Source organism: Rutidosis leptorrhynchoides, chromosome 2, assembly GCF_046630445.1.
Source record: "Rutidosis leptorrhynchoides isolate AG116_Rl617_1_P2 chromosome 2, CSIRO_AGI_Rlap_v1, whole genome shotgun sequence".
NCBI lineage: Eukaryota > Viridiplantae > Streptophyta > Magnoliopsida > Asterales > Asteraceae > Rutidosis > Rutidosis leptorrhynchoides.
In genome coordinates, this window is record NC_092334.1 from 383,588,155 (window position 1) to 383,732,333 (window position 144,179).

The 144,179-nt window shown below is 33.6% G+C and overlaps 2 protein-coding genes across 12 annotated transcripts; both read right to left on the bottom strand.

The window, feature by feature from the left end:
* Positions 1–47,888: 47,888 nt before the first annotated feature.
* Positions 47,889–107,162, bottom strand: LOC139894461 (uncharacterized). Of its 11 annotated transcripts, XR_011774998.1 has the most exons (6): positions 106,902–107,162; positions 106,609–106,811; positions 106,411–106,538; positions 106,075–106,322; positions 48,603–48,680; positions 47,889–48,390 (listed from the first exon to the last, which is right to left on the bottom strand). XR_011774998.1 is itself a non-coding variant. In XM_071877773.1 (5 exons), exons 3-5 carry the CDS (start codon positions 106,448–106,450, stop codon positions 104,316–104,318), a joined length of 336 nt encoding a protein of 111 aa, XP_071733874.1. In that variant the 5' UTR covers positions 106,451–106,538; positions 106,609–106,694; positions 106,902–107,162; the 3' UTR covers positions 103,978–104,315. The 11 variants fall into 11 exon arrangements, 4 of the variants coding, with proteins under 4 accessions (XP_071733874.1, XP_071733873.1, XP_071733872.1 ...); XR_011774999.1 differs by having other exon boundaries at positions 47,889–48,296; positions 106,075–106,538; XR_011774997.1 differs by having other exon boundaries at positions 106,075–106,538.
* Positions 49,836–55,118, bottom strand: LOC139894460 (putative disease resistance RPP13-like protein 1). The gene is made up of 2 exons (XM_071877770.1): positions 51,087–55,118; positions 49,836–50,277 (listed from the first exon to the last, which is right to left on the bottom strand). Exon 1 carries the CDS (start codon positions 54,954–54,956, stop codon positions 51,252–51,254), a length of 3,705 nt encoding a protein of 1,234 aa, XP_071733871.1. The 5' UTR covers positions 54,957–55,118; the 3' UTR covers positions 49,836–50,277; positions 51,087–51,251.
* Positions 107,163–144,179: the final 37,017 nt, after the last annotated feature.

A 144,179-nucleotide genomic window follows, 5' to 3' on the forward strand; every position in this document is an offset into this window, starting at 1 on the left:
ACGTTTGATGTGACAACATAAACGGAAGGAAGTTCCTAGTAAATTTAGAAGTATGTACAACGTGTACCATTTTGCACAAAACTATTTGACTTAAGTTAAACAACTCAATAAAGGAGCAATTTTTTTTAAATAATTTGAAGGTATAACTTAGTATGTACTAACCAAAATAAGTAAAGGTAAATTTATTAACTTAATTATATATATACATATATGATTTTATAAATCGCATAAGTGACTGAAAAAATTTATTAATTTCATTTGTCCATAAATCTCGTGAGGACCGCACAAATAAACAACGTGTAAAAATTTTGATAAACATAGTTTTTCATATTTCAGAGGTTACGAGTTGAAAAGGATCGAGTGAAAAATATTTGAATCATCGGGTGACATGTTACTAGGTAATGAAAACTAATGGATTAAATGTAGTTTTGATAATTATCAGGATATAAGTCTTTGGGCCAAAAATGTTCACGTGCGAAGCCGTTGCTAAAAAGTGAGGTATGAAGGATAGAGCATGAGGATGAGAAGTTAATCGCTTCTTGACTTTGCAAAATGCCAAACAGGTTATGATTAATATTAAAGTCAGAATGCTGGTGGTGTTAATATCACTAAATGAGAATTCCTCTGGAATAAGTTAAGAGTTAGAGTTATGTAAGAAAGAGCATCGCTCCAACAGGTGTGTCAAATAAGATCCCTGGGGTAACACAATAATTTTTGAATGATTTAAGTGTTAGTGGATGCCCAGAGGCTCTGCATGACGTGGCAATAAGTGCCTTTATCACATACACACATACACACACACACACACACACACACACACACACACACCTGAATCTCTTGATTTCGATGGTTGTAAAGTCTTCATGATGACTTGGATACGAATAACACGAAAATTTTATATAAGAAGCAACGAAAATTTTACAGAAATCGTTTAAGGTGACAATGTAAGAAAAGAAACGAAGTTCTTAGTAAACTAGAGTTATGTACAACATGTACTATTCTAAGTAAAATATCTTTTGAATAAAAGAATTGATTTGTAAAAGTGAAAGTAAAATTTCATATGTACTAGTCAAAAATAAGTAATTTTTTTTACTTTATTATATATAACATATACGGTTTCTAAAATTTGTACGAATGACAATAAAATAAATTTATTTTTATAAAACTTTGAGAGGAACGCACAGTAAAATAGTGTGTGTAAAATTTTGGCAAAAAATTTTTTCATATTTCGGAGGTTACAAGTTGGAAAAAGATTGATGAGGATCGAGTAAAAGATTTTTGAAAATTTTGGGTGATATTTGAGCAACAATGTCACGAGGTAATGAAAACTATTGAATTTAAATGTGGTTAATAACTATTAGTAGGGCATAAGTCCTTCAACCAAAAATGCTTAAGTATGAAGCTGTTGCTTATAAGTGAGATACGAATGGGAGAGTATGAGGATGAGAATTAACCACCCATTGATTTTGGAAAATTTTGAACTGGTATGAATAATATCGAAGTAAGAAGGATGATGGTGTGATTATCATCAAATAAGAAATCTCTCGGAATAAGTTATGATTTAGAGTTGCGTATGAATGAGTATCAGATAAGATTCTTGGGTAGTCTTTAATATAGAATCTGAATCGCTGAAGTGACGGGATACAATTTCTGATGACCCGGGAATTTTCGACCAAATTTAAACTTTAATCTTTATATGTTTCCGACACGATAAGCAAAATCTGTAATGTTGAGTCTCGAAAACTTTGGAACGGATTACATGAATGGATTTACCCTTTGACTATTCTCGACGATTCACGAACAACTAATTGTAGATAGTTTCATATATATTTAAGTATATATATATATATAATAATAATTTGAAATATTATTTGATATAATATATGATTTAATTTTTAAGAAACAAATATATAAAATAATATGAAATATAATGAAAAATATTATTACAAATATATATGTATATATATATATATATATATATATATATATATATATATATATATATATATATATATATATGTATATATATGTATAAAAATATTATTTGTAAATATATAAAATTATATTAAATCTATTGTTTAAAATTTTATAACATATATTTATGTGGTAAAACTTGTTATGTAAAAACCGATTATATATATAGAGAGAGAAAATGAAATATGAATGATTTCGAGCTTAATTAGTAAACGTCAGTAACACTCAGTTGACGTTTTGTTAGTTTAATATAGATATAGTACATGTTCATGAGGAATTGAAATAAAAGTTGGACTGTAAATTGATTACGAAGATTTTAGATTTGTTAAATATATTTTTACCTTTTTAAGATTAAATATTAGTACTCCGTACATATAAATTGGAACAGAAAATAAATAATTATCGAATTTTTTTTGATCAGGTTTCAAACAGTTAATGAGTGAAATAATTAAATATATTTAATCTAAAAGTTTGGGATTTTTAGGAACACTTTTATACGACAACTGTTTAGCAATGGACACACCCCGTGAAAACTGTCGGTAATATAATCCAAATTCAACGATGGCCTTACTATTGGTTGAACACGTTCTTTATTTAAGAATCATTGTTATGTTATTTATTATTATTATATTACTATTAATTTGTGAGTGGGAATTACTGTGTTTGGATTGTGTCTACCTAGTTTGATATACATAGAATATACATATACAAACACTGCATCTTACAAACACATATCAACCATCTTCCCACACTCCCACTATGTATCTCTCTCTTGTGTTTGATCACGGTTCGAACCAAGGAACCATTACCACCAAACCTCCATTGTTACTGCATATCCCTTGATGTTATTTAAACCGAAAACCACCTGCTATCTTCAATAATCACCATCGTGATCTATGACAAATAACCACCATGACATCACAACCCCGCCAACACGTATGATCACCACCACACCATCGTTGCTGCCAACCACTTCCTATTTTGGATGATCGATCAAACAACCACCGAGAAACACCATCGGTCACCTTCCACAAAACAACCATCACCGATTAACAACTACAACTTGCTCCTCTATTTGTTCTTTCGTTTCTATTCAGCTCGAATCAAACCCATGAAACTTGTACTCGGTTCCTGATGAGAAGATTAATAATACGAACTCAATCATCGACCACCCCCTCACTCTCTCTCTAACTATATCTCTCCCTCTCACATCCTGATAACCGAGAATCATCACTACCATAGCACATCACCTTCTTGAAATTGTGCTTGACAACTAACATCACCAAAACCCTATTTTTTTATTTTTATTTTATTTTCTTTCTTTTTGATGCAACTGTTAATATTGGTTTCTGCCTTCATACAAACCTCATCTGTATGATTCCTGGTTTCCTGTTCGACTTCAGACTGAAACCCACAAATCCATCATTCAAATTGATTATTGCAGCTACTATATATCAATTGTTTTGGTCTCTACTCGCACAACAAACCTACCACGATAAGCCATCGCCACTAACCTCTCTCTCTCTCTTCTATTTATCCTCTCTTTTTCTTCTTATTCTTTACATGAACCCAGATTGAATAAACCTCAAAGTTCGAAACCCATTACTGTTCAGATAAAGAATGATGAGGATGATGGTGGATTACGAATGATGATGATTCAGTGATGATGATGATATTAAATGTGTATGACGATGATGATATGTATGATGGCAACGATGATGATGTATGGAAGATGATTATTCGAATGATGATGATAAAAATTAAGATGATGAAGATATTGTCGTTGATTACCTGCTGCTTTACCTATCTGTCTTTTTTATTTATTTATTCGATTAAGTTAAACCCCACTACAGCATCGATAATCTGCAAGGTATTTGTTGGGTTGCTTCGATTGGGCTGTGATCATAATTCTCAATTGGGCTGTACTTGGGCCGAGACCCAACTGAATTTTCGGTTGGGCTAAATTAAATGCAAGTAGGATGTTAAAACAGTTTTCAGATTTAAAGGTATTAAGCCAGCACTTTAAATAAGAAAAGTAGCAACAGAGGGATGGAATGAGGTGTTGGTGGTTGAGAGGGAGGTCATAGGTTCGAGTCCCGCTCAAGGCATTTTTTTTTTTACAAAAAGCTTCAAGGGTATATTTTATTACTTTTATTATTATTATTATTATTATTATTATTATTATTATTTTTATTATTATTATTATTATTATTATTATTATTATTATTATTATTATTATTATTATTATTATTATTATTATTAGAATTGTTATTATGATGATTGTTATTATAATTATGACACTTAGTATTATTATTATTATTATTATTATTATTATTATTATTATTATTATTATTATTATTATCATTACCTTAGTATTGTTATAAGTATTGTTATTTTTAGTATTATAATTATTATTATTATTATTATCATTATTAGGTATATTTACCAATATTATGATTTTAAAATAATACAACTTTTTATTTATTATTATTAATATTATTTTATCAAATGATTTTTAGTTATATAACATTATATTTAATGCATATAACATATCTATATTAACGTTTATAATAAATACTAATTATTATTTAACGTACATAAAAATAGAAATATTTAAATTAACTACTAATGAAACATATAGGTTATTAAAAATAACAATTATATCATTAATAATATATAAATTTGTTCGATTACAATTATATGTGTTAATATATATATATGAATAATATAGGTTCGTGAATCCGAGGCCAACCCTGCATTGTTCAGTTGTTCAATGTCGTTATATGTATTTTTACTACAAAATACATTATAGTGAGTTTCATTGCCCTTTTTACTCTTTACTTTTTTGGGCTGAGAATACATGCAAATGCTTTATGAACTGTTTTACAATATCTATATGCGTGAGTTTCATTGCCCTTTTTACTCTTTACGTTTTTTGCCTGAGAATACATGCAAATGCTTTATGAACTGTTTTACAATATCTATATGCGTGAGTTTCATTTGCTCTTTTTACTCTTTACGTTTTTGGGCTGAGAATACATGCAAATGCTTTATTAACTATTTTACAATATTTATATGCGTGAGTTTCATTATTCCCTTTTTAAATGCTTTTGCAATATATATTTTTGGGACTGAGAATACATGCGCTGTTTTTATAACTATTTTACGAAATAGACACAAGTACTCGAAAATTACATTCTATGGTTGGATTATCGAATCGAATATACCCTTATATAGTCTGGTAATCTAAGAATTAGGGAACAGACACCCTAATTGACGCGAATCCTAAAGATAGATCTATCGGGCCCAACAAGCCCCATCCAAAGTACCGGATGCTTTAGTACTTCGAAATATATAACATGTCCGAAGGAGGATCCCGGAATGATGGGGATATTCTATTAGGAATATTGTTAATGTCGGTTACCAGGTGTTCAATCCATATGAATGATATTTTTGTCTCTATGTATGAGACGTATGTTTATGAGAATTGGAAATATGAAATCTTGTGGTCTATTAAAATTATGAAATAATTGTTTATGATAAACTAATGAACTCACCAACCTTTTGGTTGACACTTGAAAGCATGTTTATTCTCAGGTACGAAAGAAATCTTCCGTTGTGCATTTGCTCATTTTATAGATATTACTTGGAGTCATTCATGGCATATTTCAAAAGACGTTGCATTCGAATCATCGAGTTCATCAAGATTATTATTAAGTCAATTTTAGTTGGATATATTATGAAATGGTATGCATGTCGTCAACTTTAGATGTAATGAAAGTTTGTCTTTTAAAAATGAATGCAATGTTTGTAAAATTGTATCATATAGAGGTCAAGTACCTCGCGATGTAACCAACTATTGTGAATCGTTTGTAATCGATATGGACTTCGTCCAGATGGATTAGGGCGGGTCCTTTCAGTTGGTATCAGAGCGGTGGTCTTAGCGAACCAGGTCTGCATTAGTGTGTCTAACTGATAATGTCATAACCCGTCCTTAACCATAAGAACGAGTTAGATAACGTATGATTTCATTGCGAGGTATTGACCTCTATATGCGACATTTTTAAAAGAACAACTGCATTTATTTTACATTACAAACCATAACTCTTATTTTAATACAAGCTTTAGACAATAAAAAGATGATTATCGTTTAGCGATAATCTTAGACTTACAAACTTTACATGTGATGATAACAATACGATTTCTAGCATATTTTACATTACAATTCCTCAGATATGCAGTTTTATTTTTGACACAAATATGCATACTCAAGATCTTGCTTAAATTCAACATGTTGCAGCGGAAGCTTTTAGTTATCACCTGAGAATAAACATGCTTAAAACGTCAACATAAAGTTGGTGAGATATAGGTTTAATGCCGGCAGCAATATATATATATAGACCACAAGATTTCATATATAAACATTTTAATAAAAGTATTCTAAGTGATTGAGCACTTGGTAACCATACTTAACATTTAATCACGTCGCATATTCCCTTTATTATGAAATCTTACTACACCGTACCAAGTGTAGTTACGAAACGAAGTACTGTGCAACCGTTGAATACTGGTCGTCCAGTCCGGTTGGGGTTGTCAGGCCCGATAGATCTATCAACAGGATTCGCGTTTACAATACCGCTGTAAATAATAGTTACCAAGCTACAGGGAAGTATGCCAGTGGTACAACTCAACGTAGAATATATTTTTCAGTTACTTGTGTCCATAACGTAAAACATAAAATACATGTATTCTCATCCCGAAATACTTAGAGTTTAAAAGTGGGACTATATACTCACTTTCGTCTTGAAGATATGTAATTTTGACTTGGTCTCCGATTGATATCATGAACCTATCCATATATAATATATCAATACCTTTTCTTTTTAAACAATCGTCACATATATATACTTATAATACTTTTAATACTTTTAATAATTCCTTAGTCCGTAGTTAGCAGTCCGATGTTAGTAATTCAATTTTAAATGGTTCATTTTTAGGTGTTTAATAAACCCCCAACGAAATAAATAAAACCCCCATCGTATATGTATTGGTCGAGATTAATCTTGACCCATGGTACCGGTGTTGTCAAATGACGTGTTGCGTACATAAAGTACCGGTGTTGTCAAATGACGTGTTGCGTACAATCATGGGAATCTTATGATTAATCTTCTCGTATTGTTTACGGGTGATCCTGAACCATATAAAATTAAATTATGAGTACATATATATGAAATATCATGTTATTTTAAAAATATGTGATTTATTTAATTTTCTCCAATTATTTTCGTAGCTAAACTAGTCTTAGATATCCGATCTCGTTTTGGTCATAGTTTCTTCGTTACAACTCCGTTTTCATTGGTTCAACTTGCCACTTCCTTGGATCGATTCCCTCTTTAAGAATATGAACTGTAAATACCTTAGTTTGTATTCGAAATCACAGGTCATAGGTCAAACTTTAGTGAAACTTATGAAGTTAATCATTTTTGTTACAAAAATATCATTTAATGACCATTTTTCTAAAAATACTTATACTTTGAATTAAATCATGAAATTTTTATGTGTTAACATATTCATAAGAAATATCATTTTTCCAGAATATAAACCTCCAATTCAAAGTTCAAGATGGTTTTTAATTATCCAACCCAAAACAGCCCCCGGTTGCACTCCGACGTCGTAAAAACAGTTTTTAAGGTGTTCTTTGAAAAACCAAGTTATACCTTGTTAAATTAGCATATATTTAAGTTATATTACAGGTCTTGAAGTATTTTAAAAGTTAAGTTAGAAGGATCTATTTAGTTTGCAAACAAGTTTGAAAACATTCAAACTATGTTCTTGTTGTTAAAATTTTATACCATAAAATAAGATAGCTATATATATATGAATCGAATAAGGTTATGAACAAAGTTACTACCTCAATTTACTTGGACATGATTGCTGTAAAAGAGAAGTAAGAACCTAGAACCAAAAGGGTGATGGAATTGGATGAAAGATTGGAAGTAAGTTTGTGTTCTTGGAAAGGATTCTTGAAGTGTTTTTGTAAGGGTTTTCTTATGGTGATTAAGGCTTGTTTCTATGGCTAGATCTTCATGGTTTCTTGCTGAATGCTTATGGAGTTTAAGGGTTAAGAAAGAGTGTGTGTTTTAGCTAGAGAATGGAAGTTAAAATGAATCAAAATGAGGATATCCCCATGGTACTTAAAAACGTGAATGGGGAGGACAAAACAAGATTTTCAAGTTTGTTATTTTATGTAATTAGTCAACAAACTTCCAAATACCAATTACCTTATACATAAGGCATGAACAAGGGCTGGTTAGGTGGTGATTTGATGTGTATATACCAATAGTAAATACGTATAGGAGCTAGGTATGATACGAGTACATATACTCTAGATATACGTATAGAAATTTTGTGAAAAATGGAATGAGGATTCAAATATAGCTATCTTTTGTGAATACACTTATATTGTTCTATGTATTTAAGTCCTTAAAAGTGATTAAATACATTACTTATACGATATATGTATAAACATTATATGTTATAAGTATTTATGTCAAATAACGTTACGTATGGTTATCGTTTTGAAAACTTAAGTTAGTAGTTTCAAAATATACTTATAACTTATTGTTATTAATACAAAATGAGATATTAAAACATCCTTAAATCATGTTAAATATGTATATATACATATATATACACAAACGTATAATTATCATATATTGTATAGTTCGTGATATCATCGGTCAAACTAGACGGTCAAACGTTGTGTAAAACTCATTTCAAAAACATAAGTCTCATCAATTTGGATTACTTATCATGTTGGTAAGGTTTAATTTATGTAAATATTATTCTTATAAGTATAGAACGATCGAAAAAGTGCGGGTCATTATAGTACCTACCCGTTAAATAAATTTCGTCCCGAAATTTTAAAATTGTACCTATTTTGCGTCATCGAGAAACAAGTGTGGATACTTTTGTTTCATCTGATCCTCTCATTCCCAAGTAAACTTGGGACCCCTTCGAGCATTCCAACGAACCTTAACGATCGGTATGTTGCTCTGCTTGAGCTGTTTAACTTCACGGTCCATGATTTCGATTGGTTCTTCGACGAATTGTAGTTTCTCGTCGACATGGATTTCTTCAAGAGGAATGGTGAGGTCTTCCTTTGCAAGACACTTCTTAAGGTTTGAGACGTGAAAAGTATTATGTACTCCGGCGAGTTGTTGCGGTAACTCGAGTCGATAAGCTACCGGTCCAATGCGTTCGATGATCTTGAACGGGCCTACATACCTTGGGTTTAGTTTACCCCTTTTTCCAAAACGTATTACACCTTTCCAAGGTGACACCTTTAACATAACCATGTCACCGATCTGAAACTCTAATGGTTTCCTTCGGACATCGGCGTAGCTCTTTTGGCGACTACGGGCTGTTTTCAATTTCTCCTTGATTTGCACTATCTTCTCAGTAGTTTCATGGATGATCTCGGGTCCAGTTAATTGTCGATCTCCTACTTCATTCCAACAAATAGGAGATCTACACTTCCTTCCGTACAATCCTTCGAATGGCGCAGCTTTAATGCTCGCATGATAACTATTATTATACGAGAATTCTGCTAATGGTAGATATTTATCCCATCCGTTTCCAAAATCGATCACACATGCCCTGAGCATGTCTTCAAGAGTCTGAATTGTTCTTTCACTCTGCCCGTTGGTTTGCGGATGATATGCGGTGCTCATATCCAAACGAGTTCCTAGTGCCTCCTGTAGTGATTGCCAGAACTTTGAGGTAAATCTACTATCACGATCAGATATAATGGAAATAGGTATTCCATGCCTTGAAACTATTTCTTTTATATATAATCGTAATAATTTCTCCATTCTATCTGTTTCCTTTATAGGCAAGAAATGTGCAGATTTGGTAAGACGATCAACAATTACCCAAATGGTGTCGTATCCCCAGGCAGTCTTTGGTAACTTCGTGATGAAATCCATGGTAATACCGTCCCATTTCCATTCTGGAATTTCTGGTTGTTGAAGTAACCCTGACGGCTTCTGGTGTTCTGCTTTGACTTTGGAATAAGTTAAACACTCCCCAACATATGTTGCAACGTCTGTCTTTAAATTAGGCCACCAATAATGTGTCTTAAGATCTTGGTACATCTTTCCTACTCCAGGATGTATCGAGTATCTTGTCTTATGTGCCTCGTTCAATATCAACTTCCTTAATCCACCCAACTTCGGTACCCAAATACGGTTTGCAAAATATCGAATTCCGTCTTCCCGTATAACGAGTTGCTTCTCATACTTCTTCATTATTTCATTTCTTATGTTTTCTTTAGTAAGTGCTTCTCGTTGAACTTCTTTGATTTGTGAGTTGAGATTCATGCGAATTTTTATATTCATTGCTCGTACTCGAATTGGTTCTCGTTCCTTTCTGCTTAGAGCATCGGCCACCACGTTCGCCTTCCCGGAATGATAACGAATTTCACAATCATAGTCGTTTATCAGCTCGACCCACCTACGTTGCCTCATGTTCAGCTGTTTCTGATCAAAAATATGTTGAAGACTTTTATGATCAGTAAACACAGTGCATTTAACCCCATATAAGTAGTGTCTCCATATCTTCAATGCAAACACGACTGCTCCCAGTTCTAGATCATGCGTCGTATAATTCCGCTCGTGAATCTTTAATTATCGGGATGCGTATGCAATAACTTTCTTCCGTTGCAGAAGAACGCAACCAAAACCTTGTCGCGAAGCGTCACAATATATTTCAAAATCATCGTTCCCTTCTGGTAACGATAAAATAGGCGCCGTAGTTAACTTCTTCTTCAGTAATTGAAATGCGTTCTCCTGTTCCGAGGTCCATTCGTATTTCTTCCCTTTTTGCGTTAATGCTGTCAACGGCTTAGCTATTCGGGAAAAATCTTGAATAAACCTTCTATAATAACCGGCTAAACCCAAAAATTGGCGTATCTGCATTGGTGTTTTAGGAGTCTCCCATTTTTCAATGGCCTCAATTTTAGCTGGATCAACCTGAATTCCTTTGCTACTAACAACGTGGCCAAGAAATTGCACTTCTTTCAACCAGAAAGCACATTTAGAAAATTTAGCATATAGCTGTTCTTTTCTTAACAACTCTAATATCAACCTTAAATGCTGCTCATGCTCTTGCTCACTCTTGGAATAGATAAGAATATCATCAATGAAAACGATAACAAACTTATCTAAATATGGACTACAAACTCGATTCATGAGGTTCATGAATACAGCTGGCGCATTCGTCAATCCAAACGGCATGACCAAAAATTCGTAATGACCGTAGCGTGTCCGAAAAGCAGTTTTCGGTATATCTTCTTCTTTGACACGTAATTGATGATAGCCCGACCTTAGGTCAATTTTTGAGTACACACATGATCCTTGGAGTTGATCAAATAAGTCGTCAATTCTCGGTAGTGGATACCGATTCTTGATAGTTAACTTATTTAATTCACGATAATCTATACACATCCTAAAAGATCCATCTTTCTTTTTAACAAATAGAATCGGAGCTCCCCACGGTGAAGTACTTGGTCGTATGAATCCACGATCCAGTAATTCTTTTAACTGACTCTGAAGTTCTTTTAACTCGGACGGTGCAAGTCTATATGGAGCACGAGCAACTGGTGCAGCTCCTGGTACTAAATCTATTTGAAATTCTACAGATCTAAATGGAGGTAATCCCGGCAACTCTTCTGGAAATACTTCAGGAAAATCTCTTGCCACAGGTACGTCATTGATGCACTTCTCTTTTTCTTTCTTTTCGACTTTATTAACATGTGCTAAGATAGCATAGCACTCTTTCTTCAAGCACTTTTGAGCTTTCAAATAACTAATGAGTTTTAGCTTTGAGTTACCCTTCTCTCCATAAATCATTACTGGCGTTTTATCCTTACGAGGAATGCGAATTGCCTTCTTGGCGCACACAACTTCAGCTCCTATTTTGGACATCCAGTCCATGCCGATTATTACATCAAAACTTCCTAATTCTACGGGTATCAAATCAATCTTAAATGTTTCTCCGGCTAAATTTATTTTACAATCACGGCAAATTTTATCGGCTTTAATTAGTTTACCATTAGCTAACTCAATCATGTACTTAGCATCTAGAGGTAATGATGAACAATTCAATTTAGCGTGAAAGTCTCTACACACGTAACTTCTATCAGCACCAGTATCAAATATAATAGATGCGGATAAGTTATTAATGGTAAACGTACCCGTAACAAGCTCCGGGTCTTCACACGCCTCTCTAGCATTAATAACAAATGCTCTCCCTCGTGCAGGTCCGATATTCTTCTCTAGATTCGGGCACTGGCTCTTATAATGACCCTGTTTCCCACATCCATAACAAGTAACAGTAGCCAAAGCAGTTCTATTTGCATTAGTGGCAGGAGTCTTGGTACCATTTGTATTTGTAACGAGAGCCCTACAATCTTCAGCAAGATGACCCTTTCGATTACATTTGTTGCATACCACATTACAGTAACCAGAGTGATGTTTGTGGCATCGGTTGCATAAAGGATTTTGTCCTTTATAACCAAAGCTTAAACCACTACCCGCACCTTGCGTGATTTCTTGTTTCTTAAAAGATTGTTGTTGGTTACCTCGATCATAATTTCCATTCCACTTTCTTTTGTTACCTGATACCTTCACATCAGTATTGGATACTTTCTTATCCATGATGACCTGATCCATTAGCTCGTTTGCCATGGTTATAGCTTCATGAATTGTCTTAGGTTTCGATGCTGTAACATTTGCCTTGACCTTTTTGGGCAAACCATCTTTGTACATTTCAATTTTCCATTCTTCAGTTGGAACCAATTCAGGACATAGCAAAACTAATTCCATGAATCGCTGATTGTAGTTGGTGATTTCAGTACCAATAACCTTCAGACTTCGTAATTCATCTTCCAACTTCCTAACCTCGTTCCTTGGACAATACTCGTTGATTAACATTGTTTTGAATTCTTCCCAAGGAGTATCATAAGCTACATCTCCTCCTACAGCCTTCACATAATTTTTCCACCACGTGAGTGCACTATCTTGTAAAGTGCACGATGCATACTTGGTCATGTCCTTTTCAACACAACCACTTATTTTAAACACAGTCTCCATCTTTTCTATCCACCGGGTTAAACCGATCGGTCCTTCTGTTCCACTGAATGATGAGGGCTTGCAAGCTTGAAAAGTTTTGTAAGTGCACCCCACACGAGGATTTGGGTTAACTGCAGCACCTCTTGCAGCCTCGACCCATAACATTCTGTCGTTCACTCGCTGATTGATGAGTTCCTGGATTTCTTGTTCCGTCATTCGGTTCAATCGCGCCATATTCTTCTATAAGAATGAAAAGAAAATAATTATTCACATGGAATATTATAGATGTAGTGTATATTTACAGTATATTATAGCTTATTAATAATATGAACCAGGTATTATTATAAAAGCCTTTTCTTCTTATTAGCGTTTTATAATTATATCTAGGGTAGTACCTACCCGTTAATGTCCATACTTAATAGCTTAGTACAGAATCAATTACTACCATCTAAATAATACTTAACCATGGAAAATTATTGCATTTCACACTTCACTATTTTACATATGCTTATCTTACATCGAACATTAAGCAAACCACACTAATAATATTATACAAAACATTATATGATCCCATGGTTTAATACGGCAGCGCATCGTTTGGTCTATTTTCTAGGACGTTTAGGTTCAAAGAATCGCTTAACGCTTATCCTGGCTGTCTGCCTATATTTTGGCTGTGGGACTGAAGAACTGGATGCCGGGATAGAACGAATAGGAATAGCGGGAATAGGGGTGGTAGTGTCTAGTGGAGTTGGTGCCACATCATCCTTACTAAACTCGGGATTTGAATTTTCTAATTCATTAGCCTTTCGTTTCTTTCCTAGTTCGAACTTGTCTTTCGTAATTTCCTGTATTTCTTCCTCGGGTTCACTTTCTTCCTCGGGTTCACTTTCCTCCTCGGGTTCACTTTCCGGGTTCTCTATAGTTGGTTCATCCGGAATTTGTGAGTCTTCCCCAAAGATATTATTTTCGTCATCGGATAGGTTAATGACTGAAACACCATCTGAAGATTCTGGTTCGGAGTCGCTGAATGTGATAACAAGTTTTGAGCCCGACATCTATCACACAACAACTAACCCATTAGTACTACATAATATTTACATATAAATTTTAACCAACAATGATAAGCAATGGTTTTTAAATCAGACCCGGTCAAAGTCCAGACTTACTAATGTATCCTAACGACTTATCAGTTAGACACACTAATGCAAACCTGGTTCGCTAAGACCACCGCTCTGATACCACATGTCATAACCCGTCCTTAACCATAAGAACAAGTTAGATAACGTATGATTTCATTGCGAGGTATTGACCTCTATATGCGACATTTTTAAAAGAACAACTGCATTTATTTTACATTACAAACCATAACTCTTATTTTAATACAAGCTTTAGACAATAAAAAGATGATTATCGTTTAGCGATAATCTTAGACTTACAAACTTTACATGTGATGATAACAATACGATTTCTAGCATATTTTACATTACAATTCCTCGGATATGCAGTTTTATTTTTGACACAAATATGCATACTCAAGATCTTGCTTAAATTCAACATGTTGCAGCGGAAGCTTTTAGTTATCACCTGAGAATAAACATGCTTAAAACGTCAACATAAAGTTGGTGAGATATAGGTTTAATGCCGGCAGCAATATATATATATAGACCACAAGATTTCATATATAAACATTTTAATAAAAGTATTCTAAGTGATTGAGCACTTGGTAACCATACTTAACATTTAATCACGTCGCATATTCCCTTTATTATGAAATCTTACTACACCGTACCAAGTGTAGTTACGAAACGAAGTACTGTGCAACCGTTGAATACTGGTCGTCCAGTCCGGTTGGGGTTGTCAGGCCCGATAGATCTATCAACAGGATTCGCGTTTACAATACCGCTGTAAATAATAGTTACCAAGCTACAGGGAAGTATGCCAGTGGTACAACTCAACGTAGAATATATTTTTCAGTTACTTGTGTCCATAACGTAAAACATAAAATACATGTATTCTCATCCCGAAATACTTAGAGTTTAAAAGTGGGACTATATACTCACTTTCGTCTTGAAGATATGTAATTTTGACTTGGTCTCCGATTGATATCACGAACCTATCCATATATAATATATCAATACCTTTTCTTTTTAAACAATCGTCACATATATATACTTATAATACTTTTAATACTTTTAATAATTCCTTAGTCCGTAGTTAGCAGTCCGATGTTAGTAATTCAATTTTAAATGGTTCATTTTTAGGTGTTTAATAAACCCCCAACGAAATAAATAAAACCCCCATCGTATATGTATTGGTCGAGATTAATCTTGACCCATGGTACCGGTGTTGTCAAATGACGTGTTGCGTACATAAAGTACCGGTGTTGTCAAATGACGTGTTGCGTACAATCATGGGAATCTTATGATTAATCTTCTCGTATTGTTTACGGGTGATCCTGAACCATATAAAATTAAATTATGAGTACATATATATGAAATATCATGTTATTTTAAAAATATGTGATTTATTTAATTTTCTCCAATTATTTTCGTAGCTAAACTAGTCTTAGATATCCGATCTCGTTTTGGTCATAGTTTCTTCATTACAACTCCGTTTTCGTTGGTTCAACTTGCCACTTCCTTGGATCGAGTCCCTATTTAAGAATATGAACTGTAAATACCTTAGTTTGTATTCGAAATCACAGGTCATAGGTCAAACTTTAGTGAAACTTATGAAGTTAATCATTTTTGTTACAAAAATATCATTTAATGACCATTTTTCTAAAAATACTTATACTTTGAATTAAATCATGAAATTTTTATGTGTTAACATATTCATAAGAAATATCATTTTTCCAGAATATAAACCTCCAATTCAAAGTTCAAGATGGTTTTTAATTATCCAACCCAAAACAGCCCCCGGTTGCACTCCGACGTCGTAAAAACAGTTTTTAAGGTGTTCTTTGAAAAACCAAGTTATACCTTGTTAAATTAGCATATATTTAAGTTATATTACAGGTCTTGAAGTATTTTAAAAGTTAAGTTAGAAGGATCTATTTAGTTTGCAAACAAGTTTGAAAACATTCAAACTATGTTCTTGTTGTTAAAATTTTATACCATAAAATAAGATAGCTATATATATATGAATCGAATAAGGTTATGAACAAAGTTACTACCTCAAGTTACTTGGACAAGATTTCTGTAAAAGAGGAGTAAGAACCTAGAACCAAAAGGGTGATGGAATTGGATGAAAGATTGGAAGTAAGTTTGTGTTCTTGGAAAGGATTCTTGAAGTGTTTTTGTAAGGGTTTTCTTATGGTGATTAAGGCTTGTTTCTATGGCTAGATCTTCATGGTTTCTTGCTGAATGGTTATGGAGTTTAAGGGTTAAGAAAGAGTATGTGTTTTAGCTAGAAAATGGAAGTTAAAATGAATCAAAATGAGGATATCCCCATGGTACTTAAAAACGTGAATGGGGAGGACAAAACAAGATTTTCAAGTTTGTTATTTTATGTAATTAGTCAACAAACTTCCAAATACCAATTACCTTATACATAAGGCATGAACAAGGGCTGGTTAGGTGGTGATTTGATGTGTATATACCAATAGTAAATACGTATAGGAGCTAGGTATGATACGAGTACATATACTCTAGATATACGTATAGAAATTTTGTGAAAAATGGAATGAGGATTCAAATATAGCTATCTTTTGTGAATACACTTATATTGTTTTATGTATTTAAGTCCTTAAAAGTGATTAAATACATTACTTATACGATATATGTATAAACATTATATGTTATAAGTATTTATGTCAAATAACGTTACGTATAGTTATCGTTTTGAAAACTAAAGTTAGTAGTTTCAAAATATACTTATAACTTATTGTTATTAATACAAAATGAGATATTAAAACATCCTTAAATCATGTTAAATATGTATATATACATATATATACACAAACGTATAATTATCATATATTGTATAGTTCGTGATATCATCGGTCAAACTAGACGGTCAAACGTTGTGTAAAACTCATTTCAAAAACATAAGTCTCATCAATTTGGATTACTTATCATGTTGGTAAGGTTTAATTTATGTAAATATTATTCTTATAAGTATAGAACGATCGAAAAAGTGCGAGTCATTACAGATAAGTCGTTAGGATGCATCAGTGAGTCTGGACTTCGACCGTGTCTGCATGTCAAAAGTTTTGCTTATCCTTTCTAGTTGGAAATCATTCGATTATCATCCTTAGGAAATCACTTGTGTAATGACCCAGAATTTTCCGACCAAATTATACTTATGAGATTAATATTTACATAAATTAAACCATACCAACATGATAAGCAATCCAAATTGTTGAGACTTGTGTTTTTGAAAAGAGTTTTACACAACGTTTGACTGTCCAATATGACCGATGATATCATGAACTATATAACATACGATAATTATACATTTGTGTACATATATGTATTTATATATATTTAACATGATCTAAGGATGGTTTAATATCTCACTATGTACTAATGACAATGAGTTATAAGTATATTTTGAAACTACTAACTTAAGTTTTCAAAACGATAACTATACGTAACATTCTTTGATATATATACTTATAATCTATAATGCTTATACATGTATCGTATATATAATGTATTTAATCACTTTTTAAGGACTTAAATACATAAAACAATATAAGTATATTCACAAAAGATAGCTATATTTGAATTCTCATTCCGTTTCCTCAAGATTTCTATACGTATATCTAGGGTATATGTACCCATATCATACCCAGCTTCTATACGTATTTACTATTGGTATATACACATCAAATCAACATCCTAATCAACATTATTACTGCCCTAGATATGAGGTAACTATAATTTGTCAAGTAGTATGAATTATTAGTAAGAAAACAAAATTAGGAATCCTTTTCTTTCTTTATAAACTAAAAACGTTTTTATAAATGAACACCATTTCTTCACTCCATTTTCTCATACCTACACCCTCATTTCTCTCTCAAAATACTCCTAACTTCATACTTGATCATCTCCAAGCATTTTCTCCATCATTTAGCTTTAATTACAAGCCTTAAACACCATAAGAAAACTCTTTCAAGAACATATCAAAATAACCACCCATTTGAAGAAGTTTACTTCCAACCTTTTGATCTAACTCCACCACTCTTTGATTCCAAGATTATTTCTTATCTTTTGCAGTAACTTTGTCTAAGTAACTTGAGGTAGTAACCTTGTTCATAATCTTATTCAATTCATATTCATATAGCTATCTTATTTTGTGATATAAAATTTTAACAACAAGAACATAGTTTGAATGATTTCAAACTTGTTCGCAAACTAAAAAGATCCTTCTAACTTGACTTTTAAAACACTTCAAGACCTGTAATATATCATAATGATATGCTAACCTAACAAGATATAACTTGGTTTTACAAAGAACATCTTAAAAACTGAATCTACGTCGTCGGAGTGCAACCGGGGGCTGTTTTGGGTTGGATAATTAAAAACCATCTTGAACTTTGAATTGGAAGTTCATGTTCTGGAAAAATGATATTTCTTATGAATATGTTAACACATAAAAATTTCATGGTTTAACTCAAAGTGTAAGTATTTTTAGAAAAATGATCATTAAATGTTGTTTTTATGATGGAAAATGATCACTTTCATAAGTTTCACCAAAGTTTGACCTATAACCTATGATTTCGAATACAAACTAAGGTTTTTTCAGTTCATATTCTTAAAATTTGACTCGATCCAAGGAAGTAGCAAGTTGAACCAACAAAAACGGAGTTGTAATGAAGAAACTACGACTAAAACTAGATTGGGTATCCGAAGCTAGTTTAGCTACGAAAATATTTAGAGAAAAAGTAAATTAATCATATCTTTTCTAATTAATATGATATTTTATATATAATTACTTATGATTTAATTTTATATATTTCAGGACCACCCGTAAACAACACGAGAAGATTAATCATAAGACCTCATGATTGTACGCAACACGTCATTTGACAACACGGTACTTTATGTACGCAACACGTCATTTGACAACATGGTACCATGGGTCGAGATTAATTCTGATCAATACGAATACGATGGGGTCTTTATTTATTTTATTTAAGCAACTAATTGTGGACCACTAACATCGAACTGCTAACTACGGACTAAGAAAATATTAAAAGTATTAAAAGTATATATATATGTAACGATTACTTAAAAAAAATATGTTGATATATTATATATATGGTTAGGTTCGTGATATCTATCGGAGACCAAATCGAATTAAATACACTTGCGAGTGTATTATGTTTATGATTATGAAATCTTGTGGTCTATTAACATATTGAAATGATTGTTATGATAAACCTATGAACTCACCAACCTTTTAGTTGACACTTTAAAGCATGTTTATTCTCAGGTACGAATTAAGTCTTCCGCTGTGCATTTGCTCAATATAAGGACATTACTTGGAGCCGATCATCGCAATGGGACCAAATGTTGATGACTTCGTCCAGGTGGATTAGGACGGGTCCTTTCAGTTGGTATCAGAGCACTGGTCGTAGCAAACCAAGTCTTGCATTAGTGTGTCTAACTAGTAGTTGTTAGGATGCATTAATGAATCTGGACTTCGACCGTGTCTATATGTCAAAAGTTTTGCTTGTCATTTCTAGTCGGAAATCATCTGTTTATCATCCTTAGGAAATTACCTTCTTATCATTCATAAGTCTAGACACGTTTTACTGCATTTACTGCATTGATAGTGTATAGACGAATTCTTATCTTAGCATATCTGTTATTGCGAACTTTGACTGATATCTTTTCAAAGATTCTCCGTAATTTACGGGATTTTGGTATTATATATACATATGTAAATTATGTATTGAAGAGTACCAAATCTAACTCCTATAATCTATTCCATACCAAAAATTCATTTTCCCCATTATACAAGATGGATTCCGCATCTAGTTCGAATTCTTCAGATTCCGACAGTTATGCCGATATGGATTTCCATTCGGGCTCCGAAAGCAGCGTCACCAGAATGGATCAACCAATTTTCCATCATCTATTCTGGATGAATTGGGAATGGGTTCGTAATATACTAAATCACTGGAGACAAGAAGAAGGTGATCCATTCCATCCACCAAATTGCCCTCTTGGCGATGAACCTGAAGCACTTACCGACGAACCTATTCGAAACACGACTTTCTCTCTCATTTCTAGAGTATCTCATCACGATTATATACTATCCCATATTACAAATCTTGTTCATTCGCTCGCTCCAACCGCCAATCATCCCGGTGTACTAGCAGAAGTTAACGAACTTCGCGCTCGTGTGACGGCTTTGGAGAACATGGTGTGAAGGTTGCAAACACCAGCAGCAGCACCAGCAGCATAATCAGCACCACCATTAATAACATCAACAATACCATCATCACCACTAACAAACAACATCCGCATCACACGTCTCGACATCATAATCTGTCCCACAAACATCAACATCATATGCACCATAGATACCAAGGAGTACCAACAATAATGAACGATGAAGTATTGATCCATAACTTCATTGATATTTTGCGAAGAATATGTGGTTTCAAAAAGTTTTAGAGATTTCTTATTCTAGCTCAAACCGAAAAGCAAAAGAGATTAATATCATATTAACTCATTAAATTCATGATTTCATCTGAAGAAAATATATATGTATATATGTTTTCATAAAGATTGTAATTAAAAGTTCTTTTGTATAAAATATTAATGGTGAAAATTTTTTTTTTAACGGGTAGGTAATACCCGAGGAATAATTAGATTTCATCTTAATAAGTTACATTGTACATTCGTCGAAGCTGATTCAACAGTCATTTACTATCCTACTTACAACCACCGATATACGTATTCGTTCACCGCAGAATAACCATTTTTATTCAATTTCATATTTGGATTTTGACTTCCCAGAATCCAACAAGTGGCATATGAAGAAAACATATGACAAAATAAAATCTGTTAGAAACAAACAAATTAACTATGAAAAATTTTGTTAAGAATCCACGCTAACTATTCCAGCTAACTGTTCCTAGCTAACTGATTACATTTTATTTATCGCAGTTTATTTATCGCAATTTAATTATCGCACTTTTATTTATCGTCATTTAATTTCTGTTATTTTACGCACTTTAAATATCGGGACACGTATACAATGTTTTGACATATCATATCGACGCATCTATATATATTATTTGGAATCACCATAGACACTCTATATGCAGTAATGATCGAGTTCTCTATACAGGGTTGAGGTTGATTCTACAATAATATATATAGTTTGAGTTGTGATCGAGTCTGAGACGTATACGGGTCACGACACGTATTAATTAATTCGTATATTATATATTAAACTATATATGAATTATTGGACTGTTACTGTGGACTATCGACTGTGGACTAATGACATTGGACAATTAAAATGAATTAAAATATTGATTATAACATATGAAACTAAACATTTCTTCAAGATTGCCACTTGATTTCATCTTAAACCTCATTGTATCTCGACGATTACAATCAGCGTTCAAATCTATCATGATTCTTAAAAACACCTCAATCGAGAGGATAAACCAACCGCACTTCATCTACGAAAGAAAAGATTGATGCATATAGTTATGCACCTGAAAAACCCTCGGAAACTGAGTAAACATTTGACACGTATCTGTTCTAGTTCCTTTGACATTGTTATTACTGAAGATCGTTTTGCAATCCCTTTCCAAAGTAGCTAATTTTGTCACAGCTCCAGCAAGTCAACTCCGACTTTTCATCCGAAACAACTTTATTATAACCGCGATATATATGCGTACTCTTTATTGTTACTGGGGAACCTTTTATATTCCACAATATTACCATCAGCGATTAATCATTCTAAAAACACAATTCTCCTGAAACTACCTCGGTTTGATAACCGATGACCCAGATCAGTTAACTTTGAAAATGCTGACGAAGCAGCATGTTGTAGATGATCTTAATAGCCAAAAGTTTGATGATAAAGAAAGGAGTGTTAGGAACGCTCGATAGAAAATTTAGTACCGAAAACCGGATTATGCGAAACTATGAAGAAAGCCGTGGACAAATCATAAAGAATAAGTTTGCCTTCAAAGAATCCAAATGATTCTGTGCCTGCTGAAATCGTTAGCAAACATCTTATTTCTCATTCTAAACCTTCACAGACAAATCTTCTTCATCATCCATTGATATTAGAAATTCTAAGATATTCTCGTATGTTCTATTATAAATATCCTCCATATTTCTGGCGATATTTTCACAACTATTCTTATCTGAGATCATTTATCTCTCCGTAACATCTGCAACATAAAAGAAACTGTGTTAGTTTCTAAATTCTGAAACCTTCGAGTTTAAAGTAGTGTTGGGAACTGAAGCATGGATTAGTATAATATAATGACACTTGATCAACGTTATTATATTACAGTAAGTCATGCTGAGTTTCTAATGAAGCATGATGATTCACAGTACCGTCATCATGTGCCATTTACACGACTCTTACATTCTATCTAATCTCTAAACATATCAAGAGAATATTTTTCTGGATGACTCGGTCTTCTCCAGGGTATTCTGGTAATTTAACAAATCAAAATCGTTCTATTACCATTTTCTTCTTAGAGCATTAGATATGTTCATTCTGAATTTCATATCTACGAATTTCAGACCATTACTCGCTTGACTCGAAGTCGAGAAGAGAAAACGAAAGCATGTAGCTCCGAAAAATAATGAAGAATATAAACTCCGATAATAACCCCGAAATTACAAACCATGTATATCGATGCAGATAGAAATATAGAGACATGAGAGAATTAGAAACACTATAAACACAAGAGTATAGTAGAAGTAAATAGATTCTTCTGGTGGTAGATAAAAAAGAAGAATGACAGATATAAAAGTTAGGAGTATATCAAGAATCAGGACTGGATGGAGCATATTGATGAATGCTTTAAAGTAAGAATCAAGGGAGAAAGAATAGAAGGTGTGAGTCGTGGAAAATAAGGAAACGAAGGGGTGAATTTATAGTGAAATATCTGACAGAGCAATCAAAACAGATTATTGCATTTAATCAAAGAAGATCCTGATTTCCTTAATCACCAAAGAACCAAATCTTATTACGTAAGATTCTCTTTAAATCCCTTAAATCCCGGAAATCAATCATAACTACATCATCGGTTAAGACGAATATATTTTACTCATCTCACTCTTTTACGATAGTCTTATTTATATTCTTCGCATAATCGAATCGTTTTATCTACATTACTCAATGATGATAAAACTCCATTATCACCTTATATTTGTCATGAAAACCTTCTTATTGTTATCCATAACAACCTCTATCAAATTTCGGGGACGAAATTTCTTTAACGGGTAGGTACTGTAATGACCCAGAATTTTCTGACCAAATTATACTTATGAGATTAATATTTACATAAATTAAACCATACCAACATGATAAGCAATCCAAATTGTTGAGACTTGTGTTTTTGAAAAGAGTTTTACACAACGTTTGACCGTCCAATATGACCGATGATATCATGAACTATATAACATACGATAATTATATGTTTATGTACATATATGTATTTATATATATTTAACATGATCTAAGGATGGTTTAACATCTCACTGTGTACTAACGACAATGAGTTATAAGTATATTTTGAAACTACTAACTTAAGTTTTCAAAATGATAACTATACGTAACATTCTTTGATATATATACTTATAATTTATATTGCTTATACATGTATCGTATATATAATGTATTTAATCACTTTTTAAGGACTTAAATACATAAAACAATATAAGTATATTCACAAAAGATAGCTATATTCGAATTCTCATTCCGTTTCCTCAAGATTTCTATACGTATATCTAGGGTATATGTACCCGTATCATACCCAGCTTCTATACGTATTTACTATTGGTATATACACATCAAATCAATATCCTAATCAACATTATTACTGCCCTAGATATGAGGTAACTAGGATTTGTCAAGTAGTATGAATTATTAGTAAGAAAACAAAATTAGGAATCCTTTTCTTTCTTTATAAACTAAAAACGTTTTTATAAATGAACACCATTTCTTCACTCCATTTTCTCATACCTACACCCTCATTTCTCTCTCAAAATACTCCTAACTTCATACTTGATCATCTCCAAGCATTTTCCCCATCATTTAGCTTCAATTACAAGCCTTAAACACCATAAGAAAACTCTTTCAAGAACATATCAAAATAACCACCCATTTGACGAAGTTTACTTCCAACCTTTTGATCTAACTCCACCACTCTTTGATTCCAAGATTATTTTTTATCTTTTGCAGTAACTTTGTCCAAGTAACTTGAGGTAGTAACCTTGTTCATAATCTTATTCAATTCATATTCATATAGCTATCTTATTTTGTAGTATAAAATTTTAACAACAAGAACATAGTTTGAATGATTTCAAACTTGTTCGCAAACTAAAAAGATCCTTCTAACTTGACTTTTAAAACACTTCAAGACCTGTAATATATCATAATGATATGCTAACCTAACAAGATATAACTTGGTTTTACAAAGAACATCTTAAAAACTGAATCTACGTCGTCGAAGTGCAACCGGGGGCTGTTTTGGGTTGGATAATTAAAAACCATCTTGAACTTTGAATTAGAAGTTCATGTTCTGGAAAAATGATATTTCTTATGAATATGTTAACACATAAAAATTTCATGGTTTAACTCAAAGTGTAAGTATTTTTAGAAAAATGATCATTAAATGTTGTTTTTATGATGGAAAATGATCACTTTCATAAGTTTCACCAAAGTTTGACCTATAACCTATGATTTCGAATACAAACTAAGATATTTTCAGTTCATATTCTTAAAATTTGACTCGATCCAAGAAAGTGGCAAGTTGAACCAACAAAAACGGAGTTGTAATGAATAAACTACGACTAAAACAAGATTGGGTATCCGAAGCTAGTTTAGCTACGAAAATATTTGGAGAAAAAGTAAATTAATCATATCTTTTCTAATTAATATGATATTTTATATATAATTACTTATGATTTAATTTTATATATTTCAGGACCACCCGTAAACAACACGAGAAGATTAATCATAAGACCTCATGATTGTACGCAACACGTCATTTGACAACACGGTACTTTATGTACGCAACATGTCATTTGACAACATGGTACCATGGGTTGAGATTAATTCTGATCAATACGAATACGATGGGGTCTTTATTTATTTTATTTAAGCAACTAATTGTGGACCACTAACATCGGACTGCTAACTACGGACTAAGAAAATATTAAAAGTATTAAAAGTATATATATATATATATATGTAACGATTACTTAAAAAGAAAATATGTAGATATATTATATATATGGTTAGGTTCGTGATATCTATCAGAGACCAAGTCGAATTAAACACCTTCAAGGCAAAAGTGAGTTTCATTTGCTCCCTTTTTAATTGCTTTTGCAATATATATTTTTGGGCTGAGAATACATGCGCTGCTTTTATAAATGTTTACAAAATAGACACAAGTACTTAAAAATATATTCTACGTTGAGTTGTACCACTGGCATATTTCCCTGTAGCTTGGTAACTACTATTTACATGGGTATTGTAAACGCGAATCCTGTTGATAGATCTATCGGGCCTGACAACCCCAACCGGACTGGACGACCAGTATTCAACGGTTGCACAGTACTTCGTTTTGGTGACTACACTTGGTACGGTGTAGTGAGATTTCATAATAAAGGGAATATGCGACGTTGATTAAATGTTAAGTATGGTTACCAAGTGCTCAACCACTTAGAATGCTTTACATACACTTGCGAGTGTATTATGTTTATGATTATGAAATCTTGTGATCTATTAACATATTGAAATGATTGTTATGATAAACCTATGAACTCACCAATCTTTTGGTTGACACTTTAAAGCATGTTTATTCTTAGGTACGATTTAAGTCTTCCGCTGTGCATTTGCTCAATATAAGGATATTACTTGGAGCCGATCATCGCAATGGGACCAAATGTTGATGACTTCGTCCAGGTGGATTAGGACGGGTCCTTTCAACTTGTTTATCATTCTTAGTCTAGACATGTCTTACTGCCTCTATTGCATAAATAGTGTATAGACAAAATTCATATCTTAGCGTATCTGAAAATTCATATCTTAGCGTATCTGTTACTGTAGATCTTGCCTGATATCTTTCGTAAATTTCTCCGTAATTTAAGGGAACCTGGTACTATATATCTATGCATATTATGCATTGAGAATACCATCTAACTATCAATTGCTGTCACTAAACTCTTCATACCAAATTTTTTTTTTCTGAGATCGCGTAAGATGGCCTCTACGAACCAACCAAGTTCATCTGACTCCGAAGACAGTGTGACAGGAGCACACCAACCGATCAACTACCGTGATTACTGGAGAAAATGGGGGTGGGTTCGCGACATACTCACCCTATGGAGAAGGGAAGAAGGTACTCCATATCATGAACCGAACCTACCACCTAACCTTGGAGTACTTGACCCGCTCACCGGCGAACCCGTTCGCAACACCGTTTATACCCTTTTTGCAAGAATTTTTCATCTTGAGGCTACCATTAACGGAAATAGAGGAGATATCCGACCTCTACCTCACACTGGTAACCAACCAGGGTTAGTAGAAGAAGTTAGAGAACTCCGAGCTCGAGTATTAACTTTAGAGAGCACGGTACACAATTTACAAGCACCCGCAGTATCACCAACACCAGTAACGTCACCAACCTTAGCACTAACGGCACTAGTACCACCAACAACCCAAGTTTCAACAATCTATGCCTCAACATCTCATTCTGTACCTCGAGTATAATCATCGTTCTACGTATCGTTCTACATCAATTACCTTCGTTTTTCATGGCGATTATGTAATCTCTAATGTTTTAGAAATTATGTATTCTTGTTCTAACGGTAAATCAGATGTGTTAATATCATATTAACTCATTAAATCCATGATTGCATCTGAAGAAAATATATATGTATATATGTGTTCATAAAGATTGTAATTAAAAATTCTTTTGTACAAACTGTTAATGGTGAAAATATTTTAACGGGTAGGTAATACCCGAGGAAATATTTAACTTTCATATTAACATGTTATACTGTACATTCTTCGAATCTGATTCAAGTCATTTACTATCCTATTTACATCCACAGATATACGTATCCGTTTACAGCAAAATAACTACTTTCCTTCAATTTCATATTTGAATTTTGACCTATCAGAATCCAACAAGTGTCATACTGAAGAAATAATGGACACAATAAAAATTGATTAGAAACAGACTAATTAACAATATGAAATTTTGTTAAGAAACCACGCTAACAAGATCCTAGCTAACTGTTTCAAGCTAACTGTTATTTCCGTATTACCATTTTATTTATCGCAATTTAATTATCGCAATTTATTTTATCGCAATTTATATTCTCACAATTTTATTTTTTGTCATTTAATTTCTATTATTTATTTTACGCACTTTAAATATCGGGACACGTATACAAGGTTTTGACATATCATATCGACGCATCTATATATATTATTTGGAATCACCATAGACACTCTATATGCAGTAATGATCGAGTTCTCTATACAGGGTTGAGGTTGATTCTACAATAATATATATAGTTTGAGTTGTGATCGAGTCTGAGACATATACGGGTCACGACACGTATTAATTAATTCGAATATTATATATTAAACTATATATGAATTATTATTTGTACACTGCTAACTGTGGGCTATCAACATTGGACAATTAAAATGAATTAAAATATTAATTATAATATATGAAACTAAATAATTCTTCAAGTTTGCCACTTGATTTCATCTTAAACCTCATTTGTATCTTGACAATTCTAATCTGCGTTCAAACCTTTCATGATTCATGAAAACACCTCAATCGATAGGATGAATCAATCGCACTTTATCTACGGAAGGAAAGATTTATGCCTATAGTTATGCACCTGAGAAATTCTCGGCAACTGAGTAAAAGTTTAACACGTAGCCGCGTTAGATCTTTTGGCATTTATTAGCAAAAATAATTTTGCGATCCCTTTTCAAAGTAGCCAATTTTGTCACAGCCCCAGCAAGTCAACTTCGACTTTTCATTCGAAGTAGCCTTACTATAATCCTGATATATATACAATTACCCTTTTGATACCGGAGAATTCTTTTATATTCCACCTTATTACCAGCAGACATACCAGCAACCTCGTTGCTTTTTGGCTTAAATCTCTCTGATAAATCATTATATTTACTCATTGAAACCCTATCATATACGCATCCGCATCTTATAACGAGAACTGTCATAACAATTACCAGGAATCAGCAATCAGTACTTTGAAAACTCACAGCATATCTACATCAACAGTTATATGTATAACGCTCATCTCTTAGAATTATGATCATTCATTCTGAAATTCTGAAAAGCACTCAGTCTACAAATCAATACTATGAATGTTGAAAAAGTTGATTGAAGCAGCGGAAACCATAGACAACCACCTTAATCATCGGAAGTTTGATGATAAAGAATAGTATGTTGGAAAAGCTCAGAAAGTTGGAACTGGAAAACGGATTGAGCTAACCATAAAGGAAACCAAGGAGAAATACAAGTAACATACCCTAAATTCATAGAACCCAGATAAATCTAGATCCGTTGAAATCTTCAGAGAATATCTTGCACCGAAGTCATATTAACATCTTGCGAAAAATCTTTCTCCATCAACCATCGAACTTAGAAATTCCAAAATATCATCATCAATATCTTCGATATTTCTGAGGATATTTTCATAAATAGTCTCGTCCGAAATTATATATCTCTTCGTGCTTCCTGTGTATCATTATATTGGAAACATTCAAGAGAAAATTTAGTACCGAAAAGCAGATTATGCGAAACTATGAAGAAAGCCGTGGACAAATCACAAAGAATAAGTTTGACTTCAAAGAATCTAAATGATTCAATGTCTGCTGAGGTCTTTAGCGAATATCTTGCTCGTTACTCTAAACCCTTGCAGACAATAGTCTCCATCATTCTCTAATCTTAGATATTCAAAGATATTATCGTATCTTTCATTATAAATATCCTCCATATTTCTGAAGATATTTTTATAATTATTCTTATCTGAAATCATTAATCTCTTCGAGCTATCAGTGTTACATCATATAGAAACTGTTAGATTCTATATTCTGTAAACTTTCGAGTTTAAAATATGAATGTTTTTTTGAAGTATTGTTGGGAACTGATGCACGAGTTAGTATAATATAATGACACTTGATCAACGTGATTATATTACAGTAAGTCATGCTGAGTTTCTAATGGAACGTGATGATTCACAGACCGTAACGTCATCATGTGCCTTGTTACATAACTCTTTCATTCTATTTAACTTCTGAACATATCAAGAAAATGTATTCTTAATGGTTCTATCTTCTGTAATTTTGATAAATTTGAAAATCAAATCGTGCTATCACGTTCCACCCTGTTTAGAACATTATAATCATTCGAAACTCTATATCTACGAATTCTGGACCATTATTCGCTTGACTTGGAGTCGGGAAGAGAAAACAAGAGCATGAAGCTCCGGAAAATAAATGAAAATAGAAAGCCGATCATAAACACATGAATTACAAACCGTGCATATCAATGTTTATCGCAACATAAAGACACGGGAGAATTAAAAACATTATAACCCCAAGGGCGAAGTAGAAGAAAACAGATTCCTCTGGTGGTAGTTGGAAAAGGAGAATAATTGTTGCGATAGTAAGGATAAGGACAAGGATTAAAACTGGATGAAGCATATTTACTGATGAGTTGAAAGTATAAATTAAAATATAGAAATTAGAAGTGGTGAGAAGTAATAGAACGGAAGAAGTTCATTTATAGTGAAAATACCAGACAGAGAAATCGAGACAGATGATCACATTTAATTATGGAGATCTTATTTTCCATAAATCCCGAAGAATCAGATCTTATAGATTTTCAAGATTTTCTTTTAAATCCCTTGAATTCCGGAATTCAACCAAGACAACGTAAAAGGTTAAGACGCGCCTTATTTTCTAAATTCAATCGCGACTACGTCAAAAGTTCTGGAGAATCTCCATTTCTTCATCTCAGTCTTTTGTGATAGCTTCATTCATACGCTTCGATTAATCGAGTTACTTTTATCCATATTACTCAATGATGATAAAACTCAATTTATCAACTCATATTCGTCATGAAAACATTTTTATTGTTGCCATGACCACCTCACTCAAATTTCGGGACGAAATTTCTTTTAACGGGTAGGTACTGTGATGACCCGGGAATTTCCGACCAAATTTAAACTTTAATCTTTATATGTTTCCGACACGATAAGCAAAATCTGTAATGTTGAGTCTCGAAAACTTTGGAACGGATTACATGAATGCATTTACCCTTTGACTATTCTCGACGATTCATGAACAACTAATTATAGATAGTTTCATATATATTTAAGTATATATATATAATAATAATTTGAAATATTATTTGATATAATATATGATTTAATTTTTAAGAAAAAAATATATAAAATAATATGAAATATAATGAAAACTATTATTATAAATATATATATATATATATATATATATATATATATATATTATTTGTAAATATATAAAATTATATTAAATCTATTGTTTAAAATTTTATAACATATATTTATGTGGTAAAACTTGTTATGTAAAAACCGATTATATATATAGAGAGAGAAAATGAAATATGAATGATTTCGAGCTTAATTAGTAAACGTCAGTAACACTCGGTTGACGTTTTGTTAGTTTAATATAGATATAGTACATGTTCATGAGGAATTGAAATAAAAGTTGGACTGTAATTTGATTACGAAGATTTTAGATTTGTTAAATATATTTTTACCTTTTTAAGATTAAATATTAGTACTCCGTACATATAAATTGGAACAGAAAATAAATAATTATCGAATTTTTTTTGATCAGGTTTCAAACAGTTAATGAGTGAAATAATTAAATATATTTAATCTAAAAGTTTGGGATTTTTAGGAACACTTTTATACGACAACTGTTTAGCAATGGACACACCCCGTGAAAACTGTCGGTAATATAATCCAAATTCAACGATGGCCTTACTATTGGTTGAACACGTTCTTTATTTAAGAATCATTGTTATGTTATTTATTATTATTATATTACTATTAATTTGTGAGTGGGAATTACTGTGTTTGGATTGTGTCTACCTAAGTTTGATATACATAGAATATACATATACAAACACTGCATCTTACAAACACATATCAACCATCTTCCACCATCTTCCCACACTCCCACTATGTATCTCTCTCTTGTGTTTGATCACGGTTCGAACCAAGGAACCATTACCACCAAACCTCCATTGTTACTGCATATCCTTTGATGTTATTTAAACCGAAAACCACCTGCTATCTTCAATAATCACCATCGTGATCTATGACAAATAACCACCATGACATCACAACCCCACCACCACGTATGATCACCACCACACCATCGTTGCTGCCAACCACTTCCTATTTTGGATGATCGATCAAACAACCACCGAGAAACACCATCGGTCACCTTCCACAAAAGAACCATCACCGATTAACAACTACAACTTGCTCCTCTATTTGTTCTTTCGTTTCTATTCAGCTCGAATCAAACCCATGAAACTTGTACTCGGTTCCTGATGAGAAGATTAATAATATGAACTCAATCATCGACCACCCCCTCACTCTCTCTCTCTAACTATATCTCTCCCTCTCACATCCTGATAACCGAGAATCATCACTACCATAGCACATCACCTTCTTGAAATTGTGCTTGACAACTAACATCACCAAAACCCTATTTTTTTTTCTTTCTTTTAGATGCAACTGTTAATATTGGTTTCTGCCTTCATACAAACCTCATCTGTATGATTCCTGGTTTCCTGTTCGACTTCAGACTGAAACCCACAAATCCATCATTCAAATTGATTATTGCAGCTACTATATATCAATTGTTTCGGTCTCTACTCGCACAACAAACCTACCACGATAAGCCATTGCCACTAACCTCTCTCTCTCTCTTCTATTTATCCTCTCTTTTTCTTCTTATTCTTTACATGAACCCAGATTGAATAAACCTCAAAGTTCGAAGCCCATTACTGTTTAGATAAAGAATGATGAGGATGATGGTAGATTACGAATGATGATGATTCAGTGATGATGATGATATTAAACGTGTATGACGATGATGATATGTATGATGGCAACGATGATGATGTATGGAAGATGATTATTCGAATGATGATGATAAAAATTAAGATGATGATGATATTGTCGTTGATTACCTGTTGCTTTACCTATCTGTCTTTTTTATTTATTTATTTGATTAAGTTAAACCCCACTACGGCATCGATAATCTGCAAGGTATTTGTTGGGTTGCTTCGATTGGGCTGTGATCATAATTCTCAATTGGGCTGTACTTGGGCCGAGACCCAACTGAATTTTCGGTTGGGCTAAATTAAATGCAAGTAGGATGTTAAAATAGTTTTCGGATTTAAAGGTATTAAGCCAGCACTTTAAATAAGAAAAGTAGCAACAGAGGGATGGAATGAGGTGTTGGTGGTTGAGCAGGAGGTCATAGGTTCGAGTCCCGTTCAAGGCATTTTTTTTTTTTTACAAAAAGCTTCAAGGGTATATTTTATTACTTTTATTATTATTATTATTATTATTATTATTATTATTATTATTATTATTATTATTATTATTATTATTATTATTATTATTATTATTATTATTATTATTATATTATTATTATTAGAATTGTTATTATGATGATTGTTATTATAATTATGACACTTAGTATTATTATTATTGTTGTTATTATTATTATTATTATTATTATTATTATTATTATTATTATTATTATCATTACCTTAGTATTGTTATAAGTATTGTTATTTTTAGTATTATAATAATAATAATTATTATTATTATCATTATTAGGTATATTTACCAATATTATGATTTTAAAATAATACAACTTTTTATTTATTATTATTAATATTATTTTATCAAATGATTTTTAGTTATATAACATTATATTTAATGCATATAACATATCTATATTAACGTTTATAATAAATACTAATTATTTATTTAACGTACATAAAAATAGAAATATTTAAATTAACTACTAATGAAACATATAGGTTATTAAAAATAACAATTATATCATTAATAATATATAAATTTGTTCGATTACAATTATATGTGTTAATATATATATATATATATGAATAATATAGGTTCGTGAATCCGAGGCCAACCCTGCATTGTTCAGTTGTTCAATGTCATTATATGTATTTTTACTACAAAATACATTATAGGGAGTTTCATTGCCCTTTTTACTCTTTACGTTTTTGGGCTGAGAATACATGCAAATGCTTTATGAACTGTTTTACAATATCTATATACGTGAGTTTCATTGCCCTTTTTACTCTTTACATTTTTGGGCTGAGAATACATGCAAATGCTTTATGAACTGTTTTACAATATCTATATGCGTGAGTTTCATTTGCTCTTTTTACTCTTTACGTTTTTGGGCTGAGAATACATGCAAATGCTTTATTAACTGTTTTACAATATTTATATGCGTGAGTTTCATTATTCCCTTTTTAAATGCTTTTGCAATATATATTTTTGGGACTGAGAATACATGCGCTGTTTTTATAACTATTTTACGAAATAGACACAAGTACTCGAAAATTACATTCTATGGTTGGATTATCGAATCGATAATGCCCTTATATAGTCTGGTAATCTAAAAATTAGGGAACAGACACCCTAATTGACGCGAATCCTAAAGATAGATCTATCGGGCCCAACAAGCCCCATCCAAAGTACCGGATGCTTTAGTACTTCGAAATATATATCATGTCCGAAGGAGGATCCCGGAATGATGGGGATATTCTATTATGCATATTGTTAATGTCGGTTACCAGGTGTTCAATCCATATGAATGATATTTTTGTCTCTATGTATGGGACGTATGTTTATGAGAATTGGAAATATGAAATCTTGTGGTCTATTAAAATTATGAAATAATTGTTTATGATAAACTAATGAACTCACCAACCTTTTGGTTGACACTTGAAAGCATGTTTATTCTCAGGTACGAAAGAAATCTTCCGTTATGCATTTGCTCATTTTATAGATATTACTTGGAGTCATTCATGGCATATTTCAAAAGACGTTGCATTCGAATCATCGAGTTCATCAAGATTATTATTAAGTCAATTTTAGTTGGATATATTATGAAATGGTATGCATGTCGTCAACTTTAGATGTAATGAAAGTTTGTCTTTTAAAAACGAATGCAATGTTTGTAAAATTGTATCATATAGAGGTCAAGTACCTCGCGATGTAACCAACTATTGTGAATCGTTTGTAATCGATATGGACTTCGTCCAGATGGATTAGGACGGGTCCTTTCACAATTTCCTTTATGTATCGCTGTGCAAGTTTGTCCATTGTATCGGTTTCTTTCATGGCTAGAAAGTGAGTAGTTTTGGTGAGACGGTCAACAATAACCCAGATAGTGTCATAACTGCCTACCGTTTTTGGTAGCTTCGTGATGAAATTCATTGTTATTCCTTCCCATTTCCATTGTGGGATTTTGGGTTGTTGAAGTAACTCAGATGGCCTTTGGTATTCGGCTTTGACCTTGGAACAAGTTAGACACTTTCCAACATAAGTAGCAATGTCCTTTTTAAGGTTCGGCCACCAATATTGTTCCTTGAAATCGTGGTACATCTTACCAGCTCCGAGATGAATCGAATACCGTGACTTATGGGTCTCGTCTAGAATAAGGCCTCGTAAATCATCACAACTAGGTACTCAAATTCTTCCGACGAAATATCGGAGTCCGGTCTCTTTAACCTCGAATCAAGAGACGAGAATGTTCGAGCATTCTCGAGCAATATTCTCCTCAGTCTCCAATTTCTTCACATGTGCCAAAATAGCAAAACACCCTTTTCTCATGACCTTTTGTGCCTTCTTGCAACTAATAAGGTTCAGCTTCGGGCTACTTCTCTCCCCGTAAACTATTAATGGCTCACCATTCTCGTGAGGTATACGAATAATCTTCTCACCATAAATAACTTTCGCTTTCATCCTTGAAAGTCAGTCCGTTCCAACTATTACATCAAAGCTTCCTAACTTGATGAGTATTAGGCTAATCCTAAAGTCCATTCCAACTATTACATCGAGTTTTCCCAAATTGATGGGTGTTAGGTGAAATGTCCCGTTCATATTGATTATAAACGTTCCATATTAATTGATTTCGTTGCGAGGTTTTGACCTCTATATGAGACGTTTTTCAAAGACTGCATTCATTTTTAAAACAACCATAACCTTTATTTTATCAATAAAGGTTTTAAAAACATTACGTAGATTATCAAATAATGATAATCTAAAATATACTGTTTACACACGACCATTACATAATGGTTTACAATAGAAATATATTACATCGACATATGTTTCTTGAATGCAGTTTTTATACAATATCATACAAACATGGACTCCAAATCTTGTCTTTATTTTAGTATGCAACATCGGAAGCTCTTAGTATTTACCTGAGAATAAACATGCTTTAAACGTTAACAAAAATGTTGGTGAGTTATAGGTTTAACCTATATATATCAAATCGTAACAATAGACCACAAGATTTCATATTTCAATACACATCCCATACATAGAGATAAAAATTATTCATATGGTGAATACCTGGTAACCGACATTAACAAGATGCATATATAAGAATATCCCCATCATTCCGGGACACCCTTCGGATATGATATAAATTTCGAAGTACTAAAGTATCCGGTACTTTGGATGGGGTTTGTTAGGCCCAATAGATCTATCTTTAAGATTCGCGTCAATTAGGGTGTCTGTTCCCTAATTCTTAAATTACCAGACTTTATAAAAGGGGCATATTCAATTTTGATAATTCAACCATAGAATGTAGTTTCACGTACTTGTGTCTATTTTGTAAATTATTTATAAAACCTGCATGTATTCTCATCCCAAAAATATTAGATTTTAAAAGTGGGACTATAACTCACTTTCACAGATATTTCCTTCCTTGGAAATAAGACTTGGCCACGGATCGATTCACGAACCTATACAAATATGTACATATATATCAAAGTATGATCAAAATATAATTACAACCATTTTTATTATGTTTTAAAGATTTGAGTGTATTAAGTCAGCTGTCCTCGTTAGTAACCTACAACTAGTTGTCCACAGTTAGATGTACAGAAATAAATCGATATATATATATATATTATCTTGAATCAATCCACGACCCAGTGTATACACGTCTCAGGCTAGATCACAACTCAAAGTATATATATTTTTGGAATCAACCTCAACCCTGTATAGCTAACTCCAACATTACTGCATATAGAGTGTCTATGGTTGTTTCAAATAATATATATACATGGGTCGATATGATATGTCAAAACATTTGCATACGTGTCTATGGTATCCCAAGATTACATAATATATTAGAATACATGTATAATACAATATAACTTAGCTAGGATATGATTTGTATAGATTTGTTAAACATTTCCCGTAGCTAAAAAGATCAAAAATATCCAATCTTGTTTTACCCATAACTTTTTCATTTTAAATCCGTTTTGAGTGAATAAAATTGCTATGGTTTAATATTGAACTTTATTTTATGAATCTAAATAGAAAAAGTATAGGTTTATAGTCATAAATATAAGTTACAAGTCGTTTTTGTAAAGGTAGTCATTTCAGTCGAAAGAACGACGTCTAGATGACCATTTTAGAAAACATACTTCCACTTTGAGTTTAACCTTTATTTTTGGATATAGTTTCATGTTCATATGAAAAATCATTTTCTCAGAAGAACAACTTTTAGATCAAAGTTTATCATAGATTTTAATTATCCAAACCAAAACAGCCCCCGGTTTTACTATGACGGCGTATATCCGATTTTATAGTGTTCATCGTGTTTCCAGGTTTTAAATCATTAAGTTAGCATATCATATAGATATAGAACATGTGTTTAGTTGATTTTAAAAGTCAAGTTAGAAGGATTAACTTTTGTTTGCGAATAAGTTTAGAATTAACTAAACTATGTTCTAGTGATTACAAGTTTAAACCTTCGAATAAGATAGCTTTATATGTATGAATCGAATGATGTTATGAACATCATTACTAATTCAAGTTTTCTGGATAAAACTACTGGAAATTATAAATATGGATCTAGCTTCAAAGGATCCTTGGATGGCTTGAAAGTTCTTGAAACAGAATCATGACACGAAAACAGTTCAAGTAAGATTTTCACTCGAAATAAGATTGTTATAGTTGTAGAAATTGAATCAAAGTTTGAATATGAATATTACCTTGAATTAGAAAGATAACCTACTGTAAATAATAAAGGATCCTTGATCTTAGATGATTACTTGAAATGGATTAGAAAGCTTGGAAGTAGACTTGCAAACTTGGAAGTATTCTTGATTTTTATGAAACTATACTTATGGAATTTATGAAGAACACTTAGAATTTGAAGATGGAACTTGAGAGAGATCAATTAGATGAAGAAAATTGAAGAATGAAAGTGTTTGTAGGTGTTTTTTGTCGTTGGTATATGGATTAGATATAAAGGATATGTAATTTTGTTTTCATGTAAATAAGTTATGAATGATTACTCATATTTTTGTAATTTTATGAGATATTTCATGCTAGTTGCCAAATGATGGTTCTCACATGTGTTAGGTGACTCACATGGGCAGCTAAGAGCTGATCATTGGAGTGTATATACCAATAGTACATACATCTAAAAGCTGTGTATTGTACGAGTACGAATACGAGTGCATACGAGTAGAATTGTTGATGAAACTGAACAAGGATGTAATTGTAAGCATTTTTGTTAAGTAGAAGTATTTTGATAAGTATCTTGAAGTCTTTCAAAAGTGTATGAATACATATTAAAACACTACATGTATATACATTTTAACTGAGTCGTTAAGTCATCGTTAGTCGTTACATGTAAATGTTGTTTTGAAACCTTTAGGTTAACGATCTTGTTAAATGTTGTTAACCCATTGTTTATTATATCAAATGAGATGTTAAATTTTTACATTATCATGATATTATGATATATAATATATCTTAGTATGATATATATACAGTTAAATGTCGTTACAACGATAATCGTTACATATATGACTCGTTTCGAAATCATTAAGTTAGTAGTCTTATTTTTACATATGTAGTTCATTGTTAATACACATAATGATATATTTACTTATAATTTAGCATAATTAACCAAGTGTATCAATATCTTAATATGATTCATATGTACCTAGTAAGACGTTGTTATAACGATAATCGTTATATATATCGTTTTCGAGTTTCTTAATTTCATAGACTCATTGTTAAAATACCTAATAATATACTTACTTATAATAAAATCATGTTAACTATATATATAACCATATATATGTCATCGTATAGTTTTTACAAGTTTTAACGTTCGTGAATCACCGGTCAACTTGGGTGGTCAATTGTCTATATGAAAACTATTTCAATTAATCAAGCCTTAACAAGTTTGATTGCTTAACACGTTGGAAACATTTAGTCATGTAAATATCAATCTCAATTAATATATATAAACATGGAAAAGTTCGGGTCACTACATTAGGTTAATCTTAAGGTTCATTCCACCCAAATCTTATTATACTACCGTGAAAAATTCTACCAATCTTCACAAATAACATCTGCTTGTGTGTAGGTAACTAATCCTTTTCAAGTACTACTTTAAAACTTCCAAGTTTTGTTGACATGAGGTCATCTCCAAATGACCCTCCTGTAAATTTTAAGGTACTACCTTAAATTATTCCTCTATCTCTGCCAGCTTACCATTAGCTTGTCCTAAAGAATACTTAACTCTCATGGTTGTTAATGGCTTATTAGTCATAACACTAAGGTTCTTAGATATAAAGTTTCTATCGCTCTAGTATTAAACAACTTCGAGACAATAAAAAGTTGTGACGAAACGTACCCTAACTAAAATCAGGATCCACGCGAGTCTCCATAGCTGAGATAACGATTGCTCTACTGCAAGTAAGTCCAAAGTTTTTCCTATTTGAGAACTTTTTACTTAAGTGTCCAGGGTGTCTATATCTATAACAAATTTTTGGGTTATCAATTCTGCAATTAAGGCCCTCCTTTTACAGTATCTGGGCTAAGTGGTTATTCTTTCCCTACCTCTAACAGACCATAATGCGTATACTCAAGTGGTTCCTACCAAAATTTTCTTTGAATCACTTCATATTCCTTATGTAATAACATTGGAACTTCTGCATGTATTACTTCAATATAATCACGCTGGCCGTGTGTCATTATATTGTACTAAATCATATGTTCATTCCAATATCACTCCATATGGTCAATGTAACGTGATCACTTCAAGTTCTACTCAATTCCATCTAATGGTGCTTTATCGATGCTATCTCAAAACAAAATTTACACAATTAATCTCATGGCTTCTTGGTGTGGGGGTGTAGGTTCCGTAGGTCATGCATCAATGCCTAAATGTCTCGAAATTTTCTTCAAAATGTTTGTGTTCAGGAAATGTTGTTAGGTTCCTTTCTAGAAATTCAATCTGGGTCTCCTGTCGAGTTGTACATGTAGTGATATGATATGTCTTGAGGCAACTCCCAAGTCTTTGGGTATGGCTGAGCATCAGTAGGAGACACTCTGACCTTGTGAAAGGAGATGCCTTCCCGACTTCTCCAATGCCTAAGAGTGTTAGGGACCTAAGTCCAGAAGTGTCGTTAGATCATCAAGTAGTGGTGAAGGATGAAAGAGATAAGTGACGGTCATGAAAGCGTACGGGATACGGGTCAACCTGCGGAAACTGAACAACTTTCTAATGTTCATACGTTTTACGTGGCTAATTAGGGTGAGCTCGGGGGGTAGGGCGAGGTGCGGTTACTCCTACAAGTCCTCACATATCTCCTCCTCCGAGGATCAACTTTAGTAGGCGTGTAATCCGAGGGGGTACTCTTCCAAGATTGCGTGAAGTAATGTTTTGATCTCTGGAACGGTGGAACGGTAGTAACAGGTGGATTACATTACTAGTTCTTAGGGTTAGACGAGTGGGAAAAGGGTTCAGAAAAGCATCTGAACTAGGAAAGATGAATTTTCCAAGTCAGTACAGCGGATAGCAGACATGTAGCAAGAAACAGCATCAACAATAACCTAGGTAGTCTATTGCAGTACACAAAACTGTAGTAGATAGTAGTGTCATGCAGTAGTATCGGGTAACCAGTAGCATGCAGTAGTAATAAGCAGTAACATGCAGTAATATATAACAGTAGCATGCAGCAGTTTCGTAGAAACAAGTAAACGAGCAAGTTGTAGGTTAGTCCTATTAGTGAATCCTACTCGACTCGGTCAAGACACAATAATGCAACCTAATTCCCTACAACCAATGTTCTGATACCAAATGTGATGCCCCGTACAAAATCAACGTGTATGGATCATCAACAACATGTCCATTACACGGTTACAACACTACATGCTAGTTTAAAATAGAGTTTTGCATTCATGAAAAAGTAACGTCTTTACCAAAGTCAAATGTTTTACAAAAGATAACATGCTTCTACGAATAGAAAGCATAAACATAAGTACGTGACACAAAGGTCATTACAAATCCATAGTTCGAAAATAACATAAGTTGTGAATGCAAAGTAAAAGTTCCAAGATTGAGACATCTCTAAACAATGCAGCGGAAGTCTAACACAGCGAGTCTATAACAGCAAGTCTATAACACCAAGACTATAACAACAAGTCTAACAGCGGAAGCAAAAACGTCTAAGCACCTGAGAAATGCATGCTTTAAAAAGTCAACACGGATGTTGGTGAGCTATAGTTTGATGTAAACAACAAGGTAATGTAGACCACGAGATTTCGTATTCAAAACCGTATCTCAAATCCGTATGATAAAGTATATGCTTATCTGTGGGCACCCGGTAACTAACTTAACAAAGTAATATAAATATCACCCCCTAAAAGTACACTTGGCGAGTGCGTAAGTTTACGAAGTATTAAACACCCGTTAAATGCTAGCGCGACTAGCCCGAGTGGGGATGTCAAACCCTATGGATCCATAACTAAGATTCGCGTTCACTGGTTCAAAAACCAATGACTAAACGTTACCGTGCTAAGGGGAATCTTTGTGCCGTTATATCACCCACACATTTATAAAGTTTAAGTACTCGTGTCTAGTATGTAAAAATATAAAAAGCGCATGTATTCTCAGTCCTAAAAATAGTTAAAGTAAAAAGGGAGCTATAACTCTCAGTGAATGTACGGTAAAAGTCGCTATGAAAAGTATGCAAGTAGTAAGTCGGTCCGAAAGGTCCTCAAAATAAGTCAAAGGTTACTAAGTCAGTAAATTTTCCCCAAAGGTTTAAAAGTACGTAAGTAAAGTCCTAAGCATCATCATCTTCATCATCATTCGTAAAAGATAAAGTAAGTTTTCAACAAGAATAGAGATCGAAATAAAAGGCTGACTTCGGACAGCTGCTAAAACCTCTATACAAACTAAAAAGATGCACGGACAATGGACAAGGCTCCGTATGTGAGTCCTCTTACCGCTGTCCAATTTTCATATCCTAACTCGATGTCGTTTGACTGTGGCGACGGTTCAAGCGCGAGTAGGTCAGAAATTTCAGCACATCATTACGAAGGCGTAGTGATTTTTGGAAGGCTATAAATCCTAAACCGTATATCGGATTTAGGATATTCCTAAACAAAAAGTCATCTAATCGAACTGAACTATCTGGAAATCAATTTTCCAGAAGCCCCAGGAATCTGATCAGGCCCTGAAAAATAGAAACAAATGCTCCGGTGTGTTCCTTGGTGCTTGATGCTTATCACGGTTCTCATCCTTGATGCGTATAAGCCTCAAGTGTACAACTCTTTGATGTTTTAGCATCACTTTGACAAAGTTTCAACCATCAACATACAATTAAAAGTAAAAGCTAACTTTCTATAAGTTTGGAACATCAAAGTTGTCTCTTTATTGTATAAACACAATAAAGCTTCAACCTTTGTCCGTTTGATACAAGTTTATGCATCTTCATCATATGAGATGATGAAGACTTGATTTTTACCATCACAAACATCATAGAAAGGTTCTAAGTAAGTGAGATCTACAATAATAACTTAGATTTCAAGTGTTAAGAAACCCTAAGCTAGAAAGCTTGGATTTTTACAAGATTAATGAGACCATAAGCTAGAAAGCTAAGATCTAGTAAAAGTAATGAGACCATAAGCTAAAAAGCTTAGATCTAAACAAAATAATAAAAATCTAAGCTAGAAAACTTGGATCTTTAATGTTCTTGAAGATCCTAAAAGCAAAAAGTTAGATCTTCAAGTTTCATGAAGATCATAAACACAAGTTTTGATCTTTTAACAAAATAAAGTGATCTTAAGTTATAAAACTTAGATCCAACAAAGTTATGAAGATTCAAAGCTAAAAAACTTGAATCTTTCATGTTCTTGAAGGATTCAAATCAAAGTTTGAATCTTCAAGGTATAACAAGATCAAAAAGCTAAAAAACTTGATCATTTGATGATGATGATGATGATGATGATGTCATGACCAAGAAGAAAAAAGAAGAAGAAGAAAATTCAAAAACTTATAATTTTAGTGTGAGAAAGACTAGAGAGAAAATTAGAGAGCAAGTGTGTGTAAAATGAGAATGAAATCAAGTGTGAAATGAAGGATGAGGCTTGATATTTATAGTGGTGATGGGGTGGGTTGGCCAAAATTTTGGGGAGGGGACAAGGGGACAACTTCTTACTTTTTGCATGGTGGTGTTCTAAAGGTGGTACTTGTTGTTGGGATCCCATGCAACATATGTAGTAATGATTAACAAAAATGCTAGTATGTTGGTTCATCTTAATGGGTTTTTGTCCTACATTTTAATGAGTCATAAACTCATTAAAATTGGGCTAACTTAAAAGTCCATTAGCTAGAGTAGGGTGGGCTTAGGTCCATTAAGGTAGAAAGTCCATTAAAACTAACTAGTGTGCATTAGTAAATTACTAAGCGTAATTAAGCAACCAATAAGCCAAGTAATTGTCATTAGAAAATAACAAATAGTTTTACGTAGTCATAATATTCCAATTATGACAAAAGTTTAACGTGTACCAAATACATAGCTCGTTCTAAACGTCAAGTGACACTAACGGTCTTATTTAGTGAAGTAAATTTGATTCGTCTCTTTTAGCATGTGGGTGTGAATTACCATCTTCTTTTAATCTTTATATTTTCATTATATTTTCATAACCATTACACTCATTTGACATGTTATAATTTGTAAGTTTTAATAAGTAGATTATAACTTCATTACAATGTATATTTTCTTTTTACAAAAATTTAGCGAATTCGCGAGTCTTATCATTACTATTCTAGCTTATTTCAAGTCCATTATATCACTTATGAAATATATTATGTAATAATAAAGTAACAATCAATCCTAACTAAAATAGTCTCGATTCTACTTTACTATAACAATTTCTTTTTAAAGAACTTTTTTCACAAATCCTTTTTCACAGTTTAACAAGTATCATATTGTTTTTTTATAGCGTCTGCCCAAAGAATTTGTTGATTTACCAGAGTTGAAAAAGGGATGTCGTTACAAATTTGTTGATTGCGAGAAAGTAACTCATATATGGGGACCTAAGGAGGAAAAAAAAAGAAATGAAAACCTAATTTGTATGCTTCATCGGGATGGTTTAAGTTTAAGAAATATGTTGGAGGTGAAGAATGTATCATTGCATTCCAATCTACCGATCGTACTTTTGTTATGCTGGAAGACGACACTCACCCGATACATGGTGATTGTTATTAGATATATTAACAATATCAATCTGCAATTTTTCATATAAATTCGGATTGGATATTCAGTATGTTGAATTTAGTATTTTCAATCTATCTGTGGATATCTGTTTCAGTTCATTTTGACCATTTGATACTATTAACTTCTATGTATGTATCCACAGTCTCTTAACTTATGTATGATATCTACTCTTAAACTCTTTTGACTATTTGATGCAGATTTTAGTTTAATGTTACTATTGTGGTAGCATTGTTATTGCTACACAATAATAATTGTGTTTTACTCAATCAAATTATAATATAAACAATGGATAGTATAGATTAGTAAGAATTAATTACGTGTATTGGTTTCTAATTTTTAAATGGTCGACTTAAAATTTGAAGTTCTAAACATTTTGGAAATGTGACATCATTCATACGTGATATTACACAAGAATTTGTATCAAAATAAATCAAATACTTCATCTTCTGTTGTTACATTGTTTGTAGAAACGGAAACTTATAGCCAAATTAATAGAAAACACACAAATACAATATAATATCGTATTAATAAACGATTGGACCCTTCTAAAATCCCACGAAATCGCGAGTCTTTAACTAGTTTCAAATAATTACTGTAATATATTCCCATAGTTTCATAATTGTAGTGTGCTAATTTGTACTTGGGCTTAGGCCAAATCGTTGGGGCTATGCTCAATTATTTGTATATTTATAATATATATATATATATATATATATATATATATATATATATATATATATATATATATATATATATATATATATATATATATATATATATATATATATTATAATATAAATGTAACATCTATCTATCTATCTATCGTTGTTAATATAATATTATATGGTAATATAATATAATATTTTAGGTAATGAAATCAGTATATTAAATGTAATAATTCAACTAATAGATGGAATAATTGATAAAATGAATAAATGTGGAGTTGACACATGACATGAATAAAGGAGGAGTTGACACGTAGAATTAATGTCACACGTTTTATATAATGTGTAGAATTGTATATTATCAACATCAAGTACGGGTGTTAATCGGTTCAGTTTTCGGTTTGTTCGGTGTATTCGGTTTTGAATTTTTTTTAGGCAAGATCAAAAACCGAAATCAAAATTGAAACCGAACCGGAACCGGAACCGAAACCGAAACCGAAACCGAAACCAAATTTGGTTTGGTTTTGGTAAAACTGAAATAATGAAAAAATTCAGAACCATGGTAGTTTAATGAAAAATTTGAGTACATATGTGCAAAACAAGATCATGATGATAGAGCAGTGAATGAGTAAAACGCTTACAAATGTCACAATACATATATATATATATATATATATATATATATATATATATATATATATATATATATATATATATATATATATATATATATAACAAGATGATGATGATGATAGAGCAGTGAATGAGTAAAACGCTTACAAATGTCACAATACATATATATACATATATATATATATATATATATATATATATATATATATATATATATATATATATATATATATATATATATATATATAAAAGGGATCAAGAGAGAACTAAGGATGGAAGAGAACCCATAGCACCAAAGCATCTTTGAGTTCAATCACCAAGTTCGATCTATGAGTGTTCAATCTGTACAGATTGAACCCAATCTTTGTACAGACTGAAGAACGTCTGCAGATCAAAGGTGTGAGTGTGTTAGTTCTGTAGGTTCTCTACCACCCTTGGTTCTCCATGGATCATCTCCCCATATATATATATACACACACACACACACACACACACATATATATATATATATATATATATATATATATATATATATATATATATATATATATATATATATATATATATATTGGTAGGATCAAGAGAGAAGTAACCAATCGGGGAGAAGCAGGGGAAGCAAAATTTTTTTACTTTTCGTTTTTTGAAAAAAATTTGTTCACGAACATTATAGATATGAAAATATGAACATTTAATATAGACACTTTGTGAAAAATATTTTTATTTTGGCGGAAAAACGCTCGAAGAAGTAATAAATAACAATTATCGTGTTTTTCGAGCGTATGTTGAGTTTTTAGATATTATGGTTTAGATATTAGGGTTTATAGGGTTTAGATATTAGGGTTTAGAAATTTAGGGTTTAGGGTTTAGATTTAGGGTTTAGATTTAGGATTTAGATTGAGTTTTTAACACGAACGGTTTAGAGTTTAGGGTTTAGGGTATGGCTTTGGGTTTAGGGACTAAACCCAAAACACCAAACCCTAAACTCTAAATCGGGCTAAATTTTACTTCACAAAACATGAAAAAAACGTTAACATTTTTCACGATCAATATTATCTTGAATGTTATTTTTATCGATCATTTTCACGCCTAAATAATAACATTTGTCACCAAGTGTCTTTTTTAAATGTTCATATTTTCTTGTGATCTTGATGCCTGAAAAAAAATTCCAAAAAAATGAATTTTTTTTTTTTTTTTGCTTCCCCCCGCTTCCCCCCGATTGGTTACTTCCCCATTGATCATTTCCATATATATATATACATATATGTATATAAATCGGGCTAAATTTTACTTCACAAAACATGAAAAAAACGTTAACATTCTTCACGATCAATATTATCTTGAATGTTATTTTTATCGATCATTTTCCCGCCTAAATAATAACATTTTTCACCAAGTGTCTTTTTTAGATGTTCATATTTTCTTGTGATCTTGATGTCTGGAAAAAAAATCCAAAAAAACGGAAATTTTTTTTTTTTTGCTTCCCCCCGATTGGTTACTTCCCCATTGATCCTGCCCATATATATATATATAAAACTAAATAGAATTTTATATTAACACCGATATGCAAATTGCATTGAAGAAAGCTACGAAATTTGTTAAAGCCATCATCCGCTTCTGCCTCTTCAAGCATTTCCCTTATAAATTCCCGGGTAGACCTCGAATGTTCATCCTGGTTATTGCATCTTTTACGACGGATAGCAGCCAGGAGAACACCCGTGAGACCTGGAATATCGTATAGTACATTCGATTCGGGCGGCTTGACGGGGGAGGTGGCAGGGGTGATGTTATGTTTTGAGGTTGCAGTTGAGAAGAATAGCATGGAGTACCAAACAATTCTGAGTCGTTTAAATCAGCAAGAAATGTTCAATCATCTTCCGTTTTTTGGGTGTTTTTTTTTTTTTTAATTTATATTCTAAAATGAAATCTACTCTGGGTCTAGCTCTACATAAGGCACTCTTTTTAAACAAATAAAATCTCATCTTGAAAATCTAAAAAACTAGAACGATGTCAGAAAATCCAATCTTCTGCGAGGCAACATGCACCACGCACAGACCAACAAGCACCGTGCTTGGTGCGGGATGTGGTGATGTATGAGTGTAGCTGGTAAAACCAGCAACGATGCTCGGTAACACGCACCACGAACGGACATGCACGCACCGTGCGTGGTTAGTGGTGCGTGGATAGGGGCAAAATGACAATTACGAATATTTAAGAGTATATCGTTAAACACTTTGCGATTTAGGGGATGACCAATTTCCCAATATTTTATCTTTCGAATAATATAAATAATCAAAAATGTTATTTAATATACAAATATAAGACCATATATAAATGTTATTAATTATTTATTAATATAAGTTTTTGTTTTTTTGTTTAAAAAAAAAAAAAAAAAAAAAAACAACTAGTCGCATGAGGTCTTCAAATTGACGTGCAAATCACCAAATACGTTGATAGGACTTAGGAGCCCTTACTTGTAGAATATCCTTGAAAATATCAAACTCATTACAAAGATCAGCTATCTCATTAAAATCCAGAATAACCAGGTGGCTTCCACCCATGAGGCTTTAAAAGGTGAACTATCACCCGTAAGATTGTAAACATCAGAATTTCTACTATTCATGAACAAACAATATGCATAATGTACTATTAAAGGAGTATTTTCTTTCACCTGCATTTGGCACACTGTTGATTGACATTTGGCGATCTAGAAGCTTTCTTGCTGAAGTTCAACTTTCTGGGGTGTCATACAACCTAACACTCCACCAGTCTCTGACCAAAGTGTGCTCCTGTCTTGACGATCAACCGGAGGTGGAAAATTAAGAGTCAAATGACTTGAGTAATATCAAATCAGGTCAGGTCGGACTGGGTTAACACCGAGCACATTCTGTCCAGTTTTTGAATGTTACTACATAATTTAGTTAACATATAATAAAGTATCCTAATAATAATCTAATACTTAAGTAAAGCAATTGGGAAACTATCGACCAGTTTAAACCATATGAACCCTTTTCATTTCAACAAGTGAACTTTTTAACGTTGCAAAATCTCTGCGCTTAAGATAGAACATGACCCAAATGAATAATTTGCTAATAATACCTTGAGCCTGGGAGCATAGCATTTTCAGTGCTGACATGTCACCAATTGGGTGGTAGGCTACAGGATATCCTAGTACAACTGCACCATCAGCATCAATAAATCAGCCACCATATATTTAACCATTAATTTAAGTAATTGACATAAGTTTCTACTTGGTGAATATGTTAAAAGAATCATGAGAATTATCTTTACACCAGATTATATACAAACTACTAATCAAAACTGAATTTACTTGTAACTTGTGACTGACACACAAAGTAATTAAGGCAGTAACAATCCTTAGGAATTCAATTACCATTTGAGCCTCAACAACGAAAACACATTCATCAACTACTCATATATCTTGAAAAAGTTAATTGTTCATTGTTTTATCATTTTCATTTGGGAGTTGCGAGGTCAGATTTGGGCAAAAAACATAATTTCTTACAGCTTACCACACAAATAGCATCTCTCCCTCACAAAGCAAAAGAAGCCCATGCATCATCTATATGGCGCTCGGGAGAGGTTTCAGGTATCAAAAATGCAGGTGAAAGTGGATGAATGAGGTTTGTAACCACTACTCTCTTCAGAAAACTAACATTGCATATGCATCATTAGCAGTACCTACAGGGTAACACACCACAAAATCATCAATAACTAGCATTAGATTTGGCATTTTCTCTTATGCATGGGTTAATTTGGGCAATGTTCCGCAACAAAATAGATCAAGAGAACATTAGAAAGAAAAAAAAGGAAAGGGTTAAAGGGGTCGAAATTCCTTCAAAGCATAATATTAATTAATGCATACAATTTCTTAAACTGCTGTAAGAAACTTAGATTATTAGTGTCATTTTTCTATTCTTACAGCATCTAGTAAGTTCATGTGATCATAATACTGATTAAGAAAACAATATTAACGATATTCATGTTGAGATGAAATAGTATATGAAATAAGTTGTTCGGTTGTAAACAGAGGCAAATTTGAAAAGCAAAAATATAGAAAAAGAAGAGAAATGCACACCTTCATAGTAATTTATAGTCTATGCTGATGGCAGGGGATATGGGAGATGAGGGGCCAGTTGTTGTTGTGGCTTCCTCCTATTCTACTTTTACTTTTACTACACCTTTCTACCAGCTTTGGGCATTTCTTGATTCTCAAACTGAGAAGTGAAGGCAATAGCATTTCTGGTAGATCTTTCATCTTTGGGCATTCCTCAGTTGTAAGATGTTGGGGGGAGGTGATATATTCCAGTCCCATTGAAATCGTTTCCAATTCCTTAAAACCCCCAACACGAGATAAGTTAGAGATGAGGGAAGAAGACTAGACAGCGGACAATCACTGTTCACATCATTTTCCGAAGATCCCCCATTTAAGATTATTTCAACAAGTGCAGGTGGGAAATTCTGTGGGCCCCACTCTGATATGGTTTTTTTTTAACCCTCCTACTGCTAAGTGTACCAAATTAGGGGGTCAAAGACCACGAGGAAATGAACAATCCATTCTCGGACAGTTAGTGATTGTCAGATTCGTTAACGAGGTGAGATCCGGCAATTGCTGATCAGGAAATGATTCCACACTTTGACAATCACTTATTACTAAACTGGTGAGACGAACGAAGCAATTCAATTCAAGGATGAATCTCAGATTTGGCAGTACCTAACATTGCATATGCATGATTCGCAGTACCTACGTGTACTACCACAAAATTAATAACTAGCATTAGATTTGGAAATTTCTCTTATGACTTGGTCAATTTAGGCAATGTTTCACCACAAAATCGATCAAGAGAACATTAGAAAAAAAGGAAAGGTTTAAATGGGTCGAAATTCCTTCAAAGCATAACATTAATGCAAACAATTTCCTAAACTGGTATAAGAAACTTATATTATTAGTGCCATTTTTCTATTCTTAGAGCATCTAGTCAGAATAACTTATCAACTCTTTTCATTACTACACTACAAAAAATGTTCCATTTTTTGACACTTCAATTATTTTTTAACACCTTAACATGTGAATAATTAAAAATATTTTTGACATCTATAAGTGTCACAAAGTTTTTGACACTTCAAAGCGTCAAAAAAGAATAACCCAATAACACTTAAAAGTGTCAAAAAGTTGATAGCACTTCAAAAATTTTTGACAGTAAAATTTTTGACACATATTTTTCCACGCTTCCAAGTGATACATATATGTGTCAAAAAATGTCAAGTTATTAATGTGTCACAAGTGTCAAAAATTATGGAAGTGTCAAGAAATGAAAATTATTTTGTAGTGTTATGATCAGGTAGTACATTATTAAAATGATTCATTAATCGTATACATTATGTTTTTGTGCAGCTTCTAGTTAGTTCATGTGATCATAATATTACTGATTAACAAAACAATATTAACCATATTCATGTCCAAGATACTGACATGAATTAGTATATAAAATAATAATTTGTTCGGTTGTAAGCAGAGCCAAATATAAAATGCAGAAATAGAAAACGAAGAGAAATGCACACCTTCATTGTAACTCAGTCAATGTTGATGTGGGGGATATGGGAGATGAGGGGCCAGTAGTAGTTGTGGCTTCCTCCTATTCTACCTTTAATTTTACTTTGACTACACCTTTCCTTCAGTTTTGGGCATTTATAAGTTTCCAAACTGAGAAGTGAAGGCAACAGCATTTATGGTAGATCTTTCATCTTTGGGCACCTGGAAAATGATAGATGTTGGAGGGAGGTGAGGTGTTCCAGTCCCATTGATATCGTTTCCAATTCCTTAAATTCCCACAATCTGAGAATAGTAAGAGATGATGGAAGAAGACTAGACAATTGACGACCACTCTTCACGTCATTTTCTGACTCCCCACGTAAGGTTATCTCAACAAGTGAAGGTGGGAAATTCTGTGGGCCCCATTCTGATATGGGTTTTTTTAACCCACCTACTGTTAAGGATACCAAATTGGGAGGCCAAAGCCCATGAGGAAATGAACCATCCATTCTAGGACAGTTGGTGATTGACAGATTCGTTAAAGAGGTGAGATCTGGCAATTGCTGATCAGGAAATGATTCCAGACTTTCACATGAACTTATATATAGACTGGTGAGATGAACGAAGCAATTCAATTCAAGGATGAATCTCAGATTTGGGATGCATTCTATTGCTACACGTTGAAGCAATGGCATGCCTTTGTTGTTGCTGTTGATAATGTCACTCTTGTCTTCACTTTCAATATAACAAAGTGACTTGAGCTTCTGCCCTCCTCCTTTTGACAAGGAAACATCTCTTACACCTACAATTTTCAATGTCTCAATGTTGTTAGGACATCTGCAATGCTCCATATTCTTACAAACATATATTTCTAAAATCCTAAGAGATGTGAGAAGATTACTTCCACTCTTATCATCATCACTATCATCACCCTCTCTCTCTCCAAGCCTCACCAAATTATCACAATCAATTACTTTCAAGTTTCTTAAACGCAAAAAAACTGTACTTGCCTTTGCTTCTGATTCCCACAAGTATCTTATCTCATTACAACTACATATGGTTACTTCTTCAACTGCCATGAGATGCTTACCAACACCTCTCCACACCTCATCAGTAAGACCTGAAATGCGATTTAGTTTTAACTCGGTGACCGATGAGGCTACACGAACCAAACTTGTCAACACTTTCTGATCACACTCCCTTATTTCAAGCTGTCTTAGTGATGGTAGTGCTTCGAGTGAAACTTTGACCAGAGAAGGACAGTTTTCTATAACAAGCTTCTCAAGGCACGGAAACACATCCCCACAATTGATTGACCATGACTCCCACCCCTTCATATATACAAAACTTAGAACTTTAAGTGATGTGAATGACACACCATTAGCAGTACCAGTAAACTCCGAACCCACATTATTCACCTCATCCATGCCTTCAATAAACAACTCCTCAAGTGACACTAGCTGCCCAAGTGGCGGTAAACGTGTACACTTTTTACAGCCATGTATCGATACATGTGACAATCTAACAAAAGAGGGATCCACAACCCAATTTGGAAACTCTATTCCTCCGTACGACTCTATTTTGAGCTTTTTTAAAGTATCACTATGAGGCTTCAGCTCTTCTAATACATCCTTTTCAAGCTGTTCCTTACGAGAATCATCAAACACATCACTCCATTCCACTTCTAACTCACTAATCCTCTTCTGCGAAAAGTTTGCCTCTCGTACGCCAATTGCATTTTGCACTTCATCCAACCCTGCAATAGAAAGTCCCCCACACAAGTTATTTAATTCTTTCAGCTCGGTAATTCCAAATCCGTTTTCACCTCCAATAATGATTTTGGAAAGTGTTTGCAGGATTTTTAACTTACTTATCCCTAAGGGCATCTCTTTCAAAGAGTCAGTTTCCCTGATGTCAATGTGGCGCAAATTCTTAAGATTTGAGAAGTTGCTGGGCAACTTAGATAAATATATACAGCCAAACAGAATTAGTGTCTGTAAATTATAGAGATCGCAGACATTCTCTGGTAGTTGTGTGATATGAGTTTGAGATAAATTAAGATACCTCAAGTGCCTCAAACTACCAATGGTATCTGGTACCTCACTTATCCGAAAGTTACTTAAATTAAGAACCCTTAACAATGGTAGCTTTGGAAGTAAGTCAACTAGAATCTTATTAGATAAGTAAAACTCGTCCCAAAAAAAATCGATCACCCCAACAGACGTTGCCAGGAATGTTCTCAAACTTGTAGCTCTCTTGAATGCCTTGAACCTATTATAGGCTACATATTTCTCTCGAACAAACGACATATGGCGATACTTTTCCAATGCTTCACTCCCTTTATCCATCTTCATATCATTTTCTAACCTAACAAAAAAGTCACCAGCAATTGATGTCCCCAAGTCATTTATCAAGTCATGCATCACATACAACGATCTGTTCTCATTTGGCGCATCTTGAAAAAATGACCTTGACAACAACTCTTCGAAACATTCATCACCAAAGTGTTCTTCTGTAGAGTTGTTTAGAGTCGAATGGTGCAAAAATCCTTCTGCCATCCACAACAGAACCAACTCCCTCTTATCAAATATATAGTCCTTCGGAAAAAAAGAGCAATATGCAAACAACCTCTTCAAACACGCAGAAAGATCATGGTAGCTTAATCTAAGGGCAGGAATTATCCCACTTCCATCATTTAGTCTCCATATCTCACTATTCAACAATTCCTTCCAGTAATATTCTTCCTTTTCTTTGGTCCTCAATAACCTCCCAAGTGCTATCAAAGCCAAAGGCAAGCCCCCACATTTTTTCACAAGATCTTCACCATGTGGTTTCAGCATTGGATGTAAATCAAAGTTATGTACACCTAATGCATGTAAAGCAACTAAAGATAGAGCTTCTTCATCTGACAAGTTATTCATTTGGTCTATATGATCATAGCCTAGCTTCTTGAGCAATTGCACCTTCCGTGTTGTCACGATGATCTTACTTCCACCAGCACAAGCGTGAAATGGAAGTACGAGGGTTTCCCAATCCTTGTAACTTTCACTCCATACATCATCCAACACTAATATAAAACGTTTTCCTAAAAGTTGATTTTTAAGAGCTTCTTGAAGTAGACTAAAATTTGCAAAATCCTTGTTCTCTCCGCCCATAGATTGAAAGATAGCCTTGGTTATACCAATTCTATCAAAATCATCCGAAACACAAACCCACGCCTTGAGTTCGAAGTGATTCTTCACTTGGTTGTCATTATACAAAAGTTTGGCTAGAGTTGTTTTACCAACCCCACCCATACCAACTATGGGAACAATGCTAAATTTTTCATCACATGATTCATCTCCCAATAACTTCTGGAGTAATCCCTCTTTTTCTACATTCCGTCCAATAATAGTAGATTCATCAACCAAACATGTCGTCTCAAGTTTCCTATTCATATTCTTTGGCCTATCTTGTTTCACAATAACCAAACCAAGATCATTTTTTTCCTTTTCTAAATCTTGCAACTTGTTAATGATAGTATCTAACTTGGGACTCACCCTCTCAGCTAATGTGAAATTTGTGCAACAAGTTGGAATGAGTTTTCTTACCATGCTGGTTGTGGCAACAGAATCTTGTTGGTTGAACTCATTGTGCATAGATTCGGTTGCTATATCATCGAGCACGTCATCAATATCGTAAGCCAAATGTTGGAGACTATTCAACCACTCTTTAACAGCTACATCAGTTACTTCTTTTTGAGAAGCATCATTAAAAACGTTTTGGATTTGGAACAATCTCTTCTTCAGGTTGTTGAGCTCGGATTGAATTCCTCGAGACCGAGCAATTTTCTTGAAAGCTTCAGAAGCCAACTTCTGAAGAACGGCTTTCACGAGATCATAAGCAATGATTTCAGCCATTGGACGTAATTAGTTTATGATGATGATAATGATGAGATTTTATAGTAGAGATTATAGTTTAATTAGTAGAGATGAAATTTGTGTACTGAAAGCTTGTTGTCAAGATCCTTATTTGTAAGAGTTCTGAGCCCTTTGATAAAAGAAGAAATAGGGAACAGTAAATGCTTTATTAAGGATGATTCTCACACACATTTTTTTTATCCTCACACACCAATTGAGTATTATTAGAAGAGTAAAAAGTTAAAATAGGTATGTGAGGATTAAAAAAGTATGTGTAAGAATCATCCCCTTTTATAAAGAGTTAAAAATTAATAATTAAATAAAAAACAAATAAAAAAATTAGCTTTCCACAAACATCTTTGAAGATTCAAATTCATCCAATAATTAAATGCCCAGCATTAGCAACCACAAATCACCAACTAGTCCGATCCGGCCCGCACGATGCGGCGACGGCTTTCGGACTGTGTATTCATATTTAACGTAGGGTTGTGTATTAACAGAGGGAAAACGGCTCATGTCTTAAGCGCCATTTTAGATGTCGTTGTCTTAAGCGTTTTTTAAAAGTGTTCGTTTCGAACGTAGTTTGTTTCGTTTTGTTCATAAAAAATTTTCAAGTGTAACGGTGCTGTCGGAAAAATTTAACTTACGGCGAACAGAAAGATACGGGATGTCGTTGTGTTAAGCGTTTTTTAAAAAGTGTCTGTTTCGCGTATAGTTAGTCCCGTTGGGTTCCTGAGACTTTTTCGAGTTGAACGGTGGTCTCGGAAAAATTTAATTCGCACCGAACGAGAAGATAGGACCCGTTATAAATTCGGGGGAATTAGTTTCTTTTATTTTAATGTTACACTTTCTACCTCTGAGAAAGTGTAGAGTTGAGGGAGCTATTGTATAAATTGAGCCGAATTTGAGGGACCGTGTGAACGTTTTAGTATGTAAGGATTAATTAATACAGTAATTAATAGAATAGAATAACCTTTACTGAAAGGGAACAATAAATGCTTTATTTTATTCCTTTACCGAAAGGGAATAGCATTCTCTTCTGCCTTTTTTCCTTGCATATTTTAGTTCTTTCTCAAAATCTTATCTTACTCTCATCCTCTCTCAATCGTACCAAATCACAACAGATGAACACCAACAAAACAAAAAGAAACAAAATCAAATTTCATTTAACAATTGAAAATATTAAAAATTCAGTACGAACTCTAGTATCTAATTTTCCTATCAACACTATACAGTACAGAACAAAAATCAACATTCCCAGTTTCTCTTCCTTTACCATTTCACTCTTTCTTCGTACCGTCTAAAATTCTTCTTATTGGTAAGAAAAAAAATCCAATCAGCTCGAAAAAAGGGAATCGTCAATATACATTTGATCCCTGCTTCAAGTTGAACGCAGCTTAAATGAATCGTAAAATCAACACATTCTATAGCCCACTAATTAGTCAGAGTTGAACACAATCCTATTCATTAATCTAATGGGTTTCGATTTGTCATCGAATTCAGCTGCACCTAAACTTGAAGTTTCACTAACCAACATCATGCTTTGGTCACCAATCACCTCCCCAGACTCTTCATTACCAAAATCTTGTTGGTTTTATTTTTTTGATAGAAAAATTGATATGGGTACTTTGTGAAGGATGTTATCCCACATAGGTGGGGGAGAAAGTCGGAGGTATGTGACTTGGTTATAAAAAGAGGGCTAAGTCTTCATTTCAATTTGCACCAATCAATATTTGATTATTTCTTTCTTTCTTACCCTTTTTTGAGAGTTGTATTAGTTAAATATTTTGGAGAGTGTAGTTGACTTAAGAGAGTCGTCTATCATTGTAACAATTTGTGATATAGTGTATTTCTCTCTTTGGGGGCGGTGGTTTTTCTCCTGTTTTGGAGTTTTCACGTTAAATCTTGTGTTGTGTATTGTTCTTATTTCTTTACTATTATTGTTGGGCTGGTTGGTGGGAATTAGTGAGACCGTAATTTCCCAACAACTGGTATCAGAGCGTCAGGTTTGACGGGGGTCTCGGTTATAGGAGTCGGAGTATGCTCTGTGGTTGTCACGGGAGTGGATCGTCCACATCAGAAACAAGTTCTATTGATCGTATAGGATATCTAGTTAGACAATATTTTTTCTGATTCGGAGTAAGTGGTGTCTAGAATTTGTAGTGGACCGGGTGTTGGATTTTCCAATTTAACGGATCATGTGCGCCACTCCACTACATCTGTCGGTCAGTTGAAACGTGAGCAAAATCAAAGAAAGTGTTGTTTGTAGGATACGGATACGATGTCGAAGTTCAGTCCAATGAGGTTTGATGTTGAGAAATTTGATGGGAGGATCAATTTTGGCGTATGGCAGGTTCAAGTCAAGGATGTGTTGATTCAGTCTGGTTTACACAAGGCTTTGAAGGGTAAACCCACCCTTATTCCTGGCAGTGATTCTAGCAATAAGTTCGATGAAGAAGAATGGGATGATATTGATTTGAGGGCAACAAGTGCGATTCGTTTGTGTCTTGCAAAGAACGTGCTTGCAAATGTGCACGGGCTATCAACGGCAAATGAGCTTTGAATTAAACTAGAGCAGTTGTACCATGGCAAGGGCATCTCAAATCGGTTGTGTCTTAAAGACCAATTTCATACTCTGCGTATGGATGGGGGTTGAAAGATTTCAGATCATCTAAGTATTCTTAACGGTATTGTTTCTGAACTTGAAGCTATTGGAGTTAAAAGGGATGATGAAGATAAAGCTTTGAGGTTGATATTGTAGGATTAATGTGCAAGAAACAATATATAACTATATGACCAACTTTATTTGAGCCTTCGGGGTCACACACATACCGAGACGTCAAATAATATATATATATATATATATATATATATATATATATATATATATATATATATATATATATATGATGTATATATATTACTCAAGTAACAAAATAGTAAATCGAAATTAATTCATTTACTATTTATATGAATAGTAAATGAAACGAAATTAATTAATTTACTATTTACATTAAAGCGACATGATAGAAATTATTAATTATAAGTTACATAACATACCCCTAAAGTATTTGAGAAATACGACTTTTTAAAATCAAATCAAACGAAATATGATATTACAGACAAAGAAATCGAAAACAATATATTCTTTTGATTTGCTTTTTCTACCAAACAAACAGAGTATATCATATATTCATATATATATATATATATATATATATATATATATATATATATGATCGTTGGGTTATGAGATCCGTAAGAGAGAAGAGGGGAAAAATAACATATTTGTTTTGCTTTCCTTTGATAAATCTCAACATACACATACAGAGTATTATCGATTAATGTATTAATATAATTGGATTATATTAATACGATATTTGAGTTTGGACTAGCATCCATTGACGGTCGTTTTAAAGTGTAGTGTGGACTATCCAAAGAGGCGGTCATACTTTTGATCGTAAGTTTCTCTCCGTCTCATCAATTTCTCCAAGAAAGGTATATCGTTTACTCACTTTGTGAATTACATATTTTGACAGTTATTAGTGGTGTAACTGGATCTTTGGGATCGTTAATCATGTGCATGTTTTATTAAATTTAAATATATGAATATTTAATTTTGTAAATGGTTTATAAAATAATAATTGATTATTATTTTAATTATCCACTGCGTTAATCTGACTTAAAAGTACACACGATTTTCCAACAGTGGTATCCGAGCCAGGTTGTACACCATCTTAATTGTCGCGTGATTTTCTTTAGATTTAGCTTTGTGGTGAATTGGTAAGAGTCAAAACCTTTATGGTTTTGAAAGTCAACTTTGTTGATTACCTCATAACGCACGAATAAGATCTGAAAAAAAGTCACTGTTATAAATTTTGAATTTATTTATTATGGCTTGAATAATTGTTGTTTATTTCATTCCATGGTTGTACACATGCATTGTAACCATGGACAAGCCATATGTAGGTTTTAATAATGTAGTTATTAAAAATTATGATTGCACACATAGCCCATAATGCCCCGACCTATGTATGATTGTTGTGATTGTTGATTACGACAATATTAAGTCATATTGATTATTTATTTTTTATAAGAAATGCCATTTTGAAGCCAAAGTTGTATTATATTTATTTTTCATTTTCATAGTATTGTATTTAAGTTTATTCTAAATTATAAAAGTATTAGATTAGTTATATTTTTCAATTTTAAATAAATGTAATAAGATGAAGATTAAAGATAAAGATGCAACGTGGAGTTTGACTTAGAAGATGGTGAACATGTCAAGTTGACAATGATGGCATTTGTCAAGTTTTCACTTGATTCTTGAATTAAGTGGGAGCGATATTACCCTTAGTTTGACCTCTTGATATCATGTCGGCTCATGGGATCAAGCATAGGATTTTTAGGCTAGGCTATGTGTGTGTGATGCATGGTTGTGTTTTAATTTTGCATTTATATATAATTGTTGATTAGAATATATATGCTAAACTAGTTTATAACCCGCGAATTCGCGGGGCTATTAAAAAGAATATTTTTGAAGCCGATTATAGTTGCATAATGTTCATTTATATTTACATTCAATAAACAACTTCCTTGAGAAAAAATCTGAATGTCTGAACCTGTAAGTATAGTATGTTAGAAATAAATTAATACTAATACCTCAAAGACGAATTAACATGTTAAAAATAGTTATTAAATGTAGTAGAAAAAGTTATATAACACAGTTGTCACCATGTTTACCTTGAAGACAAATGGATTGTTGTACATTCAAAGTACCTTAATTACATAACATATGATGTCTAAAGTTATGTTCCCAAACATAATGGTATTTTGCTATTGACGAATAACTATCAATGTACGATGAAACTCATCTATTAAATTTAACACTATGGGAATACTTTCAATGTCTGGGCATACAACCAGGAAACACTCTTTTTTAAAACCTATGCTAATTGGCTTTCAAACAATATAAACGATGTTGTTCCAGACTTGTCTTCAAATGCTATGACAACTCGAATCCCGAAAGGTCAAAAAACAAAAAAAAATCAACAGTATGTTTATTCGAAACTTACTTTGGATATACTAAGTTTGTCGTATTATAGTTCGAACATTCCCCAACATTTCAGAATTTGGACCAACAATCTTTCTACCGGCCATGGACCCACATTTATTGCACCCATAACCAAACCACCGCTCATCAGCCAATGTCCTTAGAATAATAGCTTTAGCAACACAAGATTTTACCTATAGTCAAATTAGAATAAGTTAGTAATTATATATGTGATAGGTTTGAGTCCATTTGACCAAGACCTTCACCCATATATTCACATAGGGACGCGACTGATCATTCAAGTATTTCAAAGAAGTGAACACTACCACATCAGACATTACAAGATAGTTAGTTGTAGGTTATTATTGAAATATGTTTTTAGTATGATTTTTCCGGAGAGGAAATGCTTTGTGAATGGATACATAACCATATGTGCCTTTGTTATTTATAGATGAGGCTGGCGTAGTTTGAAATTTTAGCGCCCTCAAAAATGGGAGAGATTTTGTAGCATATTACTAATCCATAAATTATGTTTGGGGTCATATGTATCATTATCAATTAGGCAAATTTGAATTTGTGATCTTGAAATTTGTTAGTATTAACAAATTATGCTATATTGATGATTACAACAGGAGGTTTCTTGAGTTAACTCTTATGTATCCGACCATGGTTACCCCGGAATTCAAGCGTATGGAGAGATACTTCTGGGGACTCCCTAAGTCCATCAAAGGAAACGTCACCTCATCCAAACCACCGAATGTTCCCGAAGCAATGCGCATGGCGCATACACTCATGAATCAGATTCTTATTGATGAGCCGGAGAAGGCTAAGTTTGAGGCTGGTAGTAGCGAAAAGAGAAAATGGGACAACAACCACAACAACCACAACAACAACAACAATAACAACAACAACAACAACAACAACAACAGGGGGAGAAACTACGATCAAACCCCCGCCAAGAGGCACAACAACGGTGGAAACCCTAATCCCAACAACAACACCAACACCAACCCGAACTACAAAGGAACCTTACCTCAATGCAAGCGATGTTACAAACACCACACTGGGTATTGCAATGTTGTCTGTGAGAAGTGCCAACGGGCTGGGCACATCGGGAAGGACTGCAAGGTCACTACTTTGAATGGGAAGCCAAACACCAATGGGCCGAAGAAGTGCTACGAATGCGGGCAGACGGGCCATTTCAGAAACGCATGCCCCAACTAGCGAAAAGATGGCGGACCACCCCGTGGACGAGCTTTTAATGTTAATGCAAGGGATGCACGCGATAACCCCGACTTGGTAACAGGTATATTCACAATCAACAATCTTTTAGCTTCTGTCTTGTTTGATACTGGTGCGGATAGAAGTTATGTATTGTAATGACCCGCACTTTTTCGATCATTCTATACCTGTAAGATTAATATTTACATAAATTAAACCTTACCAACATGATAAGCAATCCAAATTGTTGAGATTTATGTTTTTGAAAAGAGTTTTACACAACGTTTGACCGTCTAGTTTGACCGATGATATCACGAACTATATAACATATGATAATTATACGTTTGTGTATATATATGTATATATACATATTTAATATGATCTAAGAATGTTTTAATATCTCATTTTGTATTAATAACAATAAGTTATATGTATATTTTGAAACTACTAACTTAAGTTTTCAAAACGATAACCATATGCAACGTTATTTGACTTAAATACTTATGACCTATAATGTTTATACATATATCGTATAAGTAATGAATTTAATCACTTTTAAGAACTTAAATACATAAAACCATATAAGTGTATTCACAAAATATAGCTATATTTGAATCCTCATTCCATTTTTCACAAAATTTCTATACGTATATCTAGAGTATATGTACTCGTATCATACGCAGCTTCTAGATGTATTTACTATTGGTATATACCAATAAAAATCTGCTCCTTAGCAGCCTTAAATGATTAAGAAATATGTGGAACCAACCATTTGTCAAGTAGCATGAATTATTTAGCAAGAAAACAAAGTTAGGTATCTTTTTTTTCCTTTATAACCTAAAAACGTTTTTATGCATGCACACCATTTCTTCACCCCATTTTCTCATACTTACACTTCCATTTCTCTCTCAAAATACTCTTAACTTCATACTTGATCATCTCCAAGCATTTTCTCCATCATTTAGCTTCAAAAACAACACTTAAATCTCATAAGAAAACCTTACAAAAACACTTCAAGAAATCCTTCCAAGAACACAAACTTACTTCCAATCTTTCATCCAATTCCATCACCCTTTTGGTTCTAGGTTCTTACTCCTCTTTTACAGAAACCTTGTCCAAGGAACTTGAGGTAGTATCTATGTTCATAACCTTATTCGATTCATATATATATAGCTATCATATTTTGTGGTATACAATTTTAACAACAAGAACATAGTTTGAATGTTTTCAAACTTGTTTGCAAACTAAATAGATCCTTCTAACTTAACTTTTAAAATACTTCAAGACCTGTAATATAACTTAAATATATGCTAATTTAACAAGGTATAACTTGGTTTTTCAAAGAACACCTTAAAAACTGTTTTTACGACGTCGGAGTGTAACCGGGGGCTGTTTTGGGTTGGATAATTAAAAACCATCTTAAACTTTGAATTGAAGGTTTATGTTCTGGAAAAATGGTTTTTACTATGAATATGGTAACACATAAAAATTTCATGAGTTAATTCAAAGTATAAGTATTTTTAGAAAAATAATCATTTAAGGTTGCCTACATAAAGGAAAAGGTTTAACTTCATAAGTTTCACTAAAGTTTCACCTATGCCGTGTGATTTTGAATACAAACTAAGATATTTACAGTTCATAGTCTTAAAGAGGAACTCGATCCAAGGAGATGGCAAGTTGAATCAACGAAAACGGAGTTGTAACGAAGAAACTATGACCGAAACAAAATTGGCTATCCAAGACTAGTTTAACTTCGGGATTAATTGGAGAAAATTAAAATAAATCACATCTTTTTAAGATAACATGATATTTTATATATATGTACTCATAATTCAATTTTATATGGTTCAGGATCACCCGTAAACAACACGAGAAGATTAATCATAAGATCCCATGTTTGTACGCAACACGTCATTTGACAACACCGGTACTTTATGTACGCAACACGTCATTTGACAACACCGGTACCGTGGGTCAAGATTAATCTCGACCAATACATATACGTTGGGGGTTTTATTTATTTCGTTGGGGGTTTATTAAACATCTAAATATGAACCATTAAAATTGAATTACTAACAACGAACTGCTAACTACGGACTAAGGAATTATAAAAAGTATTAAAAGTATAACAAGTATATATATGTGACGTTGTTTAAAAAGAAAAGGTATTGATATATTATATATGGATAGGTTCGTGATATCAACCGGGAGACCAAGTCAAAATATATATATATCTTCAAGACGAAAGTGAGTATATAGTCCCACTTTTAAACTCTAAATATTTCGGGATGAGAATACATGTATTTTATGTTTTACGTTATGGACACAAGTAACTGAAAAATATATTCTACGTTGAGTTGTACCACTGGCATACTTCCATGTAGCTTGGTAACTAATATTTACAGCGGTATTGTAAACGCGAATCCTGTTGATAGATCTATCGGGCTTGACAACCCCAACCGGACTGGACGACCAGTATTCAACGGTTGCACAGTACTTCGTTTCGTGACTACACTTGGTACAGTGTAGTAAGATTTCATATTAAAGGGAATATGCGACGTGATTAATTGTTAAGTATGGTTACCAAGTGCTCAACCACTTAGAATATTTTTATTAAACTGTTTATATACGAAATCTTGTGGTCTATATATATATTGCTGCCGGCACTAAACCTATATCTCACCAAATTTATGTTGACGTTTTAAACATGTTTATTCTCAGGTGATAATTAGAAGTTTCCGCTGCATTATGTTGAATTTGAGCAGGATCTTGCGTACGCATATTTGTGTCAAAAATAAGACTGCATATCCAAGAACTTGTGTTGTAAAATATGCTAGAAATCGTGTTGTTATCATCATTTGTAAAGTTTGTAAGTCGAAGATTATCGCTAAACGATAATCATCTTTATTTCGTCCAAAGCTTGTATCAAAAATAAGAATCATGGTTTGTAATGTATAATATATACAGTTTTTCTTTTAAAAATGTCGCATATAGAGGTCAATACCTCGCAATGAAATCATACGTTATCTAACACGTTCTTATGGTTAAGGACGGGTTATGACATGTATGTAGATATTTTTGCGATAAGATTAATTGGTCATTAGTCCCGTTAAAAGAAAGTATGCTTGTCGAGGTCGCAAATGGAAAACTTGAAAAGGTTGACCATATTAGTCGTGGAGCTATTATCAACATAGCTGGTGCAGATTTCGAAATTGATTTGATACCTATCAAACTGGGAAGTTTTGACGTGATCGTCGGTATGGATTGGTTGAGCAAGATAAAGGCCGATATAATCTGCGGAGATAAAGCACTTCGCATACCACAAGGAGATGGCGAACCACTGGTTATCTATGGAGAGAGATGTACCTCGAAGTTGAACCTCATTAGTTGCGTGAAAGCGCAAAAGATTATGAAGAAGGGACGTTTTGCTGTCCTAGCACATGTGAAAGCGGTAGAAACTGAGGTGAAGAGCGTGAATGACGTTCGAATTGTGAACGAATTTTCTGATGTCTTCCCAGAGAAATTGCCTGGATTACCGCCGCAGAGAGCAGTAGAGTTTCAGATTGACTTAGTGCCAGGAGCTGCACCTGTAGCTCGCGCACCTTATAGTCTCGCACCTTCCGAGATGCAAGAATTACAGAGTCAACTACAAGAGCTGTTAGACCGTGGATTTATCCAACCAAGTTTCTCGCCTTGGGGCGCACCTGTGTTGTTTGTGAAGAAGAAGGATGGATCCTTCCGTATGTGTATCGACTACCGTGAACTCAACAAATTGACTATCAAGAATCGGTATCCTCTTCCACGAATTGACGATCTTTTTGATCAACTACAAGGATCGAGCGTTTATTCAAAGATCGATTTGCGATCCGGATATCACCAGCTGAGGGTGAAGGAAAGTGACGTGATGAAAACTGCATTCAAGACCCGTTATGGTCATTATGAGTTTCTCGTGATGCCATTCGGTTTGACAAATGCACCTGCCGTGTTCATGGACCTCATGAATCGTGTCTGCAAGCCTTACTTGGACAAGTTTGTTATCGTCTTCATAGATGATATCCTCATCTACTCTAAGAGCGAAGAAGAACATGAGCAACACCTCCGATTAGTGCTTGAACTCTTAAGACAAGAGCAACTTTACGCCAAATTCTCCAAGTGTGAATTTTGATTAAAGGAAGTACAATTTTTGGGTCATGTTGTAAGCGATCAGGGTATCAAAGTTGATCCCGCCAAGATTGAAGCCATCAGCAAGTGGGAGACCCCCACTACTCCGTCGCATATTCGCCAATTCCTAGGTCTTGCCGGTTATTACCGAAGATTCATCGAAGGATTTTCTCTGATTGCGCGTCCTTTGACCGCACTGACTCACAAGGGCAAGAAGTTCATTTGGGAACCCGCACACGAATCAACATTTCAAACTTTGAAGAAGAAGTTAACCACCGCACCTATCCTATCACTTCCTGAAGGCAGTGACGACTTTGTTGTTTATTGTGATGCATCGAAGAGTGGTTTTTGTTGTGTACTGATGCAGCGATCAAAGGTTATTGCCTATGCCTCCCGCCAATTGAAGATTCACGAGCGAAACTACACTACACATGATCTTGAACTTGGAGCCGTTGTCTTTGCGCTTAAATTGTGGAGACACTATTTGTATGGAACTAAGAGCACTATTTTCATCGATCACAAGAGTCTCCAGCACATCTTTGATCAGAAGCAACTGAATATGATACAGCGTCGATGGATCGAGACGCTCAACGACTACGATTGTGAACTCCGTTATCACCCTGGCAAGGCCAATGTTGTAGCTGACGCTTTAAGCCGAAAGGAGAGGACGGCACCTCTTCGTGTTAGGGCTCTGAACATCACCATCCATTCGAACCTCAACAGCCAGATCAGAGTAGCCCAAGATGAGGCTCTCAAGGAGGAGAACATATCTCATAAACATTTGAACATACTTGTCTCTCGATTCGAGGTTAGGGAGTCTGGACTCCGATGTTATGCCGGAAGAATTTGGGTACCTTATTATGGAGATCTACGAAACCTGATACTTGATGAAGCACACAAATCGAGATATTCAATTCATCCTGGAGCGGGCAAAATGTACCACGACCTTAAAGAACAGTATTGGTGGCCGAATCTTAAGAAGGACGTTGCGACTTATGTTGGTAAGTGTTTGACTTGCTCGAAGGTTAAAGCCGAGCATCAGAGACCTTCTGGTTTACTTCAACAACCAGAAATCCCACAATGGAAGTGGGAACGGATAACAATGGATTTCATCACCAAGCTACCAAAGACGGTGGGCGGATACGATACTATTTGGGTTGTTGTTGATCGCCTTACCAAATCTGCACACTTTCTAGCGATGAAGGAAACTGATACAATGGAGAGACTTGCTCAGTTATACATAAAAGAGGTTGTATCTCGTCATGGTGTACCTTTATCGATCATCTCAGATCGCGATCCCCGTTTTGCTTCTAGATTTTGGTGTTCTTTGCAAGAAGCCATGGGAACTCGTCTTGACATGAGTACTGCTTATCACCCTCAGACTGACGGGCAAAGTGAGCGAACGATTCAGACCTTGGAAGATGATGTCTGTTTTAGGGGTGGTGAAACGGTTATTAGTTTTATATTATTTACTACAGGAAATTACCTAAAATTAAGCTAAAACACACTAGGCAAGTATACCTATCGTATGGTAATATAGCTAAGGTAAAGTCCGGGAGGTCGATCCGTGGACACTTTTATTAGGTGCTTTACTAGGTTATCTAGTTAAATTAAGTAACTAAGTTAGATTTAGTAATATATAGTAATTTTAGTAACTTTGGGGGATTTACCGTTTAACGACCGGTTTGTCTTTTTTGGCTTTTCTTTTTAATATTAATCAACAAGACAGTAAAATTAAACTAGATTGTAGCAATAAAGTAAATAAAAATTACCGAGGTGAATAAAAATTACTTTAACTAAACGAGATGAAAATACAATAAAAAGAGTATTATGCTTATTTAACTTCCGTAGTTACGATGTTTGACTTTTACTTTTTACTTTTTACCCTGAGTCAATTTTCCTTTGTACCCGTAGAATATTTAATATGTCCACCTGGAGTTGTCCAGCGCAGTCCTATAATTACAAGAATCAAATGCGAGTGTCCTCGTCATTTTATCTTGTAACAACAGTTAAATATTCTAACTAATTACTATTTAGATGGTTTGACGCGGTTGTCACGTATGTCAATAATTACACCAGTTGTCACTGTATGTAACCCACCTTAATTTTAACTAGTCTTTTAACCATTAATCCATTCACGTGTCCGTTTCAATGAATAATTTACCATATATATAAATAACTCGTCTTCCGTGTCCGGTCAACGTATGTGATTATTTATGCATATAGTAAATTATAAGTAGTGATAATTTAACAAGTTGTCACTTAATTATTTTACCATACCCATTAATAGTTAAAACCCCAATCTTCCTTAAGGTCGTTCTTTATCTAAATATTAACCGTTGTACAAATTAAATTAACTCATTTCATATTTTTAGTCAAACATCATAACTACTTAAGTTAAATAAGCATAATAACAAATTAGCTACTAAACATGGTAGAAAAAGAAATAACACTTACACAAAAGTTCTTAGCTTCCATTAATTCAATGCGGTAGAAAACTTCAAATTCAACACCCGTACAAATTGATATTACAGTACACAATCTGAAACTTGGTAAAATATAATATAAATCGTATGTGTGTATGAGAGAATATTAGTCAACTTTTTTTTCAACTCTTGGAACTTGTTGTGTGTGACCCTCCTTTTGTAACTGACAGTAGCCTTCTTTATATATGTGTCCATTTGAAAATACCTCCTCCCAACTTGCTAGTCACCTTGTATATTTTTTATTCTTTGTTGAATTGTGACTAGGTGTGATTGTCTGTATCTATATCTTCTCGATCTCTAGCCATCATCATGGACCCACCTTTTCACAAATTGTGTATTGTTGTTTCTCCATCATGTGTGTTAGTTGTATCATCTTTTGAATTATTTAACCATCAAATCCATACATTTACCTAACCTTTTAATATATAATAATCATAATGCACAAGAATGTTAGGCACACTCAGAAAAGCTTATGTCGACATTCACCTCAAGTTAGTGAGGTTTTTAAATTCAGGACTTCTAACTTTACTTGGCTTGGCTTTGTTGCTTGTACTTCTCGTTTCTTGACATATCTTCATTTTCGCACTCCGTCTTCACTTTTATTTATTTGTACAATTACAATGGAAATATAATACAATTACATATGAAAACCTATTATTTAGGAGAGATATTGCGACTAAATATATGTTCATTTTGCGCAATATCAAAATCCCCACACTTGAACATTGCTTGTCCTCAAGCAATACAGAATTAAAAATACTCCGAAATAATAGGAAATCACACTTCACACGATTTATTCTTTTATTTTTCACACTCTATTTCACACTATATACAATGATGATGATTTCTTTTTCACGCCACGATACAAATTCCGTCAATTCAATTCTTAACAACTAACAAGTTCCAAGTTAATGAAACTTAAGGGTCGTAGTTAAAGCCCTACGTGACTTAGAAAAATTTGGATCCTTAGGGAAAGTAGGAACCTGATGAAAAAGTTTTGTGTTTTGAAAATGCATGCTAGTTTTTATACTAGACACGTTTTCCGGATTAACCCATCACCGGTGTAAGTTTTCATAAACATTTTTGTGGGTTGTGGGTTTCATATTTTCTTTTGATTTTAAGCTAAAAACTTCCGGTTTTGTGTACCCACTTGCTATCCCTGTGTTTGGAAAGCACACATCCAGTTTACTTGTTCCGTATATTACCTTACGGCAAACTACCGTCCGGTTGTAAAGGAGAGCGATGAACAAGAAACTGTTAAGGCGATGTCTTTTAAGACATTGCATAAAATCATGGTCAATATCGTGTCGGATGCAATTACTATCCTTGGTAGGAGAAATAGTAAAGATCACCCTAGAAGTTTTCGGTCTGGCACAAGGTCCTGTCTCTGACCATGCTATGCAACCACCGTTCATACGGTTGACACCCGATTTGGTTCAGGTGACCTAGTGAATTTCGGTAAATTCCTAGGATTTTACGTTCAACAGTAATGAACGTACTGAAAATAAGTTCTTTGAAAACAAATCGGTTTTTATTTTTCAAAACATTTTCTCGGTCAAGTTCGAGTATAGATATCATCGAATTCCATGAGTTTGTAATTCTCAATCTTTAAGGTCAATCTCTAGGATTGAGTAATATCAGGCTTAAATGCTGATTTTTAATCTTTAAGGAGATTATCCTTTCTGGGGATCTGGTTCATCAGTCTTATCCAGCTGATTTGCAAGGCGTCCTCCCCATTTTACGAGACAGATCCTCTCATGGATAGGATAAGTCTGACCACTTGGCGACCCTGTTTGATGCTGAGGTCCGTGGATTTCCAGCTGATTTTCGAGAAAACTTTACAAGGTTTTTCGTAGACTCTACGGCCGGTCTGGACGACAACTTCTTGACCTAAATCAAGAAGCGCGTTTCTTTTTCGGAAGACTTTACTTCCTCTAAGGATGGAATTGATTCATCCTGAAGACCTCGTGTATTAAAAGATTAATGTTTTTCTTAAGGAAAATAAGATTTTATGAACACATTTTGATCTTTTAAAAACATTTTGTACGAAGGGTCAGTTGGGTGCAACACTATCCCTTATAGTGTAGATCGCCCTTTTAGTTCTCCAATTGGCCCATGTCTCGATTTCAATCACTGTTCTTTATGGATTACAACAAAAGTACCTGCAAAACTTCGCACAAACATGTGATATGCAGTTTTAAACAAATAGATTGGTAAATCTCCCCACACTTGGCTTTTTCTTTGCCTTTTTATTCTCCTCTATTCTATTAAATAAATTCAACATTTGTGTTGTTTCTCAATTTATGTCCTTTTTAGGTGACGATAGTTTCAGTAAATTTTACTTAATTTTACCGTCCATAAATATATATAAACATGATTTGAATTTATTTAGCTAGATTTTTTTTTCTTTCAATTTTTCACAAAATTTAAAGAATAAGCCAAGTGTATAAACCGAGAGAATTATAACCCCTCCCCACACTTGAGATCATGCAATGCCCTCATTTGCAATGAAATCAGACAAAAATTGGAATTCACGAGGGCAAATAGTATAGAAAGGGAGTTAAAACCTCTTAGAGCCAGAAAGCCCTAACTTGCGCTGTTTTGTGTTGAATTGTTCTTTATTACCAATTTATCGTCTCTTGTTCACATGTTTCGTAAAAAATTGGTTACTTTTGCTGAACTTACTGTCAGTCTATGCCTTGTTTTACCTATTTTCACACAACAAACAAAACAAACAAACATGCACACAAAGATACACATATTTTTTTTATTTATTATTTTTTTTATATACTTTAAATTAATAAGGATAAAATAACGATAAAAAAATTCTCGCCCCACCCTTGGGTAAAGTAATTTCAGTGTAAACACCTAATCCTTAACTCGCGACCAATTTATAGCAAACGTCATTTTAAAGTTATTAATTAAAAGTAAATTTTTATCCCACTTAAGTCAAATTATCTTTAATAATAATAACAAAATTTTCCGTTCTAGCGTGATTTCAGCAGAAACTTAATTTCACTCATGAATATTTTGAAATCGTTATATTAAGTATTTGACTTAAGATATTTATATCTTCTCAATAAATGATATTCCCTAATTCAAAATTTAAACTTTTGTTTGATAACAGTAATTTCAGTTTTAGGTACCTAATTTTACCGACTTCCAATCTAAACACTTAAATTAGAAGATTTATCGCTTGAAAGCCGAAGATTAAATGCATTTAAACAAACAAACAAATTTAAAATACAAATACATTATTCTTTACAAACAATCATACATGTTTGTCACACAATAGCACACTAAAATAAATCACACAACAAACTATTACACTCGCACACTTGCACACTCGCACACTCGTGAGAATTTCAGAATCTCACAGAATTATCATCTTGAAAACGACCTGAGCGAATTGCTTCGAAAGCGAGTCGACCAAGTTGATTTTCCATAGCTTCATATGCGTACCCTCTCGGGTTTAGTAATTTTTCTTGGAAACACTTGACTGGCCCTTCTCGACATAAAGTTACAAACTCGGAATTAGAATAAGTTTGATTCTTGAAGCATTTCCCTTCGTGGGACCATTTTCCGCACTTGTAACATTTCCCGAGTTGTTTTGCCCTTCGTTTTGTAGCAGATTTAGATGTACCTTGTGCGAAATTTAGTTTGTTAAGTTCTGCCCTTTTCTCTTTTCTAATAGCAGTCATTTTCTCCCTGATCTCCAACACCATATCAATTGGTAAGGTGTAGATCAGTGCGTATGTGAGAAGAGAATGATTTTGATCGATTGAAGTGCGCGACTTATGCATCTGAAAACAAATAGAAACAAAAATAAAAAACACGAAAGAAAAATAAAAATTTAGAATGGGGGGAGAAGACTAGTTCTTTAGGGTCTGCTAGGGAAAGACCAATCAGATTCCATTCTTGAAAAACTAAACAAGAACAGAATATCAAACACGAGATCTTTCTCTCTCTTGGAACATTCGACTCTCCCCACACTTAGTTAGCTGTGGTGTCGAACTTATGATTAAGATCATTATCAAACTCTCGTGGTCCATCAAAATAGTGTTTCAGTCTGTGTCCATTTACTTTGAATGGTTTATCATTTGAGTCCACTAATTCGACCGTTCCATAAGGTAAAACTCTTGTAATTATGAACGGTCCTGACCATCTAGATTTTAACTTTCCAGGAAATAGTTTAAATCTAGAATTGAATAGAAGGACACGGTCTCCTTCATGAAACACTTTTTTGTTTAAACGTTTATCGTGCCATTTCTTCGTTTTTTCTTTGTAGATGAGTGAGTTTTCATAAGCATCATGCCTTAACTCATCTAATTCGTTCAGCTGGCTTAAACGTAATTGTCCTGCTTCATGCAAATCAAGATTGCATGTCTTAAGAGCCCAAAATGCTTTGTGCTCGATCTCAACGGGGAGATGACATGCTTTTCCATATACGAGACGAAAAGGGGTGGTGCCAATTGGAGTTTTGTAGGCCGTTCGGAAGGCCCATAGAGCATCCTCCAATTTCATGGACCACTCCTTTGGATTTGCACCTACAGTTTTTTCTAGAATACGTTTTAATGCTCGGTTAGTGTTCTCAACTTGTCCACTTGTTTGTGGATGATAAGCTGTCGATATCTTATGAGTTACCCCATATCTTTTAAGAACTTTCTCAAGTTGAGCGTTGCAAAAATGTGTACCCCGATCACTTATCAAAGCTTTCGGTGTTCCAAACCGTGCAAAAAGACGTTTCAAAAAGTTAACTACAACTCGTGCATCATTTGTTGGGAGAGCTTGCGCTTCCGCCCATTTAGACACATAATCAATAGCAACGAGTATGTAGAGATTATTATGAGATTTTGGAAAAGGGCCCATGAAGTCAATGCCCCAAATGTCGAAAACTTCGCAAACTTGAATGACATTTTGTGGCATCTCATCGCGTTGACTTATTTTGCCGACCCTTTGACATGCATCACAGGATTTACAGAGAAGATGGGCATCTTTGAAAATAGAAGGCCAATAGAATCCAGCCTCGTAGACCTTTCTTCCTGTGAGTTGAGGTCCGTAATGCCCTCATGTAGGTCCTGTGTGACAATGGAGTAAGATTTTTCTAGCTTCAGTCCCGAATACGCACCTGCGTATTACTCCATCGAGACAATTTTTAAACAGATGTGGATCTTCCCAAAAGTAGTATTTAATGTCGCTAAAGAATTTCTTTCGTTTTTGATACGACAGTCCCTTTTCAAGAAATCCACATACCAAATAGTTCGCAATTGGTGCGAACCATGGTATTTCATCACTCTCGATCTTCATGAGATGTTCGTCAGGAAAGTCATCCTGTATCGCGGATTCATCGAGAGTTTCTAGCTCAGGGTTCTCAAGGCGTGAAAGATGATCGTCGGCAAGATTTTCTGCTCCCTTTTTATCTCGGATTTCGATGTCAAACTCTTGCAGGAGCAAGATCCAACGAATTAAGCGTGGTTTAGCATCTTGTTTTGAAAACAAGTACTTAAGAGCATAATGATCGGTATAGACAACCGTTTTTGCTAGAACAAGATATGATCGAAATTTATCAAAAGAAAAGACTATAGCAAGGAGTTCCTTTTCAGTGGTTGTGTAGTTCGTTTGTGCTCCTTGTAAAGTCTTACTAGCATAATAAATGGGTTTAAATCGTTTTTCTATCCTTTGACCTAAAACGGCTCCTATTGCAAAATCACTTGCATCACACATGAACTCAAATGGAAGGGCCCAGTTTGGAGCTATCATGATTGGCGCATTGGTGAGCTTTTCTTTGAGAACGTTAAAAGATTTTATGCATTCATCTGAGAAGATGAATGGAGCATCTTTTTCAAGGAGTTTGTTCATTGGAGTGGCAATTTTAGAAAAATCTTTAATGAATCGTCGGTAAAAACCGGCATGCCCTAGAAAACTCCAAAACTCCTTTGACATTGGTAGGATGTGGAAGTTTAGCAATTACATCAACTTTTGCTTTATCCACTTCAATTCCTTCACTTGAGATTTTATGACCTAGAACGATGCCTTCTTTAACCATGAAATGGCATTTCTCCCAGTTAAGCACTAGATTTGATTTCTCGCATCTAATAAGCATTCGTTCAAGATTTGAAAGACACGACTCAAAAGAGTCACCGAAGACTGAAAAGTCATCCATGAAAACTTCCATGCATTCTTCTATCATATCATGGAAAATCGCCATCATGCACCTTTGAAAGGTTGCAGGGGCATTGCAAAGTCCAAATGGCATGCGTTTGTACGCAAAAGTGCCATATGGGCATGTGAAGGTGGTTTTCTCTTGGTCTTCGGGTGCGATTGGGATTTGAAAATACCCTGAAAAACCATCAAGGAAACAATAGTAACTGTTTCCTGCTAACCTTTCCAACATTTGATCGATGAAAGGTAAGGGAAAATGATCTTTTCTGGTGGCGTCATTTAATTTTCTATAATCAATGCAAACACGCCATCCAGTTACAGTCCGAGTAGGAATAAGCTCATCTTTTTCATTTGTGATCACGGTAATGCCACCTTTCTTAGGTACGCATTGCACCGGGCTTACCCATGGACTATCAGAGATGGGATAAATTAAACCTGCATCAAGTAGTTTAATTATCTCTTTCTTCACCACATCTTGCATGTTAGGGTTTAGTCTTCGTTGACGTTGCACACATGGTTTAAAATCATCTTCCATGAGAATTTTGTGTGTACAATATGAAGGACTTATACCCTTGATATCATGGATCTTCCATGCAATAGCGGATTTGTGGGCTTTTAACACGGAAATCAATTGAGATTTTTCGTTTTCAGAAAGGGAGGATGAGATAATTACAGGTAATTAAGACTCACCATGCAAATATGCGTATTCCAAATGGTTTGGAAGTGGCTTTAATTCCAATGTTGGTGGTTCTTCAATCGATGATTTGTACCTGTATCTGTCTTCCTCTTTCAGAACTTGAAGTTCTTCTGTTGTTGGTTCGTATTCATTAGCCATTAGTGTAGCTAATAATTCGGCTTCATCAATTGGTTTTGTTCCTTCTCCTAAAGAACATTCGCCCGTTCCTTGTAATTCTGGAAATTCTTGTAACAATTCTTTATGTTCATCTATAGTTTGCATATAATAGCACGCATCATCTGCAGATTGAGGTTGTTGCATGGCCTTATCAATAGAAAAGGTCACACTCTCGTCATCTATACTTAGGGTCAATTTCTTACCAAACACGTCTATTATTGCTCTAGCCGTGTTTAAGAATGGTCTTCCTAAGATAAGAGGAACTCGAGAATCTTCTTCCATATCCAGAATCACAAAATCTGCTGGGAATACTAAAGTACCAACTTTAACTAGCATATTCTCCATTATCCCTCTAGGATATTTGATTGATCGATCAGCTAGTTGTATGCTCATTCGTGTTGGTTTTAACTCTTCAAGGCCTAGTTTAACGTATAATGAATAAGGCATTAAGTTAATACTAGCACCTAAGTCTGCTAATGCTCTTATTGAATCAAGATTACCCATTAAACATGGAATTGTGAAACTTCCGGGGTCGGAGAGTTTTTCGGGTATCTTGTTCAATAATACTGCCGAACATGCATCATTCATTGTGACAGCTGAAAGTTCTTCCATTTTCTTTCTGTTTGTGATCAGGTCTTTCAAAAACTTCGCATATCTTGGCATACCTGAAATTACATCGATGAAAGGAAGATTTACATTTATTTGTTTGAACATGTCAAGAAACTTTGACTGTTCGGCCTCGAGTCTTTCTTTTCTTTGTTTGCTCGGGTAAGAAAGCGGTGGTTGGTATGGTTTAACGTATGGTTTAGGTCGTACTGAACCTTCTGGGATTTCAGCTTGTTGTTCATTGGCTTTCTCAACTACTGGTTCAGTCGCCTTCTCTGGTTCTGGTTGTGATGATGGAACAGGATAATCGAAAATGACTGGTATAACAGGTGGCGTAAGCGTCAAACCACTTCGGGTGGTAATTGCTTTGGCTGCTTCATTTCGAGGGTTGGTATTCGTGTCGCTCGGTAAACTCCCTGGCTTTCTTTCACCAATTAACCTTGCTAGGTTACTCACTTCTTGTTCCAAGTTTTGGATAGAAGCTTGTTGGTGTCTGAATGATTGCGAGTTTTGTTCATTAGTTTGTTTTTGAGATGCAACAAACTGTGCTTGGGATTCCATAAGCTTTGCCATCATTTCCTCCAGGTTTGGCTTTTTCTCGTCGATTTGTGGTGGCTTATTAAGAAAACCGGGTCTTTGCTGATTGCTAGGACCTTGTTGGTTATACGAGTTATTGTTGGGCCCATTTGGATTGTATGGGGTGTTGTAAGGTCGGTTGAAATTATTCCTTGGCGGTTGATAATTATTTTGATAATTATTTCCCGGCCTTTGGTTCATGTAGGAAACATTCTCACGTTGTTCCATCGTTTGCTCAACACCGAAACAATCTTTCGTCAAATGTGGTCCCCCACACTGCTCACAACTGATTCGTATCGCGTGAATATCTTTAGTCATCTTTTCCATTCGTCTATCGACAGCATCTAACTTTGCGGAAATGGAATCAAAGTCATGGCTAGAATCGGCTCTAGCCGCTTTAGATGATCGAAGGATATCTTTTTCCTGGTGCCACTCGTGTGAGTGGGAGGCAGTGTTATCAATAATTTTGTGAGCTTCAGTTGCGGTTTTCTTCATAATGGAACCACCAGCTGCTGTGTCGATGTCTTTTCGTGTAGCAACGTCGACACCTTGGTAGAATATTTGCACTATTTGATAAGTGTCTAAACCATGCTGAGGACATCCTCTCAACAACTTTCCGAATCTTGTCCACGCCTCATATAATGTTTCGTTTGGCTTTTGCGCGAACGTAACAATTTCTCCTTGAAGTCTCACGGCTTTAGATGCCGGAAAGAATTGTCTAAGAAATTTCTCAACTAAAACATCCCATGTATCAATCGCTCCTTCGGGTAACGATTCTAACCAATCTTTGGCTTCCCCCTTTAAAGTCCAGGGAAATAACATGAGATAGATCTGTTCATCCTCAACTTCTCTGATTTTGAATAGAGTACAAATCCTATTAAAGGTTCGAAGATGTTCGTTTGGATCTTCTTTTGGCGTACCACTAAATTGGCACTGATTAGTTACCATGTGTAGGATTTGTCCTTTGATTTCATAATCTGGTGCATTAATGTCTGGTTGAGTAATGGCATGACCTTGGCCAGCGCGTTTAGCTCGCATTCGGTCTTCCATACTTAGAGGTTCCTGATTTTCCATGATTGAATTTGTTGAATCTGAATCACTAGAGGATTCTGATTTAATGGTTATTTCTTCGACAATCTCTGGATGAGTGATTTGTGGTTCAGGAGGAATGATTAGTGGTTCAGGATCTCTGAATTGTCCTTGAATATCCTCCGGGTGCTCAATGATTGCTTCTGGTTCAAAAATCGGGTTTTCGGAAATTTGAATTGGCGAGGACGCACGATTCGATGATGATCTTAACGTAAAGTTTAACTTATTGGGATTAGCTAGATTCCTAGATCGTGTTACAGGTGGTGAACGTATTGGTGATTTTTTCAATTTGAACATTCATAACCTATTACAACTAAGAATTAACTATAACTGATAAAAATTACCAATTTATTAATTTAAAAATTCTATTTATTAAAAATTAATTTAAAAAAATTCTATTTAAACTAAAAATGATAACTAAAAAAATATTTATTATATTTATTATTTAAACTAATTTTATATTTAAAAACTAATCTTATATTTTAATACTAATTATCCTAAAATATCTAATTGATTAAAACTAATTAAAAACCTAATTTAATAATAATTAAAAACTTAACCTAATTTAATTATTAAACTAATTAACCCTAATAGTACGATGTATGCAAGTTTTTTTTTTTTTTTTTTTTTTTTTTTTTTTTTTTACACTCAGTACACAACCAAGTATGAGAAGAAAATTTTTTTTTTTTTTTTATGCACTAACCAACAATTTTAATTTACTCTTACCCTTTAATCAACACACTACACAAAGTTCAAAGGGAATAACCCATTTTCCCAAGTTTCAAAAGAAAAAAAAAAAAATTTAATCTTTATGTCCTATAAACTACTTCGAGACTTTTTTTTTTTTTTTTTTTTTTGGTTTTGTGACCTTTTTTTTTTTTTTTATATACTTAAATTTTATCTTTTACTTTATCACAATTACCTGTGTGTTGTCCTAAATGCATGAGCTCAAGGAGAAACTTGACAAAAAGAGTGTGACCTTTAAAATTTTTTTTTTTTTTTCCGTAGTGTTTATGGAATATAAAAGTAGAATGGTGGACTACAAATTATTACTAGTAAAAGAAATTAAAAATGATAATTTGTTGTGAGTTGAGTCCACTGTCAGAATGACAGACTGTAATGCACACACTCCTTAATGTATCTTTGTGTAGTCTCAAATATCAAATGCTTTGAGTGACTAAGTGACTATATTAAACTGTAAAAGTAGTCACTCCATGTGTCCCCCCTCCACTCTCTGCATGTGAGAGTATAATTTTTTATTACATGGAAAGCATCAATATTTTTTTTTTTTTTTTTTTATAAAGGCAGTAGACTTTTTAGTATAATTATTAAAAACTCAACAAAGATACATGTTCTTTTTTTACATCACAACACATATTACTCGATCTAGTTATGACTAAATGTGTTAAGGTGACAAGATGTACTATGTGAAGACACAAAAAGTGTTCCCGGCAGCGGCGCCAAAAACTTGATGTCTGTTTTAGGGGTGGTGAAACGGTTATTAGTTTTATATTATTTACTACAGGAAATTACCTAAAATTAAGCTAAAACACACTAGGCAAGTATACCTATCGTATGGTAATATAGCTAAGGTAAAGTCCGGGAGGTCGATCCGTGGACACTTTTATTAGGTGCTTTACTAGGTTATCTAGTTAAATTAAGTAACTAAGTTAGATTTAGTAATATATAGTAATTTTAGTAACTTTGGGGGATTTACCGTTTAACGACCGGTTTGTCTTTTTTGGCTTTTCTTTTTAATATTAATCAACAAGACAGTAAAATTAAACTAGATTGTAGCAATAAAGTAAATAAAAATTACTGAGGTGAATAAAAATTACTTTAACTAAACGAGATGAAAATACAATAAAAAGAGTATTATGCTTATTTAACTTCCGTAGTTACGATGTTTGACTTTTACTTTTTACTTTTTACCCTGAGTCAATTTTCCTTTGTACCCGTAGAATATTTAATATGTCCACCTGGAGTTGTCCAGCGCAGTCCTATAATTACAAGAATCAAATGCGAGTGTCCTCGTCATTTTATCTTGTAACCACAGTTAAATATTCTAACTAATTACTATTTAGATGGTTTGACGCGGTTGTCACGTATGTCAATAATTACACCAGTTGTCACTGTATGTAACCCACCTTAATTTTAACTAGTCTTTTAACCATTAATCCATTCACGTGTCCGTTTCAATGAATAATTTACCATATATATAAATAACTCGTCTTCCGTGTCCGGTCAACGTATGTGATTATTTATGCATATAGTAAATTATAAGTAGTGATAATTTAACAAGTTGTCACTTAATTATTTTACCATACCCATTAATAGTTAAAACCCCAATCTTCCTTAAGGTCGTTCTTTATCTAAATATTAACCGTTGTACAAATTAAATTAACTCATTTCATATTTTTAGTCAAACATCATAACTACTTAAGTTAAATAAGCATAATAACAAATTAGCTACTAAACATGGTAGAAAAAGAAATAACACTTACACAAAAGTTCTTAGCTTCCATTAATTCAATGCGGTAGAAAACTTCAAATTCAACACCCGTACAAATTGATATTACAGTACACAATCTGAAACTTGGTAAAATATAATATAAATCGTATGTGTGTATGAGAGAATATTAGTCAACTTTTTTTTCAACTCTTGAAACTTGTTGTGTGTGACCCTCCTTTTGTAACTGACAGTAGCCTTCTTTATATATGTGTCCATTTGAAAATACCTCCTCCCAACTTGCTAGTCACCTTGTATATTTTTTATTCTTTGTTGAATTGTGACTAGGTGTGATTGTCTGTATCTATATCTTCTCGATCTCTAGCCATCATCATGGACCCACCTTTTCACAAATTGTGTATTGTTGTTTCTCCATCATGTGTGTTAGTTGTATCATCTTTTGAATTATTTAACCATCAAATCCATACATTTACCTAACCTTTTAATATATAATAATCATAATGCACAAGAATGTTAGGCACACTCAGAAAAGCTTATGTCGACATTCACCTCAAGTTAGTGAGGTTTTTAAATTCAGGACTTCTAACTTTACTTGGCTTGGCTTTGTTGCTTGTACTTCTCGTTTCTTGACATATCTTCATTTTCGCACTCCGTCTTCACTTTTATTTATTTGTACAATTACAATGGAAATATAATACAATTACATATGAAAACCTATTATTTAGGAGAGATATTGCGACTAAATATATGTTCATTTTGCGCAATATCAGAAGACATGCTGCGTGCATGTGTCATTGATTTTGAAAAGGCCTGGGAAAGGCATTTGCCACTCGCCAAATTCTCGTACAACAACAGTTATCACTCGAGCATTAATGCTGCACCTTTTGAAGCATTGTATGGCCGTAAGTGCCGATCTCCTATTTGTTGGGCCGAAGTAGGCGAAAAGCAAATCACCGGACCCGAGGTAGTCCACGAAACGACGGAGAAGATTGCTCAGATTCAAGATAGACTTAAGACTGCCCGTGATCGCCAAAAGAGTTATGCCGATCTTAAGCGTAAAGACTTTGAATTCAACGTTGGTGATCGTGTAATGTTAAAGGTTGCACCTTGGAAAGGTGTGATCCGTTTTGGAAAACGTGGAAAGTTGAACCCACGATACATTGGTCCTTTTGAAATCTTAGAACGTGTTGGACCCGTTGCTTACCGTTTGGATCTACCAGCACAATTGAGCTCAGTTCATCCTACCTTCCATGTGTCAAACTTGAAGAAGTGTCTTGCTGCACCAGAACTTATCATACCATTGGAAGAACTTACAATTGATGACAAACTCCACTTTGTGGAGGAACCTGTTGAAATTATGGATCGTGAGATCAAAACTTTGAAAAGCAACAAGATTCCGATCGTCCGAGTGCGATGGAATGCCAAACGAGGACCTGAGTTTACTTGGGAGCGAGAGGATCAAATGATGCGGAAGTATCCTCACCTTTTCCCGACTCCTCCATCTACCTCAGCTTAAATTTCGGGACGAAATTTTCTTTAACAGGTGGGTAATGTAACGACCCTGGATTTTCCAACGTTTATTTATTAATAATTACTATTATTAATACGTGTGATTAAACGAATGTATGTTATTACATTTACATGTTGCCATGACTATACGTACTTGACTTTAATTGCCCGAAACGTCTTTGTGACACCCGAAACTTTCACGAATAATATTTTTAGATATTATTTGCATTCATGATTAGTTTTATTAATCATTTTAATTAACTAAGGTTATTAGTTAATTACTTGGGCTTTAATTGGGTTTATTTGTTAAACTACTTGAACTTGGGCTTTATTAGTGTTATGGACTTATGACTTTGGGCTTACAAGCCCACCCTACTTGTGTTAATGGATTAATTAGCCCACTTAGACTTGTAAGTATTACTTAGAACTTGTAACTAGTTGGTTTGAACATTTGGAATCTAGTCATGCCATAATCCCCATGAACAACCATTCTTTATCCAACTTTTAACATCTTTACTTGCAAGTAACCAACAAACAAAGCCATCCCCTTTGTAAGGGCTGCTGGCCGTCGCCTCCTAGGCAAGCGGAGAGGGATTTTGATTTCATTCTTACATTACTTCAGTTGCTAGTTTACTCTCATTCAAACACACACTTAACTTGCTTCATTTTCTCTCTCAATTTTATCTACACTCTTGTAAACACTCTTGTAAGTAACTTGAACAAATACTCTTTCTTTTTCTTGCAAGAACCGAAACATAGACTCTCATAATCATCATCATCTTTTGTTACTTGCTTGTTTGATTACTTGTTTGTTGTTGTTACTTTGTTACTTGTTATTATTTACTTACTAGTTTACAAGAATCAAACTACTTAGTTTAATTCTTCTTTTATCTTGAATCTTCAAGAACATACAAGACATAAACTCTCTAGTTTATGATCTTCACTTAATACTTGTTCAAAGATTATAAAGTTCATGGTTGAAAGACATACTTGAAGTTCATGAAGTAAACTTTAAAGCTTACTTTCTAAAGATCAAACTTTGGTTTGAATCTTTAAAGTATGAACAACCATGAATAATTTACTTGTTTACTTAGTTTACTACTTCATTCTTGCACTTTAATTTCATGATTTATGTTCTTGTTGGTCAAATGTTACAAGTTAACTTTGATCTCATTAATCTTGAACTTAAGGTTAACTTTAAAGTTCAAGAACATATAAAGGAAACTTTTTAATTATAACTTTGTATACTTATGCTTGATCTAGACTTTTGAGTCTTGGATCTTCAAGATCTAACTAAGAACTATGTTCTACATTTTAAGATCTTGATTTCATAAGTTCATTTTCAAGTTTGTAACTTATTATTAGTCTTATAGTTCATGTAAGTGTCAAACCTAAGACTTTGATGTAACTTTGGTTCATCAAACTACATGCAACTCTTAAGTGAGTTGTGCTTCATGTCTTAGACTTGCACTAGGGTTATGATGGTCAAGACTTGGTTAAGATGATGTAGATACATCAATGAGTTGTACACTTGAAGCTATATGCATCAAGGATGAGAACCATGATGAACATCAAGCACCAAGACCACCGGAACCCTTTTAAACTTACTGTTTCTGTCCAAAAGCTACTGATCTGATGTTTCTGTGGCAGACCAGTAGACCTGGGCTGTTCTAACCTTGATTTTTAGATAGAACTTTTCGAGTAGATAATTTTTCATATAAGACTCGTCTTCATCCGAGTTACGGTTTAGGATTTATGGCCCTCCGATCGTCACTAGGTCTTTTAACGTTGTGCAGAAATTTCAGACCTACTCGCACTTATACCGTTGCCACGGTCAAACAAAGACGAGTTAACTTCTGGAATTTTTACCACACTTAAACGACTCATATACGGAGCCATGCCCACTGGTCTCACCTCTGTTCAGTTTGTGTAGAGGCCGCGGTGACTGATCGAAGTCAGCCTTTGTTTTAAACTACTTTCATAAACGAAACCTACTTTACGTCTTTTGTTTGATGATGAATGATGATGACCTTTATGACCTTAAATACATACTTTTAAACCTATTAAGACGATTTACTGACTTAGTATTATTTGCCTTAGGACCTTCGGACCGATTACTTGCACACCTTTTCCGAACCGACTTTACGACTACATTATCATTGTGAGTTATAGCATTCACTTTTTACTTTAACTTATTTTGGGAACTGAGAATACATGCGGATTTTATGTTTTACATACTAGCACGAGTACTTAAACTTATATATGTGTGGGTTATATAACGGCAGAAACATTCCCTTTAGCTCGGTAATGTTTAATCATTGGTTTATGAACCGGTGAACGCGAATCTTAGATATGGATCCATAGGGTTTGACATCCCCACTCGGGCTAGTAGCGCTAGCATTTAACGAGTATTTAATACTTCGTAGACATACGCACTTGCCAAGTGTACTTTCAGGGGGTATAAACGTTAAGTTAGTTACCAAGTGCCCACGGTTAGCATATACTTTTACATACTTTCGAAACGCTCGTTGTAGCACTGAAATCTCGTGGCCTACTTACATTACTGTTATACTTAAACTATAGCTCACCAACCTTTTCGTTGACATTTTTAAGCATGTATTTCTCAGGTGCTTGAGGTTGCTTCCGCCGTGTACTAGTTTGTGCTGTAGACACCCGCTGCTTAGAGTTGTCAACGCATGAACTACTTTACTTTGCATTCAAACATTTGTACTTTTGAATTATGACTTGTAACGACCTTTGTGGTCACATACACTTATTTATTGCTTCTACTTAGTGAAGCATACTTTTGTATTGTAAAACTTTCGATGTTGGTTTGACATCACTTTTAATTATGAATGCAAACTCTTTTTTAAAACGCATATAGTACTTAACCTTGTAATGATCCTGTTGTTGATGGTCCGTACATGATGATTTGGTACGGGGCGTCACATTTGGTATCAGAGCATTGGTTGTAGGGAATTAGGTTGCATTAGTGAGTCTAAGACCGACCCGAGTAGGATTCACTAATAGGACTAATCTACAACTTGCTAGTTTACGTGTTTCTGCTGAACTTACTGCATGCTGCTGCTTACTTTTACTGCTATATGCCGTATGCTACTACATGATTTCACTACTGCATGATATTACTTGCTTTCAATTGCATGCTACTTCTGTACGATTCGTTATTATTGCCATGCTACTTATTGTTATACATGATTTAAACTGTTGGCCTAATACGTGCTTTCTTATGACTTACTGACATGGAAAATTTATTTTTCCTTGTTCAGATGTCGGATGTACCACCTGCTAGCGTTTTGGGCAGTTCAGACTCAGACTCCACCACACCACCTGCTACTGTTGCTGATACAACGGTCCTGTTACCCACTAGTGATCCCAGCGCTTCGTCTTCCAGAGCGAGTAGTAGTGCGTCGGCACCTGTGACCACTTCTGACCCTACGGAGATTCCAGCTCCGTCTGCTCCCGGACCCTCGGGGTCACAGCCCCGCATCGGTGGGATTGAGATTCCCGCGGAGTTCGGGGAAGGGCCGTTTCGTAACCACATGCGCACGCCTTGCCGACGCACTCCCGACGGACGTTTAGTGCCGATTCCGCCAGGCAGACACAGACAGATGTTGGCCGTCTTCGGACTGCCAGTTGAGCCACCCGTGTCTCCACCACATGATTCAGACGACGGGTCTTCCACTGATGCTCCATCAGACAACACCTCTTCGGATGACTCCAGTGATGATGAGGATCCCGCTGACGTACCTATTCAGGCACCCTCCACCCCGCCGAAGAAGCGGTACCGCCCTGATGGCACCGTTATTCCAGGGGTGAATGGAGGTCGTGCTTTCACTGATGCTTTTGGTCGGCATCGGAGGGTTACTGCCCGTAAGCGGCTTGTACCGTACCCTGCCGACCCACAGATACGTAAGGTTCCCCGTTACATATTGACTATTCCTGGAACCGTACCACCTAGATTTAGATACGGACCACTTACATCTAGGGATGTACCGTCTACATCCGGAGCCGGACCATCTACATCAGCACCACCGGCACCACCCGCACCACCCGCCCCACCTGCACCGCCTGCCCCACCAGCTCCCTCTAACGAGGAACTGATGAGGGAGATTGAGACTCTCCGAGCTCGAGTCACTGAGCTCGAGGAGCAGTTGGCTCGAGGAGCAGTTCACCCACCTTCACCGTAGGACCTTGTATTTAGATTTCATGATGTAATCTAGATATAGTTTCATGTATTTCATATGTATTGTACGAACTTATTCAGATGTATGAAACTTATTATTATTAATGAATGGAACTTTGCGTTATTTAATTCTTGCACGATGTTCTATTTACATTGCTGTACGATGATTCTGTGGTATTTGTACCTAGATGCATTATTTAATAACATGTGATGTTTTGATTCCATGTTGGTCACTATATACTGTATTATTACTACTTGCATACTGGATTTTGACTTGAGTCAAAACTTTTGTTTAGAATACCATGGCCAACGGAAGAACCACACCTACCGCCGCCCAGATTGAGGACATGATCAACGAACGGGTCGCTGCAGCCCTAGCAGAAAGAAATCTTCAAGTTCCACCGCCACCACCACCAGTTATCCCACCCGTTCGAAATGGGTGTACTTACAAGGAATTCCAGAGCTGCAAACCGCATAACTTCAGTGGAACCGAGGGACCGGTTGGTCTCACCAGATGGTTCGAGAAACTTGAATCAGTATTCCGAGTTAGCAACTGTTCGTAGAACAATAAAACCAAGTTTGCTTCGTGCACGCTATCTGACAGCGCGCTAACGTGGTGGAACACGTTAGCTCAAGCGAAAGGTATCGATGAGGCGCATGCTACGCCATGGGAGGAATTCAAGGCGGCTATGATTGATGAGTATTGTCCGAGAACCGAAATTCAGAAGATGGAAATCGAGTTCATGCAGTTAAAGGCCGTTGGGAACGACCTTGATGGTTACAACAGGAGGTTTCTTGAGTTAGCTCTTATGTGTCCGACCATGGTTACCCCGAAATTCAAGCGTATGGAGAGATACTTCTGGGGACTCCCTAAGTCCATCAAAGGAAACGTCACCTCATCCAAACCACCGAATGTTCCCGAAGCAATGCGCATGGCGCATACACTCATGAATCAGATTCTTATTGATGAGCCGGAGAAGGCTAAGTTTGAGGCTGGTAGTAGCGAAAAGAGGAAATGGGACAACAACCACAACAACCACAACAACAACAACAACAACAACAACAACAACAACAACAACAACAGGGGGAGAAACTACGATCAAACCCCCGCCAAGAGGCACAACAACGGTGGAAACCCTAATCCCAACAACAACACCAACACCAACCCGAACTACAAAGGAACCTTACCTCAATGCAAGCGATGTTACAAACACCACACTGGGTATTGCAATGTTGTCTGTGAGAAGTGCCAACGGGCTGGGCACATCGGGAAGGACTGCAAGGTCACTACTTTGAATGGGAAGCCAAACACCAATGGGCCGAAGAAGTGCTACGAATGCGGGCAGACGGGCCATTTCAGAAACGCATGCCCCAACAAGCGAAAAGATGGCGGACCACCCCGTGGACGAGCTTTTAATGTTAATGCAAGGGATGCACGCGATAACCCCGACTTGGTAACAGGTATATTCACAATCAACAATCTTTTAGCTTCTGTCTTGTTTGATACTGGTGCGGATAGAAGTTATGTATGTAGACATTTTTGCGATAAGATTAATTGGTCATTAGTCCCGTTAAAAGAAAGTATGCTTGTCGAGGTCGCAAATGGAAAACTTGAAAAGGTTGACCATATTAGTCGTGGAGCTATTATCAACATAGCTGGTGCAGATTTCGAAATTGATTTGATACCTATCAAACTGGGAAGTTTTGACGTGATCGTCGGTATGGATTGGTTGAGCAAGATAAAGGCCGATATAATCTGCGGAGATAAAGCACTTCGCATACCACAAGGAGATGGCGAACCATTGGTTATCTATGGAGAGAGATGTACCTCGAAGTTGAACCTCATTAGTTGCGTGAAAGCGCAAAAGATTATGAAGAAGGGACGTTTTGCTCTCCTAGCACATGTGAAAGCGGTAGAAACTAAGGTGAAGAGCGTGAATGACGTTCGAATTGTGAACGAATTTTCTGATGTCTTCCCAGAGAAATTACCTGGATTACCGCCGCAGAGAGCAGTAGAGTTTCAGATTGACTTAGTGCCAGGAGCTGCACCTGTAGCTCGCGCACCTTATAGTCTCGCACCTTTCGAGATGCAAGAATTACAGAGTCAACTACAAGAGCTGTTAGACCGTGGATTTATCCAACCAAGTTTCTCGCCTTGGGGCGCACCTGTGTTGTTTGTGAAGAATAAGGATGGATCCTTCCGTATGTGTATCGACTACCGTGAACTCAACAAATTGACTATCAAGAATCGGTATCCTCTTCCACGAATTGACGATCTTTTTGATCAACTACAAGGATCGAGCGTTTATTCAAAGATCGATTTGCGATCCAGATATCACCAGCTGAGGGTGAAGGAAAGTGACGTGATGAAAACTGCATTCAGGACCCGTTATGGTCATTATGAGTTTCTCGTGATGCCATTCGGTTTGACAAATGCACCTGCCGTGTTCATGGACCTCATGAATCGTGTCTGCAAGCCTTACTTGGACAAGTTTGTTATCGTCTTCATAGATGATATCCTCATCTACTCTAAGAGCGAAGAAGAACATGAGCAACACCTCCGATTAGTGCTTGAACTCTTAAGACAGGAGCAACTTTACGCCAAATTCTCCAAGTGTGAATTTTGGTTGAAGGAAGTACAATTTTTGGGTCATGTTGTAAGCGACCAGGGTATCAAAGTTGATCCCGCCAAGATTGAAGCCATCAGCAAGTGGGAGACCCCCACTACTCCGTCGCATATTCGCCAATTCCTAGGTCTCGCCGGTTATTACCGAAGATTCATCGAAGGATTTTCTATGATTGCGCGTCCTTTGACCGCACTGACTCACAAGGGCAAGAAGTTCATTTGGGAACCCGCACACGAATCAGCATTTCAAACTTTAAAGAAGAAGTTAACCACCGCACCTATCCTATCACTTCCTGAAGGCAGTGACGACTTTGTTGTTTATTGTGATGCATCGAAGAGTGGTTTTGGTTGTGTACTGATGCAGCGATCAAAGGTTATTGCCTATGCCTCCCGCCAATTGAAGATTCACGAGCGGAACTACACTACACATGATCTTGAACTTGGAGCCGTTGTCTTTGCGCTTAAATTGTGGAGACACTATTTGTATGGAACTAAGAGCACTATTTTCACCGATCACAAGAGTCTCCAGCACATCTTTGATCAGAAGCAACTGAATATGAGACAGCGTCGATGGATCGAGACGCTCAACGACTACGATTGTGAACTCCGTTATCACCCTGGCAAGGCCAATGTTGTAGCTGACGCTTTAAGCCGAAAGGAGAGGACGGCACCTCTTCGTGTTAGGGCTCTGAACATCACCATCCATTCGAACCTCAACAGCCAGATCAGAGTAGTCCAAGATGAGGCTCTCAAGGAGGAGAACATATCTCATGAACATTTGAACATACTTGTCTCTCGATTCGAGGTTAGGGAGTCTGGACTCCGATGTTATGCCGGAAGAATTTGGGTACCTTATTATGGAGATCTACGAAACCTGATACTTGATGAAGCACACAAATCAAGATATTCGATTCATCCTGGAGCGGGCAAAATGTACCACGACCTTAAAGAACAGTATTGGTGGCCGAATCTTAAGAAGGACGTTGCGACTTATGTTGGTAAGTGTTTGACTTGCTCGAAGGTTAAAGCCGAGCATCAGAGACCTTCTGGTTTACTTCAATAACCAGAAATCCAACAATGGAAGTGGGAACGGATAACAATGGATTTCATCACCAAGCTACCAAAGACGGTGGGCGGATACGATACTATTTGGGTTATTGTTGACCGCCTTACCAAATCTGCACACTTTCTAGCGATGAAGGAAACTGATACAATGGAGAGACTTGCTCAGTTATACATCAAAGAGGTTGTATCTCGTCATGGTGTACCTTTATCGATCATCTCAGATCGCGATCCCCGTTTTGCTTCTAGATTTTGGCGTTCTTTGCAAGAAGCCATGGGAACTCGTCTTGACATGAGTACTGCTTATCACCCTCAGACTGACGGGCAAGTGAGCGAACGATTCAGACCTTGGAAGACATGCTGCGTGCATGTGTCATTGATTTTGGAAATGCCTGGGAAAGGCATTTGCCACTCGCCGAATTCTCGTACAACAACAGTTATCACTCGAGCATTAATGCTGCACCTTTTGAAGCATTGTATTGCCGTAAGTGCCGATCTCCTATTTGTTGGGCCGAAGTAGGTGAAAAGCAAATCACCGGACCCGAGGTAGTCCACGAAACGACGGAGAAGATTGCTCAGATTCAAGCTAGACTTAAGACTGCCCGTGATCGCCAAAAGAGTTATGCCGATCTTAAGCGTAAAAACTTTGAATTCAACGTTGGTGATCGTGTAATGTTAAAGGTTGCACCTTGGAAAGGTGTGATCCGTTTTGGAAAACGTGGAAAGTTGAACCCACGATACATTGGTCCTTTTGAAATCTTAGAACGTGTTGGACCCGTTACTTACCATTTGGATCTACCAGCACAATTGAGCTCAGTTCATCCTACCTTCCATGTGTCAAACTTGAAGAAGTGTCTTGCTGAACCAGAACTTATCATACCATTGGAAGAACTTACAATTGATGACAAACTCCACTTTGTGGAGGAACCTGTTGAAATTATGGATCGTGAGATCAAAACTTTGAAACGCAACAAGATTCCGATCGTCCGAGTGCGATGGAATGCCAAACGAGGACCTGAGTTTACTTGGGAGCGAGAGGATCAAATGATGCGGAAGTATCCTCACCTTTTCCCGACTCCTCCATCTACCTCAGCTTAAATTTCGGGACGAAATTTTCTTTAACAGGTGGGTAATGTAACGACCCTGGATTTTCCAACGTTTATTTATTAATAATTACTATTATTAATACGTGTGATTAAACGAATGTATGTTATTACATTTACATGTTGCCATGACTATACGTACTTGACTTTAATTGCCCGAAACGTCTTTGTGACACCCGAAACTTTCACGAATAATATTTTTAGATATTATTTGCATTCATGATTAGTTTTATTAATCATTTTAATTAACTAAGGTTATTAGTTAATTACTTGGGCTTTAATTGGGTTTATTTGTTAAACTACTTGAACTTGGGCTTTATTAGTGTTATGGACTTATGACTTTGGGCTTACAAGCCCACCCTACTTGTGTTAATGGATTAATTAGCCCACTTAGACTTGTAAGTATTACTTAGAACTTGTAACTAGTTGGTTTGAACATTTGGAATCTAGTCATGCCATAATCCCCATGAACAACCATTCTTTATCCAACTTTTAACATCTTTACTTGCAAGTAACCAACAAACAAAGCCATCCCCTTTGTAAGGGCTGCTGGCCGTCGCCTCCTAGGCAAGAGGAGAGGGATTTTGATTTCATTCTTACATTACTTCAGTTGCTAGTTTACTCTCATTCAAACACACACTTTACTTGCTTCATTTTCTCTCTCAATTTTCTCTACACTCTTGTAAACACTCTTGTAAGTAACTTGAACAAATCCTCTTTCTTTTTCTTGCAAGAACCGAAACATAGACTCTCATAATCATCATCATCTTTTGTTACTTGCTTGTTTGATTACTTGTTTGTTGTTGTTACTTTGTTACTTGTTATTATTTACTTACTAGTTTACAAGAATCAAACTTCTTAGTTTAATTCTTCTTTTATCTTGAATCTTCAAGAACATACAAGACATAAACTCTCTAGTTTATGATCTTCACTTAATACTTGTTCAAAGATTATAAAGTTCATGGTTGAAAGACATACTTGAAGTTCATGAAGTAAACTTTAAAGCTTACTTTCTAAAGATCAAACTTTGGTTTGAATCTTTAAAGTATGAACAACCATGAATAATTTACTTGTTTACTTAGTTTACTACTTCATTCTTGCACTTTAATTTCATGATTTATGTTCTTGTTGGTCAAATGTTACAAGTTAACTTTGATCTCATTAATCTTGAACTTAAGGTTAACTTTAAAGTTCAAGAACATATAAAGGAAACTTTTTAATTATAACTTTGTATACTTATGCTTGATCTAGACTTTTGAGTCTTGGATCTTCAAGATCTAACTAAGAACTATGTTCTACATTTTAAGATCTTGATTTCATAAGTTCATTTTCAAGTTTGTAACTTATTATTAGTCTTATAGTTCATGTAAGTGTCAAACCTAAGACTTTGATGTAACTTTGGTTCATCAAACTACATGCAACTCTTAAGTGAGTTGTGCTTCATGTCTTAGACTTGCACTAGGTTTATGATGGTCAAGACTTGGTTAAGATGATGTAGATACATCAATGAGTTGTACACTTGAAGCTATATGCATCAAGGATGAGAACCATGATGAACATCAAGCACCAAGACCACCGGAACCCTTTTAAACTTACTGTTTCTGTCCAAAAGCTACTGATCTGATGTTTCTGTAACATACCAGTAGACCTGGGCTGTTCTAATCTTGATTTTTAGATAGAAATTTTCGAGTAGATAATTTTTCATATAAGACTCGTCTTCATCCGAGTTACGGTTTAGGATTTATGGCCCTCCGATCGTCACTAGGTCTTTTAACGTTGTGCAGAAATTTCAGACCTACTCGCACTTATACCGTTGCCACGGTCAAACGAAGACGAGTTAGCTTCTGGAATTTTTACCACACTTAAACGACTCATATACAGAGCCATGGCCACTGGTCTTACCTCTGTTCGGTTTGTGTAAAGGCCGTGGTGACTGATCGAAGTCAGCCTTTGTTTTAAACTACTTTCATAAACGAAACCTACTTTACGTCTTTTGTTTGATGATGAATGATGATGACCTTTATGACCTTAAATACATACTTTTAAACCTATTAAGACGATTTACTGACTTAGTATTATTTGCCTTAGGTTGAGGACCTTCGGACCGATTACTTGCACACCTTTTCCGAACCGACTTTACGACTACATTATCATTGTGAGTTATAGCATTCCCTTTTTACTTTAACTTATTTTGGGAAATGAGAATACATGCGGATTTTATGTTTTACATACTAGGCACGAGTACTTAAACTTATATATGTGTGGGTTATATAACGGCAGAAACATTCTCTTTAGCTCGGTAACGTTTAATCATTGGTTTATGAACCGGTGAACGCGAATCTTAGATATGTATCCATAGGGTTTGACATCCCCACTCGGGCTAGTAGCGCTAGCATTTAACGAGTGTTTAATACTTCGTAGATATACGCACTTTCCAAGTGTACTTTCAGGGGGTATAAACGTTAAGTTAGTTGTAGCACTGAAATCTCGTGGCCTACTTACATTACTGTTATACTTAAACTATAGCTCACCAACCTTTGTGTTGACATTTTTAAGCATGTATTTCTCAGGTGCTTGAGGTTGCTTCCGCCGTGTACTAGTTTGTGTTGTAGACACCCGCTGCTTAGAGTTGTCAACGCATGAACTACTTTACTTTGCATTCAAACATTTGTACTTTTGAATTATGACTTGTAACGACCTTTGTGGTCACATACACTTATTTATTGCTTCTACTTAGTGAAGCATACTTTTGAATTGTAAAACTTTCGATGTTGGTTTGACATCACTTTTAATTATGAATGCAAACTCTTTTTGAAAACGCATATAGTACTTAACCTTGTAATGATCCTGTTGTTGATGGTCCGTACATGATGATTTGGTACGGGGCGTCACAAAATGAGCTTTGAGTTAAACTAGAGCAGTTGTACCAGGGCAAGGGCATCTCAAATCGGTTGTGTCTTAAAGACCAATTTCATACTCTGCGTATGGATGGGGGTTGAAAGATTTCAGATCATCTAAGTATTCTTAACGGTATTGTTTCTGAACTTGAAGCTATTGGAGTTAAAAGGGATGATGAAGATAAAGCTTTGAGGTTGATATTGTAGGATTAATGTGCAAGATACAACATATAACTATATGACCAACTTTATTTGAGCCTTCGGGGTCACACACATATACACCGAGACGTCAAATAATATATATATATATATATATATATATATATATATATATATATATATATATATATATATATATATGATGTATATATATTACTCAAGTAACAAAATAGTAAATCGAAATTAATTCATTTACTATTTATATGAATAGTAAATGAAACGAAATTAATTAATTTACTATTTACATTAAAGCGACATGATAGAAATTATTAATTATAAGTTACATAACATACCCCTAAAGTATTTGAGAAATACGACTTTTTAAAACCAAATCAAACGAAATATGATATTACAGACAAAGAAATCGAAAACAATATATTCTTTTGATTTGCTTTTTCTACCAAACAAACAGAGTATATCATATATTCATATATATATATATATATATATATATATATATATATATATATATATATATATATATATATATATATATATGATCATTGGGTTATGAGATCAGTAAGAGAGAAGAGGGGAAAAATAACATATTTGTTTTGCTTTCCTTTGATAAATCTCAACATACACATACAGAGTATTATCGATTAATGTATTAATATAATTGGATTATATTAATACGATATTTGAGTTTGGACTAGCATCCATTGACGGTCGTTTTGATGTGTAGTGTGGACTATCCAAAGAGGCGGTCATACTTTTGATCGTAAGTTTCTCTCCGTCTCATCAATTTCTCCAAGAAAGGTATATCGTTTACTCACTTTGTGAATTACATATTTTGACAGTTATTAGTGGTGTAACTGGATCTTTGGGATCGTTAATCATGTGCATGTTTTATTAAATTTAAATATATGAATATTTAATTTTGTAAATGGTTTATAAAATAATAATTGATTATTATTTTAATTATCCGCTGCGTTAATCTGACTTAAAAGTACACACGATTTTCCAACAGTGGTATCTGTGACGACCCGAAAATTTCTGACCAAATTTAAAACTTAATCTTTATATGATTTCGACACGATAACAAAGTCTGTTACGTTGCGTCTCAAAATTTTTGAACTGTTTTCATAAATACATTTAACTTTCGACCATTGCCGACGATTCACGAACATCAATTCATAAATAAATATGTACATATTTAAATATATAAATATATATATAATAATTTGAAATATTATATGATTTAGTTATTAAAATTAATTATGTAAAATAAAAATAAAAATGTGATATTATAATAATTATTATTTAAAACATATCTATATATATAAATAAAGTATATTAAATATATAATATGTGATCTTGAATTTATTTAGTAAACGACAGTAACACTCATTTGCCATTCGATGAATATTAAACAAGTTAAAAACGAACTTATGATAATATAAAAATTAACGTTAGTCCATAATTATGTTGTGTAAAATATAGGATTATTAGTTTAGACTTTTTGTTAAACTCAAGTGATTTACATTGAAGTTGTAAAAGTTGACACATATGCAAAATTTTATTAGGATTCAGTGGAACAATCACGTAGGCATATCAAAAGTTAGGTAGTGAATCAAATGTTCAATAGGAAAAGTGAGAAAATAGATTCGATACAGGTCAAGATATATACATTAAAATTTTAACTAAGTATATAATGTTTTGATGGCTACAACTAAAGAGAACTGTTTTACAGAGATAAATTATGATCAACTATGAATTTTCTTTGAATAGCCAATATAGTATGTTGGCGAAATATAATTATACATGTTTGATTAAAAACAATATGTTGATATTCAAAGATTTCAAGGACAAAATCACCTTTAGGGTGATATGTTATAACATTCGAAAATATTTTTATATCATCCAACGAGTATTTTATAATATGGTTAACTTTATTTGCATTGTTAGAGGATATTAGATGATCGATTAATATATATATATATATATATATATATACACACACACACACACGAGATACCTGAAGTTATAAGACTAAATTTATTCGTTTGATTTCAAAAAAAAAAAAAATACTCGAACTCGAGCTCAGCTCGATTCGGGCCTAAGTTTTTATGCTCGAGCTCGACATTTGAGGTTCGAGCTTGAACTCGTTTAGTAAACGAGTCCTAACATAAGCTCGAGTAGTTCACGAGCAGCTTAACTCATTTACAGCTGCCATAACTTAAAATTCGGTTTACAATAATATATCGAGCGTTCATATTTATTAGTTTCATTTTGAACTTGGCAAAGTAAAAGGTAATTATCTAATTTTTTAATAAACACTAACAAACTTACACTTCCGGGAATAAGTCAACAAAACAGATGGAGAAACGTGGATCAATCCCGTAATTATCGGCTTTATTTACAAAATCAATAAGCAATAATGAATTGAGATAAAATCCCATAATTATCGGTAGGTTTCTTTTTATTAGTACCAATTCCTTCTTCAATTACTCATTGAGCACTAATATATCTAAAATAGAATAAAATCTTCTTAAAAACTATATTCAATAGGTCACATAATATAGAGCTATGAGGCGTACAAAGAAAGAGGCCATGAAACCAAACAAGAATGTTAACTTTCATGTGTAGTTTCGACTACGAACTTGGCTCAATGTAAAGGTTCATGAATCCGAGGACAAACCTGCATTGTTCAGTTCCGTCGTATGCATATTTTTACTACAAAATATCGTATTGTGAGTTTCATTTGCTCCCTTTTTAATTGCTTTTACAATATGTATATATTTTTGGGCTGAGAATACATGCGCCGTTTTATAAATGTTTTACGAAATAGACACAAGTACTTAAAAATATATTCTACGTTGAGTTGTACCACTGGCATACTTCCCTGTAGCTTGGTAACTAATATTTACATGGGTATTGTAAACGCGAATCCTGTTGATAGATCTATCGGGCCTGACAACCCCAACCGGACTGGACGACTAGTATTCAACGGTTGCACAGTACTTCATTTCATTACTACACTTGGTACAGTGTAGGGAGATTTCATAATAAAGGGAATATGCGACGTTGATTAAATGTTAAGTATGGTTACCAAGTGCTCAACCACTTAGAATGCTTTACATACACTTGCGAGTGTATTATGTTTATGATTATGAAATCTTGTGGTCTATTGAAAATATTGATAATTGTTGTTACGATAAAACCTATGAACTCACCAACCTTTTGGTTGACACTTTTAAGCATGTTTATTCTCAGGTACGAATTAAGTTTTCCGCTGTGCATTTGCTCATTTTAAGGACATTACTTGGAGTCGATCATCGCAATGGAACCTAATGTTGATGACTTCGTCCAGATGGATTAGGACGGGTCTTTACAGTTGGTATCGGAGCGGTGGTCTTAGCGAACCAGGTCTTGCATTAGTGTGTCTAACCGATAGTTTTTTTAGATGAATTAGTGAGTCTGGACTTCGACCGTATCTGCATGTCAAAAGTTTTGCTTATCATTTTGTGTCGAAAACTACCTGCTTATCATCCTTAGAGCATCACTTGCTTATCGTCCTTAGTCTAGACACATCTTATTGCATGAATTGCATGATTAGTGTATAGTCAAAATTTATATCTTAGCATATCTGCTAATTCATATCTTAGCGTACCTGTTATTGTTACCGATGTCTGACAGTTTCCGTAGATTCCTCCGTAACTTATGGGATTTTAGTATTATATATACATATGTAAATTATGTATTGCAGGGTATTAATCTACATCCTATAATCTATTTCTTATCGAAAATCCTTCATCTGATCGTACGAGATGAATCCCTCAACCAGTTCGAGTCCCTCAGATTTCGATAGCTATTCCGACATGGATATTCACCTAAGCTTCGAAAGCGGTGTCACCAGAATGAATCAATCAATCAGCCATCCCCAATTCATCTGATGGGTTCGTAGACGACTTAACCGATGGAGATGTGAAGAAAGCGATCCTTTCCATCCACCACATTCCCCCCTTGGCAAAGAACCTGAAGCATTTACCGGCGACCCTAATCGAAACACCATTTCCACACTCATTTTCAGAGTATCTCGCCACGATTATATTCTATCTAAAATTCTAAACCTATTTCACCCGCTCGTTTCGACCGACAATCATCCCGAAATAATAGAAGAAGTCAACGAACTTCGAGCTCGAGTGCTAACCTTGGAGAATATGGTTCGAAACTTACAAGCACCAGCAGCATCACCGGCACTAACAGTACCACCAACATCAGTACCAGCAGCACCAGTATCACTAACCACAACATCCGCAACATACATCTCGACACCATAATCTATACCTCGAACATCAACATCATACTCACCATAGATACCAAGGTGTACCAACAATAATTAACGATGAAGTATTGATCCATAACTTCATTAATATTCTGCGAAGAATATGTGGTTCCTAATAATTTTAGAGATTACTTATTCTAGCGCAAACCGAAAAGCAAATGAGATTAATATCATATTAACTCATTAAATCCATGATTACATCTGAAGAAAATATATATGCAAGTATATTTTCATAAAGATTGTAATTAAAAATTCTTTCGTACAAACTGTTAATGATGAAAATATTTTAACGGGTAGGTAATACCCGAGGAATATTTAAGATTTCGCATTAATAAGTTACACTGTACATTCTTCGAATCTAATTCAACGGTCATTTACTATCCTTTTTACATTCACCGATATACAAATCTGTTCACCACAAAATGACCATTTTCATTCAAAATTCATATTTGGATTTTGACTTCTCAGAATCCAACAAGTGGCATAATGAAGAAAATATTGGACAAAATAAAATTTGTTAGAAACAAACAATTTAACTATGAGGAGAATTTTATTAAGAATCCACGCTAACTATTCCTAGCTAACTGAATACATTTAATTTATCGCAATTTATTTATCGCAATTTTACTTATCGTCATATAATTTCTGTTATTTATTTTACGCACCTTAAATATCGGGACACGTATACAAGGTTTTGACATATCATATCGACGCATCTATATATATTATTTGGAATAACCATAGACACTCTATATGCAGTAATGTTGGAGTTAGCTATACAGGGTTGAGGTTGATTATACAATAATATATATAGTTTGAGTTGTGATCGAGTCTGAGACATGTACACGGGTCAAGATAAGTATTAATTAATTCGAATATTATATAGTAAACTATATATGAATTATTATTTGTACACTGCTAACTGTGGACTATCAATATTGGACAATTTAAATGAATTAAAATATTGATTATAACCTATGAAACTAAACAATTCTTCAAGTTTGCCACTTGATTCCATCTTAAACCTCATTTGTATCTTGACGATTACAATCTGCGTTCAAATCTTTCATAATTCTTGAAAACACCTCAATCCAGAGAATGAACCAACCGCACTTCGTCCACGGAAGGAAAGATTTATGCAAATAGATATGCACCTGAAAAGAAAAAAAAAACTCTCGGAACCTGAGTAAACGTTTAACACGTATCTGTGCTAATTCCTTTACTGTTATTATTACCCAAAATAACTTTGCAGTTCTTTTTCAAAATAGCCAATTTTGTCACAGCTCCAGCAAATCAACTTCGACTTTTCGTTCGAAACAACCTTATTATCACCTTGATTTATATGCATGCTCTTTTATTATTACTGGAGAACCTTTCATATTCCACCATATTACCATGAGCGTTTAATCATCTAAAAACACAATTCTCCTGAAACCACCTCGGATTGATAACCGATGATTCAGATATCGTAGCATTAAATGCGGAGAAAATAGAAAAATGGTAGATGGTCTAAACGGTCAAAAGTTTGATGATAAAGAAAGGAGTGTTAGGAACGCTCGATAGAAAATATGGTACTGAAAAGAAAAAAAAAGATTTAGCGAACTATGAAGGAGACCAAGAACAAATACAAGGACCAAACTCTATATTCGAAAAATCCAAGTAACTCTGGACCCGATGAAATCTTTAAAGAATATCTTGCTCCGAAGTCATGTTAAAATCTTGCGGAAAATTTTTCTTCATCAACCTTCAAACTTATAAATTCCAAAATATCATCATAAATATCTTCGATATTTCTGAGGATATTTTCATAAATATTCTTGTTCGAAAATATCTACCTCTTCGTGTTTTCTGTATTCCATTGTATTGGAAACTTCTGTAAAATCTAAGTATAAATTATGAATGAATTGTGGAGAAGTGTTGGGAATTGAAGCATGGGTTAGTATAATATAATGACGCCCGGCCAACGTGATTATATTACAGTAGGTCATGCTGAATTTCTAATGTAACGTGATGATGGTTCACAGTAGATCATACCATCATCATGTGTCATGTTACATAACTCTTTCATTCTACTTAACTTCTGAACATATCAAGAAAATGTATTCTTGATGATTCTATCTACAGTGATGTTGATAAATTTGAAAATCAAATCGTGCTATCACGTTCCTTCCTGCTTAGAACATTATAATCATTCGAGACTCTATATCTATGAATTTTAGACCATTATTCGCTTCACTTAAAGTCGGAAAGAGAAAACAAAAGTATGAAACTCCAAAAATATAAGGGGGGATATAAAGCTCGATAACAACACATAAATTACAAACCGTGTATGTCAATGTATATCGCAACATAAAGACACGAGAGAATTAAAAACATTATAACCCCAAGGGCGAAGTAGAAGAAAACAGATTCCTCCGGTGGTAATTGGAAAAGGAGAATGATTGTTGCGATAGTGAGGATAAGAACAAGGATTAGAACTGGATTAAGCATTTTCACAATTTTTTGAATTTGGGAATTGAGTATAGGAGTGATAAAAGTAGATGAACGGGAGGTGTTCATTTATAGTAAAAATACCAGACAAAGAAATCGAGGCAGATCATCGCATTTAATTAAAGAGATCCTAATTTCCTCATTTACCAAAGAATCATATCTTATTTAGATTTCGAAGATTTTCTTTTAAATCCCTTGAATTCCGAAATTCAAACCAGATTACGTCAAAAGTTAAGACGCACCTTATTTTCTAAATTCAACCAAGACAACGTCAAAAGATAAGATGCAATTTATTTTCTAAATTCAACCATGACTAGTCAAAAGTTATGATAAAACTTGTCATTTTCATTTCACTATTTAGTGATAGCTTCACTCGTACTCTTCGAGTAATCGAATTGTTTTATCTATATTATTCAATAGTGATAAAACTCTAATTTTCAACTCTTATTCGTCATGAAAATACTCTTATTATTAGCCATGACGACCTCACTCAAATTTCGGGACGAAATTTATTTAACGGGTAGGTACTGTGACGACCCGGAAATTTCTGACCAAATTTAAAACTTAATCTTTATATGATTTCGACACGATAACAAAGTCTGTTACGTTGCATCTCAAAATTTTTGAACTGTTTTCATAAATACATTTAACTTTCGACCATTGCCGACGATTCACGAACATCAATTCATAAATAAATATGTACATATTTAAATATATAAATATATATATAATAATTTGAAATATTATATGATTTAGTTATTAAAATTAATTATGTAAAATAAAAATAAAAATGTGATATTATAATAATTATTATTTAAAACATATCTATATATATAAATAAAGTATATTAAATATATAATATGTGATCTTGAATTTATTTAGTAAACGACAGTAACACTCATTTGCCATTCGATGGATATTAAACAAGTTAAAAACGAACTTATGATAATATAAAAATTAACGTTAGTCCATAATTATGTTGTGTAAAATATAGGATTATTAGTTTAGACTTTTTGTTAAACTCAAGTGATTTACATTGAAGTTGTAAAAGTTGACACATATGCAAAATTTTATTAGGATTCAGTGGAACAATCACGTAGGCATATCAAAAGTTAGGTAGTGAATCAAATGTTCAATAGGAAAAGTGAGAAAATAGATTCGATACAGGTCAAGATATATACATTAAAATTTTAACTAAGTATATAATGTTTTGATGGCTACAACTAAAGAGAACTGTTTTACAGAGATAAATTATGATCAACTATGAATTTTCTTTGAATAGCCAATATAGTATGTTGGCGAAATATAATTATACATGTTTGATTAAAAACAATATGTTGATATTCAAAGATTTCAAGGACAAAATCACCTTTAGGGTGATATGTTATAACATTCGAAAATATTTTTATATCATCCAACGAGTATTTTATAATATGGTTAACTTTATTTGCATTGTTAGAGGATATTAGATGATCGATTAATATATATATATATATATATATATATATATATATATATATATATATACACACACACACACGAGATACCTGAAGTTATAAGACTAAATTTATTCGTTTGATTTCAAAAAAAAAAAAAAATACTCGAACTCGAGCTCAGCTCGATTCGGGCCTAAGTTTTTATGCTCGAGCTCGACATTTGAGGTTCGAGCTTGAACTCGTTTAGTAAACGAGTCCTAACATAAGCTCGAGTAGTTCACGAGCAGCTTAACTCATTTACAGCTGCCATAACTTAAAATTCGGTTTACAATAATATATCGAGCGTTCATATTTATTAGTTTCATTTTGAACTTGGCAAAGTAAAAGGTAATTATCTAATTTTTTAATAAACACTAACAAACTTACACTTCCGGGAATAAGTCAACAAAACAGATGGAGAAACGTGGATCAATCCCGTAATTATCGGCTTTATTTACAAAATCAATAAGCAATAATGAATTGAGATAAAATCCCATAATTATCGGTAGGTTTCTTTTTATTAGTACCAATTCCTTCTTCAATTACTCATTGAGCACTAATATATCTAAAATAGAATAAAATCTTCTTAAAAACTATATTCAATAGGTCACATAATATAGAGCTATGAGGCGTACAAAGAAAGAGGCCATGAAACCAAACAAGAATGTTAACTTTCATGTGTAGTTTCGACTACGAACTTGGCTCAATGTAAAGGTTCATGAATCCGAGGACAAACCTGCATTGTTCAGTTCCGTCGTATGCATATTTTTACTACAAAATATCGTATTGTGAGTTTCATTTGCTCCCTTTTTAATTGCTTTTACAATATGTATATATTTTTGGGCTGAGAATACATGCGCCGTTTTATAAATGTTTTACGAAATAGACACAAGTACTTAAAAATATATTCTACGTTGAGTTGTACCACTGGCATACTTCCCTGTAGCTTGGTAACTAATATTTACATGGGTATTGTAAACGCGAATCCTGTTGATAGATCTATCGGGCCTGACAACCCCAACCGGACTGGACGACTAGTATTCAACGGTTGCACAGTACTTCATTTCATTACTACACTTGGTACAGTGTAGGGAGATTTCATAATAAAGGGAATATGCGACGTTGATTAAATGTTAAGTATGGTTACCAAGTGCTCAACCACTTAGAATGCTTTACATACACTTGCGAGTGTATTATGTTTATGATTATGAAATCTTGTGGTCTATTGAAAATATTGATAATTGTTGTTACGATAAAACCTATGAACTCACCAACCTTTTGGTTGACACTTTTAAGCATGTTTATTCTCAGGTACGAATTAAGTCTTCCGCTGTGCATTTGCTCATTTTAAGGACATTACTTGGAGTCGATCATCGCAATGGAACCTAATGTTGATGACTTCGTCCAGATGGATTAGGACGGGTCTTTACAGTATCCGAGCCAGGTTTTACACCATCTTAATTGTCGCGTGATTTTCTTTAGATTTAGCTTTGTGGTGAATTGGTAAGAGTCAAAACCTTTATGGTTTTGAAAGTCAACTTTGTTGATTACCTCGTGACGCATGAATAAGATCTGAAAAAAAGTCACTGTTATAAATTTTGAATTTATTTATTATGGCTTGAATAATTGTTGTTTATTTCATTCCATGGTTGTACACATGCATTGTAACCATGGACAAGCCATATGTAGGTTTTAATAATGTAGTTATTAAAAATTATGATTGCACACATAGCCCATAATGCCCCAACCTATGTATGATTGTTGTGATTGTTGATTACGGCAATATTAAGTCATATTGATTATTTATTTTTTATAAGAAATGCCATTTTGAAGCCAAAGTTGTATTATATTTATTTTTCATTTTCATAGTATTGTATTTAAGTTTATTCTAAATTGTAAAAGTATTAGATTAGTTATATTTTTCAATTTTAAATAAATGTAATAAGATGAAGATTAAAGATAAAGATGTAACGTGAAGTTTGACTTAGAAGATGGTGAACATGTCAAGTTGACAATGATGGCGTTTGTCAAGTTTTCACTTGATTCTTGAATTAAGTGGGAACTACGATATTACCCTTAGTTTGACCTCTTGATCTCATGTCGGCTCATGGGATCAAGCATAGGATTTTTAGGCTAGGCTGTGTGTGTGTGATGCATGGTTGTGTTTTAATTTTGCATTTATATATAATTGTTGATTAGAATATATATGCTAAACTAGTTTATAACCCGCGAATTCACGGGGCTATTAAAAAGAATATTTTTGAAGCCGATTATAGTTGCATAATGTTCATTTATATTTACATTCAATAAACAACTTCCTTGAGAAAAAATCTGAATGTCTGAACCTGTAAGTATAGTATGTTAGAAATAAATTAATACTAATACCTCAAAGACGAATTAACATGTTAAAAATAGTTATTAAATGTAGTAGAAAAAGTTATATAACACAGTTGTCACCATGTTTACCTTGAAGACAAATGGATTGTTGTACATTCAAAGTACCTTAATTACATAACATATGATGTCTAAAGTTATGTTCCCAAACATAATGGTATTTTGCTATTGACGAATAACTATCAATGTACGATGAAACTCATCTATTAAATTTAACACTATGGGAATACTTTCAATGTCTGGGCATACAACCAGGAAACACTCTTTTTTAAAACCTATGCTAATTGGCTTTCAAACAATATAAACGATGTTGTTCCAGACTTGTCTTCAAATGCTATGACAACTCGAATCCCGAAAGGTCAAAAAACAAAAAAAAAATCAACAGTATGTTTATTCGAAACTTACTTTGGATATACTAAGTTTGTCGTATTATAGTTCGAACATTCCCCAACATTTCAGAATTTGGACCAACAATCTTTCTACCGGCCATGGACCCACATTTATTGCACCCATAACCAAACCACCGCTCATCAGCCAATGTCCTTAGAATAATAGCTTTAGCAACACAAGATTTTACCTATAGTCAAATTAGAATAAGTTAGTAATTATATATGTGATAGGTTTGAGTCCATTTGACCAAGACCTTCACCCATATATTCACATAGGGACGCGACTGATCATTCAAGTATTTCAAAGAAGTGAACACTACCACATCAGACATTACAAGATAGTTAGTTGTAGGTTATTATTGAAATATGTTTTTAGTATGATTTTTCCGGAGAGGAAATGCTTTGTGAATGGATACATAACCATATGTGCCTTTGTTATTTATAGATGAGGCTGGCGTAGTTTGAAATTTTAGCGCCCTCAAAAATGGGAGAGATTTTGTAGCATATTACTAATCCATAAATTATGTTTGGGGTCATATGTATCATTATCAATTAGGCAAATTTGAATTTGTGATCTTGAAATTTGTTAGTATTAACAAATTATGCTATATTTATGGGATGCAATCATATACATATGAATGAATGTAATGTATATGACATAATTTTCTGTTTCACCCAAATATCTGTTGTATATACCTCTTGACATTCATATGTACGTATTATATTATATATTATATATGTACATATATGACAATAATCTATCTATTATTAAAATACATATGTACGTATTATATGTTATGTATGTACATATATCTATATCATATAGTTATTACGATAATAACCAGTATGGCCCATTTAGTTAGTTCCCTCTGTATCTAATGCTTTTATGAGCCATTTGACCCATTTTTTATTGAGTTTTTATCTTATATATCCTTGATAACTTCTATAATTACATATAAATCCACCTAAATAGCATAATATCACATTTACCTTTTTCAAACATTTAAACACTACACATATGTTGTTAAGTCAAACCTAACATACATTAGAACCTAAAATTTTTTTGATCTCTAATAACGAAAATTTGATCACACAAGTTTTCTTCACACCTGTCGATGATTCCTCCCTACCTTCGAGACTTTAAGGTGAGGATAATTCATAATTTATTAAACTTATTGATTTGTATTGGAGTGTTCATTATTTGTGTATATGTTTACCTAATCGCAATGATTTTCATGATAGTCCACAATAGAAACAAAAATTGATAAGGCTGCTATTTTTTCCATGAATGGGTCGTGTTCACCACTTGATTTTTTACCGATTCAATATGATGATATACATAGTGATACATAGTCTACATAGTCTTATGCTAGTTAACATGGTAATTCATGTATTATTGTTGCACATAACTAAGTTCATGAAATAAAATTCTATTGCTTTTCATAAAAAAATACACAACAAGGATCATCTATAGTTAATTTGTTTCAACTATATAGCTATTGTTATGCGGCTACACATTTCAGGGGTAAAATTGAATTTTAATTTTGTAGAATTGATCTTTTAAAGAAAAGGATAAATATGAGAGTCTTAATATTTATACTGGATATATTTGATATTATGTTATTTAGTTGGATATATATGTTATTTTCAAGATTAGGAGGGACGTATATGTTATTCACTCTTTTTTATTTATAAATAAATATTTACCCAAACCGACCAATTTAATGAGTCAAGGTTGTCACCTCTAAAAGTAATAAATGAATACAAATAGGAAATGAAATGTACCTTGAGGATACTGAGCGGCCCATGGATTTTAAACAAGCTAGCTTCTAAACCATCAACTTCAAAATAAGCATCAGCAGCTGCGACAAACTCTTTTTGATTACTCGATTCCATTGCATGAACCCATCTCGAGTTACCTAAAAACCGCAATATGTAAATAGGAATAGTTTTAGAACGATAGACACGAACCCAAGCCAGTTGCAAATAAGATTGTATTCAATTGAACCTCCACCCGCAACCACCTAATCAAACTGTATCCACACGTCTATAAACATAAACATATTTTTTACATATATTACAATTATATTTATAACCATAATAAGTACGTGGAGATATTACTGTTTATAAATTCAAGGGTTCTCTTAATGATGCAATGCATAAAGCATAGTGCAAAGCCCTGTCCATCTCATCAATCATATAGTCATGTGCATCTCAATAGCAACCTTCTTCTGGACTGACTCAATTTTCTGAAATAAGAAGATCTTTGCAGATATGAATTTCATAACAATGAGAACCATAACTAAAAAAAACTATTACCTTGAATTCTCTGAACTATTAGCTTTGTCTCAATAGCAACCTTCTTCTGGTCTGACTCAATTTTCTGAAATATAAATATCTTGAACCTACTATCGCCAAATATTTTTAGTATTACTTTTCCAAGTTTTCTGATCAGTTTGTACTCGAATAGGTGTCCAGAGCTATGCAAATAACATAACCAGATACTGATGAGCTCAATGTAGCTCCACCATTAAATTAAAGAATTGTAAATATTAGCAATTATGAACAATTAATTTAAAAAACAAAATAAAAACTCCCCAAAAAATAATTACCTTGGATTCAATAATTCAAGCGTATTAATACATCGTTTGTAGAAAAACATCTTCCGAAGAATGAATGTAATTTCATCATCGCGGTTATGATTATCGGTATTAGGGCACGTATGATATTTGGCCTTGGGGTTTTTCATATCTACTCGTTCTCATGAACTGGTACCGTAAAAAATTGCTTGAACAACGATGAAGTCTTCTTATTTTTGAAAGAATGAAGAAGAACATCAATTTGATTTCTAGATGATAATGGTTCGTGTTTGATTGTTGAAGGAACAAATTAGGGAGTCGTGAATAATTGTAGTAGGGTTTTTTTTTTTAATTAGGGACAAAGGTGTAAATTTCATCCTCGCGTGACGTATATCGGGGGTTAGTTACATATCATTTTTTTTTCACGGCTGAGATCAAATCAATTTTTCTCGTCCAAGGAGAGAGGCTTTGCCCCCATGTAGGTTTTTTCAAATTAGAGTGATGTAATAAAAGTTTTGTTATAAAAGAGAAAAGAGAAAGAGATGTTTTTGATGAAAACATTATATAAAACCGGTAACGAGTTTTAAATATTAAAATTGATGATTTTAAAAGGTTAAACTCTAACGAGTTTAAAGTTAAATAATTTTGAGACTCAAGTTATATATGTTTTTGATGAAAACATTAAATAAAACTCTAAACGAGTTTCAAAGATTAAAATTGATGATTTTAAAATAAGTTAAACTCTAACGAGTTTAATGTTAAATGATTTTGAAAGTCAAATAATATATATGGACGACATCTTTTAGAACTGTTTTAAAACGATACACGTTTGTGTATTTGTTATTTTTATATCCTATAAATTAAATAACAAATTAGATCACAAACATAATCGACATATACAATTGGTTAAAATGTTTTTTAACTAATAGTGTAGCGAATCTCGTGTGCATGCATTATTCGTTGACACAAACTTTTTCCAAAATACCCGTCAAATTTAAGTCATGCCATCCAATGAGCTTGCAAACACTCCTCGTTATTTTTCTGATCTAGTGAGACTATGCTGAATTATAGCCACAAGGTGGATTTTTCGATCTAGTGAGACTAGCGTGAATTTTCACTGTTTCCAAATTGGACGACTTAATCGTATTCACGGTGAGACCTGAGTTCGAGGCAATGATGGGACAAACATGACATTAGATAATAGTGGTTTGTTGGACTACAAATATCTCTAGGTCCCATAAAGATCTAAGAGTTGTACTTGTAATGCAATTGGTACTCGCTACCTATCAATAGACTCCATAACTGCTAGCTGATCAATAGATGTAGCTATGGAACCTCTTTGTAGATCTTAGGCTTTCGTAAATTAATTGTTTTTTAAAAAATATTATAAAAACTTGGGTAGTTAATTTATTAAAGCTCAATATCGAAAATACTAAATTGAATCTTATATCTGTTGTAGATGTCAAATAATCAAAACGTAAACCAAAACACACTTCCTTCTTTGTTGGAGAAGGATAAACTCAATGTTCAAACTTCCTAGACTGGCACTGCAACCTGAAAATTGTTCTCAAGCATAATTGAAAGTTGAATAAAGTTTAGAACCCATATCCTTTCTTCCTGTTGTGGCAGTTGCTGCTGCTCAGCAAAATGATTATCGAATGTTGTTCGTTGATCAGGAAGAAATAGGGTTGAAGGGTGAAAAAGAATAAGCCGAATACTTTGTGGAAGGAAAATGACAAATCATTTGCTAGGAAAAATATTCCACCTTCCAAGAAGGAAATTTCATGACCCGTCCTAATCCATCTGGACGAATACATTACATTTGGTTACATCGCGAGGTACTTGACCTCTATATGAAACATTTTACAAATATTGCATTCGTTTTTAAAAGACAAACTTTCATTACATCGACAGTTGACGGCATGCATACCATTTCATAATATATCCAACTATAATTGACTTAGTTATAATCTTGATGAACTCGATGACTCGAATGCAACGTCTTTTGAAACATGTCATGAATGACTCCAAGTAATATCCCTAAAATGAGCAAATGCACAGCGGAAGATTTCTCTCATACCTGAGAATAAACAAGCTTAAGAGTGTCAACCAAAAGGTTGGTGAGTTCATAGGTTTATCATAAAACAATAAAATTCATCATTTTGATTGACCACAAGATTTAAATCCTGCATGGTACAAATGGGCCCGAATCCTATACCCACCTGTAATGTACATGCGATATCTTTTAAATACAGTACATCTTTCTCGTGTACGAAATCATCTTTCATAAATCTTAGTAACCGTACACATATCTTGTGCACAAAAATAACATACACATAACCTGTGTATAAAATCATTCTCTCGATACATAACATTCACTTTTCATTGCTTTCATAACTTGGCTTGGTAACCGACCTTAACATATAATGCGCATAATAATATCCCCAAAACAGAACATCTCGTCTGTATAATAATCATATAAACTTCAAAGTACTAAACACCACGCCCACTAGCCCTTCCATCTAGTGAACATTCTGGGTGGGGGTGTTAAACCCGGTAGCTACCTTTAGGATTCGCGTGAATTAGGGTCATACCCGATTCTAATTCTTAAGTTACCAAGCAATAATAATCAGGGGAAAAATATTCATATCAATTGTGGCAATTATCACGTCCACATAATTCAATGGTGGCAATTATCACGTCCACATAATTCATTCGAGGAATGTTTTGCTTGTGTCTATCTCGTCAAACATTTATAAAAGCATTTCATGTATTCGCAGTTCAAAATGTATTTCAAAAGCATTCAATAAAGCAGTTGTAAAAGTAGCGCATGTATTCTCAGTCCCAAAAATGTAAAGAGTAAAATGGAGCAAATGAACTCACATATTGTATTTTGTAGTAAAAATACATATAACGACATTGAACAATGCAGGGTTGGCCTCGAATTCACGAACCTATATCATTTGTATATTTATTAATATACATAATTGAAATCGAACAAATATATATATAATATTAGTGATATACTTGTTATTTTAATAAATTATGTGTTTCATTAATAACTTAATTAAATGTATTTATTTTATATACTTTAAATAAAATGTTAATATAGTTTAGTTAAGTATATTTCTATATGACTAATTTTTATTGTAGTAATTATATTAATATTAGTAGTAATATTGATACTAATAATAATATGATTCTTATAAAATAATAATGATACTAGTAATAATAAAAATGATAATAATAATAATAATAATGTAAAAATAATAATATTAATGTTAAAAATAATAATAATAATAATAATAGTGAAAATAAAATAATAATGACAAAAAAATAATAATGATAATTCTAATAATAATGTTAATAATAATAATAATATATTTATCTTTATCAATATTAGTTTATGTATATAAAGATTATACTTATCATTACCATGTATCATGTTATACTTAGGGTTATATTCCTAATAACATACCTATAATTATAGTCATGGCTAATCATGTAAATCATAATTTTAGTATCTATACTAGTGACATAATAATAATACTAATGATGATAAAATAATAATAATAATAATAATAATAATAATAATAATAATAATAATAATAATGTACTTAGGTTAATAATAATAATAATAATAATAATAATAATAATAATAATAATAATAATAATAATAATAATAATAATAATAATAATAATAATAATAATGATAATAATAAGAATGATAATGATAATAATAAAAGTAATAAAGAGTATACCCTTAGGATCTTTTTCTAAAAAGAAAAGCCCGAGACGGGGCTCGAACTCGCGACCTCACCTTAATTCGAAAACACCCCACACCACTCCTCTACCCCAGCTTTTTTTTAATTATAATCCCAGCCAAATACTATTTAACCTGTAGTGACCCGAACTTTTCCGAACCTTTCTATGATTATATGTTTAATGAAAACTATATTTACATGATTAAATGTTTCCAACATGTTAAGCAATCAAACTTGTTAAGACTTGGTTAATTGAAACGGAAATTTTGTAAACGTCTGATTACCCAGTTTGACCAATGATTCACGAACGCTATAAGTTGTATATGACATGATGATACATAAATGAATAAATATATATGTTTAACATGATATAATGATCATCAAGTATCTCATTAAAAATAGTAACAATAAGTTATATACTTAAAAAGGAGACTATTGACGTATGAAACTCGAAACGATACATATAACTATTATCGTTATAACCACGTCTTACTAAATATATATGAAGCATATTAATACATTGTTATATTATATATAACATGATAATATGATAATTAAATATATCATTAAGTGTATTAACAATGAACTACATAAGTAAAAACAAGACTACTAACTTAAGGATTTCGAAACGAGACATATATGTAACGATTATCGTTGTAACGACATTTAAATGTATATATCATATTAAGATATATTAATATATCATAATATCATGATAATATAATAATTTAAAATCTCATTTGATATTATAAACTTTGGGTTAACAACATTTAACAAGATCGTTAACCTAAAGGTCTCAAAACAACACTTACATGTAATGACTAACGATGACTTAACGACTCAGTTAAAATGTATATACATGTAGTGTTTTAATATGTATTCATACACTTTTGAAAGACTTCAAGACACTTATCAAAATACTTCTACTTAACAAAAATGCTTACAATTACATCCTCGTTCAGTTTCATCAACAATTCTACTCGTATGCACCCGTATTCGTACTCGTACAATACACAGCTTTTAGATGTATGTTGTAGTGACCCGAACTTTTCCATGTTTATATATATTAATTGAGATTGATATTTACATGATTAAATGTTTCCAACATGTTAAGCAATCAAACTTGTTAAGACTTGATTAATTGAAATATGTTTCATATAGACAATTGACCACCCAAGTTGACTGGTGATTCACGAACGTTAAAACTTGTAAAAACTATATGATGACATATATATGGATATATATATATAGTTAACATGATACTATGATAAGTAAACATATCATTAAGTATATTAACAATGAACTACATATGTAAAAACAAGACTACTAACTTAATGATTTTTAAACGAGACATATATGTAACGATTATCGTTGTAAAGACATTTAATGTATATATATCATATTAAGAGATATTCATACATGATAATATCATGATAATATAATAATTTAAAATCTCATTTGATATTATAATAATTAATTTCAGCAGATTATATATGCCGGAATCGAGAAATTAAACTGGGTAGCGAAATATTTAAGATTGATTTGATACCAGTAGAGTTAGGGAGTTTTGATGTAATAGTTGGCATGGACTGGCTGAAGAAGGTGAAAGCAGAGATCGTATGTTATAAGAAGGAGAACCCTTAATGGTGTACGGAGAAAAGGGCAACACGAAGCTACATCTTATTAGTAATTTGAAGGCACAAAAACTAATAAGAAAAGGTTGCTATGCTGTTCTAGCACATGTCGAGAAAGTACAAACTGAAGAAAAGAGCATCAATGATGTTTTTGTCGCAAAAGAATTTTTCGATGTATTTCCGAAAGAATTACCAGGACTACCTCCACATCGATATGTTGAATTTCAAATAGATCTTGTACCAGGAGCTGCACCAATAGCTCGTGCTCCTTACAGACTCGCACCCAGCGAGATGAAAGAACTGCAAAGCCAACTGCAAGAACTATTAGAACGTGGTTTCATTCAACCAAGCACATCACCATGGGGAGCTCCTATTTTGTTTGTCAAGAAGAAAAATGGTACATTTAGGTTGTGTATTGACTACAGAGAGTTGAACAAACTTACCATCAAAAACCGTTATCCACTGCCGAGAATTGACGACTTATTTGATCAACTACAAGGCTCATCGGTTTATTCGAAGATCGATTTACGTTCTGGATATCATCAAATGCGAGTAAAGGAGGATGATATTCCAAAAACTGCTTTTAGGACGCGTTATGGTCATTACGAGTTTATGGTTATGCCGTTTGGATTGACTAACGCACCAGCTGTGTTCATGGACCTTATGAACCGAGTGTGTGGGCCATATCTTGACAAGTTTGTCATTGTTTTCATCGATGACATACTTATTTACTCAAAGAATGATCAAGAGCATGAAGAACATTTGAGAAAATTGCTAGAAGTATTGAGGAAAGAAAAACTGTACGCTAAGTTTTCAAAGTGTGCATTTTGGTTGGAAGAAGTTCAATTCCTCGGTCACATAGTGAACAAAGAAGGTATCCAGGTGGACCCGGCAAAGATCGAAACTGTTGAAAAGTGGAAAACCCCAAAAACTCCGAAGCATATACGTCAATTTTTAGGATTGGCTGGTTACTACAGAAGATTCATCCAAGATTTCTCCAAAATAGCAAAACCCTTGACTGCATTAACGCATAAAGGGAATAAATTTGAAGGCGTTTCAGTTATTGAAGAAAAAGCTAACTACGGCACCTATATTGTCATTGCCTGAAGGGAATGATGATTTTGTGATATATTGTGACGCCTCAAAGCAAGGTCTCGGTTGTGTATTAATGCAACGAATGAAGGTAATTGCTTATGCGTCTAGACAATTGAAGATTCACGAGCAAAATTATACGACGCATGATTTGGAATTAGGCACAGTTGTTTTTGCATTAAAGACTTGGAGGCACTACTTATATGGGGTCAAAAGTATTATATATACCGACCACAAAAGTCTTCAACACATATTTAATCAGAAACAACTGAACATGAGGCAGTGTAGGTGGATTGAATTGTTGAATGATTATGACTTTGAGATTCGTTACCACCCGGGGAAGGCAAATGTGGTAGCCGACACCTTGAGTAGAAAGGACAGAGAACCCATTCGAGTAAAATCTATGAATATAATGATTCACAATAACCATACTACTCAAATAAAGGAGGCGCAACAAGGAGTTTTAAAAGAGGGAAATTTAAAGAATGAAATACCCAAAGGATCGGAGAAGCATCTTAATATTCGGGAAGATGGAACCCAGTATAGGGCTGAAAGGATTTGGGTACCAAAATTTGGAGATATGAGAGAAATGGTACTTAGAGAAGCTCATAAAACCAGATACTCAATACATCCTGGAACGGGGAAGATGTACAAGGATCTCAAGAAACATTTTTGGTGGCCAGGTATGAAAGCCGATGTTGCTAAATACGTAGGGGAATGTTTGACGTGTTCTAAGGTCAAAGCAGAGCATCAGAAACCATCAGGTATACTTCAACAACCCGAAATCCCGGAATGGAAATGGGAAAACATTACCATGGATTTCATCACTAAATTGCCAAGGACTGCAAGTGGTTTTGATACTATTTGGGTAATAGTTGATCGTCTCACCAAATCAGCATACTTCCTGCCAATAAAAGAAGATGACAAGATGGAGAAGTTAGCACGACTGTATTTGAAGGAAGTCGTCTCCAGACATGGAATACCAATCTCTATTATCTCTGATAGGGATGGCAGATTTATTTCAAGATTCTGGCAGACATTACAGCAAGCATTAGGAACTCGTCTAGACATGAGTACTGCCTATCATCCACAAACTGATGGGCAGAGTGAAAGGACGATACAAACACTTGAGGACATGCTACGAGCATGTGTTATTGATTTCAGAAACAGTTGGGATCGACATCTACCGTTAGCAGAATTTTCCTACAACAATAGCTACCATTCAAGCATTGAGATGGCTCCGTTTGAAGCACTTTATGGTAAAAAGTACAGGTCTCCGATTTGTTGGAGTGAAGTGGGGGATAGACAGATTACGGGTCCGGAGATAATACAAGAAACTACTGAGAAGATCATCCAAATTCAACAACGGTTGAAAACCGCCCAAAGTCGACAAAAGAGCTACGCCGACATTAAAAGAAAAGATATAGAATTTGAAATTGGAGAGATGGTCATGCTTAAGGTTGCACCTTGGAAAGGTGTTGTTCGATTTGGTAAACGAGGGAAATTAAATCCAAGGTATATTGGACCATTCAAGAGTATTGATCGTGTCGGACCAGTAGCTTACCGACTTGAGTTACCTCAACAACTCGCGGCTGTACATAACACTTTCCACGTCTCGAATTTAAAGAAATGTTTTGCTAAAGAAGATCTCACTATTCCGTTGGACGAAATCCAAATCAATGAAAAACTTCAATTCATTGAAGAACCCGTTGAAATAATGGATCGTGAGGTCAAGAGACTTAAACAAAACAAGATACCGATTGTTAAGGTTCGATGGAATGCTTGTAGAGGACCCGAGTTCACCTGGGAACGAGAAGATCAGATGAAGAAGAAGTACCCGCACTTATTTCCAGAAGATGAGCCAACACCTCCAATCGCTTAAAATTTCGGGACGAAATTAATTTAACGGGTAGGTACTGTAGTGACCCGAACTTTTCTGAACCTTTCTATGATTATATGTTTAATGAAAACTATATTTACATGATTAAATTTTTCCAACATGTTAAGCAATCAAACTTGTTAAGACTTGGTTAATTGAAACGGAAATTTTGTAAACGTCTGACTACCCAGTTTGACCAATGATTCACGAACGCTATAAGTTGTATATGACATGATGATACATAAATGAATAAATATATATGTTTAACATGATATAATGATCATCAAGTATCTCATTAAGTTATATACTTAAAAAGGAGACTATTGACGTATGAAACTCGAAATGATACATATAACGATTATCGTTATAACCACGTCTTACTAAATATATATGAAGCATATTAATACATTATTATATTATATATAACATGATAATATGATAATTAAATATATCATTAAGTGTATTAACAATGAACTACATAAGTAAAAACAAGACTACTAACTTAAGGATTTCGTAACGAGACATATATGTAACGATTATCGTTGTAACGACATTTAAATGTATATATCATATTAAGATATATTAATATATCATAATATCATGATAATATAATAATTTAAAATCTCATTTGATATTATAAACTTTGGGTTAACAACATTTAACAAGATCGTTAACCTAAAGGTCTCAAAACAACACTTACATGTAACGACTAACGATGACTTAACGACTCAGTTAAAATGTATATACATGTAGTGTTTTAATATGTATTTATACACTTTTGAAAGACTTCAAGACACTTACTAAAATACTTCTACTTAACAAAAATGCTTACAATTACATCCTCGTTCAGTTTCATCAACAATTCTACTCGTATGCACCCGTATTCGTACTCGTACAATACACAGCTTTTAGATGTATGTACTATTGGTATATACACTCCAATGATCAGCTCTTAGCAGCCCATGTGAGTCACCTAACACATGTGGGAACCATCATTTGGAAACTAGCATGAAATATCTCATAAAATTACAAAAATATGAGTAATCATTCATGACTTATTTACATGAAAACAAAATTACATATCCTTTATATCTAATCCATACACCAACGATCAAAAACAACTACAAACACTTTCATTCTTCAATTTTCTTCATCTAATTGATCTCTCTCAAGTTCTAACTTCAAGTTCTAAGTGTTCTTCAAAAATTCTACAAGTTCTAGTTACATAAAATCAAGAATACTTTCAAGTTTGCTAGCTCACTTCCAATCTTGTAAGGTGATCATCCAACCTCAAGAAATCTTTGTTTCTTACAGTAGGTTATCATTCTAATACAAGGTAATAATCATATTCAAACTTTGGTTCAATTTCTATAACTATAACAATCTTATTTCAAGTGATGATCTTACTTGAACTTGTTTTCGTGTCATGATTCTGCTTCAAGAACTTCGAGCCATCCAAGGATCCGTTGAAGCTAGATCCATTTTTCTATTTTCCAGTAGGTTTACCCAAGGAACTTAAGGTAGTAATGATGTTCATAACATCATTCGATTCATACATAAAAAGCTATCATATTCAAAGTGGTAAACTAGTAATCACTAGAACATAGTTTAGTTAATTCTAAACTTGTTCGCAAATAAAATTAATCCTTCTAACTACAATTTTAAAATCAACTATACACATGATCTATATCTATATGATATGCTAACTTAATGATTTAAAACCCGGAAATACGATAAACACCATAAAACCGGATTTACGCCGTCGTAGTTACAACCGGGGGCTGTTTTGGTTTGGATAATTAAAAACTATGAAAAAAAACTTTGATTTAAAAGCTATACTTCTGGGAAAATGATTTTTCTTATGAACATGAAACCATATCCAAAAATCATGGTTAAACTCAAAGTGAAAGTATGTTTTTCAAAACAGTCATCAAGATGTCGTTCTTTCGACAGAAATGACTACCTCTTTCAAAAATGACTTGTAACTTGTATTTCTGACTATAAACCTATACCTTTTCTGTTTAGTTTCATAAAGTCAAGTTCAATACGAAACCGTGGCCGCTTAAATCACTCAAAACGGATTAGAAACGAAGAAATGGCGAGCAAAACAAAATTGGTAAAAACTACTCATATTAGCTACGTGAAAATTGGTAACAAATCTATTCCAACCATAACTTAATCAACTTGTATTGTATATTATGTAATCTTGAGATACCATAGACACGTATACAATGTTTCGACCTATCATGTCGACACATCTATATATATTTCGGAACAACCATAGACACTCTATATGTGAATGTTGGAGTTAGCTATACAGGGTTGAGGTTGATTCCAAAATATATATAGTTTGAGTTGTGATCAATACTGAGATATGTATACACTGGGTCGTGGATTGATTCAAGATAATATATATCGATTTATTTATGTACATCTAACTGTGGACAACTAGTTGTAGGTTACTAACGAGGATAGCTGACTTAATAAACTTAAAACATCAAAATGTATTAAAAGTGTTGTAAATATATTTTGAACATACTTTGATATATATGTACATATTTGTTATAGGTTCGTGAATCGACCAGTGGCCAAGTCTTACTTCCCGAGGAAGTAAAAAAATCTGTAAAAGTGAGTTATAGTCCCACTTTTAAAATCTAATATTTTTGGGATGAGAATACATGCAGGTTTTTATAAATGATTTACAAAATAGACACAAGTACGTGAAACTACATTCTATGGTTGAATTATTGAAATCGAATATGCCCCTTTTTATTAAGTCTGGTAATCTAAGAATTAGGGAACAGACACCCTAATTGACGCGAATCCTAAAGATAGATCTATTGGGCCTAACAAACCCCATCCAAAGTACCGGATGCTTTAGTACTTCGAAATTTATATCATATCCGAAGGGTGTCCCGGAATGATGGGGATATTCTTAAATATGCAACTTGTTAATGTCGGTTACCAGGTGTTCACCATATGAATGATTTTTATCTCTATGTATGGGATGTGTATTGAAATATGAAATCTTGTGGTCTATTATTATGATTTGATAATATATAGGCTAAACCTATAACTCACTAACATTTTTGTTGACGTTTTAAGCATATTTATTCTCAGGTGATTATTAAGAGCTTCCGCTGTCACATACTTAAATAAGGACGAGATTTGGAGTCCATGCTTGTATGATATTGTGTAAAAACTGCATTCAAGAAACTTATTTCGTTGTAACATATTTGTATTGTAAACCATTATGTAATGGTCGCGTGTAAACAGGATATTTTAGATTATCATTATTTGATAATCTACGTAAAGCTTTTTAAACCTTTATTGATGAAATAAAGGTTATGGTTTGTTTTAAAATGAATGCAGTCTTTGAAAAACGTCTCATATAGAGGTCAAAACCTCGCAACGAAATCAATTAATATGGAACGTTTTTAATCAATAAGAAAGGGACATTTCATAACCCATCTCTCGGTCCAAGTAGCAATTGATTTAATTACTCGGCCCAATAGATATACAAATCCACAGCCCAACAAAAGATGGAAATGGATTTCGGCCCAACAGTAAACATTCTCTCGGCCCAATCTTTAGAAACAGAAATACGTGGCCCTATAGGGCAGCCAAAGTTGGAAGTCAATATAAAAAATACGGTTCTTTGTTTTCTTAATAAGTTAATTGGGACATAGAAACCCTACCACTAATCATAATTAAATCGATCATCAACATCATACCGATCATCTTAATTATTTTAATCACCACCTATATCGACATCAATACCACCTATTCTCACCATCGTATTATCATCTATGTGTCACCATTTTACCTTCCTAGCTCACCATCATTCATCATATACACATACCATCGTGGTGTCTACTAATGACAAAACTAAAGTTCGGCCCAATATTCTAAAATAAGTTCACGATTTCAAATTTGGAAAGATGTATAAAGATTTAGTTTATTACAAGTGGTTGTTTGCTTTTCTAGTGGTCGGCCACACCCTTTTTCTTTTATGAAACCGACAGAAAGAATCATGGGGTGGTTGTGGATGTAGGTGGTGTCTTAAGTAGTTCATGGTGATATTCATTATGGTGGTGGTATCATGGGGTGGTTGTGAAGTGATGGAGGCTCGATGGTTTAAATGGTGAGGGTGGTGATTGACGATTGATTTTAGGGGAGAGAGAGATAACGAAGATTTTCAGTTGTGATGGTAGTTCTTCACGATGGAGTGTGGTGGTTAGTTTAAAGATGATGCAAGGTGTAAAAGGTGGCGGTTCTGATTTCTTAGGTTAAACCGAATATAGAGACAAACAGGAAGATGATTGGTGATGTATCGTATGTGTTGGATGATAATATTGAAACGGGTTTAGTGATGGTTTACAGTTAGAAGAAATAGGAGAGAGAGAGATGGTTCACGACGGTTTCAAGGCGGTGATGGAGTGGAGGATGGTGTTCATGAAGAAGAAACAAGAAAGAAGAGAAGTAAGAGAAAGAAGAAAGATGGTTGATTGATCACGCTTATGTATCATGTATATATTATATAAATTCCTATGTAATAGTGTGTGTAATGAAACAAAAGCAGAAGAAAACAATTAGAGCAAGTGAGTTTTGTACGCTCTTGACTTAAGTAAATTAAATAAGTTAGTGGTTGTGTTTGATAAGGAAAGAAATATAATGATATATTAGCATGTGAGGATGATTCTTTAATGCATGCATATATGTGTACCTATATTAGTTAAAAAATTAAGAAAAATCAAAAACAGTAACTTACAATAATCAAATGAATTCACGGATTGATAATTGTGTGGCCTTTATGTGATTCCTAAAGTGGAAAGGTGAAATAGACAGTTTAATATATATATAAAATCTTAAAACGTGCTTAATCAATAATAGGTTGTAAATATCTACCGACAGTTTTTACGGACTACTATTTCGTATCCCGTTGTGAGTCAGTATCGGATAAAAGTCTTTCAGAAAAATTCCAAATTTTTAGATTGACTATATTTATTTATTTTGGTCATTATGGTATAAAATTCGATCATCAACTATTAAATAAAAATTTCATTAATTATTCACTCCCAACCCCAAGTAAAATATAAAAAGTTTTAAAATTTAATAAATAGCTCATAAATACATTTTTAGTAAGCCTACAATTTATAGAACTCATTTTCGGATCATCGTTTATTTTAAAATCATATAAGTTCGAATTAAACTTCTCTAATTAATAATCGAAACGTCTAACGAGTATCACAATCACTTAATATTTATTTTTAATATACTTTTATGTATATATATAGATATGTTTAAATAATTATTATATATTGTTTTATTTTACATAGTTAATTATAATATATTTAAATTATTATTTATATATTTAAATATATACATATCTATTTACAAGTATTTGTTCGTGAATCGTCGGGAATGGTCGAAGGTCAATTGAATATATGAAACAGTTCAAAATTTTTGAGACTCAACCTAACAGACTTTGCTTATCGTGTCAAAAATATTAAATCGTATCGAGAGTTTGGTTTAAAATTAGTCGAAATATCCCGGGTCACTACAGTACCTACCCGTTAAAGAAATTTCGTCCCGAAATTTGAGTGAGGTCGTCATGGCTAACAATAAAAATATTTCATGACGAATATGCGTTGATAAATAGAGTTTTATCATTATTGAGTAATATGGATAAATCAATTCGATTACTCGAAGAGTATGAGTGAAGCTATCGCAAAAGATCGAAATGATAAAATTAAGGTTCGTCTTAACTTTTGACGTAGTCACGGTTGATTTCCGGAATTCATGAAATTTAAAGAAAATCTTCTAATCAGAAAGAAAATGTAATAGCACGATTTATTAGCAATTTGTTGGAATTACGGAAGAACAGAAATATCAAGGAAATACTTCCGTGATATGCTTAGAGATTAAGTAGAATGAAAGAGTTATGTAACATGGCACATGGTGAGGGTATGATCTGTGAACCATCATCACGTTCCATTAGAAATTCAGCATGACTTACTGTAATATAATCATGTTGGCCTGACGTCATTATATTATACTAACTCATGATTCAATTCCCAACACTTCTCTAGGAAATCATTCATAATTTAAACTCGAAGGTTTCAGAAATTTAGAAACTAAAACAGTTTCCTTTATGATGTAACACAGATACACTAGGAGATAATTGATTTCAGTCGAGAATAATTATGAAGGTATCTTCAGAATTATCGAAGATATTTATAACGGAAGATACGATGATATCTTAGAATTTAAAATATTTAAGATCAGAAGATGATGAAGAAATTCGTCCGCAATGATTTAGAGTAATGAGCAAGGTATTCGCTAAATATTTCATCAGCTTTTTCAAAACTCAGAAAACTGATTCATAGGCTAAAGCGCTTTTCAGAAATTCAGAATTGAAGTTTTGTAAATCCAGGAGATAGAATATATATATATATATATATATATATATATATATATATATATATATATATATATATATATATATATATATATATATATATATATATATATATAAAATTGTTGTCGTAGAATCGCTGAGGAATTCGAGATTATCGATTGATGCCTCCTGGTATTTGGTATGGTAATTATCGTTACAAGATGCCGATGAGTTCATGATAAGACTTCAATAGATAAATATAGTGATTTGTCGGAGAGATTTAAGCCAAGGAGCAACGAGGTTGCTGGTACGTCTGCTGGTAATATGATGGAATATAAAAGGTTCCCCGATAACAATAAAAGAGCACGCATATATGTCAAGGTTATAATAAGGTTGTTTCAAACGAAAAGTCGAAGTTGACTTGCTGGAGCTGTGACAAAATTGGCTATCTTGAAAAGGAATTGTAAAGTTATTTTGGGTAATAACAACGCTAAAGGAATTAGCACAGCTACGTGTTAAATGTTTATTCAAGTTCCGAGTGTTTTTAGGTGCATAACTATATGCATCAATCTTTTCTTCTGTAGATGAAGTGCGGTTGATTCATCCTCTCGATTGAGGTATTTTCAAGAATCATGAAAGGTTTGAACGTAGATCGGAATCGTCAAGATACAAATGAGGTTTAAGATAAAATCAAGTGGCAAACTTGAAGAATTATTTAGTTTCATATGTTATAATCAATATTTTAATTCATTTTAATTATCCAATGTTATTAGTCCACAGTTAACAGTCTAATAATTCAGATATATATATATATATATATATATATATATATATATATATATATATATATATATATATATATATATATATATATATATATATATATATATATATATATATATATAATATTCAAATTAATTAATACGTATCGTGACCCGTGTACATGTCTCAGACTCGATCACAACTCAAAGTATATATATTATTGTAGAATCAACCTCAACCCTGTATAGCTAACTCCAACATTACTGCATATAGAGTGTCTATGGTTATTTCAAATAATATATATAGATGCGTCGATATGATATGTCAAAACCTTGTATACGTGTCCCGATATTTAAAGTGCGTAAAATAAATAACAGAAATTAAATGACGATAAATAAAATTTCGATAAATAAACTGCGATAAATAAAATGTAATTAGTTAGCTAGGAACAGTTAGCTAGGATTTTTGTTAGCGTGGATTCTTAATAGAATTTCTCATAGTTAATTCGTTTGTTTCTAACAAATTTTTATTTTTTTGTCCAATGTTTTCTTCATTATGCCACTTGTTGGATTCTGATAGATCAAAATCCAAATATGAAATTGAATGAAAAGGGTTATTTAGCGGTGAACGGATACGTATATCGATGGTTGTAAATAGGATAGTAAATGACTGTTGAATTAGATTTGAAAGAATGTACAGTGTACTTATTAATGTGAAATCTAAATATTCCTCGGGTATTACCTACCCGTTAAAATATTTTCACCATTAACAGTTTGTACAAAAGAATTTTTTTAATTACAATCTTTATGAAAACATATATACATATATATTTTCTTCAAATGTAATCATGGATTTAATGAGTTAATATGATATTAAACTCATTTGCTTTTTCGGTTTGAGCTAGAATAAGTAATCTCTAAACCTATTAGGAACCACATATTCTTCGCAGAATATTAATGAAGTTATGGATCAATACTTCATCGTTCATTGTTATTGGTACTCCTTGATATCTATGGTGCGTACGACGTTGATGCTCGAGGTACAGGTTGTGATGTCAAGGTGTGGGATGCAGATGTTGCTGTTGGTGGCACTACCAGTGCTGGTGATGTTGCTGAAGCTGGTATGTTTCACACCATATTTTCCACATTGATTACTCGAGCACGAAGCTCGTTGACTTCTTTGATTACCCCGAAATGATTGGAGGTTTGAACAAACGAATGAATAAGGTTTAGAATTGTAGAAATTATGTGATCGTTGTGAGATATTCTGGAAATGAGAGAAAAAATGGTGTTTCGGATTGGTTCGCCGGTGATTGCTTCAGGTTCTTCGCCCAGAGGACAATATGGTGGATGAAAGGGATCGTTTCTTCTTGTCTCCAATGATTAAGTAGACTACAAACCCATCAGATGAATTGGTTGATTCATTCTGGTGACACTGCTTTCGGAGCTTAGGTGAAACTCCATATCGGAATAGCTGTCGGAATCCGAGGAATTCGAACTGGTTGAGGGATTCATCTCGTACGATCAGATGAAGGATTTTTCGATAAGAAATAGATTATAGGATGTAGATTAGTACCCTACAATACATAATTTACATATACATATATAATACTAAAATCCCATAAGTTACGGAGAAATCTACGGAAACTGCCAGGCAAAGGTAACAATAACATATACGCTAAGATATGAATTTATCTATACACAGTCTATGCAATAGAGGAAGTAAGACATGTCTAGACTTTAAGGATAATAAGCAAATAATTTTCGACACTAAATGATAAGCAAAACTTTTGACATGCAGACACGGTCGATGTCCAGACTCACTAATGCATCCTAACGACTTATCAGTTAGACACATTAATGCAGACCTGGTTCACTAAGACCACCGCTCTGATACCAACTTTCATGACCCATCCTAATCTATCTGGACGAATACATTACATTTGGTTACATCGCGAGGTACTTGACCTCTATATGAAACATTTTACAAACATTGCATTTGTTTTTAAAAGACAAACTTTCATTACATCGACAGTTGACGGCATGCATACCATTTCATAATATATCCAACTATAATTGACTTAGTTATAATCTTGATGAACTCGATGACTCGAATGCAACGTCTGTTGAAACATGTCATGAATGACTCCAAGTAATATCCCTAAAATGAGCAAATGCACAGCGGAAGATTTCTCTCATACCTGAGAATAAACATGCTTAAGAGTGGCAACCAAAAGGTTGGTGAGTTCATAGGTTTATCATAAAACAATAAAATTCATCATTTTGATTGACCACAAGATTTAAATCCTGCATGGTACAAATGGGCCCGAATCCTATACCCACCTGTAATGTACATGCGATATCTTTTAAATACAGTACATCTTTCTCGTGTACGAAATCATCTTTCATAAATCTTAGTAACCGTACACATATCTTGTGCACAAAAATAACATACACATAACCTGTGTATAAAATCATTCTCTCGATACATAACATTCACTTTTCATTGCTTTCATAACTTAGCTTGGTAACCGACCTTAACATATAATGCGCATAATAATATCCCCAAAACAGAACATCTCGTCTGTATAATAATCATATAAACTTCAAAGTACTAAACACCACGCCCACTAGCCCTTCCGTCTAGTGAACATTCTGGGTGGGGGTGTTAAACCCGGTAGCTACCTTTAGGATTCGCGTGAATTAGGGCCATACCCGATTCTAATTCTTAGGTTACCAAGCAATAATAATCAGGGAAAAAATATTCATATCAATTGTGGCAATTATCACGTCCACATAATTCAATGGTGGCAATTATCACGTCCACATAATTCATTCGAGGAATGTTTTTCTAGTGTCTATCTCGTCAAACATTTATAAAAGCATTTCATATATTCGCAGTTCAAAATGTACTTCAAAAGCATTTAATAAAGCAGTTGTAAAAGTAGCGCATGTATTCTCAGTCCCAAAAATGTAAAGAGTAAAAGGGAGCAAATGAACTCACATATTGTATTTTGTAGTAAAAATACATATAACGACATTGAACAATGCAGGGCTGGCCTCAGATTCACGAACCTATATCATTTGTATATTTATTAATATACATAATTGAAATCGAACAAATATATATATATATATATATATATATATATATATATATATATATATATATATATATATATATATATATAATATTAGTGATATACTTGTTATTTTAATAAATTATGTGTTTCATTAATAACTTAATTAAATGTATTTATTTTATATACTTTAAATAAAATGTTAATATAGTTTAGTTAAGTATATTTCTATATGACTAATTTTTATTGTAGTAATGATATTAATATTAGTAGTAATATTGATACTAATAATAATATGATTCTTATAAAATAATAATGATACTAGTAATAATAAAAATGATAATAATAATAATAATGTAAAAATAATAATATTAATGTTAAAAATAATAATAATAATAATAATAGTGAAAATAAAATAATAATGACAAAAAAATAATAATGATAATTCTAATAATAATGTTAATAATAATAATAATATATTTATCTTTATCAATATTAGTTTATGTATATAAAGATTATACTTATCATTACCATGTATCATGTTATACTTAGGGTTATATTCCTAATAACATACCTATAATTATAGTCATGGCTAATCATGTAAATCATAATTTTAGTATCTATACTAGTGACATAATAATAATACTAATGATGCTAAAATAATAATAATAATGTACTTAGGTTAATAATAATAATAATAATAATGATAATAATAAGAATGATAATAATAATAATAAAAGTAATAAAGAGTAACCCTTAGGATCTTTTTCTAAAAAGAAAAGCCTGAGACGGGGCTCGAACTCGCGACCTCACCTTAATCCGAAAACACCCCACACCACTCCTCTACCCCAGCTTTTTTTAATTATAATCCCAGCCTAATACTATTTAACCCATCTCTCGGCCCAAGTAGCAATTGATTTAATTACTCGGCCCAATAGATATACAAATCCACAGCCCAACAAAAGATGGAAAGGGATTTCGGCCCAGCAATGAACATTCTCTCGGCCCAATCTTTAGAAACAGAAATACGTGGCCCTATAGGGCAACCCAAGTTGGAAGTCAATATAAAAAATACGGTTCTTTGTTTTCTTAATAAGTTAATTGGGACATAGAAACCCTACCACTAATCATAATTAAATCGATCATCAACATCATACCGATCATCTTAATTATTTTCATCACCACCTATATCGACATCAATATCACCTATTCTCATCATCGTATTATCATCTATGTGTCACCATTTCACCTTCCTAGCTCACCATCATTCATCATATACACATACAATCGTGGTGTCTACTAATGACAAAACTAAAGTTCGGCCCAATATTCTAAAACAAGTTCACGGTTTCAAATTTGGAAAGATGTATAAAGATTTAGTTTATTGCAAGTGGTTGTTTGCTTTTCTAGTGGTCGGCCACACCCTTTTTTCTTTTATGAAACCGACAGAAAGAATCATTCTATTATTATCCTTCATATATAACCTCATCATCTTATATATATATATATATATATATATATATATATATATATATATATATATATATATATATATATATATATATATATATATATGATAATGCTAAAAACGAACATATATTTCATAGCATTATTCCTCAAGAAAGACAAGCTTTTAGTTGCAATTGTTCTATTTACAAGTGATATTCGTTTAAATAATAAAAGGTGAAGACAAAAGACAGATTCGACGAATTGAAGACGCAAACGACCAAAAAGCTCAAAAGTACAAAATACAATCAAAGAGGTTCCAATTATTGATAAGAAACGTCTCGAAATTACAAGTGTACAAGATTCAAAACGCAAAGTACAAGATATTAAATTGTACGCAAGGACGTTCGAAAATCCGGAACCGGGACCAGAGTCAACTCTCAACGCTCGATGCAACGGACTAAAAATTACAAGTCAACTATGCACATAAATATAATATAATATTTAAATAATTCTTATAATTATTTATATATTATAATAAATAATAAAAACCGTCGGCAAGAAGTAATTTCAATCTCCGCGACTCGCGGAGTTTGAAGGCCAAAAATGCCGCGAGTCGCGGAGCCCCAAGTTTTGAAACTCCCTATAAAGCCAACCGAATTCTGAGCATTTTTTCATCATCTTTTTCTTCTTCTCCTCATTCATACGTAAAATATATATATATATTTATAATTTATATTTTAATTTTAATTATAATTCTAATAATAAGGGTATGTTAGCGAATGTTGTAAGGGTGTAAGTCAAAATTCTGTCCGTGTAACGCTACGCTATTTTTAATCATTGTAAGTTATGTTCAACCTTTTTACATTAATGTCTCGTAGCTAAGTTATTATTATGCTTATTTAAAACGAAGTAATCATGATGTTGGGCTAATTACTAAAATTGGGTAATTGGGCTTTGTACCATAATTGGGGTTTGGACAAAAGAACGACACTTGTGGAAATTAGACTATGAGCTATTAATGGGCTTTATATTTGTTTAACTAAATGATAGTTTGTTAATGTTAATATAAAGATTTACAATTGGGCGTCCCTATAAATTACCATATACACTCGATCGGACACGATGGGCGGGGTATTTATATGTACGAATAATCGTTCATTTAACCGGACACGGGAATGGATTAATAGTCACTAGAATAATTAAAACAGGGGTGAAATTATGTACAAGGACACTTGGTATAATTGATAACAAAATATTAAAACCTTGGGTTACACTCAGTCGACATCCTGGTGTAATTATTAAACGAAGTATTAAAAATCTTGTTACAGTTTAAGTCCCCAATTAGTTGGAATATTTAACTTCGGGTATAAGGATAATTTGACGAGGACACTCGCACTTTATATTTATGACTGATGGACTGTTATGGACAAAAACCAGACGGACATATTAAATAATCCAGGACAAAGGACAATTAACCCATGGGCATAAAACTAAAATCAACACGTCAAACATCATGATTACGGAAGTTTAAATAAGCATAATTCTTTTATTACATATTTAATTTCCTTTATTTTATATTTAATTGCACTTCTAATTATCGCATTTTTATTGTTATTGTATTTAATTGCACTTTTAATTATCGTACTTTTTAATTATCGCAAGTTTATTTTATCGCACTTTTATTATTCGCAATTTCATTATCGTTATTTACTTTATGCTTTAATTTAAGTCTTGTATTTATTTTTAATATTTTACATTTGGTTTTAACTGCGACTAAAGTTTTAAAATCGACAAACCGGTCATTAAACGGTAAAAACCCCCCTTTATAATAATAATATTACTTATATTTGTATTTTTATAAAAGTAAACTAATATAGCGTTAAACTTTGTTTAAAAAGATTCCCTGTGGAACGAACCGGACTTACTAAAAACTACACTACTGTACGATTAGGTACACTGCCTATAAGTGTTGTAGCAAGGTTTAAGTATATCCATTCTATAAATAAATAAATATCTTGTGTAAAATTGTATCGTATTTAATAGTATTTTCTGCAAAAATATAAGCTATTTTATATACTACTCTGCTAAAACATCAAGTATTTTTGGCGCCGCTGCCGGGGAACTTCTTAAACGCCGGAAGCGCAACGCTAATAAAAAAAAAATTATGTATTTTTAAGATTTTGTTAAATATTTAAGTTTTATAAGTTTCTTTATTTTTATTTTTAGTTTATAAAGATATAAAGTTTTATTTAAATATCTTTTATTTATATAGAAACAGAAAAATTAAAAACAGAAAAAAAAAATTAAAAAAGAAAAAAACGCGTCAAATTCAAACTGTACCAGAGTTGAATTTTTGAACCCCGCGACTCACGGGGTTTGATGCATTAAATACCGCAACTCGCGGAGAAAACCTGACACGCGACAGAAGCCCTAATCAGGCATTAATCACGGTGTAATTATTATTATTATTATTATTATTTAATTAAAAACCCTAAATAGGTTTTATTTATTTATTAATTAGTTTAGTTTATTAATTTAATTTGTTTTATTTAAGTTTTAAATAGTTTAATTAAATTGTAAAATTAGTAGTTTTATTAAATAAATAATATAAAAATAATATTTTTATAAAAATTGTACTTTTTACAACTTTTTGTATATTTTTATATTTTGTCCCTTTTTAAGCGTTTTAGCGTAATATTTGTATTTTTAGCTCATATTTAGTTTTAAACTTAGATTTTGCCATAGTTATTTTTACTTCTAGATTTTTAGGCTTTGTCGTAAAATCCCTTAAGTGCTTTTCTTTAGACTAAGATTTAGGTGCTTTAGAATTTTGTGACGCCTTTTTAAGTTTTAGTTTCTTTTTAAGTTATTTCCATTTGGGATATAGTTTTTATTGTAAGCTTTAATATTTTTAGACACCTTTTACCTATGTATCAATTATCATTCCAATTAGTAATTTCAATTTGCGATTATAATTTTAAGTTAGTTGTAGTAATAAGGTTAGGTTAGTCAAGTATTTTTAAGTTTTATAAGTTTCTTTAATTTTTCCGTCACCTTTTATTTTTCAACCATTTTTCTTTTTCGATCTTTTTCGACGAACTCTTTTTCTTTCTTATTTCTCGCTTTTCTAGTTTTAGGACATAGATTTTTATTCTACTTCTTATCTAAATTTCTTAAAATTACGAAAATTTATTTTAAGTGGTTAAATTGACAGACATCAAAATTTTCTGGTTCGTAGTAATAGTTGGATTTGTACGTGGACCGGGTTATTGGAGCCAAACAGTCCTCAATTATATTGAGACCAAACGAATCCTGCCCCTCTGCTGCATCTTTTGGCTATTCAAAACGTGGGCAAAATCAGAAAAGTCTATTAATTGGATAACTTATTATAATTTTTCTTTCCTTTTAAAAACTAATAGGATATTCAGTGAATGCACCGAGCAAGACGATCACCACCTTTTGTACGTTCACCACCTGTAACTAGATCAAGACATTTAGCAAATATAACCGCCGTTGATTTTTCTTTAGAATCGTCATCCAGTCGACCAAGTACTTCAGTTCAAATTTCCGATAATCCATTTTTTGAACCCAACCTCACAATTGAGAATCCGGAGAATATTCAGGAACGGTTCGTAGATCCTGAACCATTAAACTTTCCTCCGGAACCACCAATCATTCAAACAGAGATTGTTGAGGAACGAACCATTAAATCAGAATCCTCTAGTGATTCCGATTCAACAAATTCAATTATGGAGAATCTGGAACCTTTAAGTATGGAAGACCGAATGAGAGCTAAACGCACTGGCCAAGGTCACACAATTACTCATCCAGACATTAATGCGCCAGATTATGAAATCAAAGGACAAATTCTACACATGGTGACTAATCAATGCCAATTTAGTGGTGCGCCGAAGGAAGATCCAAATGAACATTTACGTACCTTTAAAGGGAGAAGCCAAAGATTGGTTGGAATCGTTACCTGAAGGGGCGATCGATACATGGAATGTTTTAGTTGACAAATTTCTTAAACAATTCTTTCCGGCATCTAAAGCCGTAAGACTTCAAGCAGAAATTGTTACGTTTACACAGAAACCGAATGAAACTCTATATGAGGCATGGACTAGATATGGAAAGTTATTAAGAGGATGTCCGCAACATGGTTTAGACACCTGTCAAATAGTACAAATATTCTACCAAGGATGCGACATCACTACAAGGAAAGACATAGATATAGCAGCTGGTGGTTCTATTATGAAGAAAACCAAAACTGATGCTTACAAAATTATTGATAACACTGCTTCCCACTCACATGAGTGGCACCAAGAAAAAGACATCGTTAGATCATCTAAAGCAGCTAGAGCCGATTCTAGCCATGACTTAGATTCCATTTCCGCAAAGATAGATGCTGTGGAGAGACGAATGGAAAAGATGACTAAAGATATTCACTCAATACGAATTAGTTGTGAGCAGTGTGGAGGACCACATTTGACAAAAGATTGTCTCAGTATTGAATTAACAATGGAACAAAGAGAGAATATTTCATACATAAACCAAAGGCCTGGAAATAATTATCAGAATAATTATCAACCACCAAGACCGATTTACAATCAAAACCAGAGTTATAACCGAAATATTCCATACAACAACCAACAAGGTCCTAGCAATCAACAAGTATCGAATAATACTTACAATCAGCAAAGACCTAATTTTCAAAACAAACCACCACAACAAACCGATGATAAAAAGCCGAATTTAGAAGATATGATGACAAAACTAGTTGAAACTCAAACACAGTTTTTCACATCTCAAAAACAAACCAATGAACAAAATGCTCAAGCATTTAGAAATCAACAAGCTTCTATTCAAAATCTGGAACAAGAAGTAAGTAACCTAGCAAGGTTAATAGGTGAAAGAAAACCGGGAAGTCTACCTAGTGATACAAATGCTAACCCCCGGAATGAAACAGCTAAAGCCATTACCACAAGAAGTGGTACAACACTTAAACCACCTGAAATACCTGTAACTTCTGATGAAGCTATTCCTACTCCACAAGAACCACAACCTGATCAAGATAAGGAAAAAGAACCGGTAGTTGAAAAGGTTAATGAAGATAATACAGCTAAGGATAAACCTTATGTTAAACCATACCAACCACCACTTCCTTACCCGAGTAAAATGAAGAAAGAGAAACTTGAAGCCGAGCAATCCAAATTCTTGGATATGTTTAAACAAATAAATGTAAATCTTCCTTTCATTGATGTGATTTCAGGAATGCCTAGATATGCTAAATTCTTGAAAGATCTAATTTCAAATAGAAAGAAAATGGAAGAACTCTCGGCTGTTACTATGAATGCTAATTGTTCAGCAGTGCTGTTGAATAAGATACCAGAAAAACTATCTGATCCAGGAAGTTTCACAATTTCATGTTTTCTGGGTAGTCTTAGTTCAATAGAAGCATTGGCAGACTTAGGTGCTAGTATAAATTTAATGCCATATTCACTGTACACTAAACTAGACCTTGGAGAATTGAAACCAACCAGAATAAGCATACAACTAGCCGATAGATCAATAAAATATCCTAGAGGGATAATGGAGAACATGCTAGTTAAAGTTGGTACTTTAGTATTTCCAGTAGATTTTGTTGTTCTGGACATGGAAGAAGATTCTCAAGTTCCTCTCATATTAGGAAGACCATTCTTAAACACGGCTAAAGCAATGATAGACGTGTTCGGTAAGAAATTGACCCTAAGTATAGAGGATGAGAGTGTTACCTTTTCAGTTGATAGAGCAATGCAACAACCGCAATCTGCAGATGATACATATTATTATATTCAAACTATAGATGCACATGCAGAATTATTAGAAGACTTTCCAGAATTACAAGGAACAGGAGAATGTTCTTTAGGAGAAGGTAATGAACCAATTGATGAAGCTGAAATGTTAGCTACACTTATAGCTAATGGATATGAACCAACAACAGAAGAAATTCAAATGCTAAAAGAAGAAGACATATATCGATATAAATCATCGATAGAAGAACCTCCGAAATTAGAATTAAAGCCACTTCCAAACCATTTGGAATACGCTTATTTACATGGTGAATCTGAATTACCTGTAATAATATCGTCTTCTCTTACTGAAAATGAGAAATCACAACTCATTTCTGTGTTGAAAGCTCATAAACCAGCCATTGCATGGAAGATTCATGATATTAAAGGAATAAGTCCTTCGTATTGCACACATAAAATCCTTATGGAAGAAGGTCATAAAACGTATGTGCAACGCCAACGAAGACTAAATCCTAATATGCAAGATGTAGTTAAGAAAGAGATTATTAAACTGCTAGATGCAGGTCTAATTTATCCAATCTCTGATAGTCCATGGGTAAGCCCAGTTCAATGCGTGCCTAAGAAGGGTGGCATGACTGTCATTACAAATGAGAAAAATGAGCTTATTCATACTAGGACTGTAACAGGATGGCGTGTATGTATTGATTATAGAAAATTAAATGACGCCACCAGAAAAGATCACTTTCCCTTACCTTTCATTGATCAAATGTTGGAAAGATTAGCCGGGAATAGTTACTATTGTTTTCTAGATGGATTTTCCGGATATTTTCAAATTCCAATAGCACCCGAAGATCAAGAGAAAACCACATTCACGTGCCCTTATGGTACTTTTGCTTACAAACGCATGCCATTTGGACTTTGCAACGCCCCTGCAACCTTTCAAAGGTGCATGATGGAGATTTTTCACGACATGATAGAAGAATGCATGGAAGTTTTCATGGATGACTTTTCAGTCTTCGGTGATACATTTGAATCATGTCTAGTTAATCTGGAACGAATGCTTATTAGATGCGAACAACCAAATCTAGTACTTAATTGGGAGAAATGCCATTTCATGGTTAAAGAAGGCATCGTTCTTGGACATAAAATTTCAAAAGAAGGAATTGAAGTGGATAGAGCTAAAGTAGATGTAATTGCTAAACTTCCACATCCCACCAATGTTAGAGGAGTTAGGAGTTTTCTAGGGCATGCCGGTTTTTACCGACGTTTCATAAAAGATTTTTCAAAAATTGCCACTCCTATGAATAAACTCCTAGAAAAGGATGCTCCATTCATCTTTTCAGACGAGTGTATCAAATCTTTTAATATTCTTAAAGAAAAACTCACTAATGCACCGATCATGATAACACCAAATTGGAATCTACCATTTGAACTAATGTGCGATGCAAGTGATTTTGCAATGGGAGCCGTTTTAGGACAAAGGATTGAAAAACGATTTCAACCTATATATTATGCTAGTAAGACGTTACAAGGAGCACAAACGAACTATACAACTACTGAAAAAGAACTCCTTGCTATTGTCTTTGCTTTTGACAAATTTCGATCATATCTCGTTCTAGCAAAAACGGTGGTCTATACCGACCATTCTGCTCTTAGATACCTATTTTCGAAACAAGATGCTAAACCAAGATTAATTCGTTGGATCTTACTCTTACAAGAGTTTGATATTGAAATCCGAGATAAAAGAGGAGCAGAAAATCTCGCCGCTGATCATCTTTCTCGTCTTGAAAATCCCAAATTAGAAGTTCTAAATGAATCAGCCATACAAGACAACTTTCCTGATGAATATCTATTGAAGATAGATTATAAAGAAATCCCATGGTTTGCATACTATGCAAACTACTTAGTTTGTGGATTCCTTGAAAAAGGATTATCGTACCAAAAATGAAAGAAATTCTTCAGTGATATAAAACACTATTTTTGGGAAGATCCACATCTGTTTAAAAGTTGTCCCGATGGAATAATACGCCGATGTGTATTTGGAGATGAAGCTAGTAAAATTTTAAACCATTGTCACACAGGACCAACTGGAGGGCATTATGGGCCTCAACTAATAGCAAGAAAAGTTTATGATGCTGGATTCTATTGGCCTATAATTTACAAAGATGCACACCTTCTTTGCAAATCTTGTGATGCTTGTCAAAGGGCCGGAAAAATAAGTCAACGTGATGAAATGCCACAAAATGTCATCCAAGTATGTGAAGTATTTGACATTTAGGGTATTGACTTTATGGGTCCATTTCCAAAATCTCATAATAATCTATATATACTCGTAGCCATTGATTATGTATCTAAATGGGCGGAAGCACAAGCTCTCCCAACTAACGATGCACGAGTTGTAGTCAACTTTTTAAAACGTCTTTTTGCAAGGTTTGGAACACCGAAAGCTTTAATAAGTGATCGGGGTACTCATTTCTGTAATAATCAACTTGAGAAAGTTCTTAAAAGATATGGAGTAACTCATAAAATCTCCACCGCATATCATCCACAAACAAGTGGACAAGTTGAAAATACCAACCGAGCCTTAAAACGTATTCTAGAGAAAACCGTAGGATCAAATCCGAAGGAATGGTCCATTAAATTGGAGGATGCACTCTGGGCTTTTAGAACAGCCTACAAAACTCCAATTGGAACCACACCTTTTAGACTTGTTTATGGAAAAGCATGTCATCTTCCAGTAGAAATTGAACACAAAGCATTTTGGGCTTTGAAAACATGTAATCTTGATTTACATGAAGCTGGACGTCTACGATTAAGTCAACTAAACGAATTAGAAGAATTAAGACATGAAGCATACGAAAATTCGTTAATCTATAAGGAAAGAACGAAGAAATGGCATGATAAAAGAATCAGAAGTTCAAAAGAATTTAAAGAAGGAGACAGAGTTCTTCTTTTCAATTCACGATTCAAGCTATTTCCTGGAAAATTGAAATCAAGATGGTCTGGACCATTCATAGTCAAAAGAGTTTTCCCATACGGAACGATAGAATTAATAAATTCAAATGGGATTGAATTTAAAGTTAATGGTCACAGAGTTAAACATTACATACATGGTCCGATGGAAGTCGACAACGAAGTTAATCACAATTTTGACACCACAGCTAACTAAGTGTGGGGAGAATCAAGTCTTTAAAGGATAATATGTATTTCTGTTAGAGTTAGATTATCTGTTTTCGTGTAGTTCTCGAAAATGGAACCCGAATGGTCTTTCCCTAGCAGACCCTAAAGAACTAGTCTTCTCCCCCCATTCTGAATTTTTTATTTTTTTTAGGTTTTTACAAAATGAAGACTGCCTGTGAACTAAACCATGGTCTAATGCTACACGAGTTGATCACTAAACGTAATAATGACACACTTCCGAGTGAAATAGTATCAGTAATCAGAGAAAGAATGGACGGAGTTAGAAAAGAATCCAGATGCGAAGATAATAAGTTACAATTTGGTAAAGGAAAATCAAAATCCGCAGCAAAAAGAAGAGCACGACACCTAGAACGATGTCACAAATGCGGAAAATGGTCACATGGAGGTAAATGTTCAAATAATCAAACCTATTCAAACACCGAATTTGTTACTTTATGCAGAGACGGACCATTCATATGTTTAGAAGAAAAGACACTGAATGCTCGAGGTTACGCCTATGTAGCCATGGAAAACCAATTAAACCGACTATCTTATGAATGGGATAGATCATATAACTAAGAATACTATCTCACAGGTAAGTCTGTACAGTTTTTATTTTATTTTATTTTTTTATTTATTTTTAACCTTTTGATAATAAACGCTAATTTATTCGCTATAAAGTATTAAATTGGTATTGAATAAAATTAGGTTTGGCGACCGAAATTATTGATATCATTCAAAAATTTATTACATCACTGCGAAATTTAACGTTTATTCTTAAGGTATAAATATCTTTAATCAATCAACCCAAAATATTTCAAAAATTCGTCATGAGTTAAATTAGGTCTTGGAACCGAAATTACTTTACCGAAAAGAGGGGCGCATATTTTTGATAATATTTGATTGATTAAAAGTGGGATAAAAAGCCAAAAAGATTTTTAATTTTATTTTTACCATGTTTTTAAAATTAATATTTAAATCTTAAATTAATATTGTAAACTTTGTAAAAACAATATATTTAAAATTGTAAATATTTGAAAAATTAATATAAGTTTGGTGTGAATTTATAATATGAATTTTTAAATTAAGTTTGGTGTGAATTTTTAATTTTTAAAATATGAATTTTTAATTTTATGCATTTCAAATTTTAAGTTTGGTGTAAATTTTTAATATTAATTTTGAATTTTATATTTAAGTTGTGTGAATTTAAAAACAAAAATTTACTTTATCTCATTAAGTTAAAAATATGATTTTTAAAATTCGTCGTAAGTTGAAGACTAGGTCTTTGAACCGAAATTGCTTTACCCGAGGGAGGGACGAGAACTTTTATTATCATTATTTTTAATCTTATTGAATTAAAGTATGCCAAAAACATTGAAAAAACCCAAAAATCTTAGCTTTTAAAACAATCGCTACAAAAAGACAAATTTTAAAATTTTGTCGAGGGACGGACTAGGACATCGATCCGAAACGACCTCGTCCTAAATAACAAGGGAAACAAAATTTTGAAATTAAGTACTTAATTGTTTTATAAGTTAATGATTATATAAAAAAAAAAAATAGCAAACTCCGCGACTCGCGGAGTTTGAAGGGTAATTCACCGCGAGTCGCGGAGGGACCAAAATACAGAAAAAATATAAACGCGTAACAGATCAGTCCCAACCCAAAACAAAAACATACTGCGAAAAACTGCACGAAAAAAACCGAAAAACACCCCAAAAATCACAATTTTTAACCGTTAATCACCAAATCTTTTACTAAAATCATGTTGAGAAGGATGCTATCTAGGAATTACTCAAGAAAAACGGTAAATTTCTACACCTAAACACCATTTAATCCGAAATTTGGTGTTCTTGAGCAATTTTTTCCCCAATTTGATTTTGATGCTTTTTAGTGTAATTATGATTAAATTGTTTATGTATTATGCTTGTATAACCTAGATTGATGCTATTTAACATGATTAGAAGCCTTAAACTTCAAATTTAGAGTAATCTAGGGTTTGTGTTCTTGAGCAAATTTGGGGCTTTTTGATATAAACAGGTTATGGCCGATTTTTGTCATGAATTGTTGCTAAATTAAGTAGTGTAACATGTCTAGGTAGTTAAATGATCCAAACTTTGAGCCTAAACATGATTTTGAGAATTAAAGTGGACTTTTTCAAGTCTAAAATTCATGAACTTGATTTTTGAAAGATAATGCCATTTGAAACTTGTTTAATTGCTAGTAATGATTATTTTGACATGTTATTTGAATTGAATGCTTATGAACCTGACGAACATTTTCATATATGCTTATTTGAAAAAGTGTAGATTTGATGAAAATATGAAAATAAGCTTAAGTTTGATATAAATTGATCATGTCATTGTAATTATTTTGATTGATGATTTTGCTGACACTAATGCATATTTGGATGCACAAAAATTGTGTTTGATGTGTTTTGCAGACTGAAAGGGGTGAATCTTCATCCCAAGCCCGCAATGCTCCTGCTGAGAATGCGGAACAACAGGAGGTGGATAACTACTACAAGCAGGATATACCTCATCCAGTCATGACCTTTTCTGATATGCACTTGGAAGAGTTGCACCCGAACCTGAGATTTGACAGACTTTGGATAGATTATCCAAAATACCAAAGGGGTTTGCATACTCTTCATTCTAAGGTTGTTGAGGTACCGAGGGTCATAGAATGGGGACCCTTAGAAGCTGTAGAATTGGTCGGGCCAATTAGGGAATTACTTGTACAGAGGTATGGTAATTCTACTTTTAATGACTGGGTACGTTTATTCACCATGCGTAGACCTGTATATAAAGTATGGTGTGAAGAATTGTTGTGTAGTATAGAGTTGAATGATCGGGTAGCTAGTTTAACCGATCGTTCTTTTATTAGATTTTTGTTAGGCAGTTCGATGCGCCACATGTCTTTACTGGACATGGCTCAGGCTTTACGTATATATACGCCTGAGGAGTTAGCATCTGCCGATTGTAGAGGGTTGATACTAAACGGTAGAAAGATAGATGAAAATTTTGATACACACGGTGTGTGGAGTCAAATGACAAGCCATCACCGTTTCAAAGGGGGAAATTACTCTTATTTGAATATAGATAGAGCCGAATTAAGAGTGATTCATAGGTTTTTAGCTAATTCGATTACACAAAGGGGTAAGAACAAGGAAAAGGTAAATGAACAGGATTTGTTTTACCATATGTGTATTCGAGACCCACAAAGCGCTGTAAGTATACCGTATTGTGTGGGTTATTATTTATCAGCTATGGTTCGGGGGATGAGACCGCATAGCATAATAGGAGGTGGTATTTTTATTACTTTGATTGGTGAATATCTCGGTGTGGATATAAGTCGGGGGGGGGGGGGGATTATTAGTAGAAGAACCAGAACCCCGCGATACTATAGGTTTAAATGTATACCATGGTGCGAAAGTTTTGAAGAGGCGGAATAACGCCGCAGTACCATACCATGGTAGACATCCACAGGTTGAGAGAAACCAACATCAAGGTAATGTAGGAGGGGGAAATGAGATGCAAGAAATGCAAAGGTTTATAGCTTTACAGGAGTACGAAAATGCTAGACAGAGAGCATTTGAAGATTGGCAAGTTCATCAGAACCAAATCATAGCTCATTGCCAACATATAGGTAGAAACTATATTCCTACACCGAAACCCATCTTCCCTCCCTGGTCTATAGAGATGCAGCCACCGTATCCTACGTATAACCCTGCCGAAGCATTCTATAGCACCTATGGTTATGCCTGGAACCCCTATTGGTACCAGTATCATCCCTAGTATACTTAGTTTTATTTATTTTGTAATTTGTAATGATTGATACGTTTAATACTTTTGTTAATATTGTAATAGTTTTTATAATTGTCTAACTTTTATTCTTAGATTTTAATAATTTTTGAATGTGGGGTAATATACCAAACTTCAAAAATATGTATATATGTTTGCAGTTTATCTTATGTACACAACAGGGTAAAACAACGCATTTTCAAAGACTGGCATTAAGTTCAGCAAAAGCAACTAATTTTGACGACAAGATGCAAAATATATGTGAAATAACAACAAGACGGAATGAACAAATGATGTGCACCATTTATCATTCAGCAAACAAACGCCAATATATTTGGAAACTTTGGTAAAAATTTAATCATTTTCACACAAATCACCCTCAATAATTTAAATTATTACCGATTTCTTGCAAATGAGGGCATTGCAAGATCTTAAGTGTGGGAAGGGGTTAAATTCTTTCGGATTTTAAAATTTTTTACTTTATACACTTGGTTACCATTAAAAATACTAGTAAAGCAGTAGTTGTATTAGAATCTAGTGCTCTCTGATAATAAAGAACAGCCCTAGTCTTATATACTGACTACCCAATTCTAGTAAAATTTTTCAAAATTTTCAATTAAATGAACTCAAAATCATGTTTATACATATTTATGAACGATAAAACTAGGTTTTAACACCGAAATTATTGTTACCTCGGAAAGGACATAAATTGAGAAACAAACCAAAATGTTAAAATTCATTTAAAATGGAATAGAGGACGATAAAAAGGAAAATAAAAGCCAAGTGTGGGAAAATTTACCAAGTTATTTTAAACATATGTCACATATATCTGTAACAAATAACTGAAAATACTTTTGCTTTGGACTAAACTAAACTGTTTTACCCGATGAAAGAAAAGAAGAGATGGATCTACACGATGAATCAATTCCATCATTAAAAGGAAGTAAAGTCTTCCGAAAAAGAAACGCGCTTCTTGATTTAGGTCATGAAGTTGTCGTCCAGGCCAGCTGTAGGTTGACGAAAAATCCAGAAAAGTCATCACTAAAATCAGCAGGAAATCCACAGACCTCAGCATTAAACAGGGTCGCCAAGTGGTCAGATTTATCCTAACCATGAGAAGGATTTATCTCGTACAATGGGGGGCACCATGCAAATTATCTTGATAAGACTAATGAATCAGATTCCCAGAAAGGATAATCTCCTTAAAAGATCAAAAATCAGCTTTTAGGCCTGATATTACTCAATCCTTGAGATTGACCTTAAAGATTGAGAATTACAAACTCATGGAATTCAATGATATCTAAACTCGAGCTTGAACGAGAAAATATTTTGATCAAAATTATAAACCAATTTGTTTTCTGAAAACCCATTTTCAATGCGTTCATTACCATTGAACGTAAAATCCTAGGAATTCACCTGGAATTCATTAGGTCACCTGAACCAAATCGGGTGTCAACCGTAAGAACGGTGGTTGCATAGCATGGTCGAAGACAGGACCTTGTGCCAGACCGAAAAATTATAAGGGTGAGCTTTACTATTGCTCCTACAAAGGATAGTAATTGCGTCCGACACGTTATAGACCATAATTAAAAGCATGTCAGGGGACATTGCCTTAACAGTTGCTTGTTCAACGCTTTCCTTTACAACCGGACGGTAGTTTACCGAAAGGTAATATACGGAGCAAGTATACTGGACATGTTGCTTTCCTAATACAAGGTTAGCAAGTGGGTGACACAAAACCATAAGTTTTGAGCTAAAATTTTCAAATCTGAAACCCACAAAACCCACAAAAATATTTTGCAACACCGGTAAAGGGTTATTTCGGAAAACTTATCTAGGGTAAAAACTAGATTTAATTTTCAAAAGATCAAATGTTTTCATAAAGATCCAATTTCCTTAATGGATCTAAATTTTTATAGTCATGTGGGACTGTAAACCATATCGTTACTACCATTGTTTATACCGCCGTATAGAAAATCACTGATGTACAAAGTGTGAGGAATAAAGAAGTGATTCTAGTATTTCAAGACGATATTGCTTGAGGACAAGCAACGCTCAAGTGTGGGAATATTTGATAATGCTAAAAACGAACATATATTTCATAGCATTATTCCTCAAGAAAGACAAGCTTTTAGTTGCAATTGTTCTATTTACAAGTGATATTCGTTTAAATAATAAAAGGTGAAGACAAAAGACAGATTCGACGAATTGAAGACGCAAACGACCAAAAAGCTCAAAAGTACAAAATACAATCAAAGAGGTTCCAATTATTGATAAGAAACGTCTCGAAATTACAAGAGTACAAGATTCAAAACGCAAAGTACAAGATATTAAATTGTACGCAAGGACGTTCGAAAATCCGGAACCGGGACCAGAGTCAACTCTCAACGCTCGATGCAACGGACTAAAAATTACAAGTCAACTATGCACATAAATATAATATAATATTTAAATAATTCTTATAATTATTTATATATTATAATAAATAATAAAAACCGTCGGCAAGAAGTAATTTCAATCTCCGCGACTCGCGGAGTTTGAAGGCCAAAAATGCCGCGAGTCGCGGAGCCCCAAGTTTTGAAACTCCCTATAAAGCCAACCGAATTCTGAGCATTTTTTCATCATCGTTTTCTTCTTCTCCTCATTCATACGTAAAATATATATATATTTATAATTTATATTTTAATTTTAATTATAATTCTAATAATAAGGGTATGTTAGCGAATGTTGTAAGGGTGTAAGTCAAAATTCTGTCCGTGTAACGCTACGCTATTTTTAATCATTGTAAGTTATGTTCAACCTTTTTACATTAATGTCTCGTAGCTAAGTTATTATTATGCTTATTTAAAACGAAGTAATCATGATGTTGGGCTAATTACTAAAATTGGGTAATTGGGCTTTGTACCATAATTGGGGTTTGGACAAAAGAACGACACTTGTGGAAATTAGACTATGAGCTATTAATGGGCTTTATATTTGTTTAACTAAATGATAGTTTGTTAATATTAATATAAAGATTTACAATTGGGCGTCCCTATAAATTACCATATACACTCGATCGGACACGATGGGCGGGGTATTTATATGTACGAATAATCGTTCATTTAACCGGACACGGGAATGGATTAATAGTCACTAGAATAATTAAAACAGGGGTGAAATTATGTACAAGGACACTTGGTATAATTGATAACAAAATATTAAAACCTTGGGTTACACTCAGTCGACATCCTGGTGTAATTATTAAACGAAGTATTAAAAATCTTGTTACAGTTTAAGTCCCCAATTAGTTGGAATATTTAACTTCGGGTATAAGGATAATTTGACGAGGACACTCGCACTTTATATTTATGACTGATGGACTGTTATGGACAAAAACCAGACGGACATATTAAATAATCCAGGACAAAGGACAATTAACCCATGGGCATAAAACTAAAATCAACACGTCAAACATCATGATTACGGAAGTTTAAATAAGCATAATTCTTTTATTTCATATTTAATTTCCTTTATTTTATATTTAATTGCACTTCTAATTATCGCATTTTTATTGTTATTGTATTTAATTGCACTTTTAATTATCGTACTTTTTAATTATCGCAAGTTTATTTTATCGCACTTTTATTATTCGCAATTTCATTATCGTTATTTACTTTATGCTTTAATTTAAGTCTTGTATTTATTTTTAATATTTTACATTTGGTTTTAACTGCGACTAAAGTTTTAAAATCGACAAACCGGTCATTAAACGGTAAAAACCCCCCTTTATAATAATAATATTACTTATATTTGTATTTTTATAAAAGTAAACTAATATAGCGTTAAACTTTGTTTAAAAAGATTTCCTGTGGAACGAACCGGACTTACTAAAAACTACACTACTGTACGATTAGGTACACTGCCTATAAGTGTTGTAGCAAGGTTTAAGTATATCCATTCTATAAATAAATAAATATCTTGTGTAAAATTGTATCGTATTTAATAGTATTTTCTGCAAAAATATAAGCTATTTTATATACTACTCTGCTAAAACATCAAGTATTTTTGGCGCCGCTGCCGGGGAACTTCTTAAACGCCGGAAGCGCAACGCTAATAAAAAAAAAATTATGTATTTTTAAGATTTTGTTAAATATTTAAGTTTTATAAGTTTCTTTATTTTTATTTTTAGTTTATAAAGATATAAAGTTTTATTTAAATATCTTTTATTTATATAGAAACAGAAAAATTAAAAACAGAAAAAAAAAATTAAAAAAGAAAAAAACGCGTCAAATTCAAACTGTACCAGAGTTGAATTTTTGAACCCCGCGACTCACGGGGTTTGATGCATTAAATACCGCAACTCGCGGAGAAAACCTGACACGCGACAGAAGCCCTAATCAGGCATTAATCACGGTGTAATTATTATTATTATTATTATTATTTAATTAAAAACCCTAAATAGGTTTTATTTATTTATTAATTAGTTTAGTTTATTAAT

Bases quoted from the DNA above. Each gene is read 5' to 3' on its own strand.
- LOC139894460 (XM_071877770.1), bottom strand. From the start codon at position 54,956: ATGGCTGAAATCATTGCTTATGATCTCGTGAAAGCCGTTCTTCAGAAG.
- LOC139894461 (XM_071877773.1), bottom strand. From the start codon at position 106,450: ATGCATTGCATCATTAAGAGAACCCTTGAATTTATAAACA. The intron at 106,209-106,410 runs GTAATATCTCCA...TGCGGTTTTTAG, and splicing joins AACCCTTGAATTTATAAACA to GTAACTCGAGATGGGTTCAT. The intron at 104,478-106,074 runs GTACATTTCATT...ATTTGACTATAG, and splicing joins GGCCGCTCAGTATCCTCAAG to GTAAAATCTTGTGTTGCTAA.